Here is a 144,179-nt window from a genome sequence, read left to right on the forward strand (position 1 = left end):
CACTCTCTGCACTTGACTTTGCTACCTACTTTACATCTAAAATTGACTCTATACATCAGAACTTCATATCCCACCAGACCCTTGGCAAACCTCCCCCTCCTTTGCCAGCCTATCACCCCCATCCATCTTACCAACTCTGACTTCTTCCCCTGTATCTGCAAATTAATTCATGGCCCTCATCTGATCTTCACCCTCTTCCATTTCTCTACTTAACCCTATATTCTCCTGCCCTTTCCACTACCTCTCCTTCTACCTTTTCCCATCTTGCCCACCTCCTCAATCTCTCCCTCTCATTAGGCACTGTCCCCTCTGCATTAAAGCATGCCTTTGTTTCCCCCATTCTTAAAAACCTACCCTTGATCTTAACACTCTCTCCAACTATCGACCAATATCTCTCCTCCCTTTTGCCTACAAACTCCTTGAGCATATTGTTTACAACCGCCTTTCAACCTTTCTTCTCTATGCTGATTATATTTAGATCTACCTCTCTTCCTCTGAATTCTCTCCCTCTCTCCTCACTCGTACCTGTAACTGTCTCTTTACTATCTCTTCCTGGATGTCACACTGCTTTCTTAAATTTAATATGTCTAAGATTGAATTGATCATCTTCCCAAACTCCCCCATAACCTCACTACCCACAATTTCACTATCTATTGACGGCACAACCATCTCCTCTAGCCCCCAAATGCTCAGCTTGGGCTTATTCTTGACTACTCCCTCACCTTTAAATGATGCATTCAGTATTTTCGCAGTCCTACAGTTTCTATCTCAAAAATATTTCCAGAATCAGACACTTTCTCACCCTGGATGCTACTATCGATACCTAATTAAAACCTCTGTATGATCCTGCCTATACCTTATAAATCCTTTCTATACCTTCTAAATCCTGCCTATACCTTCTAGAATTGTCGCAATTAAGTGTAATGAGTTGCACAGTAAATAAATGCCTTCAGACTTTGAATGTGTTTCCAAAGCACAAAAAGTTATTATTTAACATAAAAACAGATGGTTACATGCTGTGATCTAAAGATAATTAATGCAAATAAATCATACAGACCCAAGGTACAGTTGTTACATATGCACGCGCTCTGGTCCCAGATACCGGCATCAGCAAGAAACCTCTGTCAACAGCACAGCAAGAAGACTCCTGATTGGAGTCAGAGAGCGCACATATATACTATTACAGGGATAGGCAATACAATAGGCAAGTTTGGCATGATTCCATTGGTTCTCCGTCACGATGCTTCTGTTTCAGGACAGTTAACAGGTCAATTCAAATGGACACAGGTCAGCCTCTGACAGCCTTTTGTCTCCTTTTTCCCACTGCATGCAAATCTAAGCTGCTAACATTACAGAGTACATTTTAATGTTTTAACTCTGTATAGTCCATAGTTCGCAGATGCATGTTCCGATCTGCTCACTGATGGTACCAGAAATCTGTTGAGACAGAGTAGATCAGTACAACACCAAACACAGTCTGTTTAACATGTACTAAACCTTAGTTGCAGAAAATAGTAATTTCTTTACATGCTGGCATTGTGAATGAATCGCATAATAATAACCCTTTTGCACTACGGAACTCTTGCTTTAAGTGTATGTATGCAAGGGAGAACAATGCTAAATAGCGTTGTATGTCTGGGAGTCTGTGGGATACTTAGCGAGCAGCGCTAGGCTGAAAAGGTATTTTTGAGTGTGTGGGACTAAGGGGGTCATTCAGACCTGCTCGCGAGCAGCAGTACGCTCGCAAGTGGGTCGATGTTCCCCACTGCGCATGCGCACGATGGAGGGAGCTCCATCGTGCGCATGCGCGAGACCCGGGGAGCGACAGGCTTTCCATCGCTCCGGGTCTCGCACCAAAGGGGGCGTGCTGTCGATGTTGATTTACAGCACGCCCCCTTTGGTGGGCATGCCTGCCAGACGGAGGCGTTCCCATGGGAACGCCTACCATCTGAAGCCGGCCCCACTGACATCACTAGTGATGTCAGTGGGAGTGATTTTGGCTCTGATAGAGCCAAAATCACTCCAGGGCTTGTGGCAGGGAGACCCTACCGCAGGGTCTCCGTCGCAAGTCCAATGGTCGCGATGATCAAGACCATCGCGACCATCTTTTTGGCCGCTTGCATATGCTGTGGGTGGTCACCCACAGCTATATGAGCGGCCAGGAGGCCGCTCCATTTTCATGGAGGAGGGCCCTGATTCAGAGCGAGCGCTCTGGTCAGAGCGTCCGGCTCTGAATCAGGCCCTAAGTCAGAATTGGTTGTGTAGGGATTGTATAAAGTGTTCTAATGCGTTTCAGACACACAGCACAGTTTAACTATATTGCACTCTCTGCGCTTTGAGATTTGTGTTAACCTCGCGGCTAGGTGTTTTACTGAGAGTGCGGGGAGAACAGCACTAACTAGCTTTGTGTAAGTGTTGCAGTGTGCTGGAATGTTATCCTTAGGTGTTTTGACTACTGACAGTATGATTTTGAGAAGGATTAATAAAAGTGTTCTAATGCTAATCATTAGCTATTTTGCGTTGTACACTGTTTAACATCGCGTGTATGTGTTAATGTGAATGCAGGGAAAACACCACTAATTTGCTACTATTTTGCGCTGTTCATATTTAAGTCTGTGGTGATTTTAATGTGTTGGAAAGTCATTTTTATGTATGTTAAATACTGTCTGTATGTGTTTGGGAAAGATTGTTAAAAGTCTTGGATTGCTATTAATTAGCAATTTAGCATTGTATTTCCTTTCCTATGTGGATTTGACAAAATGGCGCTATGTGACCTATTTCTAAGATGGAGTCTTGTCGCCATTCGCAAGATGGCGTCACTCCGATCTAATTTTAAACTGATCCTGTCTCAGCCAATTATCCGGCTTCAACACTACCAAGACCCTCATCCACTTCACTGGTCATCTCTAGAATGGACTACTGTAGCCTCCTCATATCTGGCCTCCCTGACTCCTGCCTCTTTTCACTTCAATCATTCTTCATTGCTGCTGCCCAGCTCATCATCCTCTCCAAATGTTCTACATCTGTCTCCAATCTCCTACAAGTCCTACACTGGCTCCCCTACCTTTTCAGAATCAAATTCAAGCTTCTCACACTGTCTTACAAATCTGTCATCCATTCCTCCTCCAGTTACATCTCTCTTGACACTACCATCCACCCTCTTTGCTCTGCTAATGAATGCAGCCTCTCAAGCCAACTGATTACTTTCTCCCTTGAATGCCTCCAATATTTTGCATACACCGCGCCCTACCTCTGGAACTCTCTACCTCTCCCTGTCAGACTCTTCACCTCTCTGCAAATCTTCAAGCGGGCTCTCAAGACCCACTACTTCATCAAAGCCTCCCATCTCTCATCCTAACACTCTGTCCCATGCTCACTATCTACCCCATCTGTGTCACCCCTGTCAGTCTACTTAATAAAAAAAGGAAAATGATCCCTTAAAGGTGCGCAAACCTCTGCTGCCTCCTTGTAGTTCTAAAACTAGAGTATCATCTTACCCCAATAAAATACAATATCACACAAAACATTTAGAACACAAGCTGGCACTGGTTAAGATACAGTAAAACTTAGACTTGTGAAATTATCCAAATATGGATGTCTTTGATGATACTTCAAATGTCAATTCCAGCTCATGTAGCAGGTAATTTACAACATGAAAAAGATAAAAATATAACAAATGGAAAATAGTGAACGTCTATCCTCTGTTTCCTTTTTACAGACAAAAAATATCTGTCTACCCCTACCCTTCAAAATGTAAGCTCTCACAAGCAGGGCCCTCTTCCCACCATGTGCGTTTCCATCCCTTACTATTACTTATGGAACCTTGACTTCTGCCACCGTACTGTACTTATTTGAGTCTTATGACCATTGTTGCAGCAATATTTTTTTACACCATGTACCTGTCCTACTTTACACCATGTACCTGGCGTTATACTGTAAGTCACTGTTCTCTTATTCTGCTCAATTGTTCATGTACTAATATGCTTCAATCAGACATTGACACTTGGTTATATTCCTTGAACAGTTCTAAATTGTATAGAGACGCCCTGTGCAATTTACTGTGTCCCTATCCTAACCCTCCCTTAGTGGTGCCTAACCCTAAGACCCCTGGGGTGGTGCCTAGCCCTTGGACCCCCGGGGTGGTGACTAACCCTGAGACTCCTGGGGTGGCGCCTAACCCTAAGACTTCGGGGGTGGTGCCTAACCCTAAAACTCCCTTTGTGATGCCTAACCCTCAGACCCCCGGGGTGCCTAAACCTAACCCCCCCAGCGGCTAAGTGCTAGCATTCCCCACTAAACTACGATCGGGATAATGGCTAGTAGGACTTTCGGCGTCTGGATTCTACTAGGAGTCGGGATTTAGACGTTGGTATCTAGATGCCTTTCAGTCTTTAGCCGTCGGTATTATGTCCGGCAGTATATCATCGGCGTTATGCTGACTACATCCCCACCAAAGATAGTCATGGCTTTGTATTTTATCCAAATTCTAGTCTATCCTATCCATGTATTAGTAGCATGTTCTTGGGATGATAGCCATATGCATATCCCACAATAAATTATTCAGCTAGTCTCTTAAATTACCCTGTGTGGTTTCTGACCATTAGGCGATAAATGCTTAATTACTCATTACTAAACTACACCTATTTTAATTAATGAAACTGGAGATCGCTAATGCACGATATTTGTGGCTGTAACCACAGGCCTATAGTTACATGAGAATCAGGATTGTGTCATCCATCCCTTTCAGTCCATGTTAACATCTTAAATCTGTATCGCTTTTATAGGTGATGGCATTTCTCCTTGAAGGGTTCTGCAGCCTGGACCAATGTGACTGAGTAATTGAGTCGGTCACATTTAAATGTTGGCACATTTATTTTGGAAAATTTGTTATCCCGCAGTTCATATGATGCTTTTAAATTACTGGTAACAATTGTGCTGCCTTCTGTTGGCAAAGTAAGCATAAATATCGATTCTAAGCTACTGTACAGCATCTATAATTGAGGAGAAAATGTCAGGTTACAGTAAGTTCTATTTAATGCCTGACTCCATCACCTGACTGTGGCTTTCAATAGAGGTGCAGCATTGGGGGCAGGAATCATTTAGTTCAGTATTTGGGTCTGTAAAAGCAATGTCATCCGAGTAGTGCAGAGGCATTATAAGAAAAGTCGAATGATGTCACAACATGACATCACTACAGATATACTTAGGTGACCAGGTCTCACATATTGCAGGGGATAGCTGAATCAGACAAGCCAATTAAGGCATTATTATTAGCTCTATACTGATATAGATAATACTGTAGTAACTGCTGCTACTGTAGTTACTTTCTAATAGGGAAAGTAGAAGGTAAAATGCAGCACGTTATATTTATTTATGTAGATGCCAGGAGCTAGAATTAACTAGTGCATAGACAGTTACAGGGGGAGCTGGGGGAGTGAGAGAGAGAGAGAGAGAGAGAGAGAGAGAGAGAGAGAGAGAGAGAATGAATATGTAATATATACAATAATTTTTTTGTCACATTAAAAACTTTACTTCGTTAAAATACACTTGAATAAAGCAGAAACATGAAACAAAATATAGGCACTCAGGACCTGATTCAGACCTGCTCGCTAGGATGCGTTCGCTCGTAGCTGGCCGATTTTCACATTATGCGCATGCATACGCATCGCGGTGCGCTTGTGCGAACCAGTACGAGAGATCGGGAAGTGATCGCTTGCTGCGCATAGACTGCCCAGCAGAGTGAGTGACAGTAGAAGCCGTTAGTGGGTGGTGACATCGGCTGGCCATTAAAAACGGGGGAGTGGAGGTGCGAACGCAGGCGTGCTTGAGCAACGCAGTGCTTGCGGTAGGGTATAGTCAATCACAAGTGCTTCACTTCCGATGGTACCTGATGTACCGCTGGTTGCATAAACTTCCTGGAGATGACGTGCGCAAGTGGGTGTTTTAAGACAGGCTGTTGGGTGTCTGCATACACTGGGTGATCGCACGCTAAGACATAGTGGGTGTGCTTATGCCTTGCTATCGCCCAGCTTTCCGTCACTTAGCCAAATTTGCATACGCATCCAGCGAGCGTATGCATCTAGCAAACGGGTCTGAATCGAGCCCTGAGTATGCCACTCCAATTCTGGACCAGGTATATTACTCATAGTAGAGTTAATAGCTGATTATTTCTCATGTTGCCACGGAGACCAGCTTTCAGTAATACAAAGTACCTACAAACTATCACAGAGCAAATGCAGAGCAGTATACAGAGACGGGGACATGCAGTGTGTAGTTATGTATTGTTTTCTATGGGTGTTATTATTATTATACACCTGATAACAGTAACATCACTGGATGTTGTTTCTCCTTTAAATCCTCTAAAAATCTACAATTCTGCTTTGTGAAAGTCTTTATTAAATGTCAAACTCTTTTGTGAATAACATTAAAATGCACATTTTAGACATCCTTTTTTTTCTTGTTTAGAATTAGAGGAATATATCAGAATAATTTTCTGGGATTGTTCTAAGAATGTAAAAGTCACTCCTGGAGAAATTACGGAAAATAAATTTTTGTGATATTTGCCCTTCATTTCCCAGCGAATGGACGTAAAATAAATTGCTCTTTACTTCACAAAGATAACAAAAGAAACCTATATTTATCCCTGTAACATAATAATCGTAAACAACTGGGGTCTTGGATCCGATGTATCTGAAAAGAGATCACTACCTTCAAGCACTCAATGTTGTCAATATAGATATTACATAGACTATAGTAGTAACAAACAGGAGTCGAACCATATATATATATAAAAGACACTGGGCCTGATGCAGTAAGGATCACAGTTGCTTATATGCATGCAACCGGCCGGTTCGCACTGTGCATGTGTATGCATCCCAGTGCGAATACACGAACCAGACTCTGCGATCCGGACTGCGATTACAGAGGATATGCAGACCCATGGCAGAGTGATTCACAGGAAGTGCTGTTTGTGGGTGGTGATGGAGGGTCAGTGCTTTGGGACGGCATTGCAGGGGCGTGCATAAATTAGCCACTGCTATACCAGACGCCGACATGAGGTCTCATAGCGTGCGCTGAAGTCAGCAATTCCTGAGTGAGGTCTGACCTGCCTTAACTGTGCATATGGGTCCGATGTTACTCGATGTTCCTGATTGTTTAGCTATGTTGTCAAAGTATACGGAAATGAGTAAGGGGAAGTGGGCGTCCTTATGTTAGGTTGCGATCACATTGCGAATGCAAACATTTATATATCACTGCTGATATTAGCAACTGCGTTGCGTGCGTATAAACAGAATAGCGATCCTTGCTGAATCAGGCCAACTGTACAGTATCTACAGCAAGTGATTGAATACATAGCAGACCATGGCAAGCACCATTTTAGAATTTACATCTGCAAATCCACAAAGCAAAATAATATAAGTGATGGATTGAAGAGGGAGAATTGAGAACTTACTCTAATATAAAGTAGACCAAGCGATACCTGTGATTGAAAGAGATTATTTCTGGAAGGTCGAATCTTCTCAACTGACCCCCAGGATGAAATACTTCAAAGGAAATCGACTGATTGGAGAGACGTCTCCATTATTCTGTACTTACTGTACATTATGCCAGAACTGTGCTATAGCAGTTCATGAAACAGTAATTGAACTATCTGCAACAGTATTTAATTAAGCAGTTTTATATACACTTTTATTTATAGTATTTTGTACTCAAATCTTTAAAACAATAAGATGTTTTATATAATAGGTTCACTAAAGCAAAGTGTAAAAGTGGGCACTGGTCATGTACACAGACCTCGTCAAAACACACCCATCAACCCAGCAATCACAACACACCCCACCTAAAGATACAGCCCCATGCTAACAGAATTACATATCCTCAGCTCAGGCCAGAGAGGCATCTCAACAGAAGGCTGAAGGGCAGTCTGTGATATTCTGATGTATATGGGCAAAACCATTGCAAAGTTTCTGTACCAAATAGCATGAACAAAGGTTACCAGGCTACTAATCTAAAAGGGCTGGGAAATGCTGTCTTCATATTTGGAACATAATTTCACTCTGGAAAAAGAGAAAATACATCTAAAGCAAGCTAGGAGCTATGGCTACTTTCATCTCATTCCATTGGTTCTTGGTTGGTTGGACAATTAGCAACCATATGACCAGACTCTTGATAATGTTAGTACGGTACTGCATATCCTCCAAGGTCTTATAAGTCTTTTTTTTTTATTAATAGAAGGCCTTAAGGGCCAGACACACATTAAGCCTCATTCTATCCTATATAGACTGCTTTAACCCCTTTTATAGTAATAACACTCTTGCCAGGAGCTAGTGTCTTCTTGACCATTGTGTTGAAAGCTTACCATCTCCAGGATGTCACATTTCCATGGAGATTATGTGACCTTCATCTATTTGGCATATAGACTTCTGTATCAGTGTTGGCAGGACTCCTACAAATCTGTTGAAGACCACCTTCTCCATGATCTTATCTGGTGTTGAGAGCTGGAGTCATTTCCATGCAAAATAGACAAAATCAAACTTCTGTGATCTCACAGGCTCATGTGTGAACCCATTGTGCCCGCACAGCCATGCACTCCTAAAGGTGCCTACACACATGGCGATATGTTACCCAATCTGGCCGATTCCAATGCATGGGAATGACAGATCGTGTAAAATATGCCCAAATCATGAGTCCCCACTCACGATCACGATACGATGCGCGTCCCCGCAGGTCACACATCACATCTTCAGATCTGCCATGGTGTAGGGCAGATTTGACAATCTCAAGCCATGATGCACTGGATAGTTTAGGAGGCACGATAGATCGTGTGTCAAATTGGCAGCTTTTTCAGACCAAATCATGCCCACGACTGCCAGGGAGCTCCCGGGGAGAATTCAGGGGGAAATCGTACACATCGTGGGATTGTGAGCACATTTCTATGTATATAGGCACCTTAAGAGAGCCCAAATTTCTGATTTCAGCTTTCAGATGTTGCTGAGCTGCCTTCTGAACATTTAGTGAAAGTTCTGTTAAGGAAATCCCCTTTTACCCAATGCAGCCCACATTTCAGCTCTCAACACTACATAACTAAATCAATACAGAGCTCTCCAACAGAGCTTTATGGAAACTGCTGTAATTATGGCATCTCAGTGTGCTCATATTGCTTGCAGTATCATTGCAGAACAAACTGTATTAATTTCAAACTAGTGAACACAAATTAGGGATGGTGTATCAGGGATCAGAAGTCTCTCTATTTTATGTGCCTATATCCTGCTGCCTATGCCAACATTTGATCTGTGTTGCACTTGCGTGCTACGTGTTGGCATTAATTTGGTCCAAAGAGTAGGTGATCCACCGTTCACACAGGTATTTGCTGTAGGATTCCCAATATCCATCTGAGTTGAACTTGTCCAGTTTGCAGAGCATAAGTTTTGCACATTCATACTTCATATGCCCACATAGTGAATGGATGCATATGTGCTAATGCAGACTGGCATTTGTACCCAGGGCCATAACTATTAGTGGGTGAGTGGTGCTGTTGCCCAGGATGTAGTGCCTATGGGGCAGCACTATCCCTGCCCCAAGGCACCTGTATATGACATGCAGGTTGCCTGTATGGGTACCCTGCAGACTAGAAACCTCCACCTGGAGTGTCCTTTGGTCATGACATCACATGTTCAGGGGGAAGGGTGGGCACAGGACACACCACTCTCTATTATATTGTTTTAGAAAACTGGGGAAGCAAACAAATCGGTTTCCCATGCGTAGACTGAAAACATTGACTGCTAGCATGCGGCATCGACATGGTTGCATGTCTGAATCAGGCCTTATATGTATAAACTAGGGATGTGCAGGCTCGGTTCTACTCGGTTCCGTTCGGTTCTTTTTACCGGATCTTATTGGGTTTCAGCTGTCACGAGTTTTGGATAGCCAATAAGATTCGGTAAAAAGAACCGAACGGAACCGAGTAGAACCGAGCCTGCACATCCCTAGTATAAACTAAATAATTTATACTGTAGATACTGTATAAATATATATATATAAAATGGTGTGGTATATTGAAAAAGATAAAACCAACATGATTGGACACACTAGATTACATGACCGTGCATTATTTCCCAACAACCGCACACTTGAGGCTTGGCCTAATTCCAACTGTAATCTAATCATCATCACAAAGCCACAGCTGTAGCACTCCACAAGTGTAATCAATATATCATCTTTCAGAGACACACAGCTCACCGAAAAAATGGTAAATCAGTACGGCGCTGTCACTACGCTGCTGGTTCAAAAGGAGGTAGTCAGCCTCCTATATAGATAGATAATACAAGGAAATAAGGTAGAACCGCGCTGAGTGTCACTATTAGTGAGAATATATTTTCCAATAAAAATTAATGAGTGTTATACATATTAAAATACCTACATAAATGCTAACACATTTGTTATTAATGAGATTAATTGCGGCTTGGTTGAGATAATCAAAATAGTTTATTTATAAAAACATATAGTAAAAGACATTTTAGAGAGAAATAAATTCCATATCCTCAATATGTAAGTCTTTCAGATACAGTTTGTGTTAAAATCACCAAATGGGTGTTTCTATGGATACAATCCTCCAGCAGTACAGGATGAGATGAGAGTCTCCAAATAGAAGACTGACGAAGGTGTGGGTGATTCCACATCGAAACGCGTTTGGCGTTTTCCTCTACTGATTGTGCTCCAATTTGGATTTATCATCACCCCTTCCGGACCGGCATCTATAACTACTATCCAGCGGACTCTTTGCCATTTGGAACCACGCCGACTGCAGCAATTGCTTTATTCGCAGGACGTGAAGATCCAATAGAGGCTGGTAATTATACTCAGAGCTGGACATTATTCCGGATTCCATTTTCACTAATGACAATACATTTAATCATTTAATTTCTATTTGGAGACTCTCATCTCATCCTGTACTGCTGGAGGATTGTATCCATAGAAACACCCATTTGGTGATTTTAACACAAACTGTATCTAATAGACTTACATATTGAGGATATGAAATTTATTTCTCTCTAAAATGTCTTTTACTATATGTTTTTATAAATAAACTATTTTGATTATCTCAACCAAGCCGCAATTAATCTCATTAACAACAAATGTGTTAGCATTTATGTAGGTATTTTAATATGTATAACACTCATTCATTTTTATTGGAAAGTATATTCTCACTAATAGTGACACTCAGCGCGGTTCTACCTTATTTCCTTGTCACAGCTCACCGAAAAGCAGCACATCACTGCCTCACTGACAAACACATTTCTGACAGAAAAATTTCAAGAATTGTCCAAATTACTTCATGACTCATTGGACCTGGCATTAGATGATGATTTCTTATCTACAGTGGTAAGATGTCATCATTCTCCTCCTCCTCACCCTTATCAGTGTTAACATCATCTTCACACAATATTAACTCGTCCCCACAGGAATCCATCATTACAGAAGTATCTGTACTTTGATGCAATTGGTGGTCATGGTCTTCCTTGTGGAATTTCTAGTTAATTTTCATGAACACCATCTTTTCCACATTTTGAGGAAGTAGCCTCCTACGCTGATTGCACACAAGGTTCCCGGTTGTGATGCAAATTCTTTCAGAGAACACAGTGTAGGGTGGGCATCTTAAGTAAAGCAAAGCCAGTTTGTACAAGAGCCTCCAAACTGCCTTTTTTTCCTTGCAGTAGTCAAAGGGACTGACATGTCTATTTGTACACGGTCATTAAAATAATCCTCCACCATTCTGTGGATGGTGACTGTATCAGATTGCGTTGTAGTAGAGGTATCACTAATTTTGGGCAATTCTTTTAGACATGACCAGATGTCAAAATGTTGTGTGGGTCTCTTAGGAAAGCTCATTTTTTGCTGGCAGCAGCTGCTGGAGTAACTGAAGGAGGAGAGGTTGAGTTGACAACTTGCCCACCAAGAGCTCTTTACATTTCTTAAGATCTATGTCAGTTGGAAACAAAGACTTGAAGTACAACTTAAACCTAGGGTCAAGCACAGATGACAAAATGTAATGATCCAATTTCAAGGTGTTGGCAACTCTTGGATCCTGGTGAAGTGAATAAAGGAATTACTTAGCGGAATCACTTAATTTAATCAACTCCTTCAGTTTATCGAGCTGATTTTCCATAAGTCTAATTAGGGGAATCACCTGACTCAAACTGGCAGTGTCTGAACTCACTTCACAGGTGACTACTTTGAATGGTTTCAGCATCTTGCACAACACGGAAGGACTAAGGTACATTTCGCCCTCCTCTTCCTATGCCATGGCTTGTTGTGTTGGGTTGGATGGCTTGTTGCTGTTTCTCCATTCTCTAAAGCATATAAAGGGTGGAATTCCACCTTGTTAGTACCTCTTGCTTCAGATGGTGGCATGGCAAATTGAACTTTTCCCGCAGGTGCTCCAATCTTTTACATACAGTTAAATGGCGAAAATTTCCCAACATTTTTCGGGCCACAGTCAGCATCTCCTGCACACACCTGTCTGCACCACCAAGTTAATTATGTGAGCAAAACATGGGACATGTTCAAATTCACCCAGGTGTAATGCTCTCACAATATTTGTTGCATTATAAGTAATGAGAAATCCTGAGGAGAGTACGAGCGGGGTAAGCCATTGTTATAAGACATCCCTTAATTTTTATTAACAGGTTGATACCGTTATGCCTCTTAGTGAAGCCGGTGATACAGAGAGTAGCCTGCCTGGGAATGAGCTGGTGTTTACCTACTGCTGCTTCTGAAGCTAATACAATTAACCCAGTGGTCTGTCACAGTCATGTAATGTTTCGTTTGACCAGTACCACTTATCACATATCTGTGGTTAAGTGGACAGTGGGTACAATAGGATTTTGTTGGCCAAGAATTCACTTTTTTCTTTTTAACGTCCTGCTACAGGTTAGGTATTTATTTTCTGGTAATCTGGAACTGAGATGGAATTTGGTAGTGGGGACACAGGACCTAATTTAACTGTCTAAAACCAGATGCATTAATGGCAGTTATTGCATGCAGATCTAATACTGGCATATCCGTCATGGCTTCAGTGATCCACTGTGCAACTGGGTGACAGCTGTCATACTTGCTTCCTCTTGCAAAGGATTGTTTAACAGTTAATTGTTTTTTGAAATAATTAGTAGTAGTCTTCCTGGTTCCCTTCTGGATTAAAGATTCTCCCATAGCAGCAGCAGGCTTAGCACTCAAGGTTCTTCTGAAGAATCCTGGATAGGGGAGGACTCAGTTAGCCTTAGCAAATTGGATGCAGGACTATTTATGATCATTAATAAGGAGATTGATGATAAAGGTGTTGGCAGTGGAGATTGCAGGTGTTGGGATATAGCTGAGAGAAGGGAGCTAGCTGATGCTGGACTGCTTGTTGTTATTACTTTAGCAGAATTTTCAGATTTTGACAAAAACTTTTCATGAACATGCTGCAAATGATGTAACATGGAAATGGTTCCCAGATGGTTAATGTCACTACCTTTACTTTCTTTGGCTTTACAAATACTACAAATGGCCTGACAACTGTTTGATTGGGTATGATTTGGGTAAAAATAATTCCACACATAAGAGATGGATTTTTTAGTCTCATGCCCAGATATGACAACGGCCTTCTTCTTATCGCAGGCAAGAACTGTTTCCAATGGTACCTGACTTACACAAACAACATCCTCATCACCAACATCCTCATTAAGGGTGTCAGCTACACAAATACTCCCTTCATCCTGTTGCACTTCCTCAGTAGCATCCTCAATTTATATGTCAACATCTTTACTTGTGCTGCTCATCCCCACTTTTACAGAGGGTGCAGAAATGGTGGAAGGAGGCTTCACTAAGAGTCCTATATCAGAAAGGCTAGGTTCACACATAGCACTCGTGGACACCCTTAGATCTCCTCTGGGATTTGTGACATTTTTGAACACACAGTTTGTTCTTCTGCTATAGTGCTTTTTTTTAGCACTAATTATCCTGTGTTAATTTCTTTGATATCTTTTCTAGACTCTGAGTGAGAAGGTCTTGCATCATCATGTGAGGCTGAAGCCTGACTGACAGCAGTTTCAGAACCACCACTCATAAATAAAAGCCAAGGCCTGAGCCTTTCCTTGCCACTGCATTTGCTGTGTGGCATGTTGGCTTTTATGTTTTTCATGCAGGAAAATGTCCCTTTATGAGAATTGATGCTTCTTTTAGCAATGTAAAATTTTGTTTTGATTTCAGATGCCCTGACTTAAACCCTCTATGCCATTGAGCACAAGCTTTAGTAGAGGACGTTGAAGGACTAGTATCATCCTGACTTGAGACAGCAGCTGGAGCACTAGTGCTTGGTTGCTGCTCCTGCTGTTCTACTGATTGATCGTCATGATCTATATCAACTCACAGCACTGAAATTATTAACACGGTGGCCCTTGACCTACTGAACATTAGTGTTCTTAAACACTGTATCATGGCTTGCCTGAAGTGTTTTGAACACACAAAAAATTGTTTAATAAAACAAACAACTGCCCCCCAACAGCAACGCACTGCGTTGATATTAAGGCAGTGTCCTTGGCCTACTGACCATTAGTGTTCTTATTAAACACAGTATCACTGCCTGCTTGAAGCTTTTTAAACACACAACATTTTTTTTACTTTTTTAAAACAAACATCTGTCCACCAACAGTGACGCACTGTGCAGATACTGTATTAAGATGATGGCCCTTGACCTACTGACCATTAGAGTTCTTAACTTAAACACAATAATGTATCATGGCCTGCCTGAAGATTTTTGAACACAGAAAAAAAGTTTTAATTTTATAAAACAAACAAATGGCCACCAACTGCAATGCACTGCACATATATTAAGGCAGTGGTCCTTGACCTACTGACCATGAGAGCTCTTATTACAGACAGTATCAAGGCTTGACTGTAATTTTTGGAACATACACAATTTTTTTTCATTTTTCAATTGTTTTTTTAAAATATTTTTTACACACTGCTACGAATCACTGCACTTATTATTAATAGTATCACACGCCAAAAACTTTATGCGGACACCAGTGTGCACCAAGAAAGGGTTAATGCTGCATTGTGGACAGTGACAAAAAAACAACACTAGTGCTGCCCCTGTATTAGGAAACAAGAAAGAAAATATGGAGAGCGCTGGACAGAGGTAAATCAATTTAATATTCAATTAGACATAACATAATATTAAAAAGCTGACATTTAGTAACATATATAACAGTCAAAATACATAATTCCTGGATAATAAAACCACCTGAGATCTCCTATAAAGAAAATATCTTATATTATAATAAAATGGTAGCATGCACCAAGCAATATGTGCAAACATGGGTTAGTAACAAAGCATCTCATACATTCCACACAGGAACTGAAGAGCATAAATATATCAGAATGTTAGTGAACGGAGAGTTTGCATGCATAAAGTAATTCCAGCTGAGAAGAGCTCAGGAGAGTATTGCAATAAACGTCTTATGCAATTTGCAACTGACAGTTAAATCTTACCACCTTGGAAAGGTAACCGGCGTCCCGGCACACTAATAGGTGGTGTCTGCTGCTGATCCCAGCTGGTATGATGGAAACAAGGGCCAACCAAACTGGTAAATATATGGCCGTGGCCACTAATGTAAAAGCGGCTGGAAATGAAGAACCAGGGTGGAAAGTCCAGTGAGCTGCTCTGCCGAGGTGAATTAATGCCCACGTGTCCACCGTGTGACCGCCGTGAGGCTGCAGGCGGCAGACGGGGCCAGAGCGGAAGTCCACGCGGCAGCTCTAATAAGTAACCCAGGCGGCTGTGATGCCGCAACGTGTCCGTCTCTCATTTTTTGAACATACACAATTTTTTTTCATTTTTGAATAGTTTTTTTTCATATTTTTTACACACTGCTACGAATCACTGCACTTATTATTAATAGTGTCACACGCCAAAAACTTTATACGGACACCAGTGTGCACCAAGAAAGGGTTAATGCTGCATTGTGGACAGTGACAAAAAAACAACACTAGTGCTGCCCCTGTATTAGGAGCTCGGGGCTGAACTGTGGGCAGTGACAAAAAAAACAACAACACCAGTGTGCAGTTGTGCACCAAGGGTTAATGCTCAGTTAAGTTACTTACAGTACCAGTGTGACACACTTAGCCAAAATGTAATTAAACAAAACAAGTAGATATATAGATGTTTTGCTAACTGCCCATATCAAAACTAGCTTGGCCAGTATTACACTAAAGTAAGGGACAAGTGGGTGCCACTGCCCATCAAACAGAGTCCTCTTGTGTGCTTTGAACTGAATTCCAGAAAGGGTCCTCCTATATACAACGATTCCGGCCATCCTGTGTCAAATGGCTCCCAAATCACTGCAGGAGGGACATATATCAGATCCAAGACATGCAACATCCGATGCCAGGAAGATGATGTTTTGCCTCTTTTTGTAATCCAAAAATGGTGGGAGATTCAAGTTCCAGCTCAGATCCACTCGGATATGTTCGGGTAGGTTTGGTATTGAGGAGACCGAAACCGCTCATCTCATATTTATACAGTATTAGGTTGATAGAAATTGGGTGTGTATTCCTTCAGCAAATGTGAAATTAAAAAATATGACACACACTAGTTCACTGATAGCAGAGCTGCATCATCAGAGTAGTACTCCATTGCGTGTGTTAGTCAGAAAGGAAGATACTTGAGATTTCAGTCTCTTTCTTGGCAACAGCCTGTACATTGATGCAGTCAAGTCAACATGGAACTGTTGTCTCTCCATCTCTGTGAAGCGCTGAGCTGAGGTTGGGAGGTAATGGTAGTGTTGTTGTTGTTACCTCCCTTGTGAAAATTCAAATGGACCACGCGGCACTTCTTATGCTGTGTGGCAGTCACCATCTGGTTGGCAAATGTAATTCTGTCATGGTGGATAAGAACGGCTGTGCTGGAAACAGGTTCTGTTGGGCCCCCATCTCAGAGCTGTTATGCCTCTGGTAGGGTTGCCACCGCATCCCTTTAAAAAGGGACACATATGAATTACACAGATTCTGTGACTAGCTCACTTCAAGTCTCCATTTCACCTGGTTTTAATCTGTGTAATTCATATGTGTCCCTTGTTAAAGGGATGATCTGGCAACCATAGCCACTGGGGACTAGAGGGAAGATGAACCAGTGGACCACTTGCAAAATTCATGGTCAGTCAGCCATTGGCAGCACCCCCTGACCCCCGACCAACATAGGTGCCAATTAGATGCTGATTGTCAGCTGGGGGAGGGGTCACTTTTCCTTCACCCCCCATAGCTACAACTCTGTAGGGATGGTACCATTGGTGGTTAATCTCGATGGTATGAAACCATTGACGGGGGAACCATTGATGGTTTTGCCCCCTGATCTATTATCTATTACTCACTGGGCAGCGGGCCAATCAGAGGTGGGGACAGGGCTTCATGGGTTGACACAGGGGATGGAGCTAGGCTCCATATCCTGGTGCCAGGGAGAAAAAAAAAATTGCAGGGGCTCTGTGCCCTTGATGGTGGAGAAACCATTTACCATTGGTGGTTAACGATTGATGGCCATTCCTACAGCACTGCTTTAAAAACAACTACAGTGTACAAAGCACATTTCCATTAAAAGTTAGCAAATTTTTAACTTCACATCTAACTTTTTAATAAGAGTACTATGTTATTACACAAGGATTCACCATGTACCCTTATCCTAAAGTATGGCCTTTAATTTCATCTTTGTCTTTATACCAAGCTCTTACTTCACTAAGATACTGTCCCCATCATCTACTACTCCTGGCCCTCTCTCTATATTTTATGATCTCCCCACTGAGCACTGAATCAGACCTGTGTATCCCATGTAACGATTAGAAAGCTGCTTGTCCTTGCTTGCCTGTTAATTGCATCCCATTATTTTCCTCTTTTCGTCCGTTTCCGTTTTGTGCTTTTGACAGCGGCGCGATTACTACAATAATAGGCTTACATAGGGTAATAGGCTTATGGCAGACATTATTTATGTCAAGGACAAGCAATTAAGCCCGGCCTGGCACATAATAATTAGATTTGAGCTGATGAGCTCATCTGTAATGTGTTTAGTTCAGATTAGCAGCTTATTTCAGGACCCTCCCTTAAGTAAGATCCATTTAAGGGTTATACTCATTACTCATGTTTCATGCAGCTGTCTTGGCCAGACTTACTGGTACAATTTAGACTGTTTAACCCTTTAGAGAGAGAATAAACTAAGGGGGTGTCACGTAGTGTGGTCTGTCCTGCCCACAGCAAGATGACATAAGTAAAATCTTTCTTTTATATCAGGCCTTTTTCATTTACTAGTGAGCAATAAGTCTGGTGCGGTGTTCCCACTGCAATATGGAGCTCAGCATAAACAGGCTGATGGAGGCCAAATGCAAGTGATAGATATTGAGTATACCTTCCATCAAACAGTGACATTATGTCAGAAAGAAGGAACTGGGAACTCATTCCCAATCCTCACTCATGATGGGACTCTAGCGCAAGTCAGCTCTAGACAGCGGGGTATATAAATCTTAAAATAGAAAGACGTGGACAGAGATGGGCTTTGACAGCAGATCCAGTCAATCCACAACAATTCAACTTTTTTTTTTTATAGGGAATCTTTTCTATTTTACCAAGCTTTAATCTCCATGTCTTAGAACACTACAGTCTGTAACATTCTCTGAATTCCAACCACTGGGCTAGGTCAGCAGAAACCATGGAAAAGTAATTGACCTGACACATGGAAGTTCACTCATCAAACATCAGACAAGCAGAAGAGCACTCTGGAACAAGCAGATCAGTCATCAAACATCAGACCACACAGGCAGAACAGCACTATGGAGCAAACAGATCACTGATCAAACATCAGAACGCACAGGCAGAATAGCACTATGGAACATGCAGATCACTCATCAAACATCAGACTGCACAGGCAGAACAAGCAGATCAGTCATAAAACATCAGACTGTACAGAACAGAAGAGCACTATGGAACATGCAGATGACTCATCAAACATCAGAATGGCACAGGCAGAATAGCATTATGGAACATGCAGATCACTCACCAAACATCAGACCGCACAGGCAGAATAGCACTATGGAACATGTAGATCACTCACCAAACATCAGACCACACAGGCAGAATAGCACTATGCAACATGCAGATCACTCACCAAACATCAGACTGCACAGGCAGAATAGCACTATGGAACTTGCAGATCACTCACCAAACATCAGACCGCACAGGCAGAATAGCACTATGGAACATGCAGATCACTCACCAAACATCAGACCGCACAGGCAGAATAGCACTATGGAACATGCAGATCACTCACCAAACATCAGACTGCACAGGCAGAATTGCTTTATGGAACATCCTCATCAAGCACCAGACCGCACAAGCAGCATAGCACTATGGAACATGCAGATCACTCATCAAACATCAGACTGCACAGGCAGAATCGCTTTATGGAACATCCTCATCAAGCACCAGACCGCACAAGCAGCATAGCACTATGCAGATCACTCATCAAACATCAGACTGCACAGGCAGAACAACATTCTGGATCATGTAGATCACTCATCATACATCAGAATGGCAGAGGCAGAACAGCACTATGGAACAAGCAGATAACTCATCATACATCAGACCACACAGGCAGAACAGCACTATGGAACAAGCAGATCACTCATCAAACATCAGACCGCACAGGCACAATAACACTATGGAACAAGCAGATCACTCATCAAACATCAGACCGCACAAGCTGAGCAGCACTAAGGAACAAGCAGATCAGTCATCAAACATCATTCCGTACAACAGAACACCACTATGGATCAAGCAGATCAGTCATCAAAAATCAAACTGCACAGACAGAACAGCACTATGGATCAAGCAGACCAGTCATCAACCATCAGACTGCACAGGCAGAACAACATTATGGATCAAGCAGATCAGTCATCAAACATCAGAATGGCACAGACAGAACAACATTCTAGAACATTCGGATCAGTCATCAAACATCAAACCAGCACAGGCAGAACAGGACGCAGTTTACAGTATAGACCGGCGGACTAAATGCCGCCGGTCTATATCCCAACAGCAGAAGCCTGACAAGGTACTTAAGATCGGTGTCGAAATTGTTATGCCAAGGGGGTGATTCTGAGGGTGTAAACTGATTATCTCCTTGAGGTGGGTAATTCTTGGCAGGATGCGGCCGTGCTTCAGCTTTGGGAGCTGGACGATATCTTGGCAGGATGGGCCTAAACGCCGTGAAGATAAGGCGGCCTTTGGGCCGTGCAGCAGCATTGAGGGCTGGTCGGCCTTGGCTAGTTGTGGACTGAGGGCCAGAGGGGAGATGCAGCCTTTGGGCTGTGGAAGTAGCATTGAGGGCTGGTCGGCCTTGCTAGTTGTGGACTGAGGGCCAGAGGTGAGATGCAGCCTTTGGGCTGTGGAAGCAGCCTTGAAGGCTGGTCGGCCTTGGTTAGTTGTGGCCTAAGGGCCGGAGGTGAGATGCAGCCTTTGGGCTGTGGAAGCAGCCTTGAGGGCTGGTAAGTCTCTGATGGGATGAATACAAAGAGGTGACGTGTCACCGGGTTGACACTGGCGCAGGCACACTGAATTGCGCAACAAGGACACTGGAGTGCAACCAATGTCGCCGTGTTGACACTGGTGCAATAATACTGGATTGCGCCCTTGGGACGCTAAAGTGCGGCCAATGTCGCCACGTTGACACTAGCGTTGGTATACTGAATAACGTTCTGAGGATGCTGGAGTGCGGCCAATGTCACCAGGTTGACATTGGCGAGGATGTGCAGAATAGCGCTCTGAGGACGCTAAAGTGTGACTAATGTCACCGACTTGACACAAGCCGCCAGACACTAACATGCGCAAGGGAATACACTCTGTACCGCTAGGATGGCACACGCGGCTGAGCGCAGAGATGCACGCTGTTCTGCCTGGATGACTAGAGCAGCACACAGCAGGTGGAATGCAGATCATGCCGCCTGGATGGAACACAGTGGCCGAGCTAATTTATCATGACTAGAACAATGGAGAGGCTGGAACACTGGAACTCTACAGGCATACAGGAGACACAGTCACAAACCGGAACACAAAACTCTATCACCGGCATGAAGTGAAGGGCTGGCTGGAATTTAACAGAAACAGGGCCTCCCTAATGACAGACCAGTGAGCACCTGTGCTGTGCAGTGACTGGAGAATCAATCAGTGAGCACCGGATAGTGCATACAGACAGGCAGTAATTAGTGCAGAGGCTCAGCAGCAACCAAGACTGGAACTGCAAACAATATGCTGCTAACCACAGGTCCAAACAGGAGGAAGGAGGAGACTTCAGCGAACACTTGTCCGGCGTTCGCCTCGCATGGTATTCACAGTGTGGTGGCTTGTGACAGAAATACTGATGCCTATCTTAATCCCGACGCTGGAATGCTGAAGGACGACAGATCAATCTAGGTAAGTCCGGCCGACCTTAGCACTGGGGGGGGGGGTTAGGTTTTAGGCACCCCCGGCGGGACTTAGGGTTAGGCACCATCCCAGGACTTCCAGGGTTAGGCACCCCTAAAGGAGGATTAGGCACCACTAAGGGGGGTTTAGGGTTGGTGAAGGGTAGGGTTAGGGGATTTACCTGCTTCATTGGGATTCTCCTCTCATTTTTGATGCCTGATCTGTTTGTTGCAGAATGTTGTTCCTCCAGTGTCGGTATTTCATCCTGTCGGCTATTGGAAAGGCTTAGGCTAGGGGAAGATGGGATTAGGGTTAAACGCCACTTAGGGATAGGTACCCCTCCGGGAGGGTTAGGTTTAGAGTGCGGAGGGTAGGGTTAGGTTTAGGCACCCCCGGGAGGGACATAGAGTTATGCAGTATCCCAGAAGTTTTAGGGTTAGACACCCCTAAGGGAGGGTTAGGCACCACTAAGGGAGGGTTAGGGTTGGTGATGGGTAGGGTTAGGGGACTTACCTGCTTCATCAGGATTCTCCTCTGTCAGACTTCCAGCGTCAGCATTTCATCCTGGCAACTATTGAGCTGCCGGGATTTCATACCCAACCTGGCAGAACAACATTCTGCAATAAACAGATCAGGCATCAAACATCAGACAGCACAGGCAAAACAGCACTATGGAGCAAGCAGATCAGTCATCAAACATCAGACCGCACAGGCAGAACAGCAGTATGGAGCAAGCAGATCAGTCATCAAACATCAGACCACACGGGAAGAACAGCTCTATGGAGCAAGCAGATCAGTCATCAAACATCAGACCACACGGGCAGAACAGCTCTATGGAGCAAGCAGATCAGTCATCAAACATCAGACCGGGACAGGCAGAACAGCACTATGGAGCAAGCAGATCAGTCATCAAACATCAGACCGGGACAGGCAGAAGAAAATTCTAGAACATGCAGATCAGTCATCAAACATCAGACTGCACAGGCAGAATAGCTCTATGGAGCAAGCAGATTACTCATTGCACAGAAGATAATATGGGAAGAACATTCTCATGAACCATTTGTTTACCCATCGCACAGCACTGGTAATTAGTGCTTCATCAGGATTCTCCTCTGTCGGACTTCCAGCGTCAGCATTTCATCCTGGCGACTATTGAGCTGCCGGGATTTCATACCCAACCTGGCAGAACAACATTCTGCAATAAACAGATCAGGCATCAAACATCAGACTGCACAGGCAAAACAGCACTATGCAGCAAGCAGATCAGTCATCAAACATCAGACCGCACAGGCAGAACAGCACTATGGAGCAAGCAGATCAGTCATCAAACATCAGACCACACAGGCAGAACAGCTCTATGGAACAAGCAGATTAGTCATCAAACATCAGACCACACGGGCAGAACAGCTCTATGGAGCAAGCAGATCAGTCATCAAACATCAGACCGGGACAGGCAGAACAGCACTATGGAGCAAGCAGATCAGTCATCAAACATCAGACCGGGACAGGCAGAACAGCACTATGGAGCAAGCAGATCAGTCATCAAACATCAGACCGGGACAGGCAGAAGAAAATTCTAGAACATGCAGATCAGTCATCAAACATCAGACTGCACAGGCAGAACAGCTCTATGGAGCAAGCAGATTACTCATTGCACAGAAGATAATATGGGAAGAACATTCTCATGAACCATTTGTTTACCCATCGCACAGCACTGGTAATTAGTGCTTCTTAGTATGATGTTAGAACAGTTCACACATCTCTGTTAAATATGTTTCTGTTTACATATTGATAGTATCTATCAGTTTCCAGCCCTGAGTTGGCTGCTCATGACATAATAACTGAATGAGTCACACTGGGGATGTTGAGGCTCAAGATGTTTCTTGGTGGAAAAGGGACACTTACCTCAATGAGAATGGGGGATGCTCCACAAGGACCGCCATGCTTGGTATTTATCATCCCAACCAGGCAGCTGCTTCTGTGTCCCAAATTTTAAAGGGAAAGAGACAGTCCTTCAATTTGATGAAGCCCAGGCCCACAACATCATGCTCCTTTACCGTGCGTCTGTCTCCATTGACGTCCCTTAGATGATTCACTCCACAGAGCCATAGAAGGCCCTACAGTGTGCCCCAATACACTTGTGCCACTACCACTTCCCATAGGCAGCATACTGCTACACACAACCAGGGCATACATGCTAATACTAGTCAGTGCACTACAATGCCCAGCATACCCTATCCGCTCCAGGCTGTACCTGGCACCATATATGCAACCTGTACCTGAGATAAAACCTTTGTGTAACGGCACTTGTTTCTACTGGGTTAATAAACCTTCCACCTGGTTAAGTTACTTGCTGTGTGGACTAACTGCCACTTGCACATACAATGATCATTCAGTCCAGAATCCCAGCACCCTGCTAATAGGCTCTGAGCCCCAGCTCTTTTACCGTGTAGCTCTTTTACCGTGTCCAGATAGTGTCGCCGGCATTCTGCTGTCCATGTAGTCACTGTGGCCATTGACTTGTTCACTGTATCCCAGTGGTGTTTACAAAGTGGTGCAAATACAAAGAAAAAGTTGGATAACAACCAAATTCTGCACTGAATTTCCCTCATACGTAATTATGATGGGGAAGGGATAGAGAGAAAAAAAAAGAGTATACGTTAGTAAATAAACAAATGTGGTACAAACATTATTCCGGTGTATATAATTTCGTGACACACTGTATCATTACACTGTGTATAATACAAAACACCACCGTGAAAAACTCCAGAGGTGCTTCCTGGTGTAATCACCAATGTAAAAAAACAACTTAGACTGTTTTGAAACTTGGAAATAAAAAGAAACAAAAACTTAACATAGTATCATACTGTATGGTAAATCCTTTTTGTCTATAGCAGATTATCACAAGAGCCTTAAATATGTAATTCCTGGTATCTCCTGACACATGGCGTCCCGACCGCCGGCATCTCAAAGGTAAGTAGCGGGAATAGGGGGAGGGTTAGGGTTAGGCACTAAGGAGGGAGGGTTAGGTTCAAGGTGCGGGGAGGGAAAGCACTTAACTAGGCTGATGTCACTGTATATGTCCATAATCAGTCTGAGGGATCCCGGATAGTCCCAGATGGCTGTTTTCATGGATTTCTAAGTGACATATGTCCAGTAAAAAGGTGTCCCATCCTGAATCCATTAACATGTTTCAACTTAAGAGTCTTTTTCAAGGTGTAATTTTCAGATTTTGGTTGTTATCCAACTTTTCTTTGTATTTGTTACATGTTACACCTGGTTCTTGTGATGTATCTGTCTTGTTCATAAAGTTACATTGTTGTTATATGCTGTTCTCCGAAGCTCACTGTGCTTGCTCCAATGTGAGTGTGGTGTTGTATATTCTAACATCATCTCATCGATGTGGCACATACCGTAGCAGTGTGTCATGTAACTGTAGTTTTTTCAAATTTATTTATTGGAATTTCATTGTGGATTCCCCTAGGCCTATTAAAGTTGGACATATCTTATGTATAATAATAAATTTGACCTGGGCTGTAACTAGCGTGGTGCGACATGTGCCATGGCACAGGGCACCATGGGGTAGGGGGGGCTCGTTGGGCCTGTCAATTTTCTATTTATAATAATTCTCACTAGTAGCTTCCTTTGCTTTTATCCCCAGCATCTCCTGGCCACCCCTATCTCCTCCCTGGTTGAGGCCACCTCCCCAACACCTTCAGTCACATCCTCTTTTATTTAACAAACACATTTCAAAATACTGTCATACCAAGGACTCAAACCATACTTGCCTCCTCTCCCACGACGGTCGGAAGCCTCCCGAAAATCAGTTGGCGCTCCCAGCCCCCTGGAACTGTGGGCAAGTCTCCCGGCCGGCACCACCCGCCTGCACCCCTCCGTTGTTTTCTGCTCCCCCACTCACCGGCATCCACTCTTCCTTGCAAGTGGGCTGTCCAGGGGGGCTGATGGCACAATTCAGTAATCTTGGCATTGTGTAGCGGGGGCATGGCCGTGATGATGCGATTGTGAAGTCACGCGCTGTCCCGCCCCCAAATTAGCTTCACTCCCCCCTGTTGTGCCGATCTGGCTGCCTCCTCCTGGAATAGGCAACCAGATTGTTGGCAACTCTGACTCAAACCCATCACCTCTGACATGGCAATCAGACATCATACACATGGAGCTACAGTATCTGCCACATAATTTCTGATGGCACCCCTGAACACAGCCACTGATTTCCAACCCAGGTGTTACCAGCACACCTCGAGTACCTTTGCATGTGAGTTCAGCTGCCAGTGCGAGTGCAGGGTACATACACGGATCTCCCTGCCACTGATATTTGCTGCAAGTAGCTACAAGTATCGTTCTTTCTATATATTCAGTCGGTGATCTGCACTGCCGGCTCCACACTTGTACATGTCTGTTCTAAAGGACAAATAATGTTGCTTCACCAGTGCTCTCCTACATATATAGAGCTGGTGAGTTAAACTGAATAATTAATAATTGTGTATCATCACTATAGATATTGGATTCACAGTGTATTTGGTAGTGACACCTGGATAATAGTGGTACAACAAGACTGGTACCCCTTCATCATAGTATGGGACAAATCAGATTTGTTATACCACACCCCTTTTCCGAGCAAGCATCTTATGTCCCTATTTGATAAATTAGGAAGGGGCTCCAATACTCTTTCTGGCCCAGGGCACCAAAGACTTGAGTTAGTTACGACTCTGCATTTGGCACATGGGTTGGATACACCAATAGTGCACTTACTGTGACAGCAGTGTCGGCAGAGCAGGGTTGCTGACTGTGTCCTCAGTACATGGAATGGCAGCGATGCGGTCCTGGCAATGTCCTCAGTGAAGGGTACCGGCGATGTCGGCAGTGCGGGGGTGCCAGCGGTGTCCTCAATGCAGGTTTGCTGACTGTGTCGGCAGTGCAGGGGTGTTCTTAATGCAGGGTGCTGGTGATGTCGGCAGTGTGGGGGTGCCAGCGGTGTCCTCAGTGCAGGTTTGCTGACTGTGTCAGCAGTGCAGGGGTTCTGGTGGTGTCCTCAGTGTGGGAGTGTCGGCAGTGTGGGGGTCGCTAACGGTGTCCTCTGTAGGGGTGCCGGCAGTGTCGACAGTGGTGGTGTCGGCAGTGGGGGATGATGCCAGTGGAGGTGCCGGTGGTGTCGGCAGCTAGGGGTGCCGGCAGTGTCAGGCAGTGATGGATGGTGGGTGCCATCTTCTTTTGCTTCCTGTGTACATATTAAATGGGCTTAATGCTGATTGGCTGAGAGCCGTGACAGACGTCTCTCTAAGACAATCAGCGTTAAGCCCACTCAATACAAAACCTCGTGACCCGACAGTGGCATCACAAGGTTTTGCCTCGGGTGAGGGATCGGGGGCAGGCAGGGAGATCCGAGGTTGGCTCAGATCACCCCGGATCCCCGAAATTTGGGTGGGTTCGGCTTTCTGAGAACCGAACCCGCTCATTCCTAATAAATTCAGACAGCATTTAAAAGGTACTGTAAACTCCACGCGAGAGCCATAGTAAATGGTGTTCACAGACTTAGATTATATGCTATAGAATAAAATTCCATAATTCCTTAGTATGTAGCAATATGCATGTTATAAAATCAAATTATGAAATTAAACAAAAATAAAATTTTAATATTTTTATTATTGACCTTGCAGATGGCCCAAGAAGAATGGTGTTCAATTCTGCATCTAACAATAAACCAAACAGGACAATGCTTTTATTCTTCTTTGGTGTTTTAGGTGTAGAACCATGAGAGATCTTGGCTTGTAAACTGTGGGCTACGGGCCTGATTCAGAGCCGCTCGCTCGTGCTGTGTGTTCGCAAGCGGCCCGATGTTCTGCGTACGCGCATGCACATGCTTCGTTCTGCTCGTGTGCGAACTACACACTGCGTTCGCAGCCCTCTCGCTCGCTCAGCAAAGGCAGCCCAGGGTAATGAGTGACAGGAGAGGCCGTTTTTGGGTAGTAACAGAGGCAGGACACTAATAACGGGGGGTTGGAGATGCGAACTGAGTGTTTCAACGCCATTTTCAGAAGCGTGCATAATTAACAGGCAGCGTCATAGTACACGTCACTTGCCATTTTTTTACCCTGATTTCCTCGCAATGCTTGCAGTAGGGCAAAGCTCCCGCAAGCACTGCGTTAACATATGATGGTGCTCGATGTACCAGTGTTTTAATACAATTCCAGGAGATGACATGTGCTGGTGGGTGGCTCTGCTTTTGCGATTGGGCGTACGCTCACACAAGACATGGTGGGCGTGCTTATGCCTTGGCAAGTGATCGCTTCCTGAGGCGTCACTTTGAAAAATTTGCATAAGCATCTAGCGAGCGTATGCAGATAGCGACCGGTTCAGAATCAGGCCCTAAATCCATTTCTAATACTGTACCTGACCTGTAGAGGGCAAATGCTATGCAAAAATTGGGGGTTTTAATTAATTAAAAATTAACAGTAATTCATTTCGATTTCAAATTTTTTCAGTTGCCTTCGCCGTGTTTTAATACGCTCGTATGTAAAATTTCACGATCTTGGCTTGTAAACTGTGGATTTGTATAGCAAGACAGACAGAAGGACACATTTTCACTTTTATATAGTAGATTTTGGCCCTCATTCAGAGCCACTCGCAAACAGCAGTACGCTCGTTGCGTTCCGATGTTGACTAACCGCGCATGCGTCGGTGTTACACTGCGCATGTGCGTACGGCAGATTGCGAGCTTTTTTTCTCTCGTTCCTAAAATAGCGTACAGGAAGTGACATGTCAAATGTGATTGACAGAACAGGGCGTTTTTGGGTGTTGACGGGGGTGGAGATGGAAAAACGCAGGCGTGGCGAGGCGTTTTTCGGGCGCACATACATTAGCAGATGCGAACGTCAAATGTGTTCGGACCGTCACATACGTCACTGGAACATCCTCTTTCCCTTCAAAATGCTCGCACAGTTTAGGGTCTGGATTACTCGACCACATTGGCGATGGCCTTCTCCTCCGTCCCGGGACTCCATGATGTTGCAGCGATTAATCGCGGGTGGTCACAAAAGCAATTAGTGTTGTATTGAAAACCGGCTTGGTATGTGTTTGGAAAGCAGTTTATTGGGATAGCACAAAACCGTACGCAGGTGGAAATCATACCTGCTAATGTCAGGATTACACAATCAATTGGCGTACATTTTTTGTGGTTTTTTTTGGCCTCAATTTGTTGTTTCTGGCCTATTGTGACAATAATGTCATCATGTTTTAATTAGCTCCCCTTTTTTTTTTTAATGTGGAATTTGCATCGTTATGTGAATTTTTAAACGTTCCTTCAAGAGGCCTTTTTTTATACAAATGAAATGGTTTTTTGTGTCCTTTTTTGCCTTTAGGGCCAGGATTAAATGTAACCCATTTGTACAATAATGTCACAATACAATGTCAGATTTTTATCATAAATTTATTGTTTAAACACAAACCAATTGGCATAATATTTTTTTTTTTTTTTTCTGCCAAAGATACTTTTTATCAAAAAAAAATAATCAATAACTGATAACATAAACGTACAAAAATAACTTAAAAACATTTCACAAGAAAGGAGAGGGAAGTTTTGACCAGAAAGGAATATGAGCCAAGCACAGAAGGAGTGTGGGAAAAGTCGCCATTGCTGTCACCGTTTTTTCGCCCGTTTGGATGGGGGAGGGTGGGCGCCAGACCGGGTCCGGGATGCCATCGGGCTGGCCTGTCCAGAGGCAGATGTTGTGGCCTCTGGACTAGGCACAGGGCTAGGCACATTTGGAGGATTGGCTGATGTTGTGCCAGAGGTGGAGGATCCTGATGTTCCGGCAGGAAGGGAGGTCGGCTCCACCATGTGCTGGCGAACGAGCTGCTCCAGGGCATCGGCGATGCGGATGTTGGCCCTGGTATTTTCCGCCAGGGCCTGACCAATGGTCACGTTGGCCGCAGCATTTTGCTCCAGGGCCTCAGCCACCCGTATCAGACTGGCGTCCATCCTCTGCAGAATCTCCGTATGGAAATCCGATTTGAAATTGAGTTCTGTGAGGAGGCCCACTGCCTGCGAGGGGGCACGCCCTGGACTGGCTTCTGCAGGGTCCTCAGCCGGATGTACTGGTTCCTCCCCTGCAGAGCCAGCAGAAATTCTGCGGCCAAGGCTTCCCTCTGGAGCAGACTCATCCGCCTGTGTCTCTGTTGGAAAAATGAGAAAAGAGTCACATTAGAATCTACATATTGGCACAATAGCATTTCAGAGTTGGTGACATCACAATACTTACCTGGGCCAACATGAGGAGCCGCAAAGTCTGGCATGTCCGTATCCATGTTGGACACGCCAAACACCTCCACAGGCTGCACACACCCCTGTGCCAGCTCTTCTAAATCCGTCAACTCCAATGACACAGGGGTGGGACCCCCACCTGTCCCCCTTGCATGCCTAGCCCTGTCCGCGAGTTTTTGCTTTAGGCGATATTTGAAGTCGCCCCATCTGTGGGGAAAAATGGAAGCCATTATCCTTTGGTTTAAAATGGGGTTTGTTTTTAGGGGGGGCAAGGGTTTACTTACCGCCGTTTGACATCCCAGGCTAGACGGACATAATCACCCACTCTATTGACAGCAACGGCTACCTCTTCCCACATTAGACTCATATTCCTGTCTGCCTGTGGCAGGATGTCCACACACTTCTGGATCAAAACCTCCATCTCCTTTCTTGTGAAATGTGGCTGCCTTTTTTTTTTGGCCGCTTTGGCCGGAATACTGGGCCCAGCAGCCTCTTCCATGTCATCCTCCTCACCTATTTGTGTAAATTTACAGAATTCACAAAATCACAACTTGCCTAATCTTATGTTTCAAATTAATCGTTGATAGAAAATGCATGAAAGACTTACTGCCTGACTCTTGGCCATTTTTTCCCTGGTCTGTCGCCATGTCTGAGGTCCAAACAAGAAATACACCAGAATTTGAATGTGTTTTCGTGACGTATTTATACATGCGTCCTTATTTTGCAGCCGCATCATTGATTGTGCGGCCCTATGATCCCTCCTTAATTTGTGCGGGAAACGAAACACTATTTATGGCTTGGTGTGTCTCAAGTCGAGGTGGCGTTTTTGGATTGTTGGAGGTTATCTTGGCTGGAGTTTATTGATTGCGTAGAAAGGAGTTGGAGGTTCGAGATTCGTTTGTTGGTTAGATTTGCGTTTTTTTTTCCGTTATCTTTGTTGGTTTATATTTTTGGGACCTCGTTTGTTGATTTGGTAAGTTTTGTGAAGTCTAACTTTTGTTCAATTGTTGTTTCATTGTGTTTCGTATATTTTGTAATTTTTGGATCCCTAATTTCTTCTATTTTAGATTTTGTTTATTTTCGACCCCAAAGACCTTTTGATTTTGCATCTTAGATATTTGCTCTTGGTAAGTCCATTTTTTATCTTGTATTAGCGAACTAATTAGCGCATTTTTAGTAGTTACTCTTGTGACTTGTATTAGCGAACTAATTAGCGCATTTTTAGTAGTTACTCTTGTGACTTGTATTAGCGAACTAATTAGCGCATTTTTAGTAGTTACTCTTGTGACTTGTATTAGCGAACTAATTAGCGCATTTTTAGTAGTTACTCTTGTGACTTGTATTAGCGAACTAATTAGCGCATTTTTAGTAGTTACTCTTGTGACTTGTATTAGCGAACTAATTAGCGCATTTTTAGTAGTTACTCTTGTGACTTGTATTAGCGAACTAATTAGCGCATTTTAAACAGCTTAATAATCATTCTAACTTTTTGGTGGTTTATCTTTCGCTTTTTGAGCCAACATTTCGACCCGTTTTGATGTACTGTGTTAAATGTCGCTTTGCGGTTTTGCTAAATGGGTGTTTGGCATATTTGAACTTTGGTCTAGCACAAAATGTATAAACAAAAATGCACAGAGTGAAATGTGTCAAGTAATTTTGTTGTTTATTTTCAGTTTGGACGTATCATGACAATACCCCGGCATGTAAGCAGCAATGGATGGTATCATCAAGCTAAGTTGTTTTAATATAGTTTTGGGGTGGGTCAAAAGCCTTACTTTGAAATCTTTGAATTTCAGGTTGATCTGGGGCGGATTGTTCTGGCCATGCTCCCGGAAGCCGACCAACCTCAATCTCATCCCAGGCGTAGGTATCGTAGGCATGCAAGGCCCCAGATATTTCGAACATGTGTCACCCTTTTTGGAATGCCCGATGATGAGGTTTTAAGACGCTACCGTCTACCTCCCAAAATCATCATAGACACTCTCTCATTAATAGAAAGTGATCTTGAGCGGCAAATTGACAGTCCAACAGCAATACCACCACTGACGCAATTTATGGCGATGTTACATTTCTGTGCCTCAGGATCATTTCAAACAATGGTGGGAATAGTGGCGGGCATCTCCCAATCCTCCTTTTCCCGGATCCTGAGGGCAGTGATGGAGGCACTTTTCAAGCACCTCCATCATTTTATTCAAATGCCTTTGGATATGGGTGCCCTTAATGTGGCCAAGGCAAATTTTTACCAAATAGCTGGCTTCCCACACATCATAGGGGTTGTGGATGGTACTCACATACCACTTCAGCCTCCAGCACGGCTGGAGGCAATATTTAGAAACAGGAAACACTATCACTCCCTGAATGTAATGGTGGTATGTGATGCCTCCCTCCAGATCCTGTCCCTGAATGCTAAGTTACCAGGAAGTGCACATGACTCCTTCGTCATCCGGCAATCAGGGATAAGGCAGAAATTAACCAACCTACAAGCTGGTGATGCGTGGCTTCTGGGTAAGTGGAGACCTTTAGTACATAACAATGTTAAGCTTGATACACAGTGTTCCTGATGTTGTCTCTTATTTTTCACAGGAGACAGTGGATACCCTTGCATGTCCTGGCTGCTCACTCCTTATTTGGCTCCCACACCAGGCCCACAAAGTGAGTATAATTCCGCACTTACAGCCACCAGGCAAGTGGTGGAGCGCTGTATTGGCCTTTTAAAAGGCCGATTCAGATGCCTCCACCGCTCTGGTGGCGAGCTCATGTATTTGCCGGATATGGTGTCGAAAATTGTGGTCCTGTGTGGGATATTTCACAACATCGCCATATGGAGTGGTGTCCCAATGCAGCCAGAGGATGCCTTACCTGAGGATGGCCCCCCCGAGGTTGGTCGGAGGTCAGTATGTGGGGGGGCCATACGCGATGATGTGGTGGCCAGATTTTTTAGGTAAGTTTGACCCAAACTACAGTGTTTATACCTAATGTGTTTGTGTTTGTTTGTGAACATCTAATTTATTTTTTTTTGTTTCACCATCTTCTGTTTGTTCACATAATCTTTGCCACTCCAACGCTCACTACTTCCTGCTACCGTTACCAAACCTGGATCTGGTGATTTTGGCCATATATTCTGGAACCCATATCGCAACGCCATGTTTGTGGAATCATGTTGGCATGGTCCTTCGTCAACCAGTTCTTGATTGTTTTTTTTATTTAAATATTTTATTTGTATGTGTTGTATTTGAGATTATCACTGTTTTTTTTTTTGGGACTGACCACTTTGATTTCTCATTTATGTTGTGAATAAATGTTTGGAGAGTGAAATGGTCTTCCTTTTTTTGGACGTTAACAGCAAGTGTAACCAGGTTAACATACCTTACATTTGACTAAGGGGTAATCCAGTACTGACACCAGTTGATGTAAACTGAAATATGTTTGCAGGTTCCCAACCCACACCAAAAGGAAGCCTGTCCAAACCTTTGGATTTTGAAGATTGGCCTAAGCAGCTTGCACACCAACTAGGAACCTGTAAAATGTCGAAATATCTAATTGACACTACACCCAAAAAGGGAAATGACATTGTTACTGTTATGTGTTTCTTGTGGCTGTTTAACATACAAATACAAAATACAATCTAACTTTTAAAAAAGAGAAATCCTTGCAGGAACAGTCTACTTATGTCAGGGAAAACTATTTTTGTTTTTGAAAAAAAGAATGAGCCAGAACGTATATTAGAATTAGAAAATTTATTTACAAAACGAAAAAAAAAAAAAAAAACTACTGGCGAAGGATGCCAGACAGCCAGTCAAGGCCCACAAGAATGCCAATGACATGTTGGCGCATCTGGCCAACACAATCGTCCACCTCTTGTCGACGCCTCTGTTCCTCTGTGGGTGAGAAAAGTGTGTGGATTAATAAAACAATAGGGAATCCACATTAAAAAAACAAAAACACAACGAAATCACTCCTAAACCGAAAAAAAAAAAACCAAAACCAAAAGGGGGTGCTGCCAAAAATACAAGGCCTATGTACAAATTCACACAGGTGTGATATGTGTATGTTGAAATCAGCAGGAAGAGGTAAAGGCAAACTGCTAAATCACCAAAAGTAAACCAAACAAGCACGAATAAAGGCACGACACATGATTACATACAAACAGTTTGTGGTTAAAAAAAATGAGAAAGAAAAACATACCGGGAGCCAAAACGTGAGCTCCGGAAGTCCCTCCATGTTCCTCCTCGGAGGAGCCTTCATTCCCCAAAGAACGGGGAGGGGTAATGATGGACTCCGGGGAGGGGGTAATTGGAAGAGGGGTGGGTGGAGGAGAGGGGGAAGTGGGACGGAGGGGAAGGAGGCCCGACAGTTCCGGGAGAGGGTCTTGGAAGGCTGGGGAGGAGTGGGGTATAGGGGAAATATTTGGGGTGGAGTGTTGGCTGGGGGTTGGGGATAGTGGCCGGGAACGCCGTCTGGCCGGACGGTGACGGCGTAGTCTTGGCTGTCCTCCTAAAATATGTCAAACAAATTGAGGTTAGTTTCTGGGCAAATCCGGGGCCCAAATAAAAAAACAAAAAACATGCAAATAGGAGTAGAATGAAAAAAACAGAAATAGAGGGAAAACAAGCACACGCTGATATGAGGACAAATAATTAATAGGACAGACAGGAAAACATGCACACGCAGATATGAGGACAAATAATTAATAGGACAGACAGGAAAACATGCACACGCAGATATGAGGACAAATAATTAATAGGACAGACAGGAAAACATGCACACGCAGATATGAGGACAAATAATTAATAGGACAGACAGGAAAACATGCACACGCAGATATGAGGACAAATAATAAATAGGACAGACAGGAAAACATGCACATGCAGTTTGCCCCACAAACACAAACATGAAAACCACAATACATAACACTTACTTTCAAGGATCTGCATGCGAAAGCATGCCAGCAAGCGGGGCGTTCGCCGTTGCAGGTCTGACCACCTGCGCTCCAGCTGCCCGATGTTGCGGCGTAAACCCAAGGACCGCAGGCGGGACTGTGCCTCCGCATACGCGGAGCGCTTCTGCCGGTTGGTGATGGGTGGAGGCTGGCTGGTGATACGGCGATCCATCACCTCCGTAAGCACCAGCAGCTCGCGCCTGGTGAATGCGGAGGCTCTCATGATGGCAATGGAGTTTTTCATACAAAACATTTTTGATAAAGTGTGCAAAAAATTTCTGATTGGCTAATGTATTTTGGAAATTAACAGGAGCAATTTTATTGGTTAGTGTATGAGTCATGTGTTCAACAGGGCCAGAAATCTCTGGAGAGTTATGATAGGCTTGATGCAGTGACATGCGTTTGCAAATTTAAATAAAGAAATGAACCCCGGAAAATATGCGGGGATCCACAGCAATAGAACAATTGTTTAATTGTGGTTCACATGTTTTTTGAACAGTAAAAGCGAATGTTCCATCCGTACGTATTCTGCGGGTAAACACAAACACGGACAAGAGTAAAGTTTCTTGCATTGTGTTGAAAAAAAAAAAACAATTAAGCTAATTGATACATTGATTGGCATGATACGATTGAGGGAGGTAGGCAGAATAAAGGAGCAGGTAATCGACATCTGACAAGGCCACTTCCGGTTTCACTTGTGCGTGCGTTCCCTTCAAGCCATTTCGGGGATGTACGCTCGCTATTTCGCACGCTCGTTAGTTAGAGGAGGGGTCGCCTGAGTTTAGGGAGGAATTTTAGATGCGAACGAAAATACGAGCGAGCCATTGAATTTAAATAATTTTGTACGTACGCCTAACGTACGTGCGCCCGCTTGCGAGTGGCTCTGAATGAGGGCCTTTGTTTTTTAATCAGCAAGTCCTTATAAATGTAATAATACTACATAAAGATATGCACTTGTTTTCAAAGTAAAATTACATTATATATAGTTATATACTGATTAACTAAGATGTACTGTATTGAGGGCCTGCTTCCAATCTGGACCCAAAGTCGATGTTCTACGCTGATTGAGTGATTGCCTTCAACTTCGCATAAGCCGCACTGCACACGCGCAGCAATTGAATTGCATTTTCGATCACAAAGAGGATTGACTCACAAAATTACTGAAAGGTAGTCAGCATTTGGGGGATGCAACGGTGGGGGTGGCTACGGAATCGCAAGTGTGTCTGGTCCATTTAAACACTGTTTTCTGGGCGTTCATATATTACGATCTTGCTCGCAGCAGGAGAGCCCTCTGCATGTCCGGAGAACCACTCTGTATAACACAGGTCAGACATACTCAGAAGGTCGATGGTTGCCCAATCTGCGTCGATGTTTCCGATGTTTACGTTATTGCACATCATAGGATGGATATGAGAAGGCAACAGTGGGCGTCAATATGCTCAGGTGAACTTATGAATCATTAGCATATATTCGTAATTACAAAGTGAGTGAAATCGCTAATGTAATTACAATTGCATTCGGATCGGATTTAGGCCCTGAGCCCCATATTTGTTGTGGAAATGCTGTAACGCCGACACAACAATTGTTTAAATCATGAAGTACATGGAGACTGACATCACTGAGAGTAGGAGGTGCATTGTGGGAGCTTGGCAGCAACCTAGAAGATACATCATCCTCCTCCACTTTGTCCCTATGAGACTTTATGCAGTTTTCTATCATCTACATTAGTAAGTTCATAATATGCACCATACATAGGGCATCACATTTTTATATTGCGCTATATGCATTTTTAATATTTATAGGAAAGGGTATTAAGATTCTTCATTCTAATTGCTGTGTGCTCCTGTGTACGATCTATGGAATTATGACAGCTGTAATTATACTGTGCTAATTTCTCAGCTAACAAATAGGTGAGCAGCACAGCACATGACTAAAAGTTCTTGGCAATTTACACTAAACACTGGGCCTGATTCAGAGCCGCTCGTAAGCGGCCGTTCGTTCGCTCTGAGCGATGTTCGCACAACTGCGCATGCATATGGTTCACAATGCGCATGCGCAAACCAGTCATTGCGGTCGGAAATCGTGCGCTCGTAAAACAACGAGGGGCTGCTAATTTGATTCAAAGAATGTACCGTTTGTGGGTGGTAACAGGGGAAGGTGCTTGAAAACGGGGAGTGTAGATCCGAACGCAGGCGTGCCTAACGGTCAAAATGGCGTTTAATGGGAGTGCATAATTAGTAAAGGAGCGTCATCGACCACGTCACTTGGTTGTCTTTTAGCCTGAACTGATCGCAGTGATAGCGGGAAGTAAATTCTACCACAAGCACTGCGAGCAGTTCAGATGCCTTTTGATGTTCCCGATTAATCTAATAAATAACGGAGATGACGTTTGATGCGAATGGCAAAGGGGCATCTTTACAAAATAGCGAGCACATTTTTCAGACGTTCGCTCAGACATAGAGGTGTCAACACACCGCAAAGAGCGAGCGTTCAATTTAAATATCCGGCCCCTTTTTAAGAACGAGCGTCCGCAAATAGCGTCCGGGTCTGAATCAGGCCCACTGTGTCTATTTCATTTTTGGATACCACATTTGCACTTTTCAGTTTGTGTTATACCAGAAAGTGGGGAACTTTCTTAGACTGGGTACACACTTGTCGATACATTGTTCATTCGAACAAATCGGTAGTGCATCGGTAGGTGTCTACACCTGATATGTCTGGCTGTGTCTATGGGCGACCTGCTGACTGCTCTTGCTGCAGAGACCGCCAACATTGACATCACAAATGGGCGGATAAATTTAAATGTCTGTGAACTACGTCGTTCCTGCAGCACAGCCGATGCTGATATATCATGCAGATATATATTGCTGCATCTGCATGTGTGTATCCATATGTTAGCTCCATATGTTAGCTGCAGGAAACGCCGACACTGACATCAGTACCTGTTCCTGTGTTCAGATACGTAGGATGGAGGATTGGTAAGTGTGTATGCACAAATCTTTTGTGCAGAACACTTACCAAATTGGTGGATCAGCTGGCCGAGCCATTGCTCAGGTATGTGCCCAGCATTAATCCCCTAGCCTGTACCTACGGATTTTTCTTGATTGGACTTTATATTATATAAATGCACAATCAATATTATATGGATGTTTATTTATATCGTGCTATGATTTTTCGATTTTTAATTTTTTATTTATAAAAGCTATATGAGCTTGTTTTATAAATTGTCTTGCTAGTACACAGCAATTGTTTATTTATGCATGTTTATGAATGGCACCGTTTTCTGATTGATTGAAGACACCGAACTTCATTTAATTTATGGTTATCAAGGTAATTATTTTTTTTTTGTAATATATAATATTAGGGAGGAAATTGAGACATACTCATTAATCATTACCTAGGTGCATAATGACCTGCATGACTCACTTACTTTTTCATTTAATACTAGGGTTGTATATTATTAGTTTATAACATAATCACTATTTTATAATGGTTAGTATTTTACTGGGGCAATTCAGAATCTCTTTTCTATAACAATAGGGGAAGGATTTGTCAAAGCCATTTTGCCATGAAACCTCAGAAAATTGCAGTTTTCAGACATTTTGCTGCATTTGTACACACAGGGGCACTGAGAAGGGGGTCGAGTACTGTTTACACGGGCCCGGGCTTGCTAAAAGGGCCCGGATCCACCGCTCCCCCCTCCCCCATGTCAGTGGCAGCAGCGCTGGGCTGCAGTGAGTAGAGAGTGTCTGCTGCTGCAAGCTGCAGCAGTCTCATCTGCATGCACCGGATAGGAGGGGGGAGAGCAAATGCGATGATTACATCCCCTACGGATCTGACCCTGGCTAAGAGGCAAAATGGTGCCCCCCCCTGTGGAGTGTGGAGGCGTCACAGACAATACCTTCATTTTTATTTATTTATTTTTTAATGGGGCGTGGCTACATCTCCTTACATTAGTCCACGCCCCCTGTCATTATCCAGGTCCGGCCAGGCACTCTACTGCCCTGTGTACACATCCCCATTTGTACGAGCAGGGATTGTAGCAGATGTCTCCATTCTCTGATACGGTCCCTGTTCTTGCATATGGGAGCCTCGGCAGAGCAATACCTATTGGCTACAATTCCGCAAAGTTGTGATCACTGCACACTGGGTGCTGACATGCACTTTCTCTGTCCTCAGTCTGGGCCTTGTTCCAAGGTGGACACAGTATCGATGTAGGACGCAAGTGTCCAATGTTCTCAGTCCGAGCCGCACTGCACATGCACCCTGATGGTCACTGCCAGCGTATTTAGATGCAGAAAGGTGACATTTTGGTCAACGACTTTGCACCGATTCCAGTGGACATGTCCAGAAAGATATTCTACGCCTCCTTATGGCTGGCGCACTGTTCGTTGGTACGACCAACGGTGCAACTTTTTAGATAAGGAGGCAGATTAGCACCGCAGCTGGGCATCACTGGGCATCACTGTGTGAATTCCACTGGCTGCGGTATTAGCATAAAGACGCAGTTGAGCTGCATAACATGTTGCGGTTGCAGCATTACCATCCGCCTTTGAATGAGGTCCTCTGTAACTAGCAAAGTCAGTCTTGTTATGTACAAATGCCTCGCAGGGCAGACAGCCTCTTTCACACTACTGCATACTCCCTCGACTCCTCGCGGGGATTTACTGTAAAGGGGGTGGGGCCTAATGATGGCTATAGCCGGGAGGCAATCGGGAAGCCGACTGCCTAAATACCGGCAGCCGGCTTCCCGACTGTCTTATCCCGGCAAGGGTGAAATGCCGGGCGTCTAGATGTAGACGCCTGCATTTCCCAGACGCCGGGAAACCGGCGCCCGTCATCACGATCGTAGTGATGCCGGGCGCCGCGAGCGGACAGCCGCGGGGGGGGAGGGTTAGGTTTAGGGCTCCCGGGGGGGATTTAGGGTTAGGCACCCCCCCGGGAGGGTTAGGGTTAGGCTAGGGGAGGGAGGGTTAGGGTTAGGCACCCCCGGGGGGAGTTAGGGTTAGGCACCCCCCCCGGGGGACTTAGGTTTAGGCAGCGAGGAAGGGGGTGGTTAGGGTTAGGCACTTAGAGGGGGGATTAGGGTTAGGCACTTGGGGGGGAAGTTAGGGTTAAGCACCCCTAAGGAGGGTTAGGGTTAGGGGGGTTAGGTTAGGTTAGTGGATAGTTACCTATCCACAATCGGGATTTCCAGCGCTGTCGGGCTTCCGCTGCGTCACACTCTGCTTCTGTCGGGCTGCCATGCGGCCGACAGTATTTCATACCAATTCCCTATAGCCTGGCCCCACACCCCGAAGCTGAGAGCACCAGGTCCTCTCCGGCTGCTCTTGGAAAGGACAATTTAAAAGTCGGTAAGTATGCACTACTGGACTCTCTGACGGGTGCTGTGCTCACTTACGGTCTCACCGACTCTCCTCCAGATTTTCTGCATGGATGGATTTCCAGATCTTCCTTAACAGGAACAGACAATTATAATTATCGGTTTCTGCAACACTATTACAGCTGGAGGGGCAACAACTGAAACCAGATTGATCACAGGCTTTGATCCCTATCTCTACATTATAACCAAAAGAGAACTTGGGCAATGCACTCCCTCTCTCACAGCAAAGGATAACACAGGGTTACAATACCTAGGAGAGATGATGAAATAATCCCTTGGCCATCTTTCTCCTGACAGGAACTTTTCTCTAGGGCAAGGATCTATCTCCGTGCAGTTCTGTAAACGTCTGTTAGATCGGTAATTACTCTTCATGTTTGAATGATAAATGTTTGCTTTGAAAGTATTTACAGAAGTTATCATAAATAATTCACAGTTCTGATACAGAAGGTTTCGTGTCAGGATTTTAAACCTTACGTCTCAGAAGTCACGCAACGAACAAAATCACTAACTGGACTTCTCAATTAGTACTGCTAGGGAACAATTTCATCTAATCACTTTCTACTGGCCCCCCGCTCTGCAGGACTGCGATGCAGAACACTACTGTCTCGTACAGGCAAAGGAACAAGACTGGAACATCACAGTACAGTGAAAAATAATTAGTGAAGAAAACAATCGCTGTTTACGTGTTTACCAGGAGCATTTATAAAATAGATTATCTACCAACTATAAAAAAATAGAAACTGGTACCAGAAAATGCAAATAGCCAGTACTGAGATGTGTACAATGTGTTCCTATTTGAAATGGAAAACTCTCTAAAAGAGGATAATTGGAAAGAAACCTTGGGGCAGCAATGAGCCACAGTGTGTCTGACAGTGTGGGAATGAGTGGAGCCTTTGCAATGTATCTCAATGGGGTGTGATTTGATAGATAGACAGTATCTAGATAGACAGTCAATAGATAGACATCAAGGAACAAATGTAATAGGGTGAGAGTTTAGAAAATGTGTGAGTAAACTCTCACACTTTTTAAACTCGGACAATGTAATAGAGTCCGAGAACAGGCAAACTCGTATTTTTTTGCAGACTCAAAAATCTCTCACAAATTAAACTCTCATCCAGACGTTTTCCCATTTTGAAGATACAACTCGACCAATGTAATAGTGTGAGATTACTGCTAAACTGTCACAATTTCTAAACTCTCACCCTATTACTGTACATTTGGCCCGAAAAGTTAGACAGGCAATAGGTCGATCAGTAAATGGTCAACATGGACTTAAGTCGAAAGGGTCAAAAGGTCGACATGGGCAAAAGTAGACATGCAAATGGTCAACACAGGAAAGATCGCCACATTTCTTTTCATTTTAAACCTAATTCCACCCTAAGGCTAGGTACACACTTAGCGACCCGCCTGACTGTGCAGATGAACAATATATTGGACGGTACATACACACTGCACGATCCGTTCAACTACTGCCCGATATATTGTCCACTGGCACCATTGACCTTGCCGACATCGGCAGCTATGTTGCTCTACCGGCTGTGCAATCAGACCGATGGAATGACCCCAATGAACGACCCGCAGGAGTGTGCTTAGTGGGTATACGCTAGACAATGTGCCTGATATGTTAGCCCAATCCGCGAGATTGGATGACATATCGTCTACAGTGTACCAAGCTTAACCCTCCCCCTAGTGCCTAACCCTAACCCTTCCCCTGGTACCTAACTTTTAGCCTCCCTAACCGCCCTCTTCCACAGCCTAAACATAACCCTCCACCAAGTGCCTAAGCCTAACTGTAACCCTAATCCTAACCCTAAAAATCATGAAAAACCATGTGTCAACCATTTTTTGTTTCTTTCATTTTCATGCTGACAGTTTGACAACGACAACCATTAAACCCTGTCGACCTTATGCAAGGTCGACCATTTACCTGTCAACCTTTTAACCCTGTTGACATATTCACTGTCTACCTTCTGGTGTCTATTGACTGTCTATCTAGCTATGGTCTATCTACTATACTATCCAGATATTATCTCAATATATCTAAAGGCCCCTACAAACTAGACGATATTTTGAATGATATGGCCGATTTTGATGCATCGGAACAGCAAATCATTCAAATCGTCAAGTGTGTACGCACTATGCGCCCTCCCGTGGGGGCGTCCGTCGCATCTTCAGATCTTCTCTACATGCAGCTCACTCTGTCACTCTCATTAACGATTCCCCTCAGATCGTGCAGTGTGTATGCACTACCGAACAACGAACTATATGTTGTTCCGACCAGGCTGATGAAGACGTCACTTGACTGGCACTTCCTGGACACTCCCTTCCTCCATTTTGTTCCAGTATCATGACGGAGATCTGCAGCAGCATCCAGGATCGATCAACCCACACATCTGTATCGGTGAGTATTAAATGCCTCTGTGTACTGCTGCTGACACCCTGCTGCCCACCAATGACCTTGCTGAACACCAATGCTGCTGACCTCCCAAGTTTTTTTTATAAGCTGCTGAACACCAATGACCCTGCTAATCACCAATGTGTTCATATGTTGCTGACCACCCATGTTTATTATATGCTGCTCAACACCAATGGTCCTGCTGACCCCTGTTGTATCCATTTTTATAATCCCTATTCTTCTTTTCAATTTTACAGTTTGCTTGTGACTTTCTGAAGCAGTTTTGTGTGTTGTCTTCAAAACCAAAAGACATTGTCTCAGGTATCCATGCATGCACCCAGGGGCAGAACTATGGGAGACAATGGAGGCACCTGCCGCTGGGCTCCAGCACTGAAGGGGAAGCTCTTCCATTGCCCACAATATATTCACCCCACTTAGGGCTGTAACTATGTACCCGGAGTGCACCGTTACGGCTACCCAATACATGGCACCTCTTCCCAGCACCTGAGAAGCCGCCATACACTATGGAGAGCTCCGTGTCAGACCATCAGCTGCAGCCTCCGTCATCTATATCCTGTCCCTACTCATTGGTGCTGCTGCTCCTCAACAGCTTCTTTTGTCAGTGTGACACTTCTGGCGCCTCCCTCACCCACAACTCTCTGTCTCACTCCTCCATGGCATGCCAATATTCTGTATGCAACTGCGGGTGTACCTCCTTGTGAAATGCTACATTACAGTGTCAGCGGCTGTGACGGGGGGCACCAAATTATAAATTGCCTCCGGGCGTCTGGGATGAACTTATGCCACTGCATGCACCCCTAACAACAAAGACTTTAGAGCCAATGCTGATTTGAAGGCATATTGTCCATAATTGCTCCTGAGTTACGTTCATTGAACTATAAGCCTTTATTTGCCCTATGCAGAGTTGTACGCATAGGTGTAGAGGGCTATCCTTATCTGTATGTTTGGCTTGCTTTGCCATCCTTCATCATTATCAGTGCAACCATGCACCAACCCTATCCTTTTGCAGAACATATGTCTGAAAACAGGTGTATTTCCGCATATGCATAACTCTGAATAGCTCACAATTCCATTGACACATCCTCACTGAACTTAGCCTATTGTGAGGGAAGCGGAATGTAATGCCGGCGGCTGTTTAACCGCTGGATCAAATACCGACAGCGGCAGCCCGACGGGTCAGCATCCCGACTGCAACAGGTAAGTACTCAGGTAAGTACTCTAACCCTCCCCTCCCCTCCCCTAACCTTCCCTTAGTGGTGCCTAACCCTAACCTCCCCCCCTAGTGCCTAACCCTAACCTCCTATCTACTGCCTAACCCTAATCTCCCCCTGTTAGTGCCTAAACCTAACCCCCACTCCCCGCACCTTAAACCTATCCCTCCCGAAGGGGTGCCCATCCCTAACCCCCCCTAGGTCATCATAAGTGCCTAACCCTAACTCACCCTTTCCCTACCCTAACCCTCCCGGGGGCGTACTTAACCTTAAGTCCCCCCAGGGGTCCCTAAAGCTAACCCTCCCCCCCCCCTCGGCTACACGCTTACCTTCATTCGGTATGCCGGGTGTCAAGATTTAGTAGTGGGGCTAATGATAGGTGTCAGGGTTTCGACGCCTATCTAAGTTTAGTCCCACGTTGGGATGTGGGTGTTGGGATATCGGCGGGTGGGATAGCGCCCGCCGGTAGCCTGACCACATCCCCTATGTGAAAACCACTTGCTACAGCTCAGTTCTATCAACTCAGTGGAGATGCATCCTGACATACATACAACTCTACATCGCCTGCACTTTTGTATTCTGGGTTCTGGATCATGCGCAGTGCAATGCTTAGAGCAGTGGCGAAATCTATGTAATATGGCTGTATTTTGGGTGACTGAGCAATGCAATATTGCTGCATTTAAATATAGACAGTGGAATGTATAAAAAATGGATTTGTGAATGACAGTGGCAAGAATGTCTCAGTATTGTAAAAAAAACAAAAACAAATACTACAGCATTGATATAAGTAAGGAAGTATTTATAATCTATAAAAAAATGCAGATGAAATAAAACAATTCAATATATGTAAAGAAAATTTTATTAAAATAAGGGGTGTGGGAGAAAGAAAGACCACACGTCTCTTTAAAAATAGTATAGTCCAGTTAGCTTTAAAATAGTATTTTATCTGGGTCCGTGTCCTACTGTCTGGAGTTGATTGGACAGAGAGCTACTTGTGAGGTGAGTTTCTAAATTGTACGGAACCTAAGGTGGATTGGTGCAATCTTAACTATACAAAAAATAATGCAGCAATAAACCCAGAAATATTATTTGATTGATATTTTTAGTATAATTTATGTTAGATATCCAGTGCCAAGTCTTATCCTTTATCCCCTTTATTTAGTGGGCCAGGACTATAAAATATTAACTTTAAAATATATGTACACAGTATGACTACAAAAGCAGTGTGTGCTTTTTTCCACACAGATAATTCTTATTTAGTGTTATACTGCTATTGGTATTCCTAGTCTCACTGTGGTACAGATTTTATAGTTCTCCAAGTAGTATATGCTTGCTAATCATACATTTGATTACTGGTTCTGGTGCAATATGTAATTACTATTTAACCAAATGCCTCATTAACTTGAAGATCATATTTGGTATGGGCAAATCAGCCAGCTGAGGTGGAATAAGCAAATGTTGAGTCAACATGCTGGCTGTCTTTTCCTACTGTGAAGAAATAGACCACCCCTGAGTTACTCTGAAGAAAAATACCACCCCTGAGTTACTGTGAAGAAAAAGACCACCCCTGAGTTACTGTGAAGAAGACCACCCCTGAGTTACTGTGATGAAGAAGTCCACCCCTGAGTTACTATGAAGAAAAAGAACACCCATTTGTTACTGTGAAGAAAAAGACCACCCCTGAGTTACTGTGAAAAAGAAGACCGCCCCTGAGTTACTGTGAAGAAAAAGAACGACCCTGAGTTACTGTGGAGAAAAAGAACGCCCCTGAGTTACTGTGAAGAAGAAGACCACCCCTGAGTTACTGTGAAGAAGAACACCGCGCTTCCACGCTGCGTACAGATAACCACTGGGACTGTTTACCATCGCCACTGTATACCAACTCAGTGCTGTGGCTTACACACATCGCTTGCTGTTGTCTGCATTCCATCTACTCCTGAAATCATCTCTCAGCATCACGGCTTCCACGTCACACACAGACTGATCATCGTTGTCGGCATTCAATCTACCGCTGTGTACCATCTATCAGCGCTACAGCTCCCACGCTGCACACAGACCACTTTCAACTCCAGCTCCAGTTCTGCCAGTGTACCTATGGTGCATACCATCTGCTGTTGCTGCACATCTTATCTCCTGCATGGATTCCACTCTGTGTTGTGCGGGCATCATCTGGAGTGTGTTGCAAGTATCACTACACTCTGTGGCTATAGTGGATTACTGCATAATCTAGGTTGACTATTTTGGTTATCCTATATTGTGTGCTCTTGTTTTGGGCTGACAGTCAGCGTTGGGGTTCCAGGTCTGGATGATCGGGTCACAGTCTTTTAGCATTGAGGTGTTCAGTACTGTATGTGCCTGAGTTCCCCTTCCGGATTATGGTTCAGGTCTTACATCAGAGCTGTGACAGGGATATAGCTTCATTAGTTCTTCCCTGGTTACATAAGACTCCGATTCCTGGCTTGGTTCCCAGGTCCAGACTGTCAGTACTATACTGTTTTGAGTTAAGGTTCTTCTTGTCACTGGAGTAGTTCTCTGGCCTGATTGGTCCTTGGATCATTAGGTGAGGGGCTGGGTTCCTGTTCTAATTATAGTATCCTTGCATTGCTCCGGTCCTTGATTCCTAGTGTCTCTAGTTTGCCAGTACTTGTATTACCTATGAGTCGGGGTATCTTAATGCCTCCCCGTTTCCTGCTCTGCTCAGTTAATACCCTGGGCCCCGTGCCGGATCTACAGAATACCATAACCGTGAGGGCAGAGGGCACTATATGAAAAATTGACCACTTACCATCAATATGCAATAGGACCCATTGCTTGATAAATAGTTTAACAATAAAGAAAAAAAATCAAATAAAATTTAAAAGCATAATATTTGGTGAGCCCAGGACTCCATCAGTCAACCGGGGAATGTTGCGGTAGGCTCTATGGCCAATCCACACCTGCCCTTATGTTTTATTTATAGCTACCATTTGTCTACTATTCTTCAACCTGTTCTATCTCATAAATATATACATGCTTTTTCTCTAGACATACAGTACTACCCTTTTCTCTTATTGTATGTATCATAATGTATGTTTTATGTGTTAGCATATTGCACTGTGCAGAATCCAAATATGTCACATCAATTGCACTACCAAGAACGAGCGTGGGACTTACCTCCTCATAAAAACTAATCATAAGTGTCAGATCCTTCATGAAATCTGGCACAGTAGTATCAAATTATTTTCCACAATATATTTCAGAATCACATCCATCAGAATCCCTTCAAAAATCAGGCACCCAGGTCTATTTCATTTATGCCAAACGAAATTGACTTACAAACTCTGGGAAATGTTTCTGCAGAATTTCCCACTATTTATGAAATTTTTTATATATTATATAATTAAGGGTCAAGCCTCCTTTCATTGATACATATTGGGGTTTATGTAATAGCCTGTGAGATGCAGGCTGTAGTGAGAATCTGGCGAGCCTAGCTGTATTTTTAAAGCGCCAATCAATTGAAACGGAATAACGACATGGTGTTGCCTTTTAAATGATTAACGCTTTAAAAATACTGCCAGGCTCGCTGGAGATTCACCAGACCCTGCATCTTGCAGGCTATTACATAAACCCTATTGTATTTTAGGGGCCTATTTATCATCAGTGACCATCTGGCGAGTTTACTGTTTGCAAAATTGATTATTGATGATGTAACGTTTTGAAAAAGGTCCAAAATATGGACCGATATGTAACCCTGTTGTATTTTTTTAAGAAATCTGGCTGGTTGTATGTGATAAATAAACTTTTAATTCTTCTACTAAAAAATGGTAAGTGCCCTCTTCATATGTAACTAACTTTCTGTAGCAAACATATGTATATTATCTAAATAACACAATTGTTCAGGAAAAGGTTAAACATCCCACCATTGGTGTAATGGTTAGCATTACTGCCTCACAGCACTGAGATTGTGGGTTCGATTCCCACTACGGCACTGACTGTGTGGAGTTGTATATTCTCCCTGTGCTTGTGTGGGTTTCCTCCGGTTACTCTGGTATCCTCCGACACTCCAAAAATATACTGGTAGGTTAATTGGCCCCCAACAATAATTAACCCTAGTATGTATGTGTGTGAGCATGTGGTAGGGAATATAGACTGTAAGCTCCACTGGGGCAGGGACTGATGGGAATGGCCAAATATTCTCTGTAAAGAGCTGCAGAATATGTGTGCACTATATACATAACTGGTAATAAATCACATACATACATGTAATCACTCTCCCACCTCATGGTAAGACGCCTACCTCTTCTTGCTGGCCACTGCTCTCTGGTCTCTCTGGTCCAGTGTGCTGATTGTGGGGACTGATTCAGACTCAGAAGCAGTCCCGATTCAATGGCAAAAGACTCATGGTTTCGGGACATTGATACTTCCGTCCCCTCTTCAAGAGGAGCTACTCTCTGTAATTAGACAAGGCTTTCACTAACTCAATTTATGACAATTTTATTTCAAAAGGACTGTACAATATTGTATCATCCAGTCATCCATCCCATGAGTGGCATCCTAGAATTTATCATTATTCTCATTTCTTGTTACAAGTGTATGGGGTAAATTTACTAACCTCGAATGACATCGAATGCGGCAAAATCGGCTGTGAACTGCATATTCGGAATTTACTAGAGGCTAAACTATGCCGACTTTGCTCCATTTGATTTCTAAATCTCGGCCGAGAACACCTGCGAATCGGACAGCAACATGTTTTCGAACACATACTCCATTGGTCCAACTCGGCATCCTTTTGCCATAGACATCAATAGGACCTGGAAATTAACTAATCAATCATATTTGTTTAACGGCCGAAATATAGTGCAAATCAGCCGCAAAAGAAGCCAAATAAAAATCTAAACCTTTTTCAATTAGAGTTTGACATATGAACATACTTAACCATCACTGACAACTCTGCACGCACGGATCAGGGAGATCCGTCTGTGCTTCTGTGTTTAAAATAAATAAAAACCAATGTAAACATTTTTTTTTTAAAATGACGTGACCCCCCCCCCCACCTAAAAGAACAATCAGCACGGGGTTTTGGAGACCCAGTACTGGTTGTGCTAAATACAAGGTACAAACAACATCCCATGTATTAAGCATAACCAGCATCAGGCTATTCAGAACCTGCCCTAATTTCCAGAATACAGGGGACAAAAGACAAAGGGGTCCCCTGGATTTAATGAAACCAGCACTGGGCTCTGATCTGGTTCTGGTTCTGGAAATACAGGGGAAAAAAAGGCATAGGGATCCCCTATCTTCCATAACCAGCACCAAACTCTTTCTAGCATGGGGAGGGGGGTGTAATACCACAGCCAGGGAAACCCTTTCATCGTGTCCCCCAACCAAAACATCACCCTTGACCCAGGCTGGGATCCCTGGGGAGCTGGGGAGCCCCCCAATAATGGGTTCCCCCTCTCCAGACCTAGGCTGATAGCCCGGGGCTATGCCCGGCACCCCTGGAGCAGTGGGTGCTGTGTTAATTATATAGGGTGGTGCAATTTATAGTAGTAGAAGCAGATTGTTCCAGAACCAGGACCGGATCAGAGCCCAGTGCTGGTTGCTAAATACAGGGGACCTCTATGTCGTTTATTCCCTGTATTTAGCACAACCAGTAATGGGTCTTGAAAGCCCGGTGCTGGTTGTTTTTTTGGGGAGGGGGCCATGCAGTTTTTTTTAATTTTAAGACTGGTTTTTATTTTTTTAAACACAGAAGCACAGACGGATCTCCCTGATCTATCTGTGCTGCTGATCGCTTCAGTTAGTCAAAATCAAACTGTAAATACAAATGAATAATACGAATGATATTGAATGAATACACCATCGAACAATACGAATGACAGCAACTCAGTAACTTAGTAAATTTAGTAAGCTGTTCGAAAAATTAAACACATAAACACAGACGATGTAATCCGAGATTGATCTTGGATGACATCGAATAGAAATCATCAGCTTAGTAAATTTACCCCTATGTGTCTATGTGTGTGTGTGTGGGAGGGATTCTGTGCAATTAGGCTATTGTATGTAATGGGGATTCTAGGTTCTGTCCATGGCATGTACAGTAGCTGTTAATGGCTGGAATATCTCCGCAAAGTTTTTGGAAAGATGCAAAGTCCTTGTTAAATAAATGTGCCTGCAAATTGGAAAATCTGTTTATATGCATAATAGAGTTTTTTTTCCATTGTGTCTGTGGTACGACGGGATATTCAATATGGTGATCAGCGTGCTGTGGTTATCTATGTGATGTGGTGATCTATGCGATGATATTTAATTTTGTTCCACAATCACAGCAGTTGGGATCAGGCCACTTTGTCAAACTGTTCTTTACAGTATCTTCATGACTTGCTCAGCTATCCCTTAAGCCGGTTAGACACTAGACAACGTGTGTTCCCGGCTGCCGGGAGATGGAACGAACGACATATAATGTGGTCCGAACCACACGATCCTGTGAATGACTGCATATGTTTTGTTGTTCCCCCGCCGCATCCAAATGTTTGGGGTCGTCGGTCAGATCCTCAGATTGAGGGCCTGATTCATTACGGATCGCTATTGCTAAAGCGTACGTAGAAGGGCTACATTTGCCTAGTATGCATGTGTATGTATCGCAGTGCTCGAGGGCACCACTGCGATCAGAGAGACCATGCAGAGCCATTGGTTGACAGGCAGTGAGCGTTTAGGTGTGGTGACGGGGGGGGGGTGGTCTGAGAAACGCAGACGTGCCTGACCATGTGAACGCTGTTGCATGGCCGTGCATAAATTAGCCACTGCGATGGCATACGCTCACTGCGTTCAACGAGATTAGCAATTTCTAACTTCTAAGCAAGGTCAGGGCTGCTGTAATTCCGCATGAGGGCCGATGGTACTCGATGTTTCCGATGTCTCTGGAGGTTTGCAAGGTGTTACGGATGTGAGAAAGCAGTAGTGGGAGGCAGTGCGCGTCTCCATGCTGGCAATGTGTCAGCATTGCGATAGTAAACATTAACATATTTTCAGCAGCAGAACTGCGTGCGATTATGGCGCTGCGATCGCAATAGTGATCCTTAATGAATCAGGCCCTGAGTGCGTACACACTGGACAATTTGAACGAATTGTCATTCTGAGCCATTGGAAAATGACAAATCGTTTAAAAATCATCTAGTCTAGAACGTTAGGGTCATTTATTTTACAAAGTAAAAGAGAATTCTAATACCTGTGTTTCATTATGTACATGTGCTTTAGTAAATGCTGTGCAATGTGAATGTTTAGTACTACACAAAAACTAGTGATTAGTGATTTTCCAGCTAGAAAAATGAATGCATCAATATGTGAATACAAAATGTTGAACACCCCGACCCCATCACAGAGGAGCAATTAAAATGTTACATGCAGAGTCTCCAGAGCACAGTCTTCCCCATGTGACAGGGGTGAACATTTTCCCATCGATTCAGACTGTCAACAATTGAGCCCTACCTGTATGGACGCTAGTACTTTACTGACTGGGAAAACAAAATTATCATATAGTGAAGCTAAAAATGACATTTAAGATTGACCCGTTATTTCCTCCACTCCAGCAAACAAGCATACAGTACATTGCTCATTTTCCAGAAAGTAAAAGAAACAAAGAGAGAGAAACAAAGACAGAGGGCAGGATGTATCAAAGTTATAAACCCAATTTCGGAGGTGTGGTGCAATACATATGGCTCGCCATATGTATTAAAAAGGGTCCATGGCAGATGTCAGATTTCCCCATAGCTTTCCTGAACTACCGCACGATAGGCATTGCTATCTATAAATGATGTTGCCTATATAAAGTTATAAACCTATAGATCTCTTTACACAGAAATCCCCAGAGACGTTCTGTATACAAAGATATTTTAGTTGCTGTCACCTTCATGTCAGCTGAATCAGTCTTGTCTATGACCTCTCTCATTAACGAGGCATGTTCACCTACAGAGCTGCCGCTCACTGGATGTTCCCTGTAAACTCTAGAGACTGTTGCACATGAAATTCCCAAGAGATCAACAGTGTCTGGTGCCAACAATTTTTCCACGGTCAATGTCACTTAAGCTGGGCATCCACTATACAATTATCTGTCAGATATCTGTCCAATCTGGCTGGTTGGAATGAAAAGCTGGTAATGTATGGGAGCAAATGACAGTCGTTCATATGGTTTCAAACACTGAAAAAAAGGACAAAAAAATTGTTCAAATTGGTTAAATTTGTGTTTTACTTTTAACCAATTTATCTGAACAATCATTTGTGTCTGTTTTCCAGTGTTAGTGAGCAAATGATCGACTGTCATTTGCTCCCATAAATTACCAGGTTTTCATTCCAACCAGCCAGATTGGACAGATATCTGACAGATAATTTTATAGTAGATGGCCATCTTAAGGGCGTGATTCAGCAGAGGACGTTAATTTGATCGCAGCTGCTATTTTGCACGGAACGCAGCTGCTAATGCTTCCAAAGTTAACCTGAGCAGAAGAACACCCACTGCTACCTCCTTATATCCGTTCAATGTCCCTCTTCTGCATAAACATCAGTAACATCAATGCACATCGGCCGGTCAAGCTGCATTTAAGACAAGTTTGACTAGCCGCAAAGACTGCAGTTCTCCTGACACGCAGACAATTCTCATGCTGCTACTGCAATCTCAATAGCTAATTTATGCACACCCATGACATGGTGTTTAAATGGTGAGACACGCCTGCGTTTACCTAATCAACCCACTTTACCTCCCCCGTAAGCTGTTCACATGACACTCGCTTTGCAAATGGATCCTCTGTGTGTAAATAATCGTATTGTAATCACTGCACGTGCGCAATGCAGCCTACACGCAGGCGCATTGGCAAATAAATGCCGACCTACGTAAATGTCGGCACTGTGTCCACTGCTGGATCAGGGCCTTAGGGCCTGATTCAGAGCCGGACGTAAGTGGCCGTTCGCTCGTCCGCCGTACGAGCGGAAATATTTAAATTTAAGCGCTCGCTCGTAAATTCGCTCGTTGCTAATTTACCGCCCCATAGTCTCCCAACCCCTCCTCTAGCTAGCGAACATTCTAAATAGCGACCGTCCGTCTCCTCTTTCATTGCAGGGAACGCTCGCACAATTCAATTCCGAAAGTGGCCCTGTCAGTTTTCGATTGCCTGCTATTTCATTCTTCAAACATACTTTCATCGTTTCATGGCAATCAATATATTAATTACCTTAATTGCTATTCATATGTTTTCAATAATTTTTTTTTTCATTGTCAATAAACTTTATTCTTGTCAGTGTGTGTCATTTGTACCGCAGAATACGTACGGTTTCACCAATGTTTTTTTTTTCTAACTTAAATGTCTTAGTAATGATACTATTGTTTTCCTTTTTTTTTTATAGGCATATTTTAGTACTTTAATTTGTTTATTTAAATTAGCTTATGCATGTCACTGCATCAAGCCTATCATAATTCACATTATATTTGTGAGGGTGTAGGTCACATGACTCATACAATAACCAATACAATGCGTTCTGTTATTTTTCAAAGTACATTAGCCAATCAAATTTTTTCAGGGTCCTTTATTAAAACTGTTTTTTAAAAAAAAAAATCATTGCCATCATGAGAGCCGCAGCATTTACACGACACGAACTCCTGGTCCTTACAGATGTGATGGACCGGAGAATCACTGATCATCCGGCCCCCATCACAAACCTCCCCAAGCGGCTCGCCTATGCGGAGGTGCGGCGGCGGCTGCGTAATATGGGCTTCCGCCGCAATATCGGGCAGCTTGAAAGGTGGTGGTCGGATCTCCACCGCAGGTCTCCCCGCCTTTTGGCGAATTTGCGTCAGCAAATAGCTGAAAGTAAGTGTATTTAAAAAAAAAAAAAAAATGCAAACATACCTGCGTGTGCATGTTTTCCATCTAGGCCTGTTTGTTTATTTAGGACATACCTGCGTGTGCATGTTTTCCATCTAGCCCTCTTTGTTTATTTAGGACATACCTGCGTGTGCATGTTTTCCTTTTTTTTTATTTTGGTAAAATTTTTGGTGGTGTCAATTTTTATCAAAACACCCTTCCCAAAAAAACTTAAAATTTTTTATCCATCATTTAGGGGCTTAGCGCAGACTCCGACGTCTAATGCGAGCAAGATGTCGGCCTCGTCCCCTATCCCCCACTCCCACCCAAACCTCCTCTCCCCAACCTTCCCCAGTCCCTCTGAGGTCCCTCCCTCTCCGAATATTCCCATCCCTCCAAATTCACCCTCCCCTCCACCCCCCTCTCTTTTCATCACCCACCCCTCGCTTTTCCTCCCCCTCCACCCCTAGTGAAATATCCCCTCCTCCATCGGACCAGCACTGGCCCACCTCAGAGGAGGACGATGTCGGGGCTCCTGGACCAGGCATCAATCTGACCGGTATGTTTCCCTTTTAAACTATGGTTGCTTTTGAATTTTTTTGTTTTTGGGTGATGTTGTCCTTTTGCCTGTGCATTTCCAATTTGTAAAGTATTTCGAATGTTTTGGAGATATATCTTTGAAAAACAATGTCTAGGATGCTTTCCCCTTACACATATCACACATGTCCAAACACTCATACTTGTGTCTTTCTAGTTTACGGTAACAACAAATGTAGTGTTTTTGCGTACTTGGCCCTTTTTTTGGTTGTCTTTTTATGTGTAATTTTTCTAGTTTGTATTTATACAATCTTTGTGTTTTCCATTACTTTTTTTCTCTTCAAAACTTTTTTATTTTTTTTAAAGTATAGTCTGAATTTTAAGCTGTTTGGTAACATATAAATTAAGGTGTCAGTTTAGTAATCCACACTTTTGTTTTTAACCCACAGAGGACCAGAGGCGTTTGCAAGCAATGCAGGAAGGCTTGCACACGTTGAGGGGCCATGTCGTCGGGATGCTTGTGGTCCTGGATCACATGTTGGCGGTCCTGCGGCACAAATTTTTGTGTTTGTTCCCCCCTCAAAAAGTTGTTTAAAATAAAATATATTTTGATTTATTAGAGTCTCATTCCTTGTCTGTAAATATTAGATTGTTTAACCTTACATAAGTAGACTATTGGAGCATGAGTTTTTAAGTAATGTAAATTAGATTGTAGAAAGCTCAAGTAAGTATGTAAGCTGGCACATTAAACACCTAACAATACCAATAGGTTTGTAGAATTACCAGGTTTTTTTTTTTTTTTTTGGGTGGGTAATGTAAATATTAAAGCCAACCTGCCTAGATTATAAAACATACTGATTCACCATAATCCCTTTGGGGTTTGTTTTTAGCCACAAAGCATGGTAAAATACTTTACAATTTAACACATTACAGGATTAGCCAATAAGAAAATTTTCCTTTTTTGGACCAGGTTACACTTGATTGTAATTTACCAAGGAAAAGTCTTTTTAACGTAAAGCAAAAATTTAATACACACAAATAATAAACACAAAGTGAATTGTGACAAACAATTCACACAGTGAAAATACACTCCAAAAAACAACCAACACCCATAAAAAAAAACAACAACAACAATAATCAAGAACTGTTTGAAGAAGTAGCAGGCCAACATGAATCCACAAATGTGGCGAAGAAATAATTGGTCCAGAAGTTATATCCAATGTGGCCACATGAAGACAATTTTTTGGATCAGGTAGTAGGCATCGTTTTTTCGGGTAATTTTAGGGAATAAAAGACAAAAAAAAATAAAAATTATTAAAATTGGCCATTAAAATCTTACATGTCTACATTGTGGCAATTAACTAAATGTTTAACAATAATTACCTAAAAAATCTGGCCACCACATCATCGCGTATGGCCCCCCACATACTGGCCTCCGACCAACCTCGGGGGGGCTATCCTCAGGCAAGGCATCCTCTGGCTGCATTGGGACACCACTCCTTATGGCGATGTTGTGAAATATCCCACACAGGACCACAATTTTTGAAACCATAGCCGGCAAATACATGAGCTCGCCACCAGAGCGGTGGAGGCATCTGAATCGGCCTTTTAAAAGGCCGATACAGCACTCCACCACCTGCCTGGTGGCTGTAAGTGTGGAATTATACTCACTTTGTGGCCCTGGTGTGGGAGCTAAATAAGGAGTGAGCAGCCAGGGCGTGCAAGGGTAACCACTGTCTCCTGTGAAAAAACAAAAACAAACATCAGGACCATTGTGTTACAAGCTTTGCAGTGGTTGCAATGGAAGGTGTAAACTTACCCAGAAGCCACGCATCACCAGCTTGTAGGTTGTCTAATTTGTGCCAAATCCCTGATTGCCGGATGACGAAGGAATCATGTGCACTCCCGGGGAATTTGGCATTCAGGGACAGGATCTGGAGGGAGGCATCACATACCACCATTACATTCAGTGAATGAAAGTGTTTGCAGTTCCTAAAAACAAGGCTGGAGGCTGAAGTGGTATGTGAGTGCCATCCACAACCCCTATGATGTGTGGGAAGCCAGCTATTTGGTAAAAATTGGCCTTCGCCACACTAAGGGAACCCATATCCACTGGCATTTTAATAAAATGATGGAGGTGTTTAAAAAGGGCCTCCATCACTGCCCTCAGGGTCCTTGAAATGGAGGATTGGGAGATTCCGGCAACTATTCCCACTGTGGTTTGAAAGGATCCTGAGGCACAGAAATGTAACACCGACATTAATTGCGTAAGTGGTGGTATTGCTGTAGGACTGTTAATTTGCCTTTCAAGATCACTCTCTATTAGTGAGAGAGTGTCTAGGATGATTTGTGGAGGAAGACGGTATCGTCTTAATACCTCATCATCTGGCATTCCAAAAAGGGTGACACATTTTCTATATATCTGGGGCCTTGCATGCCTACGAGGCCTACGCCTGGGACGAAGTTGAGGTTGGTCGAGTTCTGGAACCATGGCCAAGATAATACGACCAACATCAACCTGAAATGGTAAGCCAGGTAGTTATTGTTTTAGACAAATGTGTAAAGAAAAAAATACTTATCTTTTAATAGAAATCCAAAGATGCTTACAGGCCGGGGTCTTGTCATGAGTAGAACCACCTACATTTCAAAAGTAGAAAATATATTTAATTATTATTGGCAAAACTTGGATTGTAAACACATTTTTTAGGGTTAAAAAAAAGAGAAGGGAGCACACATTAGTTGGGAAAATCGCACGCTACATTTAGTGGTAAAACATGATTTTACATTGAAATAATAAAAACACATTAGTGCGCTAAATAGTACGCATTTTTGTCAGTTAAAACAAGACATATGAGTTGGCTAAATATTACGCTACTTTTACAGTTCAATAACAAGACATTAGTGTGCTAAATAGTACGCATTTTTGACAGTTTAAACAAGACACATGAGTTCGCAAAATATTACGCTACTTTTACAGTTCAATAACGAGACATTAGTGTGAAAAATAGTATGTTCATTTTAAAATAAAGACAACTCAAACATTATTTCGCAAAAGAGTACGCTATATTTAGTGGAAAGACATGATTGGTCCTAGAAAAAAAAAAAGATTACTTAGCGAAACATATGCGAAGACCAACACATCGAAATTGTAACTTTATGAAACTAAAAACACTTACCAAAAACTGACAAATAACCCAAAGTCCAAAAACGTCAATAGGGGCAAGGCCAAAATAACTGTAAAAATAAGAATAAAACACATAAGTACTAACATTTTTTTTAATTTTTTAACTATTTCCTATTATTGTTTACGGTGGTTTTTAAAAAGACTTACTCAAAAACTCCAAAAAAAACAGCAAAACAATTAAAATAAAGCGTACGGAAAAAAAATAAGTAAGAAAAGAAAAAAAACGATCACACTCGAAAACTCCAAACTCAAAAAACCGCCGACAAACAACTCCTAAGTCAAACCTCCAACATTCATCACCCGCCACCTCGACTCGAGTCACACCAAGCCATAAATAGTCTTTATTTTCCCGCTCAAATTACGGACGGACAATAGGAGCGCACAATCAATGATGCGGCCGAATAATGCTGACGCATGTATAAAAACGTCACTGAAAACCCCAATCGGTCTGCTGTAAGTGGGACCTGAAAGTAAAAAATGGCTACAGAGCAGCAAAGCACTGGCCAAGAGGCACCAGGTAAGTATTTGTCTTTTTGGGCCTAAATGATTATGTGGAACCAACATTTTAGGTACATTTTACATTATAAATTTTATTTCCTACTTACAAAAAGGTGTTGAGGATGTAATGGAAGAGGCTGCTGGTCCTAGTAGGACCACTAAACAAACTAAAAAAAAAAGGCAGCCACAATTCACAAGAAAGGAGATGGAGGTTTTGGTCCAAATGTGTATTGACACCCTGCCCCAGGCCCCAAGGAATATGGGTGCAAGCCAGAAATGGAAAATGTGGGATGACATAGCCAATGCTGTCAATAGGGTGGGTGAGTTTGAACGTGCAACCCGGGAGGTCAAACGCCGGTACGTACAAACTACATTTTATTTAAAAGTGTTTACAGGTCCAAATACTGCAGGAATAATGGCAAATTTTTAACCCACAGATGGAGCGACTTCAAATATCGGCTGAAGCAAAAACTGGCTGATAGGGCTAGGCATGCAGGGGGGACAGGTGGGGGTCCCACCCCTGTGTTACTGGAGCTGAACGATTTGGAGGAGCAGGCCCAGGGGTGTGTGCAGGATGAGGAGGTGTTTGGTGTGTCGAACATGGATACCGACATGCCAGACTTTGCGGCTCCTCATGTTGCCTCAGGTAAATGTAGTAATGTTAATAACTCAGAAATGTGTTTGGGACAATATCTAGATTATAATGTTACTCTTTTCTCTTATTTTTCACAGAGACACAGGCGGATGAGTCTGCTCCAGAGGGGAGCTTTGGCTGCAGAACTTCTGCTGGCTCTGCAGGGGAGGAACCAGTAGATCCGGCTGGGGACCCTGTGGAAGACAGTCCAGGGCAATCCCCCTCGCAGGCAGTGGCCCTCCTCACTGTGCGCAATCTTAAAACGGATCAGCACACTGAGATTCTGATGAGGCTGGACGCCACTCTGCTATGGGTGGCGGAGGCCCTGGAGCAAAGTGCTGCGGCCAACGTGACCATTGCTCAGGCCCTAGCGGAAAATACTGGGGCCAACGTCCGTATTGCAAATGCCCTGGAGCAGCTCGTTCACCAGCAGATGTTGGAGCCGGCCTCCCTTCCTGCCGGAACATCAGGACCCACCACCTCTGGCACAACAACAGCCATGCCTCCAAATGTGCCTAGCCCTATGCCTAGTCCAGAGGCCCCAACATCTGCCTCTGGCCAGGCCAGCCGAAGGACCTCCCGGACCCGTTCATGCTCCCTCCCTACCCCGGCCAAACGGGCCAAAAGGCGATGACAGCACTGGCTAATTTTCCCACATACCTTATATGTGTTTGCCCCATATTCCTTAATGGCCAAAACCTCCCTCTCCTTTCTTGTGAATTGTTTTTCAATTTTGTTTGTTTGATAGTGGTTCAAAAAAGCCCCTTTTTTTGTTTACGCATTTCTAAAAACATTTCATTTTTTATTTTAAGTTATCCATATTTTAATTTGGAAACCCCCCCCAAAAAAAATTGTGTTAAAAAATTAAAAAATGTTGAAAATATGAACAATTGTATTGTTAATTTATTCAAAAACTGGTTAAAAGGTAATCCCACACACAAAATTACAAACAATACAACGGAAATGTAAACATTTTTTTTGGAAACAAAAACCAAGGGTTAAAAACCATTTAAGAGTTTAAATTAACACTTAGCAAAAAACAAAAGGACGATTGTTTTCTTGGCCCCTAAAAAAAGCAGAAAAATCACAAACAGGACTACAATTTTGTTTGCCGAAAAAAAGTAATAAACTAATTTTGGAAAAACACGCAAATTTAAAATACATTTTAAGCTAATTGATTGTCTAACCCAGAAATTATCAGCTGAGTAGTTCACCTGTGTACGGTTTTTTGCTACTAAAAAAAAGCTATTTTCTTAACACCTTACAAGCATTTTTGCAATTCAAAACTGATTGTTTTTGAGCCCTCAATTGATAAATCGGGAAACCATCGATGAGCCACGGGAGGAACGAAGAGACCATCGTCATTGTGGTAGAGAATACCAGACAACAAGCTGAGCGAGCAGTTTGACTGGAAAGTTGATCAGACAGTGACGTAACACTTGTTCCGTTCACATTGGCCGTTCGCATCAGATAATGTATGTACGCCCAAAAAACGCCTCGCCACGCCTGCGTTTTCCCATCTCCACCCCCGTCACTGCCCCAAAACGGACAGTTCTGTCAATCACATTTGATATGTCACTTCCTGTTCGCTATTTGAAGAACGACTGGAAAAATGATCGCAAACAGCCGTACGCACATGCGCACTGTTACATCGACGCATGCGTGGTTTGACAACATCGGACCGCTACGAGCGTACGGCCGCTTACGAGCGGCTCTGAATGAGGGCCTTAGTTCACTAAGTATTTTGTTTATCGGTGTTTACATATTTCATGTTGACCTCCTAATATTGATGCTCAGGTGTACAAGACCTTATACTGGACTAAACCAATGACCAAAACAGATTCTGGCCGACTAGATGGCTGCAATAACTAGAGTGAAAAAGTAGTGACAACAAGTGCTTCAAGATAGGAGCTGCCCAGGTTTTCTTGGTTCAACACCCTCAAACACAAAACATTTAGCAGATATAAATTTGAAAACCAAATGGCGATGAAATCTATGCTAAAAATAAATCATAACATTATAAATATTCCCCTTCTGAAACTGAAGGTGAGGCATAATAATGATGACACGCTGGAAGTGAGTAGAACTTTACGTTACTATTCCTTCAAGTCAGACTGGATAAGATGTCCAATTCAGGTCATTTCGTCCCTTGTTCCCTCAAAAGAATAGACATGCGTAGTAGGAACACAATGATAATGGTGGGGTATATTTGAAACCCTTATACTAAATTCACCCTTGGTGCTTTCAAACGTATATATATGGGGTGTTTAAAATATGGTGTGATCCTCCACCCTTATGAATGGCTGAAAAGTGGACATACTGTACTCACAAGATATATGAGTGAAGTGCCCTCATAAATGTATCTTTTTGGATCCCCCAAAAAAGCTGACACTTCCTGTGGATACAAAGTTTTTTAACATCTTCCTTACTAGTCAATGGCTTTAATAACTGACATCTAATTTATGTTTTGTTATATGTTTTTATTATTATGGATTTTATATGTGGATTCATTTGGGATATTACATTTTTGAGAAGTCGCCTCATGTGGTATTTTTCAGTATTTTAACTGGAGGATTGTCTACATAAAGAACAAGAGAGAAACCTTTATGCACCTGATTCTGCTCATTTAATTGTGAGTTGGGGTACGTCTGTTTCCCATAAAGATATCTCTATATGTTTCACCACATCTAATCCACGGGAATTGTGGTATGTATCAGCTTTTTTGGGGGATCCACAAAGATACCTTTATGAGTGCACTTCATTCATATATCTTGTGAGTATGGTATGTCCACTTTTCAGTCATTCATAAAGGTGGAGGATCATACCAAATTTTAAATACCCTATATACACAGATATACCCAGCTATATCCTTGCCACTGGTGTATGTTTGAAAGCACCAAGAGTGATATTCAGGGACGGACTGAGGATGTACATCAGCCCTGGCAGTCCGCCCTGTGCATGCACTTGCGAAGGGGGTGTAGTTTAGTTTCAGGGGGGGCGTGCCACGAGTTATTGGGGCCTGACCTCGTGGCATGCCCCCCTCTCTTTCTAGCCCACTGCTGCCACCCCTTCCCTCCCCAGGAGCTAAAACCCTGTATTCGGCGGTGTTGGGTGGAGGGCGGGGGTACTTCCACCCTCCTCGAACCAGCCCTGCTGATATTCATATAAGGGTTACAAACATACCTCACCATTATCATTGTTTTTATCTGCAGGTCTATTCTTTTCAGAATCGGAATCAGAATCAACTGTATTGTCCAAGTATACAACCGTACACAAGGAATTTAACTCCAATTCACTGCAAGCCAAAGCCAAGTACTTACATAATACAAAACATGTGAAGGACATCCATTCACAATACACAATTACAGTACATAGATAATACATAAAAACACAAAAATACTCCTCTAAGTATAATACATCCTAATTTAAAAATAATAAGTACCCATTCAATTATCCTACACTTAAGTATTTAACAAGAGAACTGCCTGAGCAATGAAACTATTCAAATGCCTAGATGTCTTAACAGTCCATGGTCTGACAGGGGCAATTGAAACAAATCTTGACCAGGATGAGATTGATCTACTACAATATTCCTAGTCCGCTTCCTGACCCTGAACAGATATAACTCTGCACAGGAGGGATTGCAACACCTATTATCCTCTCCGCTGTCCAGACTACCTTTTGAAGCCTGGCCCTATCTTGTTCACTAGCTGAAACAAACTACACAATAATCAATGAACATAACACAGACTCAATTATTGCTGAATTAAAAAGAGCCATCAGCTCCTGTGGAAAGTTAAATTTTCTAAGCTACCGCAAAAAACACAACCTCTGCTGCGCTTTCTTTACAATTGCATCAATGTTGTACACTTACTTCAGATGTTGCAAGATTATTGAATCCAAAAATGTAAAGGAATCCACCTTAGATACAATGTTTTCAGCCATGGTAAGTGGGGACACTACTGCTGAGTGTTTCCTAAAAAATCAACAATCATCTCCACCGTTTTAAGTGAGTTTAACTCCAAGTTATTCTGACTGCAACACAGCGCCAACTGATCTACCTGCCTCCTGTAAGCGGACTACTCCCTGTCTTTGATCAAACCAATAACCGTAGTCTCATTGGCAAATTTAAATATTTTCACTGATGGGTCACTAGAGGGGCAATCATTCGTATACAAAGAGAAAAGCTAGGGGGAAAGGACACATTGTTGAGGTGCCCCCGTGCTGATCCTCCATATACCTACAGTAAACTCCCCAATTCACACATACTGCCTCCTATCCACCAAAAAATCTATGATCCAAGTATACGTAGATACTGGAACTCCCAAGTTAACCAATTGGTATACAATATCCCTGGGATTGTAGTGAATGCCAAACTGAAGTTGACGAACAGGACCCATGCATAGGTACCCAGCAGGTCAAGATGTTGCAAGATATAGTGCAGTCCCATATTGACTGCAACCTCCACCAATCTATTCACCTAGGTAGGCAAACTGCAAGGGGTTCAAGAGGGTACCTGCTGCCTCCTTCAGATGGGTCATCACCAAGCATTCAAATGTTTTCATGACCACAGACGTCAATGCAATCGGTCTGTAGTCATTCAGGCCTGTGATAGTAGACGGGACCAGGCACATTTCCAGAGAATTATTAAAGATGTTTATAAAAACAGGGGCCAACTGTTCAGCACAGGTTTTCAAAACGGATGGAGATACACCATCCAGACCTGGACCTCAACCCTCTGATTAGCCACCTCCTCCTGTCCAACCTGCAACACAGGTGTGACAATCCCAAACCCAGGTAAGGAAGTTGAAGGTGATTCCCTTAATTGAATAGTATGATCAGAACTGGCACATAGAACAGGTTCAGACTTCTCAAACCTACAGTAGAAAACATTTAGCTCGTCGGCTAATATCCATCCCATAACAGCGTGGGTAGGTGATTTCTTATAATTAGTGATAACCTGCATACCTCTCCATGCTGACGACGGATCATTAGCTGAAAACTTACTTGTCAGCTTATCAGTGAAGCATCTCTTTGCCACCCTGATCTCCTTAGTCAGTGTGTTACTGGCCTGATTATAAAGAACCCTATACTGCCCAATACTGTAGGCTCCTTGGCATGATGGAGCTGCCTAAGCTTCGCGTTAAACCAAGGTTTGTTGTTACCAAAAATACGAAACATTTTTGTCAGGACACACATATCCTCACAAAAACTAATGTACGATGTCACAATAGCAGTTCGATTATTTAAATCAATAGCTACAGCCTCAAAGTCAGTATAGTCAAAACATACTCTAAGGTGGAATAACAGTGGTCCAACGTGCGTGCGTTCCTTGTCGGACACTTAACTTGTTGTCTGTACATGGGAAGCTCCTGACTCAAATTTGCTCTATGAAAGTCACCCAGCACAATAAACAACGTGTCTGGAAGTTTTAGCTTCATGTCAGTTATGCCAGCAGCCAAGTGATGCAATGCTTCATTTACACACGCCTGAGGGGAAATATACACCCCAACCAAGACAAATGAGGGAACAAGGGACCAAATTACCTGAATTGGACATCTTATCCACTGTGACTTGAAGAAATAGTAACATAAACTCTACTCACTTCCAGCATGTCATCATTATACTTCACCTTCCATTTTAAAAGGGGAGTATATATAATTTTATGATTTATTTTTAGTATAGATTTCCGCGCCATTTGACTTTCAAATTTGGATCTGCTAGATGACTGAAATGACTGAAGTGAAATTTCTGAATTTGTTGCTCTCGTTATATAAATTACAGCAAATTTCCCTTAGGTCCCTTCAGCAAACCTACTGTAGCTAGTATTTTAACACAGAACTAGCAAAAAAAATTCCCATGGTGCTTAGAGCCCTATTCTAAAGTGGTGACTTCTTTGTAACATTTAGCACTGACCGAGGTTGTCATATTTTATTTACTGATCTTTATTTTTTTTTTTAGTGAAATGAAATGTACAAATATCAGTAAATCAGTAAATCACACTTGTCTATGTATTGAAGCATTAATGAAAATGATTAAGTGGGTGAGGAAAAGCTTACGCTCCTAAGTCATTACACCTCTGCCCACTCAGGGGGAAGCAGTCGGGAAGCCGATAGATGAAATCCCGAGCTCTGGCTTCCCGACTGTCTAATCCCGGCAAGTGTCTTTAGACCTACACCGGGAGCCGGAAACCCGGCTTACTGATCGAAGGTAAGCTGGGTGCAGACAGCCATGGGGGGGGAGGGTTAGGTTAGGGGCTCCCGGGGGGGACTTAGGGTTAGGCACCACCCTGGGAGGTTAGGGTTAGGCTAGTGGAAGGGGGGGTTAGGGTTAGGCACCACCGTGGGGAGGTTAGGGTTAGGCACCCCCGGGGGGAGGTTAGGGTTAGGCACCCCTGGGGGGAGGTTAGGGTTAGGCTAGTGGAAGGTGGGTTTAGGGTTAGGCACCCCCGAGGGGAGGTGAGGTTAGGCACCCCCGGGGGGAGGTTAGGGTTAGGCACTACCCCGTGAGGTTAGGGTTAGGCTAGTGGAAGGGGGGGTTAGGGTTAGGCACCCCCGGGGGGAGGTTAGGGTTAGGTCCCCCGGGAGACTTATGTTTAGGCTGTGGGGAAAGGGGGGTTAGGTTTAGGCACATAGAGGGGGGGTTAGGGTTAGGCACTTGGGGGGAGGTTAGGGTTAGGCACCCCTAAAGGAGGATGAGGGTTAGGGGGTAAAAAAAAGGTTAGTTAATACTTACCTTTTGTAGCTTCGGGATTTTCACCCCTGCCGGGCCTCCGCTGTCGGGATTCCCACTCAGTGCTTGATTCAGAACAGACACACAAAGAGGCCATCTAGGAGAACCTTTGCTTCTTTGCAGGTCTGCAGGGCTATTTCTAGTCACACAGAAGTCTGCTAGATCGCCAATTGTGGCTAATGGGGGGTAAGGTGCATTTGCCATTAGCATAAGGTTGCCATGGTAGACAAAATTGCGGCCTATTCAGAACTGAGTGCACACAAAGAAGCAGCATTTTCAGACAGATCTTTTTTACCCAGGATACAGCTTGTGCACATCCTGGCTGATAGTTTTACTACGGGTTACCCTGACAAGCAGAGGTATAGGGGCGGTGCCGGCGCTGCATAGACGTGACCAACTCTGGATACAGGTGGAAGTCCATGCATATTTTCTAGCATGCAGAAGTGGCTCCTTTGCCTGCGGCTGTGAATCAGACACTAAGGGGTATATTTACTAAGGTGTGAGTTTTTAGAAGTGGAGATATTGCCCATAGCAACCAATCAGATTCTACTTATCATTTGACTAGCATCTTCTAGAAGATAATAGCTAGAATCTGATTGGTTGCTATGGGCAACATCTTCACTTATAAAAACTCTCACTTTAGTAAATTACCCCTAATTGGTCACTGAGGCTTGTTACAATTTACATCACCAAGTCATTTACCCGACCATCTTTCAGGCAAGTATAGTCTTGGGGAACAATTGCCAGTTTGTTTATGGGTCCGGGAGTTCTCTCTGTAGTATATTTTTACTGACCATTGACAATCATGGTTGTGAGACAGAATTTGTATTGTATAGAACAGTGGGTATGCAGTTGGGAAGCCGGCGGACCTAATCCCGATAACTGGCTTCCCGACTGCTTTATCCCGGTGAGGGTTAAACGACAGGCGTCTAAATCTAGATGTCTGTCATTTTACCGACACCGGGAGACCGGCGCCCGGCATCCCGATCGAAGTGACAGCTGCATGGGTTTAGGTTTAGGGTTCCCAGGGGGACTTAGGGTTAGGCACCCCCCCGGGAGGTTAGGGTTAGGCTAGGGGAAGGGGGGTTAGGGTTAGGCACCCCGGGGGGGACTTAGGGTTAGGCACCCCCCCGGCAGGGAAGGAGGGGTTAGGTTTAGGCACTTAGATGGGGGATTAGGGTTAGGCACTGGGGGGAAGGTTAGGGTTAGGCAACCCTAAGGAGGGTTAGGGTTGGGAATTAGGTTAGTGAATACTTATCTTAGGGACGATCTGGATTTTCACCCATGTCGGCCAGCCGCTATTGGGATTCCAACCATACCATACCACACCTGAACTGTCCTGAATCTTGGTGCCCTAAAGTATCAGCATTTATTTCACGACACCCCTAAACCAAAAGTTTCTTATTGATAAATGTATCAAAACTTATTCAATTAAGTACATTTTGTTTACCTGTCACCCTCAGGTTCAGTTATGTGGACATGGTTGGGCTTCTGTTTGTCCACATATTTTAGGATTGGCAGCCATTAGCACTGGTTTTGCATATTACATTGACTATAAAATATGTTCTTTGGTACTGGAACACCATCCTGTGGCGTGCTCCATGGGCCAACATGGTACCACGGCACCCAGCTTGGGTGACAGCGGGAAGTATGTACAGTAACCATGAACTCTTCCCATCATTGTAGCAAATAAAGAAACACTTTCCCTTAAAGACTTTTCATGGATTGTATAAATCTGATCATATTAGGTTTAGGCCTTGCCTCCAGGGCTGGGAATTTGACAAAGAAACACATTTTATATTATCCATATTTCATATGTTTCAGAATCCAGTTCTGCAGTGTCGGTGAGGATATATTTAAAATGGATATAGGAAACCCACTGGAATGTCAGCTGTGGTATATATTAATTAGAAAAGCTTTTGTTCTACTTTTCCAGATTTCAGAAGAAAACCACGATGAATAATCCTAAAAAGTGTTAAAACTCTTATTGGGATGCTAGATGGACTCAATCCCCAACAGGTTTAATTACGTGATCCCACTTGTAAGTCAACACGTTATGAATGTACAATTTGAGGACTCACTCTCTGTCCATGAGGAATGAGGGAGAACATGTATAACATGCATTGCCTGAACTGCATTAGCATTAAACAGAATACATCAATTTTACATTGCAGGTGAGAATGAAGCATATGTACAGCCTGAGATTCGGTCAACTGAAGGGGAAATGAATATTATTGTTAAGGGTTCTTCACGCTGTCCAATTATGCTTGTATAGCAAAGTACATCGCTGATACAGACAGTTCCACTACTCCGTTACACATTGTAAGATCAGGATGAGGAGGAGGGAGGCAGTCACGGGCTTTTGTGTGCTGACACTTACATTCAAAATTATTGCAATGGAAAACAATCACCAGCCAGCAGCAGAGTCATTCCAGTGTCACGCTGTAACGGGACACACCGTCCCCTCTGTGTCCCTCTCATCACTGATTCAGTCGCAGTGACAGGGGCGACACCCACACCTCTCCCCAGGGACTTGCAGTGTTACTATTCTCCTGCATATACACATGCACTCATTAAATTCCATAAAGACGCCTAATGTGACTCATATAGGTAGTGGTGATGGGGAGGATATCCCCATTGGAATAATGCAAGTGCAAATTTAATGTGTATGACTGAGTTACCCCCTAAGCTCTCAAAGTACAATTTGTATTTTTATGCACACCTCCAAACGTACATTAATCAGAGATAATTGTTCACATTACTTGCAGCATGACAGATTGCATTCAGGTATTCAGTCCTGCCTCTATGGGAACAGGATGGACAGGGAAAGTACAATGAGTCCAAACTGGTGTAACATTTTATACAACTCACTTGGTCTTTCCTCACTTATTTTGTCACCTGAAATAACCTCAGTTCAGTTTGATAATTGGTTTGAAGTTTTTCTTACTTGGCTCAGGAAGTATTTCTCTTAACTCAGGTGGAATGCATATAGGGGAAATATCATAGTGTATATATGTAATAGATATACCACCATATGCATCTTTATAATGGGTGCACCCGGGCCCCTGGGTCCAGGGGGGCCCACACCGCGCACCCTGCACCCATAGTTAATAAATACTTACCTCTCCGCAGATTCTGATGTGCTGCTCCACAGCGCTGGACTGGTGCTGTAGAGCAGCAAAAAATCACTGGGAAAATGGTGGCGGACATTTTCCCGGTGACCTGCGCATGCGCAGAAAAGATATCCCCAAGAAAATAGGTGCAGATGCCATTTTCCCAGAGACCTGGGCATGCGCAGTAGATTCTGGCATGAAGCCAGAATCTACTGCACTCAGGGCCTGATTCACTGATTCAGAGCCGCTCGCTCGATGCTTCCCCCCTGCGCATGCACCGCGTCCTGCGTGCGCATGCGTGAGCCCCGCCGAGTGACTGAACTTCAGTTGCTGCGGGGCTCGCTACAAGACGGGGCGGCTGTCAATGGTGAGTGACAGCTCACCCCGTTTTGTAGGCGGGGGGGTGGCTGCAGAAATGCAGGCGTTCCCTTTGGAACACCTGGCATTTGTGGGAGGCCCTACTGATATCACTAGAGCAGGAAGTCCACTCGGCCTTGCGGTTGCCAAGACCCTACTGCAGGGTCTTGTCGCAAGGCCGATGGTTGCGATAATCGCGACGGCCTCCTGGCCGCTCACACAAGCTGTGGGAGGTCTCCCACAACTTAGCAAGCACCCAGTGAATAAAAAAAAAATGACCATCAGACCCTGCGAGCTACCTCCGGCAGCGAACGGGTCTGAATCAGGGCCTCAGTGTGCTGACAGAGAGAAGGGGGCCCAAACGGATGCTGCACATGGGCCCCCTCCTCTCTTAAAATGCCGCTATTGAGTGTGCGATTGAGGTGAATTGTGATGCATGAGGCTCTTCTTCTGACTAAGCTTTCAGTGATGTTCACCAGCTGTTTCTGTCAGAAACATTGACATTGCTTCCACAAGCCTAAAGAAGGTAATCCAACTACTAAGTGCTGACAATGAGGCTGTAGACCACAATGTCATTTACGGCACCAGCCTTCTGTCTTGCCTGTCTACCTGATGATTGTCTCCCCATAGAAAACCCTCTTGCAGACTCACTCAGTAACTCCAGTTTTATCATCATAACTATTTACTCTCTCACATGAAAAGTAAGTAGAAAGACCCTACTGTGGGACCATCCTCTCTGCCCCATTCAGGTTCCCATGGTTGGTAATAGCTCTACTTGATTAGGTTATTCAGAAGCCCTGTAGGCATTTATATAAACTCTAGGGGCCTGATGCACAGCTTATGGAGCATATTTTGATGATCTTGGCACTGTGCTTGCTGTATAACCAAACATAAGCAAGTACGACTCACGCATCTGAAGGGATGTAAGAGGGCTGTAACATGGCGTTCTCAGAGAGTGCGTGTTGATGGATTGCGGGTTGTGCAGAGATGGATGGTAGCTGAAATGCACCTGTTTCAAGATGCATCACTGGCAGCAGGTATAGGCTGGTGCAAGTACTGTACGCCCTAATGATGATGATGACGACGACCATCAAATCAAGCATACCGATAAGGCTGATTTGTTCATAGTGATGCATACATCTCTGCCTATGGCCAATTATACCCTTTTAGTTTCGTACATGCAATGTGGTAGTAATTACAGGTGACTTGCCGTCAACTCTGCAACAGCCCCTAAAATCCTGTCATAGCTGTTAGCAGATCAGAGCATTGCCCTGATCTACTTGATTCCATTGGCCAAGGTAAGTTTAGCTGTGGCTGGGTAATTATTAACTTTAAAGTCCATTATTTGTAGTTTAGAGTCCAGTGCATTGTAATTATACTGTACAAGGGGCAGGCTGTATTTCTCACTTGCCACTTATTTTGGTAATAACAAATTGCCATAATTTAACAATATTCACATGCTGTGACAGGGGCTTAGATAGGAGCCCGTCCCTGTGACGTGTAAAAGTAAAGGGATTGCTAATGCAAATCACTTTAATTCCAGGCTCGGGATGTGACTGCGCTACTGTGCATGCACGGTCATTAGACCACACATGTGTTAGCTGCCAATGCCAGGGTGGGATCTTGCGGGTCCTCTGTGGAAAGTTGCCAATAGGCTCTAATGGCTGATGCCATCTGAGGTTGGCGTTAGCTACCTGGGCCAATCTGCTTGGTAAATTCTGAATTTTAGCAGCCCACATAGAAACCTCTCAGGGGTGCTTTTTGAAAACAGGGACCGGCAGCGTATATCCCTGTATATACATCCAGTGGATCATAAGTATTTGCCTGTAGCCCCCCAAAATGGGCATCAAACAAATATTTTTTACTAAATATGTGCCCCTTAGGATGCTTTATGTTTGCATATGTACTAACCTCCTCCTCTTACTCAATCATCTCTCCTTTATTGTAACCTACCTGCACATTCACACTTCCATCTACACATACAACAAGAAATCATGTATTTCTAATGTGAATAACCTATAATACAGTATACGCTCCACGTAACATTTATAGGTTGTGTCCCACTGGCTATTCTTTCTCAGCGTTTCTGTGGCAGCACTAGGTGGGAAATGGATGAAGCTTAGAATGTGGAGGAATTTTCTCACTGCCGGGAAGACATTTCAGGGAAAATTTGTCATTTGAGCAAAATAATCGTTCAGTGTGACAGGGTCCCTGTATTTTACAGTGTTACTTGGTTTTCAACCTTGCAGCATTTTATACCATCGATTTTCTCACTCTGTTAAAATGCTGTTCTCAGTGTTTTTCTAGCGCTCGAGTCTGACTTATGAAACCAATAATTTAGATGGAGCAGTATTTTATAGCTGCCAACTGTCCTTAATTTCCATGCACAGTCCCAGGTTCTAAAAATATATGTTTTTCTACAATAATACCAAATGTACCACATCATTTCTGTTATTTTGTTTAGAATGCTGTACTGTACAGTGTAGGATTTAGTCATGTAAATAAAGTATCTAAAATGCAATCAAATAATGTTACTATATATTACCATATTTAATGGACCTATGATGGTGCTGATTCTAGTGAAATAAAGCTTACAGACACTGCACAGGGTGTGACATACTTAAATTCACATGCTGAACAGAACACAATCCCTAGAAATTATTTTAAAATGTTGGCAACTATGGTATTGAGCTGGAAAATTGCTGTGATTAAAACGTTGAGAGAAATTCGCCAGTGTGACTGAAAGTTACTGACCTTTCGTTACAACAATTAACTGCCCTAACATCGCTCTGTGTTTTTTTTTTCCCTTGAAAGTCTAAATTTTAATGCGTATAAATTGTCCTGCAAGCGCTATCGTTCAAAACATGTAAACAAGTTGGGAAATGTAAATTCGCAATTTCATATTTCTATCCAGGACTTTATATCATTTCAGAATCAAAGGGGTAGCAATGTTTTTTTTTACTTTCACTGTAAGAAGCTTTCAAGTGAAGAATATAATTTCTAAAGAACATAAAGTTCCAGCATAACATACCTCCCAACTCTCCCACTTCCCAATGTTGGAAATGTCCTGCTGTCTCCATGCCCGCCGAGAGCCGCGGTGGGCCCGGGTAATAGGGGGCGTGGCCTAATCGCAGGAGGTGTGGCCACGCCCCCTTCCCGGGAAAAAAAATATATGCTGCGCGCTGGGAAGGGGGGCGCTCTGTGCTCCCTCAGCCCTGCTCAAAGCCAGGGGGGGCGCGATCAGTGTGATCGCTCCCCCCCACAGGCATAGGAGACTGCTGTGTGCTGGGCTGCGGTGAGGGAGGGGGAGCGGCGCCGGACCCTCAGGAAGCCCGGGCCCCAGTAATCTGTAGCCGCCCCCCCCCCTCTCGGTGCCCCTGGCTGTCTCACGATTGGGAGGTTTGTCCCAATTTTGGAGGGGGGGTTGAGGTCAGGGATATAATTTAAACACTTGCAAAGAAAAATAGGCCATACCTTTTATGTAGTGAACAATATTAAACGCTTGCAAAGAAAAATAGGCCATACCTTTTATGGAGTGAACATACCCCACCATCCTGTCCTACCAATATGTTTAAGGCACACTTGATTTATTTTGTGACCTCCACTCTTAGGAGATCCTAAAGGGGAGAACCAATTGGAGGGGTTGCGGTGACATGATTTGCATAATTATGGCCCTGCGTCAGCTGCAAATTGCATCCTCTAAGCAAGTGGGGAGGATCGAGGAAGGTGCCCTGCTTCCCAGGCCTCTTAAGTAGCGCTGCTAATTGATCATGGCAGGGCTATCCAATTAGCCCCAAAGTGCCATCGGACGCCGGCACTTATTGTGGATATTTTTTGGGTCCTGAAAAATTATTCACTATAAGTGCCATTTTATCACCACCTAAATCATGAAAACGTGAGAACTATCCTATTATTTCAGCCAAAATAATAGGATAGGGTGAAAAAAAACATCGGTGAAAAACCGGCATAATCAGCAAAAAATCCCCAAACTCCTTTAACCTCCTTTAACCATTTATCTACAATAGAAACACTTTTCTTTACACCTAGTACTTTCATCTTAAGTACCAATCTCAGGCATTTATCCAATATCCAAATATAGGCCCTGATTCAGAGCCGGACGCTCTGACCAGAGCGCTCGCTCTGAATCAGGGCCCACCTCCATTAATATGGAGCGTCCTCCTGGACGCTCATATAGCTGTGGGTCACCACCCACAGCATATACGAGCGTGCAGGATGATGGTCGCGATGGTCTTGACCATCGCGACCATCGAAACTGCGAGCAGAAGCCTGCGGTTGAGTTTCTCAACTGCAAGGCCAGGAGTGATTTTGGCTCTATCAGAGCCAAAATCACTCCCACTGACATCACTAGTGATGTCAGTGGGGCCGGCTTCAGACGGTAGGCGTTCCCTTGGGAACGCTTCCGTCAGGCAGGCACGCCCACCAAAGGGGGCGTGCTGTCAGTCAACATCGACAGCATGCCCCCTTTGATGAGACACTCCGAGCGATGGAAAGTCCTTCGCTCGTCGTGTCTCGCGCATGTGCACGACAGAGCTCCCTCCGTCGTGCGCATGCGCAGTGCAGACCATCGACCCACTTGCGAGCGGACAGCCGCTCGCGAGTGGGTCTGAATGAGGGCCTTATTGCATTGATTGCACTACAAAGATCCAGTTTAAAAAATACCCTCTTATAATAACTTGTCATATTTGTTAGGCATGGCTGATCTTTCAGGAACCTATGCTGACACTCATAAATGTATTGTCTAGAATAAATTTCTGAATCTGTCAGAATCTTTTCAAATAATTTACCAAGACTGAAGTCAGGCACACTGGTTTATAATTTCCTTGTTTGGATGTTGTCCCCGTATTGAGCATTAGTAAAATATCTGCTTACTGCAAACATGTGACACTGACCCAGTTATGAGTAAGTCGATATATATAAGAAATACTGTAGTAGTACTGTAGTAGTCCTTATATTACGGCAATTAGTTCTGTTAGACTGGAATGTAATAAGTTCTGATTTGGCAGAAGTGCCAATTTTCAGTGATTTTGCTGTTGGATTTAAAGCACAATTATTTAAAAGGGAAAAACTGTTTGGTACCTGGAGACCTAAGAGATGTTGCCCATAGCAACCAATCAAATTCTACTTAAAATTTAACTTGCACCTTTTAGAAGATAATAGTTAGAATAGGTCGTGAAAAAATGGCACATAAGGTCCTGAAAAATATCCACAATAAGTGCCGGCGTCGGGCAGCACTTCGGGGCTAATTGGAGAGCCCCGCCATGATCAATTAGCAGCGCTACTTAAGCACTGCTAATTGGATCCCCCCCAAAGGATAGTTATAAATGAAGCTTAGTCACACTGGGTTAAAATTATTAGAGAATCTGGAAGACTCCCAATTTTCAGGAAGTTCTTTCAGAGTCTTGGTAAGCAGAGCATCTTCCTGGATCCTCCCCACTTCCCTAGAGGATGCAATTTGCAGCTGATGCATGGTCATAATGATGCAAATCATGTTACCGTAACCCCTCCAATTGGTTCTCCCATTTAGGATCTCCTAAGAGTGGAGATCACATGTAGGACAGGATGGTGGGGTCTGACTACATAAAAGGTGTGGCCTATTTTTCTTTGCAAGCGTTTAAATTATGGGGGTCATTCAGACCCGGTCACAAGCGCTGAGCACTCGCAACTGGGTCGATGTTTTCCCACTGGGCATGCGCACATCGCAGCCGGCTCCGACATGTGCATGCGCGAGTCCCGGCTAGCGATGGGCGCTCCGTTGCTATGGGTCTTGCACCAAAGAGGGCGAGCTGTCGATGGTGAGTGACAGCTCGCCCCATTTGGAAGGCTGGCAGGGGGCGTGGCCAGCTAAACGGAGGCGTTCCCGACGGAACGCTTGTCATTTGGGGGCGGCCCCACTGACATCAGCAATGATGTCAGTGGGGAGCTTCCTGCTCAATCAGAGCAGGAAGCTCCCTGGGGCTAAGGTTGGGTCTTGTCACAAGCCCCGATGGTCCTGACCATCGCGACCATCACCCTGGTCGATCGCAAGAGCTGTGGGTGGTAACCCACAGCCTAGCGATCGACCAGGAGGCGGCAGTTAAAAAAGTAAGCGGCCGCCCTCATTCAGAGCGATCGCTTGCAGCAAGCGATCGACTCTGAATGAGGTCCTATATCCCTGATCTCATCCCCCCCTCCAAAATTTGGACAAACCTCCCAATCATGAGACAGCAGAACACTAGCAACATTGGGAAGTGGGAGAATTAGGAGGTATGTTATGCTGGAACTTTATGTACTTTAGAAATTATATTCTTCACTTGAAAGCTTCTTACAGTTACTATAAAAAAAAAATTGCTACCCCTTTGATTCTGAAATTATATAAAGTCCTGGATAGAAATATGAAATTGCGAATTTACATTTCTCAACTTGTTTACATGTTTTGAATGACAGCGCTTTTAGGACAATTTATACGCATTCAAATTTAGACATCACTTTTTGAAGTTGCTTAGATGTTATCAGTAGCTCATTAGCATAAATAACACATCACAATCATCATTAGGTGTCACAATGACCATTGTAAGCAGAGCACCTCTGACAACATCCTCCTGGACTCAGTCGCTGCCTAGTCTACAAATGGGCAGCTTCTTTTACAAAGTGCTGGAAACTGATTGTGCCTATCTGATTGTCTACTGCAGTCAGAGCCACAACAGATCACAGCCCAAATCTGTATTTGACTCCTGCAGACATTTCTGCTTGCAGGTACTATGGATAAAGAATAGGACCTTGAATAGGAATGTGGAATTGCTTCCCACTCCCATGCTGCTGCAAGGTGGGTCAGCATGAGGAAGATTCATAAAATGCGTACTGCTGTCGAGAAGAGCGAGTCAGGAAGATCTGTTGAAAGTCATTCGCTCATCCGGCGCTTTAGGCGATTTATGGCTAAGAGGTGACAAGGTAAAAACGGTGAAACCAATGTTACCCACCTCATCAGAGAGAGCATGAAAGATTCTATATCCTGTGTTGATTTAACAACCTTCTTACAGGTCTCACGCAACACTCTTGCTAAGAAGCCCGTGCCTAATGTCTTTGAGTCAGTTGAAGACCAGCAAGTGTGCTTGAGTCCAAAATGCACATTGATGCAGGCATCCACCAGTGACCTCCTGAGCTGTTTTGCCAAGTTCATCTGTCGAAGGTGTAACCAGTTCAACAATCTGTCATCTACAGATTTTATTCTATGGATGACAAGGCTAGATATGTCTCTCACTGGATACTGGCAGGAAGAAAGCTTCATCAACCCGGCCAATGTTGTATTCCTCTACATGCTCTGCCAAGAGGTCATTCCATCAGAGCTGAACAGTGAGCAAGAACTACTGGCATTTCTGTTAACATGTCTGTACATATCCTACACATACATGGGTAGTATGACCTCCTATCAGATGAAGCCGTTCCTAGTTGAAAGCTCAGAGGAAGCCTTTTGGAGCCATTGCCTATCTATTATTGATTTCATGAGCTCAAAGATGCTACGCATCCATACAGACCACCTGTATTTCATCCAGGTCTTTGCTGATCTCAAGGCTGAGGGTGGACAGGAGGATATAAAAACAGCCTAGAATAGTACTTGTAAACAACAAGCTCCACCATCAGATCCATGCTGTGCTCCACCATCAGCTCCAGGTGTGCTCCACCATCAGATCCATGCTGTGCTCCACCATCAGCTCCAGATGTGCTCCACCATCAGCTCCTGGAAGCACATGACACAGCAAGCTCCCCCATCAACTCCAGACTGTGCTTTGAAATAACAAGCTCAAACATCAGCTCCAGTACTACTCCCAGCAAGAGTCTATCACCAATGCCATACTGTCCGCTTTATCCTGATAACTCTTTCAACACTCAGTCAGATCCCATCATCTATCTCTGGCTATATGCAAGATCCTATTAACAAGTCTCAGCAGCATACTACACTTGCAGCATACTATACTTGCTACATGCATCCTGTGGCTCTGGTGTCTTCTGCACTCACTGGTCCGATCCAGCCTGTGCTATCTACCAATTTATTCTACCTGATTTAGAGACTCCATTCCAGAGACTGAGCCATTGTCTCAGTTACCCCAGGCCACAAGGCGGCTCTCCAGCCTATTCCACATTCTTTTTACCAAACGGCATGAGGAGGCGTTTCATCAAGACCTCTAGCTTCATCCACTCTCCTAATACAGAAGTCGGCCTTAGGGTTCCTGAACCCAGGGAATTGACAATAAAATGTTTTGTTTGTTTTTCACTATAAAATTGGTTGGTGTATTATTTTACTTGACAGGTCTCATATATGGATTGGGTTCAACTGTGCAATGTTTTACCATTTTGTCACTGTAACAATGCTCAGCAGAGGGTCCAGAGAATGCCTTATTGGCGACCAATATCTGTTTGCAAAACAGGAAGCGGCACTTGCAAATATTTATATAAAACCGGGGGTGTCAGGTTTTCTCAAAATGGTGGCGTTAGTGGTGATACAAGTTTTCCAGCTTTATGTCACTGCATAAACCCAGTGCCAGCCTTGGAGATCTCTTCCTATGGGCTATACATACATTCTTTGATTTTTCTTTAGGCTAAGCGTCTATTTAAAGTAAATGTAGTAGATTTTATGGAACTTCCTAATCAATGATAATTGGATAGTAACATTTGTCGACTTTTATGGTTCATTTTAAAACTTGAAGCTGGCAGAAAGCGGATCAGCTACAGAAATTAAACTTCTGCACCCATTTGTTTTTCATCCCCCTTCCAGCTCCAGGTTGTGAAGTTGGCTCTTAGCTCCAGGGCCAAATCAACCATTAGATATCATACAGTAGGCCAGTGGGCCCTCTGGGGCATGCCTGGCACTGGACAGTGGCAGGTTGCCAGGTTCACCCAATTGTGATTCTCATCTCCAGCCTGGGAACAAGCCTAACCCTCCCCCTAGTGCCTAAATTTCTCTCCAGTAGCCCAACCCTAACCAGATTTAGACCCCATGGGTCGCCAGACAAGATACCATTGTGGGCCCCCCCTCCTTTATTGCATCTAGATTACAATGTACTTACCCTATACATCCCCCATAAATGTCAGTAAACCACACAGGCGCAGTACTCCCGATAGATGAGCGAAGAGACCACTGATGTGGTCCCATCACTCCGAGCACATCACAGTGACGGGCTATTTCCAGAGTCCCTGTGGGTGGTATTTTATACATTCTGGCAGTGTATAATTTCTAATTGCCGCAAATAGCTGCGATAAGAAATTAAAATCATTGCTTTTAAAACCCAATAATCGATAAATATGCCCTATTTATCTGTCTGTCTCTCTCCAGGTATGTGACAGTGCAGCTTCTGTCCTGGCTGAGGCTGGAGGGTAAAATACAGTAGTTAAATATTTTAATCTTAGGAGTATATTTACTAAAGTGAGAGTTTTTAGAAGTGGAGATGTTGCCCATAGCAACCAATCAGATTCTAGCTATTATCTTCTAGAAGGTGCTAGATAAATGTTAAGTAGAATCTGATTGGTTGCTATGGGCAACATCTCCACTTCTAAAAACTCTCACTTTAGTAAATGTACCCCTTAGAGTTACAAGTGATGATAAAAGATGGTGCCTTCCTCTTTCTTAGTAAGTATCACTCGAAAAAAAATAATATAATGGTGTAGTATAACAAAATACTGAGGTTCCGATTCACCCAATCTGTGAGGGATAAGGTAGATATATGTGCTATCACCAGCGCAGAGATTAGGAAAGATGGTTGCCCAAGGGAACACACCCTGTTGGTAATGCTCTTACTAAAGGGCAGGTAAACAAGCTCCTCATAGGTTTCTTTGATGTAGATTCCTCCTGCAAATCCTTCAATAATCCACCTTCTTCCTTATTGGTCCGAGATATCTTTATATAGATTTGACCTTTATTGCCTCTGAATTTCCTTATGCAGTCACCTTGTCCAATGACTGGCAGGTGCCTGGATGTCAGATATCATGTGGTAGCATACAGATGTAAAGGACATGAGCAATGTGGATTTTGTGCTAAGGTTTTTAAAAGCTTTAGTTTTTATAGTGATCATATAGATTGTAAGCTTGTATGAGCAGGACCCATTTGTCTTCTTTACATAATTATGCTAAATTTACACTGTATTTATGTATCTATGTAAATTATATACCGCATGTAGTTCATACATGCCTACTCTCTCGGGAATCGCGGGAGGCTCACAATTTTTCGGGTAACCCCCCCGCAGCCCTGGAAGAGTAGGCATACCTCCAGCATCCCACCCACTTCATAGTGAAGTGGGCAGGATGGGGAGATTTTACCTGGAATTTTTGGGTCCATAGGGAAGGGGCGAGGCTAAATGGTGCAAATGGTGTCATGTAGCCCTGCCCCTCCTCATGGACCCGCGAATCGCGGGGTTTCCTGTAAAGGGGCCTAATGAAGTCTATCATCAGGTCTATCAAGCAGGTCCCCTCCTGCCGCTCCCGGAAAGCTGCTTTGGAATGTCGGCAAGTATGATATAAATGTAATTAACTGGAATTTAAAGTTCAAATTATATATATACATATATATATGAGTTCAAGTCCCAGTAGCACTCTTAGATGAATCAGCGGAGGAGTGCACGGTAAATAGGATAATGGTAAACAGTAAATTCAAAGAACCAGCACATCCAATTAATAAATGCAAAAAAGTCTGTATTAATAATAGCAGCAAAGAGCAGCAGCATGAATCATATCAGTCACTGGTAGAGTCCAACAAAGGTGAAGCATAACTTCATAATGATATACTTAACAAAACCAGGGTGGTCATCAAGCTTCTCACCGGACCCTAGGACAGCAAGTCTAATCTCGACAGCTGTTTCGGCGCTGCATGCGCCTTTATCAAGAGCAGAAAAGATTAAAGCACAATGAACCATATAAATAGCCACACACATTAGTAAACTCACCCACAGGTGAGCGCGTCCCCTTCACTGAACATGCCGGTTCCAGGAAGTGACTGGACGCACACGTGGAGAACAGCGTGTAGCTGTGGTCACCTTAATAAGCGAATTAGTATTATTATGTTTAGGTCATGATATTTCCCCTAGCATGCATAATTGGCTATATTTAGCTTTGCCTGTTTTTGGCTTTATTACTAATATGCGGCTCCGTGGTTACTATGGCTACCGCCTCTGTGTTGTCCAGGTTACCGCCACGTCATCTCCGATCATGTGATCGGGTTTGTCACATGGATCGGCTACATGCTGTTCTCTACGTGTGCGTCCAGTCACTTCCTGGAATCGGCATGTTCAGTGAAGGAGACGCGCGCACCTGTGGGTGAGTTTACTAATGTGTGTGGCTATTTATTTGTGTGGCTGCTATTATTAATACAGACTTTTTTGCATTTATTAATTGGATGTGCTAGTTCTTTGAATTTAATATATATATATATATATATATATATACAGATACATACGTACATACATACAGCAGGTAAAATAAGTATTGAACTCATCAACATGTTTATCAGTAACTATATTTGTAATGGGGCTATTGTAATGAAATTTTCACCAAATGTCAGCAACAACCCATACAATCCACACATGCAAAGATATCAAACCATAGATGTCCGTAAATTAAGTTGTGTAATAATGTGAAATGACACAGTCAAAAAGTATTGAACACATTAAGAAAGGGAGGTACAAATAGGCATGCAAGAACCAAGACACCAGCTGATATCTTTCAGTAATATGAAAGCAATCTTGCCCCTTGTCAGTGCAAATTAATATAAACTGGTTCAGTTCCAACTGATGGCCTATAAAAAGTGTCTCATTACCAAGGTGTCACACAACATCTCATGATGGGTAAAAGCAAAGAGCTCTCTCAAGACCTTCACAACCTTATTGTTGCAAAACATACTGATGGCATTGGTTACAGAAGGATTTCTAAACTTCTGAATGTTCCAGTGAGCACTGTTGGGGCCATAATCTGGAAGTGGAAAGAACATAATTTCACCATAAACCGGCCACAACCAGGTTCTCCTCGCAAGATTTCTGACAGAGGAATGAAAAGAATTATGAGAAGAGTTGTCCAAGAGCCAATTACCACTTCTGTAGAGCTTCAGAAACACCTGGAATTATCATGTACAATTGTTTCAAAGAAAACAATAAGTAATGCACTCAACCGCCATGGCCTATATGCACGCTCACCGCGCAAGACTCTATTGCTGAAGAAAAAGCATGTTGAAGCTTGTTTAAAGTTTGCTGCACAACATTTGGACAATCCTGTGAAATACTGGGAGAATATAGTCTGGTCAGATGAGACCAAAATTGTACTCTTTGCCATAATACACATCATGTTTTGGAGGAGAAATTGCACTGCAAATCATCCCAAAAACACCATACCAACAGTGAAGTTTGGAGATGGGAACATCATGATGTGGGACTGTTTTTCAGAATACGGTACTGGCATACTTCATATGATTGGATGATGAATAGAAAAATGTACAGAGACATTCTTGATAAAAATCTGCTGCCATCTACCAGGATGTTGAAGATGAAATGAGGGTGGACATTTCAGCAAGACAATGATCCCAAACACCCAGCAAAAACACTCCCAATTAGTTTCAGAGAAAGAAAATAAAGCTGCTAGAATGGCCCAGCCAATCGCCTGACTTGAGTCCAATTGAAAATCTATGGAAAGAACTAAAGGTGAGAGTTCATAGAAGAGGCCCACAGAACCTTCAAGATTTGAAGACTGTTTGCGTGGAAGAATGGGCCAAAACCACACCTGAGCAATGCATGCGACTAGTTTCTCCGTACAGGAGGCGTCTTGAAGCTGTCATTGCCAACAACGGCTTTTGTACGAAGTGTTAAATAAATTTCAGTAAGCGTGTTCAATACTTTTTCCCTGTGTCATTTCACATTATTACACATATTACATATTACATAGATCCTACAATGTCCGGTTAGTATTCTTCCCCTATCCCCTAACTAGTGAATACATATTCGATCTGCAATCTATAATTTGTGTCAAGCTTGCTTTCATTGTCAGTGCACTAGTAACCTAGCTTGCCAGTTTTTAAAAGTGTTCTGCTTCAGCCCAAATTCCGATTACATAACAAATATTGGCATTACCTACAGTGTGTCTGTATGTAGGAATAATGTGATTGCTGCATGAGGCATCATGGTGGAGCAAATTTAAGGAAATACCTTAAATACCTTAAATAGCATACTTAGGGGTCTATTCATGAAGCAGAGAAGAGCCCTGTTTAGCTGAAATCAGGGCTCTTCTCTGCTTCGTGCTATTCATGAAGCAACTTACAGTGGAGAAATGTATTACTTCTCCAGCAGCACCCCCACTCCATGCCTGCATCACATCACCATACTTTTGTATGATGAATGCGATTCATGAAGGAACAGAAAGCTCAGCTTTCCCTTCCTCTCCTGCGGTACAGATTCACCATCTGAGGATGGCGTAACCTGTACCGCAAGCCGAACAGAACAGGGAAGCTGCAAACTTCCCTGCTGTCTGTACAGCACACGGCGCTGGCTTCGCCCCCTTTTCCCAGCATCCATTGCAGCACGTCTGATGTAACCTGCTTCTCTCAGATGAGAGGCATGCACAGTAAGTATACAGACATACCGGGCTCCCGATATGTCTGTCTTCTCACGGCGCCCAGGGATCGCGTAGGGGCTGGACAGCGCCCGATGATGTCGGACAGGTAAGTGTACATGAATGGCTACTAAACATCACTATATATCGCATCGATTGTGATGTCATATATAAAGCAATATCTTTTAGTAGCCACTTCATGTTCTACATGACTCGACCCCCTTTGCTTGGCTAATATTTTCGCTACAGTACTTCTAAAGAAGAACCCTCCAAGATGAACATGTTATAAAAATCCATGTATTCAGTCGAGCATCCAGTCTCCACGTCTGCTTAGTTTTGATTCCTCCCATTTGTGTCATCCAGGCAGCCCGGTCTGCATACCAGTCTCCTGCCGCTTGTGTCATCTAGGCAGCACGGTCCGCATTCCACCCTCCTGCCATTTGTGTCATCCAGGCGGCACAGTCCACATACCAGTCTCCTGCCGCTTGTGTCCTCCAGGTGGCACGCGCCACCTCAGCGTCCCGTTTACAACTATCCAGTGAGTTACCGCATGTGTCAACCTGGGGCACAAGCTGCACCACTGCACCGAGTTTACTCAACCAGTGTACTGCTACTTGTGGCAACCTGGCGGCAGAAGCTGCACTTCTACACCCCATGTACGCAAATTAGTGTACAGCCACTTGTGTCAACCTGGCGGCACAAGCACATCTTGTACACAGCCCAGAGGCTGCTTCTTTCCAAGGCTGCAACATCTCACCAGCCCTTAAGGCAATAGCGGCCGCCACTAGCCAAGTGTTCCAGCCCTCAAGGCTGTAGCAGGACTGTCTCATTCTTGCTCTCAGTTGATATTTCAGTCTATAGGCTGCAACCAATTTATTACCAGTCTACAAGGGGGTACCCCCAACCTATGTCCTTGCACAATCCTCCGCTTTGCAGTAATCGGAGTCGATTCCTACCAGGGATTGTTACACACACACACACACGCACGCACGCGCACAGACGCACACACAAACACACACACACTAAAGATGTCCTTATTATATGAAATAACATGGCGTGTGGAGTAAAGATATTTGTGTATTAGACAAGATGAAATAAGATAACCCTAATGTGTATTAGACAAGTCAAAATGCGATCACTACAATGGGCTCGATTCAACTGAATGTGAATTAAATAGCGCCAGGAGGGAGCTCCCGGAGCTATTCAATTCTGCGTGCTGTTAAGTCGGAGAATGCTAGTTCTTATGCCCCTCATGCCTTAAACATGGTGTTTAGTCGCAAGAACGGGCATTCTCCAACTAAACTGCCCGATGTGATACTGTTTCTGTGGCGCTAAGGGCAGAATTTAGCATCGCATCTGTACTTTTGTCGGATTTCTGCTCGCACCCCTGGAGGGATGCGAGAAGAAATCCTTAACAGCGCACAGAATTGAATAGCACCGGGAGCTCCTTCCCAGTGCTATTTATTTTGCGTTCAGTTGATTCGAGCCCAATGTGTATCAAACATATCAATAAAAAGTCAGCCTACTGCAAAGTGCACTTGTCAAAGTGCGATCAGTGTGTTACATTAGCTGAAATAATACCATCTGACTGTTGTTAGATAAGATTAAAAATATTTCCTTGCTGTTTGTGGCCCATGATGGGTTTCATGATCGTTCTACAGACAATCAGTTACATTTTCCGAAATGGCAAAAAAATTATTTTATTACAATTATTTGTAATTTAAGACAATTTTATTTGATATCAGAGTTAATTGTAATTATTTTTATTATAACTAACTTATCTAAAAAGCTGCATGATAAACTAGGTTCCTCCTTATACTGGGCCTCCATTTCATCTTTTTATACTAATACATTGCATGGTATCTGGTCACATGGTCGTCAGTTGCCATGTTGACATTCATAATGTCAGCACCACAATGTCAACATGGTTCAATATCGTCAGGCACCATGTCAGCATCCTCAGAATGTTGACGGAATGGGAGGTTGGGATTTGCCTGCGGGGAGGGGTGGAGTTAGGGTAAGGCACTAAAAGGAGGGATTGGGGTAGGGATTAGGGTTAGGGCAAAAATTCTCACCAGAATGTCTGCTCTGGAACTGCTGGTCACATGACCACCGAAACACGAAAGATGGTGCTGGAGACTCCATGGCCACCGGGACCAGGTAAGGATCACATGTTAACGTGTCATCCATTTAGACATGTTGAAAGTCAACTTGGTCACTGTCGGCATGCATACTGTCGACATAACATATCACACCACATTGCACTTTGGCCCTCATTCAGAGCCGTACTCTCTGAGCAGAGCGCACGCTCTGAATGAGGGCCGCCCTCCATAAAAATGGAGCATCCTCCTGGACGCTCGTATAGCTGTGGGTCACCACCCACAGCCTATACGAGCGTGCAGTTTGATGGCCGCGATGGTCGTGACCATCGCGACCATCGAAACTGCGAGCCGGAGCCTGCGGTTGAGGTTTTCAACCGCAAGGCCCGGAGTGATTTTGGCTCTATCAGAGCCAAAATCACTCCCACTGACATCACTAGTGATGTCAGTGGGCCGGCTTCTGACGGGAGGCGTTCCCTTGGGAACGCCCCCGTCAGGGAGGCACGCCCCCGGCACGCCCACCAAAGGGGGCGTGCTGTCAATCAACATCGACAGTACGCCCCCTTTGATCAGACACAACGAGCGAAGGACTTTCCTTCGCTCGTCGCGTCTGGCGCATGCGCACGACGGAGCTCCCTCCATCGTGTGCATGCTCAGTGCAGACCATCGACCCACTTGCGAGCGGACAGCCGCTTGCGAGTGGGTCTGAATCAGGGCCCTTGTTAGTTATCTACCAACTCTTTTACATAGAAAACATTACATTCTTTGCTATACACTGACAAATGCCTGCTGATATACATGGTATATTTCTGGACTTGCTTCTTCCTAACTCTCTACATTTCTTTTTAAAAACTCTAATTCTGAAACATCCCATTTTATTGTATTAATCTTCACTGTACTTGGTGGCAGTCATTTATGAAAAAACAATACAAATATGTTTCCCTGTTGTATTGGCACATTTTGCACTTGCTGTTCCCATGGATGCATGCAAGAAATTTTTCAGGGAGGGCAAAATGGTATAAAATCAAACCGATGTGATTATGTAGGTTCTGAGCCCAACTGACTGTGCTAGAACCTATTAGGTGCTCGACCAATCTCTTCTCCCCCCAAACTCTATAACAATGCTGCACACTCCACAGTTTGGCAGCATCTCTCACTTCAGAGTGTTCTGCATTGCATTAGAGCACAGGTTCTCAAACTCGGTCCTCAGGACCCCAAACAGTGCATGTTTTCCAGTTCTCCTCACAGATCACAAGCAAAATAATTAGCTCCACCTGTGGATCTTTTAAAATGTGCCAGTAAGTAACAACTGCATCTGTCCACCTGCTAGGTGACCTGGAAAATGTAAACTGTGTGGGGTCCTGAGGATCGAGTTTGAGAACCACTGAATTAGAGCAAAGTGAAACATACCTGAGTTGACAAAGTCCTGAGTGTGTGGAACGGCAGGAGAGTTCCGCGATATAGTGATGTTCCTTACTGGTCTATGAGGACGAAGCGGCTGGCTGGATACATAGGAAATGGAGTGGAGGATCTGACCTTGGCTTGTGCACAACTAGGAGCCCAGCAGGCAACCGTGCCAATGCACTGAATATTCCACTTAGGTAAAATAAGGGTCCGAGGCTGAATAAAGGTTGATATTCTCCCAATTTAAGTCTAATTACCCTTAAATGATATATTGTAATACTATAGATGCCTAAACCTTTTTTTTTTTAATGAATTAGTTCCAGCGGTGGAAAATGTGCCGGAAGTTTCGGAACTTTGGCTAGATAAAGAAAAATCATATGCATATATATGAGAAGACATAAAGAAAATAAAAAAAATGATAACAGTAAAAACAAATTGTAAAACAACATGCAGTTCAATATATCTATATAAAAGCAATTATTGAACGCCAAACTGATGAACTGCTACAATAGATCCTAATAGTATGCAAACTGATCATGTTTTAGCACTAGTAGGTAGGTAAAGAGTCCACATACTAGTATACATGGATACAATGTATTATTTTGAATAACTATGTATTCATAAATCTAGAATTTGAAACAATGAAGCTAGCATTAAAAGTGCACACAAATTATCAAGGCAAGTTTGTGAATCTCAATGATGCTTGTTGGCAAATGTAAGGACAGAGGGTATAACACAGTGTTAGAAATTGGACTGATTGAAGGCCAATATATAAAGAAGAGGTGTTTTAGTTATATGTCCATGCTAATGTTCAGTGCCTCTCTCCTGACTGTGTGTGGTGTCTAGCGGTAATGTGAAGCTGTCCGGTAACCATTGAGCACTATTGGGGAACCGAGGTGATGGTGGTCACCTCACGATCGCTCACTTTAGACGGCCGGCCAACTCTAGGAAGACTACTGGTTGTTCCGAAGTTCTTCCATTTACAAATGATGGAGGCCACTGTGCTCATTGGGACATTCAAAGCAGCAGATATTTTTCTGTACCCTTCCCCAGATTTTTGCCTCGAGACAATCCCAAAGATAGGTGTGCCAAGCTCATGGCATCATATTCAAAAAGACTTGAGGCTGTAATTGCTGCCAAAGGTGCATCAACAAAGTATTGAGCAAAGGCTGTGAATACTTATGTACATGTGATCTCTTAGGTTTTTTATTTGAATAAAATTTGCAAAAATCTCAAAAAAACTTTTCACACATTGTCATTATGGGGTATTGTGTATAGAATTTTGAGGACAAAAGTGAATGTAATCCATTTTGGAATAAGGCTGTAGCATAACAAAATGTGGAAAAAGTGAAGCGTTGTGAATACTTTCAGGATGCACTGTATATATATATATATATATATATATATATATATATATTCAATCCAAATAACCGGCACTCCTATTATATGAGCAAAAAATTCCTTGCTGCGGTGCTCACCCTGAGGATGGACGTCCCCTGTATGTAAGAATTTCCAGAAAGGAGGCACTCACAGGCTGAATAGACTTGGAAAAAAACTAATGCTTTATTGCATTAGCGCATCTACGTTTCAGGGTACATTCCCCGTCATCAGGACACAAATATTTGTGTCCTGATGAGGGGAATGTACCCCGAAACGTAGATGCGCTAATGCAATAAAACATTAGTTTTTTTCCAAGTCTATTCAGCCTGTGAGTGCCTCCTTTCTGGAAATTCTTATATATATATATATATATTTATATATATATATATATATATATATATATATGAATCCCTCAGTCTGCCTGTGGGGTGGTGAACAGTAGGTGCTTGCTTCCAGACATCTACCCCTGGAAGTTCTCTATCTCACCAGCTAGGTCTAGCTGAGTTGAAGGCATGTACAGTAATATAGAGGCAGCCCCATGTTCTCTTGCCTTCAGAAAATGCAATTGGCACAGAATAAATTGCTGAAGAGATTTATAGAACTCAGCTATAAGATTGAGAAAGCCCAATTTAGCAGATGCGGTAGATTGTAGATTTTCTTTATTAAATAGTTTGAATGCGTTCAATTGAACAGAATAATCTGACTGACTTTTTCCCCACTGAGACAGTCAGTGGTTTCATTAAGGATTTATTTGCCTTCTGCTTGATTCATTTATTGATGTCTAGAAAAAAGTAAACATGATTGGCACACATATTTCTGCCCGCCAGCACCACAGAAACCTGACAGCCAACTAGTTTTTTCCTGAAATTTTTATAATTACATGATGAATAAACTTTAAAGTACAGTTTATTATTCTTTAAATGTTTTGTGTTCTTTTTATCAAGCATTGCTAACCCTTTCTCTGTCACCGCTTCTACAGATTTACCAAGGGGCCGGGGACGGGATGCCGGCGTACACATGTTCAGCGGTCAGAATGCTGATGCTGGAACCTCAACCAATATGCAATACCGACACCTGGAGGTAAGTTGTCTAACCCTTCCCCTAACCCTACTCCTCTCCTCCTACAGCCTAACCCTAACCTTCCCCCCCTAGAGTCTAACCCTAACCCCCTCTCCCCACAGCCTAACCCTAACCTTCCCCTCCCCGCACCATGACCCTAACCATTCCGCACCGCAGCCTAACCCTAATCCTCCCCCTAGTGCCTAAACCTAATCCCTAACCATCCCCTCCCACAGCCTAACCCTAACCTTCCCCTCCACAACCTAACCCTAACCTTCCCCCTAATACCTAACCCTTACCCCAACCCTCCCCCTTTCCCTAATACTTACTGTCAGGGTGTCAGCGGTTGAGATGCCGGTGCTGGGATTTTGACCCCTGCCAAGATTCCGGCACCGGCATCCTGAGCGTCAAGAGGCAACGCACTGAGAGGTTACTGATTTGTACTAGGGTGTCTCTGTCAAGGGCAGTAACTAGGAGTCTGCGAGCAATGCTGTAGCATAGAGCGTAGGGCCCTGGTGTGGCACCATGGCTGCCCCGCACCCCTTGCTTCTGGCTAACAGGGTGCATGGAATAGTACGCTGCAGCCAGTATCACTGCTGCAGGGCCGCCCATAGCCTCCTTTGGACGCTCCAGACATGCACCCTGCAGTCAGGGACAGCTGCTGGGAGTGGTCTCAGGTGCTACTGGCAGTGCTGCACTTCCCAGTGCTGGAGGCCCCACCCTATCTTTGAGGCATCATGTCATGCACTGAGGGGGCGGGGCTGGCACAGGGCGCACTGCAGTACTGTTATGTGCTGACTCTGTCTTTACAGTTTACTACTGACCCCAATAGTCTCAGCTTTTTGCTGCTTTTATTAAAGCCCTCACACCACCTGCCACGGCATACCAGAGTCCAGATTCTCCTGTAGATTCTGCTGCACCTGCACAACCCTTTTGGCTCGTGTATGCACAGTACAGAGGGAAGGTACATCAGTATGATGGGGGACTCTCAGGTGTTTTATTTTGCATATGGGATCTTTTCAGCTTGTGCACCCGCAGTACATTGATAAATCAGAGATGTATGGTTGGGGATTTTGCAGTCCGCATTACGCTGACTGTAGTTGGTAAAACTACATCTAAGAAGAAGTTGTTTCTTGGATCAACTGTCTCCGTGCTAAAACTTTGATGAGTTGCAGCGCAAACACATACTGTATCACTGTGGTAGGTGGTGACGCAGAACGTGTGTTAATGCATAAAAAGCAGAAATTTTGATAAACATACCCTTCATTATGTATTTGTTACTAGAGCTGTGGCCACAACATGCAACACTGGCAGCAGCTTCTCCTTCCAAGTCTCCTGTGTGTGTGCTCAATTCACAAACAAGAAGAGGCCGGGCCAACAGCTGTACTTGTGCAATAGGACTCCTGGTCATAAACCTGGAACTCCTCTAATCACAAGGGACAGCTCTTATAGGAAGCGCTGTATCGGGCATAAGCAATCATGCAACCTGGTGTTCATAAAGGCTAATATGCATGTGATAAGGGGAGGGATGTATGCGATACATAATACATCCCACCCATAGCAGTGTTAATTATGTGTATGTAGCCCTATATATAATTAGAATAATATACTATTGTTTAACAGATAAGTGGGAAGAAAAATAAAAGAGAGGGTTAACTTAATGTAAATATATGTATACATGTATGTGCTGTGTACCACTTAATGTACAAGGGTGAATCACAATCCTGGAGACAGTGATTTATACCATCTCATTCAGTCCACCATAGAGAGTTCTGGAAGGGGCATGTGAGGTAGTTAGATGAGCCCCGCACAGACAAAAAAAAGACATTACAGGGGAGGTAACTGTCACTTTCCTGATCCCCCTCTAGTGCTGGCTGTTTCCAATGTCCCAGTGGTAGCTAAGTATCAAAATAATTGGTGGTGGCAGGGACCGGAGGTTCAGCGCAGCCTGGGTGGGCTTAAGTGTGGAGCGGCCGATATCTGAAACAGTCCAGGATCTGTTGAGACAGTGGCGGCATTAGTGTGTATGCTCCAGCAGCCGACGTCACCCTTAGATCCGGGGCCGACTGACTCAAAATACGCTGTGTGTCTGACAGGGGGTGGTACCTTCAGTGAAGCCGGCCCTCTTATGGAGATAGAGCTGGTTATGTGAAGGGAGACAGGCAACTCAGTGAAGAGGCTAACTGATATTGAAAATACAATTCCTTGCAGCTAGACTATCACTCCCGGACAGGGGCGTATCTATAATGGGTGCAGGGTGTGCGGGGAACATAGGCCCCTGGGTCCAGGGGGGCCTCGCACCGCACACCCTGCACCCATAATATTACTTAACTCTCTGGAGTCCCACGTCGGCGCGGGGCCATTTTCCCGTCGTTTGCGCATGCGCAGTACAGGGAAAATGCCCGCCGCGGCCATTTTCCCGGTGACCTGTGCATACACTATAGACTCTGGGCGCACTCTAGTACCCAGAGTCTATAACTCCAGCGCTGGCCGTGCACAGCTCAGTGCGCTGCCAGCTGCCAGGCGGAGAGGAGGGGGCCCATGTCGGAGACTGCACACGGGTCCCCTCCTCTCTAGAAACGCCCCTGCTCCCGGAGAAGGGAGGTGGTGAGCAAAGAATATACCTGTACCTTATTCTATTGTCTCTCAGCCAGCAGTATAGGAGAGTTACATTACACACTATTTATGTCTCATTCATTGAGAAATGAAGGCTTAGTTACTTTAGGGGAGATATAGCAGAGATTGAGTGGATATCCATGGAACTGGGACCGGGTAGACCGAGAGTTAGGTTTATAGATAAAATTTACTAATAGAAGGAAGAGTTTGAACCCTCCTGTATACTTACCATAGCAAAGACTATTACTGTATAGTGATTTGGGAGAGCACCTGAAGCTAGACTGTAATCACCTTTAGAAGTAAGATAAAATTATGGTCACATGGATGCTGTTCAGGCAACACTATAATTTGGAGTCAGTATTAAAATTATATTATTTAGTCACTTTGCAACTGTAACCGCAAACTCTATAAGGAAAAGAAAAGATTCAATCAGATTATTTGTTATACTACCACAGCTTTAGCACAAGATACGTACCAGCTCCTGGTGAGGAATTAGCCACCGCTCATCTGTTCTACTCCCTAGAAGAGCATAAAATATAAAGCAAGCAAATAAGCGAGACTAGATATATATAGATAAATACAGTTATTGACCAGACATGGAAGTACATTCCTATAGCCAAAGAGAGGATTGGATCATAATTTATTAGTAATTAATATATTACTTTTAAAAGGATGCAAGTCCACTACCATCTGGGATCTTTGATCAAACTAAGGCCCGTATTCAATTAGAAGCGAAAAGCCGAGATCCGCGAAAAAAGTATGCGACATTTTTCGTCTGACGGAATAGTATCGCCGTATTTAATTCCGTCCGCTTTTCACGTACGTGAAAACGCAATGCACTGTAATAGGCAAAAAAGATTTGCCTCTGAATAGGTGGAAAAAAGAAGTGCACAATCGCTATTTTGGGGTGCAGAGGTGGGGAAACCACTCTGCACCCTTGGGACAGCCCCCCAAAGTATAACTGTGTCAAAAAACCCTTAAAAAACATTGAAGTATACCCCAAAAAAGCACTTTAAAATTGGGTGCGAAAAAGTGCAAAGTGGGTGTACAAACTTAAAAACTAGAAAAATAGACTTTTGGGGGGGTCTGCAAGTATGGGGAGGTGTTTTTTTGATTGCAGCTGTTTGTTGAAGGAGCATTTTTTACATTTTTTTTAAACTTTTTACTTTAGCGACTTTAAGACATGCTTGCACCCATTTTCTAGTACCCCAAATTTGGCAGGATTACTTATTTTCACCAAAAAAAACTGCTTTATGCTATTCTTCACCACTTGTGCAAAGATGCTAATTAGAAGAAAGTGACACACCTTAAGTACCCCAAATAGCTTTATTAGGGGGGGCATGTACACTGATCCCCAATGTTAGTGCATCTTTTAGGGGTGTCAGGCTGATTTTCCCAATCCTGACAGCACTTTTCACTTGTTTTGCATTCGCAGGTTTGCGTTTTCAATTGTTTTGGAATTGAATAGGGCAAATCGCGGGTACGCGCACGATAAGTTTCCGCTGCTAAAATATGCGATGTAGGCAAAAAGTCCGGCATGCACAAATGGATTGCGGGTGCGAAACTAATTGAATACGGCCCTAAAACTGGTGCAGGACTGCTACCGATTGTTGTACTATATTTAAACTTCACTCGTTATACTTTGTGATAATCTTATGTTGGAACAGAGGAAATATGTTAAGCTAATATTGTTGCTTTAGGAAAGAGGTTAGTAGAGTAATGTGTTGGTTTATATGTGATGGTATAAATGTGATGCTATGCAGCAATCACATAAATAAGTACTGAATTTTAGTATTAGTCATAATATATGTTAAGATATTTAGAAGCACTTCAAATTGTCAAGGGAACTACCAGTTTGTTCAATGATCTGTTATTTTATGTTATGCATATAGCGCATTCTAAATCCTGAATATTAATGTAAATGTAATAACTTATCGCATCAATTTATTATCTGAATTATATATCTATTTAATTCTATGTCACTTACCTGATGGTTAAGGATCGATGGTGAAATGAAAGACCTGTAAGGAAAGTAATATACATTAGACATCATCTCTTTTAAGTTAAATAATATTACATCTGGCAGACATACGTGGGTCTTCCCAAGCAGGCCCAAACCATGGTTTACTTTACCACCATATTTAGCTTGGGTAGAGGCACTGAAGTACATGCTTACCCTACTCAAAAAGGAGTTACATGTACATATAAGTCCTGGACCAGTGTCAGGTTCTTCTGCCGCTCCTCATGTCTCCAGACTTGCAGCAATGCTCTGCAGTGAAGGGAACTAGAATTGCGGAATGGTGCACACATTGGGTAAAATAAATCCATTCAGCTCAGGTTGGCTGGTCCTACTGACACATCTAGCGGCTTACTGTGATGACTGGTCCTGTAAATGTCTTAAGTATTACATACACTGCACTTTTTATGAGGCAGACTATAGCTTGTCATGTGCTAATTACTATACAGCCTCTTCATTGGCTGTCCACACTCGCTCTAAAATCAAGGATTTGGAAACCCCTCTCTAGAAATCCTGCATTTGCTGCTGTGGTGCATATAGTGACATTACCATTAAACCTCTTCATCATGGCATTAACAATTAGCAGTCTTTAATTTTTTCAACTATGGGTAGTGTCACATGAGTGCTTAGAACATTAGTGCTTTTCGAGCTGTGTAGGTTCACTCTAAGGGCCGTATTCAATTAGCGCAAAAATACTTTTTCGGACAGAATGTTTCGCCAGTGACGTCATTTCACCAGGCGAACACTTTTCCCAATATTCAATTCCAAAGACTTTTCAACAGTACAAAAAAATATTCGCCTATGAAAGTAGGTGGAAAAAAGTGCAGAATTGAGGTTTTGGGGTGCAAAGTTGCGGGAACACCCCTGCAGCCTTGTAACAGTCCCCCAAAGGTAAACTGCGTTAAAAAAAATGTAAAAAAGACTTTAGATCACCCCCAAAAAAGTACTTTTGTTTCAGGGGTGAAAAAGTCCAAAGTTGGGGGACAAACATAAAAACTAGCTACATAGACTCCAGAGGGTCCCCCAAGTATGCCCCAGATGATTTTTTGATTGCAGGTGCTTGCTGAAGGTGGATTTTTCACTATTTTTTAAACTTCACTTTAGCAACTTTAAAATATGCTAGCACCCATTTTCAGGTATCCCAAATTTGCTGGAACTACTTATTTTCTAAAAAAAAAAACCCTGCTAAATGCTATTCTACACCACTTATTCAAAGACGCTAATTAGCAGCTATTGAGACAATTTAAGTTCCCCAAATACCTTCAGCGGGGCTATTCGGGGGTATCTATAGTGATCCCCAAAGTCAGTGCATCTTTTGGGGGGTGTCAGGCTGATTTCCCCAAATCTGACAGTACATTTTGCTTGTTTGCATTTCGCCAGGTCCCATTTTCGCCGATTTCTAATTGAATACGCGGATAAGTGGCAATAAGCAAGATACTTTTCCGTATTGAAATCCAGCGATGGCTGTGAAAACCTTGGCAGCAGTACCTATCGCACCTAATTGAATACGGCCCTAAGTGGGAGATGTACTAAGCCTTGGAGAGTGAGAAAGTGGAGAGGGATAAAGTACCAGTCAATCAGCTCCTAACTGTCATTTTTCAAACACAGCCTGTAAACTTACAGTTAGCTGACTGGTTGGTACTTTATCACTCTCCAAGGCTTAGATTGTTTTATAGCATGTTACAGATTGATCAGGTTCGCAAGCCTTGAACATATTTTTAACTGACAATTTTGTTAAATTAATGAAACTAGCATTTATTACTAAAATTATACAAACCTATTTCAAAACTTATCCAGAACTAAATATAACAAAATTGGACTCAGTCGGTTAAAAATAAAGGGTTTACAACTGTATCATCTAACAATATTAATGAACTGTGAACATTTAACTTTATAGACTGTTAGTAAATGTATTGATGGTTAGAAAGGATAAAGCTATCCCTGATCATAGGTCAATAATTATATTCCAAAGGACCATATGACATAATGTGCACTACAACAGGGGGCACTAGTACTGGGGGCACTGCATAAAGGGCACTGCTACAGTGGGCAGTGCATGAGGGGCACTACTACTAGGGGCATTGCATAAGGGGCACTACTTCTGGGGGCATTGCATAAGGGGCACTTCTACTGGGGGCATTGAGGTGCATATGGAATGGAAATGAATGTTCCCAGAGTGACGAGAAATGGTGGTGTGTCATGTTAACACGTCCCCATTTTCCATGGTCACACCCCTTGTGGCATATGGCCACGATCACTTTTTCGATACACGCACCTTCAACGTGCACACATACTTGGGGGGGCTCCGTTTTTCATCTTGCTCTGGACACCAAATACCCTAGTTAAGCAACCGCATACACCCCCTGCTGCATTTCCATATTTAGAATGACGGAATTGCAAAGCTGCCTGCAAACCTGAATCAGCCCCCAAGCTGGTTTTTCAGTTCAACTACACATACACAAATTTACTAGCCGGGTCAGTCATGTGCAGGGACTATCCTGTCAGGATGACATTAATAAATACAGCCGATAAGTGAATGCAAAAACTGCCAGTAAATTTGTTGTCGAATATGCAGAATTTGAACAGGCCCCATAGGGTTGAAGAAACCCTGTGCGCAGAATGCCAGCATATCCCTGATAATTTGTATCCTGGATGAGCTAATTTCATACTAGCAGGGGCGCCGAGAGAGGGGTGAGCCGGGTACAGATTACCCGGGCTTCCTGAGGGGCCCGTCAACGCCTCCCCCCTCCCTCACAGCAGCCCAGCACACAGTGATTAGGCCACGCCCCCTATTACCCGGGCCCACATACTATCAGAGAGCGAGAGAGAGAGAGAGAGAGAGAGAGAGAGAGAGAGAGAGATTAACCCTCTACAACCTGGGTAAGAAAAGAAGATGTAAGTGATGAAAGTGGGCGATGGGAACAAAAAATTACAAATTACTTTTTTTTCCTTTGTAGCAAATTCTTGGCTTTCTTTGCAATATACCAAAAGCCTGTACAGCCGACTACTGCTGTGACCTACAGGGGAACCACAGTTACAGAAATGCCTGGTGTTCCTGATAGCTTTTCAAATGACTGTGACGCATCTTAAAACAAAGCTGGTAACTAGCATTCCTGGCATTAGCATATTCATAAAAACAATAATTCTGTAGCAAGGATTTCCAGTCACTAGTGGGTAATACATACATACAGTGAGTCTTTTCTCCTGCTTTAATGTATGAATTATACAGTAACACCATCAGTGTGAAATGAATGCTCAGTATGATGCCCTCATTGGATTACAAATGCATATTGAGTGGTGTTAGGCAGCGACTAAACGTGACTAACTTACCATGCAACAACTGAGAGGGTATCATGAGTAGCATCACTATTCTCATGCTGGCCACATCCACAGCAACAACCAGCAACTGGTATATTGCGGAAGATGAGCCCTAGCGGACTGTGGTCCTGATTCATTATGTATCGCAACTGCAACAGCGCACGCAGTTGGCCAATGGTAGTACGCATGCATATGCATCGCAGTGCGTGACGGCTACTCTGCAATCGCACTGCGATTACGCAGAGCACGGTAAGCCATCGCAGAGTGAGTGACAGGTAGTCAGTGTTTGGGGGTGGTGATGGGGAAGTGGTTGGAGAAACGCAGGTGTGCCTGTCCATATGAACGCCATTACATGGGCGTACCTAAACTAGCCACTGCAATCACATACGCAGCTTGTGTGCTTACTGTATGCAGTGAGGATAGCAATTTATTAAAAAGGTCAGGGCTGCTGTAATTGTGCGTGAGTGGCCGATGTTACTCGATGTTACCGATGTATACGCATGATTGGGCGGCAGTGGGCGTCTCTATGCTGGCAGTGCGACGGCAATCATTAGCATATTTTCGCAGCAGACCTGCATGCAATTGCGGAGCTGTGATCGCAGTAGCAATCTGTAATGAATCAGGCCCCGTGATAGGTTATGAAATAGCCTTCTTAACATACTGACTGGCAGTGTAGTTGGTAATGATCTGAGCACCTATATGTGGCTAAGGGGGTCATTCAGACTAGCTCGCGAGCAAAGTTCGCTCGCTAGCGGGTCGATGTTGTGAGACTGCGCATACGCACGACGGAGGGAGCTACGTCGTGCGCATGCGCGAGACCCGGCGAGCGACGAGAAATACGTTGCTCGGGGTCTCACACCAAAGGGGGCGTGCTGTCGATGGTGACTGACAGCACGCCCCCTTTGGTGGGCGTGCCATGGTGTGGCGGCCAGGCGGCCATGAGGACGCTCCAAAAAAAGTAGGAGGGCCCTGATTCAGAGCGAGCGCTCTGGTCAGAGTGTTCAGCTCTGAATCAGGCCCTAAATTCACAACTATTCCATGTAGATCTTGATCAGGAATGTTGGCAGTGTCAGTGTATGGGGACCAGAACCTATTAACTTGAAGCTGCAGGTCTCATAACCTGCTAGCAGACTAGAGGTAGTGAAGATGTGTGGTGGAATGACATATAAATAGTGCCGTTAGATAACAGGCAATGGGAGCGGTATGTATTACCGCAGTGGTGAAGATCCCGACTGCTGTTAAAGGTAAGTAACCCTAATCTTTCCCCCCTTAACCCTAACCTTCCCTTAGAGGTGCCTAACCCTAACCTCCCCCCCAGTACCTAACCCTAATCCCTCCTCTAAGTGCCTAAACCTAACCCCCCCTTCCCCGCTGCCTAAACCTATGTCCCCCGGGGGGTGCCTAACCCTAACCTCCCTCCCAGTACCTAACCCTAATCCCCCCTCTAAGTGCCTAAACCTAACCCCCCCTTCCCCGCTGCCTAAACCTAAGTCTTCTGGGGGGATGCCTAACGCTAATTTACCCCCCAGTACATAACCCTAATTCCACCGCTAAGTGCCTAAACCTAAGTCTCCTGGGGGATGTCTAACCCCTAACCCCCCCTTTCCCTAGCCTAAACCTAACCCTTCCGGGAGCCCTAAACCCAACACCCTACCCCCCCCACACCTTCGTTTGGGATGCTGGGCGTCGGGCTCCCGTCGTAGGTAAAATGACAGGCGTTGGGATTTCGATGCCTGTCATTTGTGCCTTGCTTGGATTAGACAGTTGGGAAGCCGGCGGTCGGGATTGCGTCTGTCGGCTTACAGACTGCTTCCCCAGACAATACACTGGGCCAGATTGTATAAGGTGTTACATGTGTCGCACACTTGTTTGTTGCTGGTGGCACTTTAGTCTACACATTGCACAGCTTAATGAGGTCTTAATTTTATTGGACCAGGTAGAAAAACTAGTAGCATAAGACACAGGGATATAACGTGTAAACAAATAGTAGTATTGATGCAGACTGGAGCATTAGGGTGTGCGCTGGGCAATGTAGTGCTCTGGGCATCAGAGTGATAAAAACACAGGGGATAATAGTACTATGCCCTTCTAATGTAGCTATACTGATATAGTGTAGTGTGGTATTCTGTGGACTCTGCAGGGTTGGTATATCTGTAGGAGTCTTAGAGGTGTATCCATTCACTAGGGGCACAAGGGAGGAAAGACACATTAACAAGGCATGTGCAGTAGCATATGTTGGAGGTCAGGCCTCCTGCTGAGTTCCAGTAGGTCCTAGAGACCGCTGGCTCAGTTACATGTTCCTCTGAGGATGGAGGCAGCGCAGGAATGCTCCTCATCCAACGAGGAATGCCTGGTATGAATTTGCAATCCAGCAAATGTTCAACTAGCGCTCATAAAACAGGAATAGACCAGAATACTCTATTACTAAATGTATATAATGAAATGCTGCAACATTAATACAAAAAGTTATGCCTGGCCCATATGTAATTCAAAAATGGAAAATTCCTAATTTAAAGAAAAACCAGTGAACATAGGGGGTCATTCAGACCCGCTCGCGAGCGCAGGACGCTCGCAAGCGGGTTGATGTTACCCCAATGCGCATGCGCACGACGGAGGGAGCTCCGTTGTGCGCATGCGCGAGACCCGGAGACTCCGGGTCTCGCACCAAAGGGGGCGTGCTGTCGTTGGTGACTGACAGCATGCCCCCTTTGGTGGGCGTGCCGGGGGCGTGGCTGCCAGACGGAGGCGTTCCCATGGGAACGCCTACTGTCTGGGTCCGGCCCCACTGACATCACTAGTGATGTCAGTGGGAGTGATTTTGGCTCTGATAGAGCCAAAATCACTCCAGGGCTTGCAGTCACCGAGACCCTACTGCAGGGTCTCGTCGCAAGCCCGATGGTCGCGATGGTCTTGACCATCGCGACCATCTTTTGGCCACTCACATAGGCCGCTCCATTTTCAGGTAGGAGGGCACTGATTCAGAGCGAGCTCTCTGGTCAGAGCGTCCGGCTCTGAATCAGGCCCATAGAGCAATGAATTCACAAAAATTGCAACTCTACAACAGGCTCAGCTAAGAAGTAACTAGTAGATATAGGGGCCTATTCATCATTACATAATTATCACTAGTGATAATTATGTTTTAAACTCACTGTGAGCTTAAAAAATGTTTTGGAGGCATTCATCATAGCAGCTTTTTGTAAAAGTGAAGTATTCACAAGGATCTCCTCACACTGCGCTGCCCCACCTCTCTATTCTCCCTCTCTTTCACCGCAGACCCCCCTTTGCCCGCAGGTGTCCATCTGAGGACCCCTCTGCAGCAGCCGGGTCTGGGAGCTGAGATGCTCCTGCAGAGTCCACTGACACCAGAGCTGTCCGAAATGGCTCCCACCCCACCCCCAGCAGTATCCAATCTGGCTGGACCCACCTCCTCCCCAGTGACTGGCGGTGTACGATCCCGCTCCCCTCCAGTGGCTACCGGTGTCCGATCTGGCTCACCCCCCGGCAGTGTCCAATCTGGCTGGATTCTCGCACCCCCCCCTCCCATGGCCAGCGGTGTATGATCCGGCTCCCCCCCAGCGGTTGCCGGTGGGTGGCCGGCGGTGTATGATCTGGCTCCCCCCCAGTGGCTCCGGGTAAGACACACCCCCTCCCACAGCCGCCATTGTCTGATCCGGCCGGCCTCCTTCTTCCCCGGTGTCCTATCCAGTTCCCCCACGGCCGCTGCTGTTCAGTAGCCACACAAGCTTCCCCCTGCAGGCGAGCACAAGAGGACCTGTGGAGGAAGCCTGTGGCAGCCCAGAGCCCCCGGAGGCGAGTAATAAGTTTGAGAGATCAGAAAAAAATCCCTGTACTGCACAAGCTGCCATGTAATCAGTAGCTTATGCATGGTATCGGATACTGGGGCTGATTCAGACCCGCTCACAAGCACTATGCACTCGCAAGCGGGTCGATGTTTGCCCCCTGCACGTGCCGCCTCCGGCGTGGGTCTCGCACCAAAATGGGGCGGCTGTCGATTGTGATTTTGAGCAGGAAGGTCACTGGGGCTAGCGGGAACGAGACCTTACCACAAGGGTCTCGTCGCAAGCCCCGATGGTCGCCACCATCGCGACCATCACCTGGCCGCTTGCAAAAGCTGTGGGTGATCACCCACAGCTTAGCGAGCAGCCAGGAGGCCAGCTCCATAAAAAAAAATGCCCTGATTCAGAGCGAGCACTCTGAAAGAGCGTCCGGCTCTGAATCAGGGCCACTGTACGCTATCTCAGAGTGGCGTACAGTATCACTCTCAAGTTCCGAAAAAAAAGTTTTTTCTCAGAATTTGATGAATTACATAATTTCTACGTCCCCATACTAACATCTGGGGACTGTGGAAATTATCAGGGCAGAATTGTAAGCAAGAGATATCTGTGATATCTCCTGCGTTACAGGAATAATGAAAAGACCTGACCCCTAATTTCTATAAAAGGGAAACATTTAGTTTTCACCCACTTTTGTAGAAATTAAGGAATGATGAATAGACCCCTTGGAACCATAATGTACGTGTGTTTGTTCTCTGGGTTTGCAGACCAGTAGGTTTCATTGTGATACCCCGGGCTCTGGCAGAGGCCATTATTGCAATAAAGGAGACTTCCACCAGGTGGAGTAAAAAGAGCTGTAAAGGGAGACATCCCTACTGAGCTGCAGTACTACTGAGAATTGTTTAGGAGCTATTGAGAACAGTTTGAGAGCTACTGAGAACTGTTACAGAGCTATTGCAAGAATATATGAGAGAATTAGAAACAGATAATGAGAATTACTAAGAGATATTGAGATCTACTACATTGCAAGAAACTGAGGAGCTCATTCAGACCTGGACGCTAAGCTGCGCTTTCACGCAGCTAAAAGGGGCCGGGTATGCAAAAGCCGCGATCGCACTGTCTGGTGTAAGGACGCCCTGTATGCCTTAGAGAGCGATCGCAGAGTGAACAACACCAGTATAAAGACGCCCATCTTTCTATCTTAGCACAGGTCATCTCCAGGAAGTGTGTGATTAATAGGTGACATCGAGAGCCATCGGAGCTGCACGCAGTGCTTGAGGTAGACCCTACCCCACCGCAAGCACTGCGATCACTGCAGGCTGAAATATAAGCAAGTGACGTGTACAATGACGCTTCTTTGCTAATTATGCGTACCCATAAAACTCCGTTTTGACGCCCAGACACGCCTGCTTTCACAGCACCACTCCCCTGTTCACAAGCACCTTCCCCTGTTACCACCCACAAACGGCGCTATCTGTCACTCAATATAGCATCCAGTCTGTGTACTACGAGCGCACGATTCCCAGGCGCAGTGACTGGTTCGCGCATGTGTACTTTGAGGCATACGCATGCGCAAACGTGCGATAATCGCCCATAGCGTGCGTTCGCTAAGGGTCTGAATCAGGCCCTGAGTGTGAATAAACAGCATGATATTCATCTTGTTGATCTGTACTATTTGGCGATGGTATGCAACATTAATTGTACACACCAGCGAATTTTCCTGATACTCTAGATAACTCAGGAGTTAATCAGGAGTTTGGTTTATGTTTAGCAGTATGTTTGTTCAGCCGTACTTACAGCAAAGCTCGAGCGGAACATACAGAATGCGCAGATTACAGGCATTGTGTATCCGGGGGTGGGGCCAGGATGACGCAATTCTTTGCGAATCACGTCATCAGCTCCCCCGAACCAGCCACTTAAACAAAGTGAGGGCCTACGCCAGCGGGGGGGGTGGCGCTGGCCGGGAGACTTGCCCGCTATTGGGAGAGACACACGATTTTCGGGAGGCTCCCTCCAGTTTTGGAGGCTAGGCAAGTATGTTGGAAAGCCAAAACTATTGCTCTCTAGAATCAGGAAAAACCAGCACTGGATGCTAAGCGTATTGCTTTTACCAATTGTGTATTACAAAGACAAAGGGCCGTAACTAGTCTCGGGGAACCGGTGCCGTCGCACAGAGCACAGAGGCTATGGACGCTTCAGATGGACACTATGCATAGTATATGCAGCCGATCCTCAGGACACCCACTCAGCGCTGCACTTACTACAGCAGCTGGTCATGCTCCCACATGCGCTACGTAGTGATGTCATGTGCGCGACATCATGATGTCACATGCTCAGTGGGCAGGGCCTGCACAGTGCGCAACAGTGCCCTGTTACAGCTCTGCAAAGACATGCATGTTATAGGTCAGTGATTGTCCAGCATATGAGTATTACAATGACAGAACTTTGTGTGCACTTTAGATTCAAATACTGAACAGTTTTGAAGTTTGTGCTAAATCTGCTGAGTAATAATCTGTGTTGCTATTACTGTATATCTATGTTTTGCAAACATTAATGTGTGTTTAGAGTATAGAATATTAAGACAACCTAGAAATTACCTTTTCCCTAGTTATAGCCAAAGAACTGCTGCAGCAGCAAATATAAAGAAGTCTGTTTATTGGAAAGAGTAATTGCCCATTGCCTATTCATGACTGTATTGCTTACTACTGTGTTGAAATTGCTACTGTATATTCCTTTTTGTGCTGCAATCTCCTGTTATATGTATAGTGATCATTGTTTTCATACAGTGACCTGCCCTGGATCTATATACCCCCTTTAATAAATCTACTTGATTATTCTATTTACCAAGGCTGTCACATTATGTCATGTTCCTGTGTGTATGGGGCTAGCCTCTCTGCTGCAGCTTGAGGTATATAAAGCTTGTGGAGTCATTGCCCAAATATAAGGAAAATCCAGTGGAGCTGCCGTCTCAGCTGTAAGGTACCACTACACCTAACTTATCTGTGCCCACTACAATACCCGGGGTAGGACACCATCACAGGCAGAAGTCTACTATAGGAGAAAATGTGTAAGAGATCAGCCATGGGTTTCAATTCCAATATACTGTAGGAAGCTTTTCTAATGAAGTGCTCAGTCTCCTAATGTGAAATTAATACACTTTCCAGGACTATCACTCTTAATAGAATTAAGAACAGATTAATAATCGCCAGATACTTTGCAATTAGAGGAGTAAGGAATTTTCCTATTTCTGACACTAATGTGTCTTCGGAGAAAGATATTTTCAATATCCAGAATTAACTTGTTTTTATCTGCAATAGGTAACGCTATCTTACTGCAGGGAGTTAAACAGGCAAAGACACTGAAAGAGTTACTGTAGCAAGACAGAGAAGATTAACTATGCACCTGGGATGCTTTCCTAATGGAATTATAAATGGGATTTTTAAAGTTGTCCTCATAATATATAATTATATATGTCTTAGAAATGTAAGGCTCAAATAATCGGTCATTTGTATGTATTTTTAGGCAGCACTGACATGAATCCCCGCAGTGTGCATTCCGTCTTGCCTGTCTCCTTTAAATCCTGTCCTAAGGTTGTGATCTATGGGCAATATAAAGGTGAGACTCGCAAAAGGCAGGAATAAGATTAAAGGGTATATAAAAAAAGTCCAATTTGCCGCGTCTATTTGCTTCACTGTCAGAAGAAAATTGGTATTATCCAATCTGCCACTACATAGACAGAATAATTCATGTGAGAGGTCATATTTTTCTTATCCTTACTAGTCATAGTTTTTCCTATAGACACTAAAGGCCTGATTCAGAGATGTATGCTATTGCATAGTAGCTGCATCTTTGGACGCGGCTACTGTGCAATAATATGCTAATGTGGCAGGAGTTGTCTTGTTTAAATTGACTACTCCTGCCGGCTTAAGGATGCAGCATCGGATCTCTCTGAGTGACCATCAGTCATCTGAGTAACCTTCAGCTCTGGTGGTGTGAAATTCTATTCTTGGGTGCATCTGACCCTTGCACTGGCAGCAGACATCAGGGGTCACCTAACTCCCATATAGTTTGGAATTCCCATCCACCATCATCTATGTCTCCATATACCTAGCCCCACTGTTCTATCATCATCCATTCAATACAGTACCTACTGTAGTATAATGGATGACAGCAGAAGCAGCGGCGCACTACGTGTTTTACTATACCTTTCTACACAATACACTACCAGTTATGACATTTAGAACCTGCACATCTACTATGCTGTGTACAGTATGTGACAATTATCAACTCAGCACAAATTATTGACACACCTTCTGATATTCAAGGCTATTTGGTGCATGCAAAGCACATACTTATCTTGTGTACATATACATAGGTTTGGTTACATCTGCTGATACCAAATTCTCTTGGTGCTTAATATGATTATAGCCAAATTGTTGATATCAGACAAATCTGTTCATGAATGCACAGGAATGATATAAAGGGGAAGTAGTTGGCATCCCACCGGTATTTATTAGAAGTAGGGGAGGGTTAGGTTTATGGTTGATAGATATATCTGCAGATGATGATCGTTCATACACACTGAACGACCATCATCTGCATGCTGCAGTGGGCCGGACTGGGGGCGGGCAGGGGGCATGGCCTAATAGCGGCAGGCGTGGCCACGCTCCCTTTGGGAAAAAAACAATTGCGATGCGGCGCTGGGGAGGGGGGCGCTGTGTGCCTCTCAGCCCAACGCACAGCCAATAGGGGGTGCAATCAGCGTGATCGCTTCCCCCCTTTTGGCATAGGAGACTGCTCGGGCTGCTGCTTTAGCAACCTTGGGCAGTCTCCCAGTGCAGCCCAGCACACAGCAGTGTGTGCTGGGCTGCTGTGGATGGGGAGCTATGCCGGACCCGGGTAAGTAGTACCCGCTCACAGCTCACCCCCCCTCTCGGCACCCCTGTGTACGGGTGATCGGCTGATCGCCCGTACACACTTGCTGATGGACAGATAAGTCTGCAGACATATCTGTTCATTGGCTGTGCAGCACAGCCAATGCGATATGTATGTGAACGTCGTTGTTCACAGACATATCGCCTGTACACACTGGCCTACGGGCAGGGCTGCAAATAGGATATTTCTGGGCCCCGGAACAGCAACATCCTGCCCCCCCTCCCTCCTAGCCATAAGCGGCATATGACACATTTCTATTTTCTATTGGAGGGGGAGACAGGACAAGATCTTATTGGCTGCAGCACAGAGCAGCCGGATTAGTGTTTCCGCTAGACCACGGACAGGGCAGGGAGTCTGTGTGAGCGTTCCCAAAAAGTGGGTGTGGCTAACCAGGAAGGGCGTGTCACAAGGACAATTCATCATACTTGGGGGCATGCCCCAATCTCTTCCCTCATGGTATAAATATGCTGTGCGCACGCGCATAGCTTCTATTAAGCCGGCGGTGATCGGTCACTGCAATTTTTCCCACCAGTGGGACACTGCGGCCTATTGGTGAGGAAGGAACAGTGCAGGCTGTTTTAGCAGGGCGCCGTTAAAAGTCCAGGGTGCAGTTTGTCCTTTTAAAATTGGGCAGCCCCACTAAAACATCCTAGCGGGAACACTACAGGATGCTATCATCATGCTGTGCATCTCAGCCGTCATTGGCTTGGTTGCATAGCGCATCCCCCAGGACTCCTAAATATATATATATTATATACATATATATATATATATATATATATATATCCACTCCTCCCTCACAAGAAAGACATGGGCGGCACCCCGGGACTTAGAAAATATTGCATATATTTGAACACCAACGTTTCAGAGCTCCACCGGCTCTTTTTTCAAGGTATGTATGGCAATTTTTTCTAAGTCTTTGAGTGCCGGTTCTATACAGTGGTGTCTAATATATATATATATATATACACACATACATACATTATATATACATATATATATTATATACACATACACAGTTACTGCAGTCAGCGGGGCACTCCTAGGCTCTTCCCTTTCCTCCATCACACTGACACTGCTGACACCACTCTGTCTCTGAGCCTGGGATCATGATCTAGCTGCTTCCCTGGGATCATCCATCCAGCCCTCCTTCATGTTGTCTGTCCTAGTCCCCGCCCGCCTTCCGGAGGCTGGTGTAAAGTGAGAAAGCCCCGAGAGATGATTACGTCATCATCATCTCTTGAGACCATTAGCTCCGCAGCGGCGCGGCAGCTAGAAGTCAGGACTAGGAGTTAGTGATGCAGGAGGCCGGCAACCAAGACCCGTTCCCCCCCCCTTCCCCACTGACACACGCGCCCGAACAAACTGCCGCCGCCCCCCCCCCGCGGCAGAGGTTTAATAAAAGTTTTCGTTTGTTTTTTTATTAAAAGATAAAAAATGTCACAACAGTTACTGTTGTGCTGCGGACCGGGCCCCCTGACATGGCCGGGCCCGGGTAATCAGTACCCGCTCCCCACTCTCGGCGCCCATGCCTACGGGGGCACAATATATTGGCCGATCAATTGATTGGCTAATATATCGGCCAGTGTGTACCCAGCATTAGGCTGCGGGGGGTGAGGGTTAGGTTTAGGATGCAGGGGAGGAGAGATAGGGTTAGGGTTAGCATGCTTACCTTATCCTGTCAGGATGCTGACTGTCGGGATGCCGCTGTCGGTACTCTGTCAGCATCCTGACCACTGGGATCCCGTACCAATGGCATGCGATGAGGTCAGTGGCTGGTGAGGCACTGGCTAGTATCAGAGCCAGATTTACACACACATATAGTATATGGACCTGAAAGAGGTACCTTAAATCCACCAATTGGTAGGTTGCATAATAACATAGATTCCTCTGTACGTATCTTAGCAGAATTTACAGCGCAGGAACCCTCAAAGATAACAGCACAAAAGGTTGTTATACTCATGTAAAGACAAACAACCCTCTTGTGGTGAGGTCAATGGCTATGGAGGCACACATGGAGATGGGTCTGGGTGCTGGGAGCCTATTTCACCCCCTGCTCACTGTAACTGTCCCCTCACTACATTTCAGTGTCCATTGATTCTACTATCTGCATAACTGTGTCTTCTCTTGCTGCTGACTGAGCTCCAATCTCTAAACACTGCAGTGCACTTCCTGGTCACATGACACATCCAAGGTGTCCATCAGTGCTCAAGACATGCCCCCCATACACAGAACCATGCCTCTATTAGTTCTCTTTCTGGGCAGTTTACTGCCCTGCTGTGGCCCCACCCCCAGCACTGCAAGCAGTGTCTGACTATACAGAAGGAGGGCTGAGCTGTTGCTGCCTCATCTCTCGTTTCCCTGAAGTCCCAGGAAGCTCCACAAAGCTTGGGAGTGTTAAAAATTATTACAATAAAAAAATAAAATATTTATAAGTTATAAATATGTTATTTGTATTAATCTAATAATTTTTATATCAAATCTCAGGAGTTTGACAGGGAAGGCTACACCTCCCCTGCCTACCCTGACTGCACATCCCTGCTTGGCACGACAGGTCTCGGGCGACTTTACCGCGCAGAACGTCTTTCTCACTCAAATGTCTCATAAATAAAAGTTTTAAAACAACAGGAAGTGAAAAAACGACTCTGCTAGATTACATTAATCAGTTTGGTGTCTACATTTGTACATGATGGGTTGGGTATGGGATCCTGGCAGTCGGGATGCCAGCGCTCAAATTACTGTCAGCGGCATCTCGACAGTTAGATTCCTGACACCTGAGCACAAGTATCCTAACCCTAACCCTCCCCCTAACCCTATAACACCTTTTCCACAGCCTAACCCTAACCCTCCCACAGCCTAACCCTAACCCTCCCCTCCTGCAGCCTAACCCTAACCCTCCCCTCCTGCAGCCTAACCATAACCTTCCATCACCGCAGCCTAACCCTAACTCTCATTTCCCGCAGCCTAACCCTAACCCTCTCCTCCCACAGCCTAACTCTCCCCCTAGTGCCTAACTCTAACCCTACCCTTAACCCTATCCCAACTTTCCCGCAGCCTAACCCTAACCCTCACCTCCCACAGAATAACCCTAACCCTCCCCCTAGTGACTAACTCTAACCCTCCCCCAATCCTATCCCACTTTTCCCGCAGCCTAACCCTAACCATCCACCCACAAAGTCTAATCCTAAACCCTCCCTCTAACCCTATCCCACCTTTCCCGCAGCCTAAGCCTCCCCTCCCACAGCCTAACCCTAACCCTCCCACAGCCTAACCCTCCCCTCCCACAGGCTAACCCTAACCATCCCCCTAGTGCCTAACCCTCCCCCTAACCCTATCCCACTTATCCAGCAGCCTAACCCTAACCCACCCCTCCCACAGCCTAACCCTCCCCCCCTGCAGCCTAACCATTACCCTCCCCTTAACCCTCCCCTTCCACAGCCTAACCCTCCCCCTAGTGCCCAACCATAACCCCCTAGTACCTAACCCTAAACCTATCTCTCCCCCTAACCCGGGATGCCGGCGGTCAGGATTTTGGAGCCGCGATTCTGACTGCTGTGGAGATTCCGGCGCCGGTATCCTGAGCGTCAGCATGCTGACCGCCAGGATCGTGACTACATCCCGTACATGATGTCTACATCTATGTGCGAATGAGTCTGAACTACATACAAAGTACTATGATTAAGCGGCTAAGACTTTTTTTCACCCCAAGTTCTGTTGTGCAAATTCCTGTGTGGATAAAGTCGCAGCCCAGCGTTTGTAGTACACTGTGAGTGGTGCTTCGCTGCACCTGCAATGCGAGTACCATACAAAATTTAATGAAAAAGACGGTACTCCACTCCACTTGGTGTGGCTCAGTTGCACCGGGCGTCTCGTGCCGTATTGCATATTGCTGCTAAGGGGTAAATTTACTAAAGTGACAGTTTTTAGAGGTGAGCATAGCCCATAGCAACCAATCAGATTCTACTTAACATTTAACTAACACCTTTTGGAAGATAACAGCTAGAATCTGATTGGTTGCTATGGGCAACATCTCTTCTAAAACTCACTTCTAAAAACTGTCTCTTTAGTAAATTTACCCCTAAGTGTATGAAGACTAGGGGTGTGCACCAGCCACTTTTCGTGTTTTGGTTTTGGACCTGGATCTTTCTTCGTGTTTTGGATCTGGATTGGTTTTGCCAAAACCACCCTTCCGTGTTTTGGGTTCTGGGTTTGGTGTTTTGGATCTGAATTTTTTTTTGAAAAAACAAAAAAACAGCTTAAATCACAGAATTTGAGGGTTTTTCTGCTCCTATGCTATTATTAACCTCAATAACCTTCATTTCCACTCATTTCCAGTCTATTCTGAACACCTCACAATATTGTTTTTATGGCCAAAAGATTGCACCGAGGTAGCTGGATGACTATGCTAAGCGACACGAGTGGGCGGCACAAACACGTGGCCCATCTAGGAGTGACACTGCAGTGGCAGACTGGATGGCAGTTTGAAAAACTAGGTCCCAAACAGTACATACTGCAAAGAAAAAAAAGAGGTGCAAGATGGAATTGTCCATGGGCCCTCCCACCCACCCTTATGCTGTATAAATAGGACATGCACACTTTAACAAACCAATCATTTCAGCGCCAGGGTCTGCCACATGACTGTGGCTGAAATGATTGGTTCGTTTCGGCCCCCACAAAACAAGCTGGCAATTAATGTGTCCCTGCACAAACTGGCTCTACGGAGGCAAGATGTCGTCCTCATCCTCCTCATCCACCGATTCCTTGGATAAAACAGGAAAAAGGGATTTAGGTGTCCCTGGACTGCTTACAGTCTTAGCCAAAGTTTCTGAACTTGACAGTAACTTTTTAATGAACGTGCTGCAAGTGCCGTATAAGGGAGGATGTTCCTAGGTGGTTAACGTCCCTACCCCTACTTATTTCACCTTTACATATGGTACATATGGCAAGACAGTTGTTGTCCGGATTTGGATAGAAATATTGCCAGACCAAAGAAGTGGAATGTTTGGTCTTCTGCCCAGGCATGACCGTGATGGGCTTTTTCATCCCACGGACAACAACTGTCTCCCCCGGAGCCTGATTTAAACAAACCACATCACCATCAGAATCCTCCTCGCCAACTTCCACCTCAGTGCCAGCTACACCAGTATCCTCATCCTGTTGTACTTCAACAGTTACATCTTCAATTTGCATATCAGCAAGTGGACTGTGGGTGCTCCTTTCAGCACTTGCAGGGGGCGTGCAAATGGTGGAAAGAGCCACCTCTTCCCGTCCAGTGCTGGGAAGGTCAGGCATCGCAACCGCCACCACACTTGGACTCTCCTTGGGGATTTGTGATGTCTTCTTAGAACGCACAGTTCTTCGCTGTGCTTTTGCCAGCTTAACTCATTTGATTTTTTTAGCGGGAGGAGGGCTTCCATTGTCATGTGAAGCTGAACCACTAGTCATGAACATAGGGAAAGACCTTAGCCGTTCCTTGCCACTCCGTGTCGTAAATAGCATATTGGCAAGTTTACGTTTCTCTTCAGATGATTTAAATGTTTTTTTCAAGGTAATTTTCCTGAACTTTGTCATTTGGGATTGTATGTGCCCTCTACTATGACATTGGGCATCGGCCTTGGCAGACGACGTTGATGGCATGTTATCGTCTATGTCATGACTAGTGGCAGCAGCTTCAGCACTAGGAGGAAGCGGTTCTTGATCTTTCCCTATTTTATTTTTATCGGAGAAAGTTTGGTCCTCCATTTATGTTATACTGATATATATGTGCGGCTAAGGCGCACACAAACACAAAATAATTTTTTATTTTTGTTGGAGACTAGTGCACTTTGTGGGTTACACCACCCTTTAAGAAATGAGCCAGCCGGCCCTTTACTTAAGGGACACAGGCGCACGCTTGGTGCTGCTCCTTTGTTGATGCACGTGCAGCTACAGCCCACACAATTCACAAACACAGAAAATATTTTTTTATTTTGTTTGGAGTGCCCTTTGGGGGTTACAACACCCTTTAACGGACAAGCCAGCTGGCCTTTTACTTATGGGACACAGGCGCACGCTTGGCGCTGCTCCTTCGTTGATGCACGTGCAGCCACAGTGCACACAATTCACAAACACAGAATTTTTTTTTTAATTTTGTTTGGAGTGCCCTTTGGGGGTTACAGCACCCTTTAGCAGTCAATACAGCTGGCCCTTTATTTATGGGACACAGGCGCACGCTTGGCACTACTTTGTTGATGCACGTGCGGCTACTGCGCACACAATTCACAAACACAAAAAAATATATATTTTTATTTTGTTTGGAGAGCCCCTTGGGGGTTACAGCACCCTTTAATGGACAAGCCAGCTGGCCTTTTACTTATGGGACACAGGCGCACGCTTGGCGTTGCTCCTTCGTTGATGCACGTGCAGCCACAGTGCACACAATTCACAAACACAGGAAAAATTTTTTCATTTTGTTTGGAGTGCCCTTTGGGGGTTACAGCACCCTTTAATGGTCAATCCAGCTGGCCCTTTAATTATGGGACACAGGCGCACGCTTGGCACTACTTTGTTGATGCACGTGTGGCTACTGCGCACACAATTCACAAACACAATAAAATATATATTTTTATTTTGTTTGGAGTGCCCTTTGGGGGTTACAGCACCCTATAACGGACAAGCCAGCCGGCCTTTTACTTATGGGACACAGGCGCACGCTTGGCGCTGCTTCTTTGTTGATGCACGTGCAGCCACAGTGCACACAATTCACAAACACAGAATTTTTTATTTTTTTTTTGGAGTGCCCTTTGGGGGTTACAGCACCCTTTAACGATCAATCCAGCTGGCCCTTTATTTATGGGACACAGGCGCACGCTTGGCACTACTTTGTTGATGCACGTGTGGCTACTGCGCACACAATTCACAAACACAATAAAATATATATTTTTATTTTGTTTGGAGTGCCCTTTGGGGGTTACAGCACCCTATAACGGACAAGCCAGCCGGCCTTTTACTTATGGGACACAGGCGCACGCTTGGCGCTGCTTCTTTGTTGATGCACGTGCAGCCACAGTGCACACAATTCACAAACACAGAATTTTTTATTTTTTTTTTGGAGTGCCCTTTGGGGGTTACAGCACCCTTTAACGATCAATCCAGCTGGCCCTTTATTTATGGGACACAGGCGCACGCTTGGCACTACTTTGTTGATGCACGTGCGGCTACTGCGCACACAATTCACAAACTCAAAAAATATATATTTTTATTTTGTTTGGAGTGCCCTTTGGGGGTTACAGCACCCTTTAACGGACAAGCCAGCTGGCCTTTTACTTATGGGACACAGGCGCACGCTTGGCGCTGCTCCTTTGTTGATGCACGTGCAGCCACAGTGCACACAATTCACAAACACAGAAAAATGTTTTTTATTTTGTTTGGAATGCTTTTTGGGGGTTACAGCACCCTTTAGCGGTCAATCCAGCCGGCCCTTTATTTATGGGACACAGGCGCACGCTTGGCACTACTTTGTTGATGCACGTGCTGCTACTGCGCACACAATTCACAAACACAAAAAAATAAATATTTTTATTTTGTTTGGAGTGCCCTTTGGGGGTTACAGCACCCTGTAACGGACAAGCCAGCCGGCCCTTTACTTATGGGACACAGGCGCACGCTTGGCGCTGCTCCTTTGTTTATGCATGTGCAGCCACAGTGCACACAATTCACAAACACAGAATTTTTTTTTCTATTTTGTTTGGAGTGCCCTTTGGGGGTTACAGCACCCTTTAACAGTCAATCCAGCCAGCCCTTTATTTATGGGACACAGGCGCACGCTTGGCACTACTTTGTTGATGCACGTGCGGCTACTGCGCACACAATTCACAAACACAAAAAAATATATATTTTTATTTTGTTTTTAGTGCCCTTTGGGGGTTACAGCACCCTTTATCGGACAAGCCAGCCGGCCTTTTACTTATGGGACACAGGCGCACGCTTGGCGCTGCTTCTTTGTTGATGTACATGCAGCCACAGTGCACACAATTCACAAACACAGAAATTTTTTTTTAATTTTGTTTGGAGTGCCCTTTGGGGGTTACAGCACCCTTTAACGGTCAATCCAGCCGGCCCTTTATTTATGGGACACAGGCGCACGCTTGGCACTACTTTGTTGATGCACATGCGGCTACTGCGCACACAATTCACAAACACAAAAAAATATATATTTTTATTTTGTTTGGAGTGCCCCTTGGGGGTTACAGCACCCTTTAACGGACAAGCCAGCCGGCCTTTTACTTATGGGACACAGGCGCACGCTTGGCGTTGCTCCTTCGTTGATGCACGTGCAGCCACAGTGCACACAATTCACAAACACAGGAAAAAATTTTTCATTTTGTTTGGAGTGCCCTTTGGGGGTTACAGCACCCTTTAATGGTCAATCCAGCTGGCCCTTTATTTATGGGACACAGGCGCACGCTTGGCACTACTTTGTTGATGCACGTGTGGCTGCTGCGCACACAATTCACAAACACAATAAAATATATATTTTTATTCTGTTTGGAGTGCCCTTTGGGGGTTACAGCACCCTATAATGGACAAGCCAGCCGGCCTTTTACTTATGGGACACAGGCGCATGCTTGGCGCTGCTTCTTTGTTGATGCACGTGCAGCCACAGTGCACACAATTCACAAACACAGAATTTATTTATTTTTTTTTGGAGTGCCCTTTGGGGGTTACAGCACCCTTTAACGATCAATCCAGCTGGCCCTTTATTTATGGGACACAGGCGCACGCTTGGCACTACTTTGTTGATGCACGTGCGGCTACTGCGCACACAATTCACAAACTCAAAAAATATATATTTTTATTTTGTTTGGAGTGCCCTTTGGGGGTTACAGCACCCTTTAACGGACAAGCCAGCTGGCCTTTTACTTATGGGACACAGGCGCACGCTTGGCGCTGCTCCTTTGTTGATGCACGTGCAGCCACAGTGCACACAATTCACAAACACAGAAAAATGTTTTTTATTTTGTTTGGAATGCTCTTTGGGGGTTACAGCACCCTTTAGCGGTCAATCCAGCCGGCCCTTTATTTATGGGACACAGGCGCACGCTTGGCACTACTTTGTTGATGCACGTGCTGCTACTGCGCACACAATTCACAAACACAAAAAAATAAATATTTTTATTTTGTTTGGAGTGCACTTTGGGGGTTACAGCACCCTTTAACGGACAAGCCAGCCGGCCCTTTACTTATGGGACACAGGCGCACGCTTGGCGCTGCTCCTTTGTTTATGCATGTGCAGCCACAGTGCACACAATTCACAAACACAGAATTTTTTTTTTTATTTTGTTTGGAGTGCCCTTTGGGGGTTACAGCACCCTTTAACAGTCAATCCAGCCAGCCCTTTATTTATGGGACACAGGCGCACGCTTGGCACTACTTTGTTGATGCACGTGCGGCTACTGCGCACACAATTCACAAACACAAAAAAATATATATTTTTATTTTGTTTTTAGTGCCCTTTGGGGGTTACAGCACCCTTTATCGGACAAGCCAGCCGGCCTTTTACTTATGGGACACAGGCGCACGCTTGGCGCTGCTTCTTTGTTGATGTACATGCAGCCACAGTGCACACAATTCACAAACACAGAATTTTTTTTTTTATTTTGTTTGGAGTGCCCTTTGGGGGTTACAGCACCCTTTAACGGTCAATCCAGCCGGCCCTTTATTTATGGGACACAGGCGCACGCTTGGCACTACTTTGTTGATGCACATGCGGCTACTGCGCACACAATTCACAAACACAAAAAAACTTATATTTTTATTTTGTTTGGAGTGCCCTTTGGGGTTACAGCACCCTTTAATGGACAAGCCAGCCGGCCTTTTACTTATAGGACACAGGCGCACGCTTGGCGCTGCTCCTTTGTTGATGCACGTGCAGCCACAGTGCACACAATTCACAAACACAGAAAAAATATGTATTATTTTTGCACTTGGGGGGAGCACCCCTGAAGGACAGAGCACCCCCTGGACAACACTACAGCACCCCTTTAGGACTGGGACACTGCACAGGACTTTGGAGTGGACACAGCCCCTATGGACAACTGACTGCACAACACAGTCCAGCCAGCCCCTATGGACTTTGAAGTAGTGGACACAGCCCATATGGACAACAGTAGCACAGCGCAGCACAGCACAACACTACACTGCACTACACTACACTACACAGCCCAGCCAGCCCTAACTCCCACCCTCCCTCTTCACTGTCCACAGCCGAGTGAGAAAATGGCGCCGACGCGGGTACCTTATATAGGATCCAAAACCCGCGAGACCCGGAAGGCGGGATGATGACGTTTTGCCTCGATTTCAGATCTGAGTCAGGCGGGAAAAGTCGAGCCTGACTCGGATCGGCCTCGGATCGGGGGGGCTCGGGGGGGTTCGGATTTCAGAAATCCGAACCCGCTCACCCCTAATGAAGACACATGTGTATGAGATTAGCGAACACTCCATAGGTTCCTTAATTTATGGCCTACTTTCTTCATGTGGAGTTATGCGGCGATTGTGTGCTAACTTTAAATGTAGTTCTGTATATTTACTTAAAATAGGGACATAGGGTCAATTTATGACCTTAGCAATTTAGCCATTTCAGTAATTGCTTGCCACATACTGCAGCGATAAGCAAAGTGTTTTGGGGCTTTATAAAAAAATTCTCTTACCAAGACAGCGAGGACTGGCAAAAAAGTAAAAAAAATAAAATGATTGCTTTTGTCAGTGTTTCCCAAACTGGATCCTCAAGGCACCCTGAAGGTGGGTACACATTAGACAATATGTCGCCTGATCCAGCGGATCGGGCCGACATTATCGGGTACATCACCAAATGTGTACCCACTATGGATGACCATGCATGCTTCCGCGGGCTGTCAATTGGTGTCGTTCCGTCTGCCTCCATGTAGGGCCGATGGAACGACCCAGCTGCAGACGTCAGGCAGGTGAATGGAGCCATTGCCAGACATATCGGGCGGGCGGGCGCCAGTTCGTGTAATGTGTGTCAGCTGCCTAATATGTTGAGTTGTCGGGTGTCACATGTCTGGGTACACACATCGGTAAGTGTGTACCCAGCTGAACAGTCCAGATTTTAAGGATATATATGCTTGAGCACAGGTTGCAATAGTACTTCAGTTATTTTAATTTAACCATTTGTGCTTTCATTTAACCGTTGGAGCACTTTGAGGATTGAGGGGTCTATATACAAAGTCTTGGAGAGAGATAAAGTGGACAACCAATCAGCTCCTAACTATCATTTTTCAAACACAGCCTGTAAAATGACAGTTAGGGGCTGATTGGTCTGTACTTTATCTCTCTCCACTTTATCTTTCTCCAAGACCCCAGAATTTAGGAAACACTGGCTTACTCTTACTGCTACTGTATATTTGGACCCAATATACAGTAAAAACTTACTGCGCATCAGCAACCTTTAGGCAAATATATGTTGTCGCTGATAATTTTTCAAATCATTTTTCAAACACAGACTGTGACATGGCAGTTAAGAGTTGATTGACTGGTACTTTATCTCTGTTCACTTTGTCTCCATCCAAGGCTTAGTAAATAGGTCCCTATATTTGCTAATGTCATCTAAAGATAGAGTCAGCTACCAATTGCCATCTTAATAAATTACCCATTTCCGCAGTCCCTAAGAAAGCTGAGGGGGCTGCTCGTGTAAATGACAATAGAGGAACTGCCACAGTTATTAAATAGCTCCAATACTAAACATTGCATCAATCCTTTTTTTTCTGTGGATTGACCGCAATTACTACATTAATAAATAGGCCCCATATACTTTAGTGTTGGGTTTCTGTAATTATATGCTCATGTATGATTAAGTAATGCCTACTATCCTATAAAGATACTGTAATAAGATTGATTCCTCTGTAATAATCACACAATGTTTGCAAATGTATTTTAACTATTTTTTCTAGACTGGGTCAAGAATAGGTTTGAGTATAAGATGTCGGCGGTCAGAATACCGACAGTTGCATCCCGACATTCAGAATCCCGACTTCTGGAGGTAAATAGCCTAACCCTAAACCTCCCCTTTACCCACCTTTCCCGCAGCCTAACACTAATCCTCCACCCCACAGACTAACCTCCCCCCTCACAGCCAAACCCTAACCATCCCCCTAGTGCCTAACTGTAACCCCTCCCGCTAATCCTAATACTTAGCATTGGGATGCCGGTGTTTGGGAGACTGATTTCGGGATTCCAGTGCAGTATTCTGAGTACTGGAAACCCGACCACCGCGATGGTGACTACATGCCCCTGAATATTATCCCCTCCACCCCCAACAGTTTTTTTTCTCTTTCTCGCCTCATCCTTTGTTATATCTTTGAAAATGCTCCTAATGTTCATGGCTCTTTGCCTCTTTATCACCTTTTTGTACATTGAGATTAGGGGTGTGCACCGGCCACTTTTCGTGTTTTGGTTTTGGATCTGGATCTTTCTTTGTGTTTTGGATCTGGATTGGTTTTGCCAAAACCACCCTTCGGTGTTTTGGGTTCTGGGTTTTGTGTTTTGGATCTGTATTTTTTTTAAAAAAGCATAAAAACAGCTAAAATCACAGAATGTGTTGATTTTTCTGCTCCTATGCTATTATTAACCTCAAAAACCTTAATTTACACTCATTTCCAGTCTATTCTGAACACCTCACAATAGTGTTTTTATGTCCAAAAGGTTGCACCGAGATAGATGGATGACTATGCTAAGCGACACGAGTGGGCGGCACAAACACGTGGCCCATCTAGGAGTGACACTGCAGTGGCAGACAGGATGGCAGTTTGAAAAACTAGGCCCCAAACAGTACATAATGCAAAGAAAAAAAAGAGGTGCAAGATGGAATTGTCCTTGGGCCCTCCCACCCACCCTTATGCTGTATAAACAGGACATGCACACTTTAACAAACCAATCATTTCAGCGCCAGGGTCTGCCACACGACTGTGGCTGAAATGATTGGTTCGTTTGGGCCCCCACAAACAAGCTGGCAATTAATCTGGCCCTGCACAAACTGGCTCTACGGAGGCAAGATGTCGTCCTCATCCTCCTCATTCACTGATTCCTCACCCTCATCAGTGTTGTGTACATCCTCATCCTCACAGAGCATTAATTCGTCCCCGCTGGAATCCACCACCACAGGTCCCTCTGTACGTTCTGGAGGCTGGTCTCCCTGGAAGAGTTGATAATTCATTTTTATGAACATCATCTTCTCCACATTTTGTGGAAGCAACCTCCTACGCCTTTTGCTGACAAGGTTCCCGGCTGCACTAAACACTCTTTCGGAGTACACACTGGAGGGGGGGCAACTCAGGTAAAATAGAGCCAGTTTGTACAGGGGCCTCCAAATTGCCTCTTTTTCCTGCCAGTACATGTACGGACTGTCTGACATTCCTACTTGGATGCTGTCACTGATGTAATCCTTTAACAGACAGACGCACGCTTGTCGCTGCTGCTTTGAGGATGCAGGTGCGGCTACAGCCCACACAATTCACAAAGACAGGAAAAAAAATATTTTTTTATTTTTGTGGAGCGCACTTTGAGGGTTACACCACCCTTTAACAGACAGATGCACGCTTGTCGCTGCTACTTTGAGGATGCAGATGCGGCTACTGCGCATACATTTCACACTCAAACAGAAAAAAAGAAGAAGATTATTTTATATTGGTTGGAGCGCACTTTGGGGGTTACACCATCCTTTAACAGACAGATGCACGCTTGTCGCTGCTGCTTTGAGGATGCAGGTGCGGCTACAGCCCACACATTTCACAAAGACAGAAAAAAAAAGAATTTTTTATTTTTTGTGGAGCACACTTTGAGGGTTACACCACCCTTTAACAGATAGACGCACGCTTGTCGCTGCTGTTTTAAGGATGCAGGTGCGGCTACAGCCCACACATTTCACAAAGACAGGAAAAAAAAGAATTTTTTATTTTTTGTGGAGCGCACTTTGAGGGTTAAACCACCCTTTAACAGACAGACACGCTTGTCACTGCTGCTTTGAGGATGCAGGTGCAGCTACGGGCCACACAATTTGTCACTGCTGCCTTGAGGATGCAGGTGGAATCTAGACGGGATTTGGAACCGGGGACACACTACCTCCATCAATTGTCTAAATCCCACTGCACTAATGGCGGATATCGGACGCACGTCTAACACCAACATAGCAGTCAAGGCCTCAGTTATACGTTTTGCTTCAGGATGACTGCTGTCGTACTTCATCCTCCTCGCTAGGGACTGTTGGAGGGTCAATTGTTTAGTAAAAGTAGTGGTGTTCCTACTTCCTCTCTGGGATGATGAACAACTCCCAGCAGCAGCAACAGCACTAGGAGGAAGTGGTTCTTGATCTTTCCATATTTTATTTTTATCGGAGAAAGTTTGGTCCTCCATTTATGTTATATTGATATATACGTGCGGCTAAGGCGCACACAAACACAGAAAATAATTTTTTATTTTTGTTGGACACTAGTGCACTTTGTGGGTTACACCACCCTTTAAGAAATGAGCCAGCCGGCCCTTTACTTATGGGACACAGGCGCACGCTTGGCGCTGCTCCTTTGTTGATGCACGTGCAGCCACAGTGCACACAATTCACAAACACAGAAAATATTTTTTTATTTTGTTTGGAGTGCCCTTTGGGGGTTACAGAACTCTTTAACGGACAAGCCAGCCGGCCCTTTACTTATGACACAGGCGCACGGTTGGCACTACTTTGTTGATGCACGTGCTGCTACTGCGCACACAATTCACAACCACAAAAAAATATATTTTTTTATTTTGTTTATAGTGCCCTTTTGGGGTACAGCACCCTTTAACGGACAAACCAGCCGGCCCTTTACTTATGGGACACAGGCGCACGCTTGGCGCTGCTCCTTTGTTGATGCACGTGCAGCCACAGTGCACACAATTCACAAACACAGAAAATATTTTTTTATTTTGTTATGAGTGCCCTTTGGGGGTTACAGAACCCTTTAACGGACAAGCCAGCCGGCCCTTTACTTATGGGACACAGGCGCACGCTTGGCGCTGCTCCTTTGTTGATGCACGTGCAGCCACAGTGCACACAATTCAGAAACACAGAAAATATTTTTTTATTGTGTTTGGAGTGCACTTTGGGGGTTACAGCACCCTTTAACGGTCAAGCCAGACGGCCCTTTACTTATGACACAGGCGCACGCTTGGCACTACTTTGTTGATGCATGTGCGGCTACTGCGCACACAATTCGGAAACACAGAAAAAATATTTATTTTTTTTGCACTTGGGGGGAGCACCCCTGATGGACAGAGCACCCCCTGGACAACACTACAGCACCCCTTTAGGACTAGGACACTGCACAGGACTTTGGTGTGGACACAGCCCCTATGGACAACTGACTGCACAACACAGTCCAGCCAGCCCCTATGGACTTTGGAGGAGTGGACACAGCCCCTATGGACAACAGCAGCACAGCACAACACAGCCAGCCCCTATGGACTTTGGAGGAGTGGACACAGCCCATATGGACAACAGCAGCACAGCACAGCACAACACTACACTGCACTGCACTACACTACACAGCCCAGCCAGCCCTAACTCCCACCCTCCCTCTTCACTGTCCACAGCCGAGTGAGAAAATGGCGCCGACGCGGGTACCTTATATAGGATCCAAATCCCGCGAGACCCGGAAGGCGGGATGATGACGTTTTGTCTCGATTTCAGATCCGAGTCAGGCGGGAAAAGTCGAGCCTGACTCGGATCGGCCTCGGATAGGGGGGGTTTGGATTTCAGAAATCCGAACCCGCTCACGCCTAATTGAGATATATGTGTGTAGGGTGTATGGTTCCACCAGTAGTGTCCAATGAATGTTTATATTGACAGTGCTCACCTATCTTATACCAGCGCTGCCCATAGATACTGCTCTTTGCAGAACTGCCAGCATAGCTCCAGTATGACAAGAGAAAGACAGGTTTGCAGACTAACCCCATCCGTCACACCATTCTTCTAACCTAAGCATTTTCCTTTCACTGAAAAACTGCTACAGACTAATTGAATTATACTACTGCAGTCTCACTGGTTACTGTGGTTTTATTGATTGCAATGAATGCAGCATATAATTGATTGGCTGGCAAGAGAAGTGCCACTCCTGCAATGAGAGAGTTTGCAGAATCCATACTTGTTGCAACAGAAGTGTCATGTGAGGACATCAAGAATGACAACAAGATGAGTTGTGATTAGGCAACATGTTAAATTGTATTTACTGTAAAAGACGCACATCCACATGCTGATATTACTGAGCGATTGCATTATTTACGTCATCGTAATCGTGCAATCGCTCAGTAATCGTGCACATTAATGTCGGAAACGACCAGCGATGCGCGCTCCCGCTGATTGTTTCCGACAACAATCATTGGCTGAACATGCTGGTCAATCTGTCGATAACAACAGTGTAGGCACTGCAGGGGATCAGGAACAATGGTACAATTACGATGTCGTAATCGTACTGTCATTCTGCTGTCACGTAGTGGATACGCAGCTTTAGTGTTAGTGGTAAATGGAAAAAAAATCAGTTAGAAAGTAATGAAAAAGATCTTAGGGCCTGATTCATCATGGATCGCAACAGTGTACGCAGATCGGCCGATGGTGAGTACTGCGCATACATATGCATCGCAGTGCGCTTGCGTGAATTAGCAATGCGATCGCACTGCGATCATATATGCAGTTACAAGCCATTGCAGACCGAGGGACAGGATGTCAGCATTTGGGAGTGGTGCTGCATGTGTGCCAGTCCATTTAAACACCATTGAATGGGCGTTCATAAGTTAGTCATTGCAACGGCATACGCAGCTTGAGTACTCCTTGTGTGCGACAAGGTTAGCAATTCCTGAGTAAGGTCAGAGCTACTGTAATTGTGTGTGCGAGGGGCCGATGTTACTCGATGTATACGCAGGACTGCAAAGTATTACAGATGTGAGATAGCGGTAGTGGGCGTCTCTATGCTGGCTGTACGATGGTTTTGCAATTACATTCATTAGCATATTTTTGTAGCAGACTTGCCTGCTTAATCGCAGCTGCGATAGCAATAGCGATCCGTAGCAAATCAGGTAAAAAAACAACTGTAAAAGTAATAGAGCCTTGTGCCATGATGATCCTCATTTCAATAGCCAATCTACCCCACACTTCCCTAGAACATTTCTATTTCTTTTCATTTAAATGTTTCACTTTTTTCCTATTTACTTACTGTGACTATGCAGATTTGTGAGATTTTGGTGCATACGGCTACATGTGAATGGAGAGGCAGGACTATAGGGCAGATTCAGGTACATGCGCGATGCCATCTGCAGTTTGCATTACATATTGTTCTGCCCATTACGGTAGGCTGATTCTACTCGCAGCTCCATTGGATCTGGCCCTTAGAGACAAATGTAGCAAAGTGAGATGATCCTTATTTTCTGCATTTTCACTAAGCAGTATCATTTGCAGGTGCACAAGGGCCAGTGGCGTATCTAAAGTTGGTGGGGGTCCACACTACACACGTTTTTCAATGCTTACATCTTTCCGGAGTCCCACGTTGGCAGTGCCAGTGCTGCACAAATCACTGGCAAAATGGCATGGTGGCAATTCTCCTGGCGATCTGCCCATGCACAGTTGAAAAATTGGTGGAAAAATGGCAGAAGCCATTTTCTGCCTTTTGAGAAAGCCGCTGGTCTCGGTGAAACATGTTAAGGATAGACTGCATATACCCTTCAGTGCCTTTTCTACGCATATTGAGCATGCCTGCATTTCCGGATTCACTATCTGCCATAGTGAAGATCCTCTACTAAGTACGTGGTATATTGTCGGGCAGTGACTATATCATTTAAGCCTAAGGCTCAGTGGAATTGTATGCTACACTAAGCTGCTGAGCCGCTCTTTATCCACTGCTACCCGAACGGCTATAAGGACGAACAACGCTGTCGGATATTGGTACATCATCCTCTATTACCAGCATAGAGTGTGTCACGCCATACAAGATGTCAAGTCGCGGCTCCACAAGTGCGGCTACTCATAGCATAGCCGGGAGAGTGACGGATCGTGGAGCTGATGTAAACAGCCGGTATACATCTGGCAGGAGCAGCGGTCCCACTGCACTGCCGGAGCATGTATTTTGTTACAGCAAATAGATCTGCCATCTAACGGTTGGTGACTTAGGGGTCTATTTACTAAGCTTTGTTAAGAGATAAAGTGAACGGTGATAAGGTGCCAGCCAATCAGCTCCTAACTGCCATTTTTCAAACCCAGCCTGTGACATGGCAGTTAAGCGCTGATTGGCTGGTACCTTATCACCGTTTACTTTATCTCTTAACAAAGCTGAGTAAATAGACCCCTCAACATATATTGCCTAAATCTGTTCCAGTGCGTAAGTAATCTATCTACGTCATTACAAGTATTGGCAGAAGTAGACTCCAGCTATATTTTCTTAATTTACAGGCACTGGCCGATATTTCATGACTTTCTAGTCCACTGGATACTTTGTAACTTATACAGCCATTAGTAGGTATATTTTTGCCATTTAGGATACACATTATTTTAGCTGGTTCCTGCATCATTATATCCATTTCAAGCCTATTTTAAGCTGTTCAATATGTTAGATTTTATATAGATCTTCTATATGTTGTCTATATTATGTGACTGCATTTTATTTGCATGATATAATTATTGTATTGATATTTCTTAGATTGTATATTAAATAATATTATCATGTACTCATTTGAGTGGTGGAGGTGTATGTGTTTGCTTTTATCTGTTGCCATTTCCCCAGAGACCTGGGCATGTGCATTAGACTCTGGCACAAAAAATTCTTAAGCATCCATCCATATGAATAATATATATACTTACACCTCCTTACACCTGGAGGGAGATTTACTAAGGGTTAAGTTTATCCGATTTGCCTTTTTTCAGTCATAAAGCACAGATTTAGCAAGTCAGAGATTTACTAAGGGGCAATTCGCATAGATATCGCATGTCAAACCCTAATTTGCAAACCAAATCATCTCATCATCAGACCAAACATCCTTGGAATAAACCTTGACATCACTGCTGTTAGAGTCTGTGTTTATTGTGGACCCAGGGGTGGTAACAGGAATAAACACCGGAACAGGTTTAAACTGAAAAGTAGGTTGTTTAATGTGAATGTTGGTAGACAGGAACAATAAGATAAACTAAAGTCCAGTAATAACAAACTAATAAATGTAGCAGGAGGAAACTGTAGTGAGTGGGAATAAACAAATGTCCAGCACGGTGACAGAGATGAATAAGGTGAATCCAGATAGACTGTAAAGGTGAAATGGATATCCGGGTATGCCGACTAATGGCTGAGAGGGATATCCGGAAAAGCTGTGATGATGGCTGAAAAGAAAATCCGGTAATGCTGTGATGATGGCTGAAAGGAGAATCCGGTAATGCTGTGATGATGACTGAAAGGAGAATCCGGTAATGCTGTGATGATGACTGAAAGGAGAATCCGGTAATGCTGTGATGATGACTGTACAGGAATGGGTTAACTGCGGAGACAGGTTCAGGCAGGAGTGGGTCTGGTGGAAGGTGCAGGGCGATCTCCAGCTGAGTGCAAGACAAGGCAGAGTGGTGCAGGCTGCAGAGAGCCGAAGGCAGACAAGGAGCTAGGGTAAGCACTGGAGCACAGGTCTCAGGTTCAGGAGCGCAGGAACTCTCTCTCACAGCTGATGCTGTGAAACACATTGAACTGGCAACTACAGGATGCTCCAAACACCCTTAAGTACCCAGCAACAGAACGTGATAGGCCAGAGAGAGCAGGTGACCCACAGATGATTGGCTTGCTATGTCACATGGCCAAAGACAACATGGTGGCACCCAGACAGCCATGACGTGGAGACGCCACTAGTCTTACCCCTGTCAGGATGGCCCAACACTGGCAGACCTCTGCGCACATGAAAAGCCAATCTCCACACGCCAGCTCCCCTGCCAGAGGACCGTGCCACAGTGCCCTCATCAGTAAGGACCGCAAACCTACACATCGCAAAACCTGGGTCGTGACAACTGCAAATCACGAATTTACTAAGATTCATTTTGCAAACTTGCACCTAAATCACTAATCAATGAACAAAATGAATAGAGGAAAAAAAAATTATGTTCATGCAAATTCTGCACAGATCAGTGTGATCCATGAAGGTATTAATGTGAAAAGTGAATTTAAAGAGTTATTTTTTTAAATGACGTGGGTGCCCCCTAAAGCACAACCAGCACCAGTCTTTGTTAGCTGGTCCTGGTTGAGGAAATACAGGAGAAAAAACGGCATGGGAGTCCCCAGTATTTCTATGAACCAGCTCTGGGCTCCTAAGCCGGTCCTGGTTTAGGAAATACGGGGAAGAAAATGAGTAGGATTCCCCCATATTACTAGCGGGGGTGTAATTCTGCAGCCAGGGGACATGCTTGATGGGGTCTCTCAGCCAAACAATTATCAACCCCAAATAGTCAGCCCAGTCCAGGGATCCCTGGGAAGGTGGGGACCCCTCAATAAAGGATTCCACCCTCTCCAAGATACTCCACGCCAGTGCTGAAGCCCGGAGCTATGCCCCACATCCCAAGCCAGTGGATGCAGGGTTGATAGTGTTAAATAATATATATAAACTAATATTGTATTTTACAAGGGGACTAGAGGACTCAGAAAGCCTTCCTCACATGCTGTTACTTGGAGAACTACAAGTACCAGCATGCAGGGCATTAAGGGCCCGCTGGTACCACTAGTCCCCCTGACTCTGGAGCTGGACTGTATATGTAAATTTAGTGTAGCCTCCAGTCCACACAGCACAGCAGCGCTGCTAGCTACACTAGAGAGGACACAGTATGTATGTTGCTCTGGGCCTTGCCCCTAGCCACACCCCAATCACTGCCAACTGTGCTGCAGGGTTTTTTGCGCATGTGCAAATCATCTAAATTGTTCTTATTATCGAATACTTTTGATGCGATGGTTATTTACCATCGCATCAAAAGTTTCAATGGTGGAAGTCCAGCCACCATTTGATGGTGGGCTTCCGATGTCCGTCCCTATTTCCTACCTCCTAGAAAATAAAATTTTATTAGTCAGAATACTTAAAAATAGTGCCAGTCGATCTCAGGAGAACACACGGCAAGGATGGCATTTCGTGGAAAATTGCAATATTTTTACCTTTTTTTCAGGGGGAAGGGGGGGGGAGCACGGACCCCTTCTTAAATGTCTACCCTGAGGATTAGAATCTAACTGAGTTCAACAGAAGCGTTTTTATGTAAAAACAACTTCATTGCCAAAATATGGGCCCCAAAACCGTGCCTTTACCTCATTACAAAATATACTAATTTGTGTCCAATTTTCAAAACTTCAAGCACCTGCTTGAGATAGTAAAAATTATCCGACTGAGCTGAAATTTTGCACACAAGTTACTGTTATGGACCCACCACTTTTCCGGACTATTGGAGTTTCGAACTCACAATTTTGATTTTTTTCAACCCACCTGTATGCAGAATATGTTTACATCTGGGCATATACATTTACATACGTACAACATAGCTTTCTGTAATTCTGCCATGGGAATTTGTATGTCTTTACTCCCTGATAACACCAAGGTGACTCATTCATTAATTTATAATTAGACCAGCTACAGCTCACAGTCTAATCTGTGTTTTCTTTATTGTTGCAATGAAACCTTTATGTTCCAGCCTCTTTGTAATTATGCTATAATTATATCACAGCAATGGGATATTCATATCAAGCCAATAAAAGCTCTGCAGCCTGCAATCTCACCTAATCCAGTTCAGCGCTGCAAACCCTCCATACCTTATACTCAGTCTGCAATCTGCTGTTGCATTAGGAATCTATGCATTTTTTGATGACTGACTATTAAATACTGTACTCAGTCTTCCCTCCATTCATTCCATCTGCATCTATGAGGGTGACCTGTTTCTAAAAGATGAAGGAGATGATTCAAGCTCCTGCTGTCCTGTCATCATCCTCTCAAAGATGAGCTAATCCACATGGTTCCTGATTTTCTCACTTATTACCCTAGATTAATATAATGAAAGGACCACTACACCTCAAAATTTTAAATACTTATGTATGAAATTAATCATGAAGACAAAATATATGACTGGGTGTTAACAACTGCAGCTCTGTAACAATGTATTAAATGATTCTCCATCTATTCTATACGCATTCGGTATGAAAAGCCGGCTGCCGCATGACCGTCAGCTCGATTCCCGGCCCGACAAAACAGCAGAGCCTGGCAGCGGAAGCCCGACAGCGCTGGAAATCCCGATCGTCCCTAAGGTAAGTATAAACTAACCTAACCAACCCCTCTATCCCTCCTTAGGGGTGCCTAACCCTAACCTCCCCCCAAGTGTCTAACCCTAACCTCCCCCCTCTAAGTGCCTAACCCTAACCCCCCCTTCCCCGCTGCCTAGACCTAAGTCCACCCGGGGGGTGCCTAATCCTAAATCCCCCCCGGGGGTCCCTAACCCAAACCCTCCCTCCCCCTAGCCTAACCCTAACCCTCCCGGGGGGGTGCCTGACCCTAATTCCCCCCGGATGCCCTAAACCTAACCCATCCCCCCTCCCGTGTCCGCTCGCGGCGTCGGGAAAATGACAGGCGTCTAGATTTTAGATGCCTGTCATTTTAACCCTAGGCGGGATAGAGGATTCGGGTAGCCGGCGGTCGGGATTGCGGCCGCCCGTTTCCTAAACGTATCCCATTCTAGACAGCTGAAACTCCTTACACATCTTCAGAACAGTCAGGAACGTAGAGTGCTCACCTCCAGTGGACCCAGGGACAGGGGGGGACTAAGGGTACACCCGTACCGGGCCCAAGGTCCAGAGGGGCCCTGAGGCCCAGACGGGCACAAAGAGGGGCCGTGGACAGCAGACTTAGTGCTCCAGTCGTGACCGCCGATACCCATATCCGCCCAGCTCATTTGTACTCCGGCCCAGGCAGCGCTGGGCTTGACTTTCCAGTGGCTCAGATGCGGCCCGGGCTGGACATGACCTCTTCAGTAAGCAATGCAGCAGTGTGATGTCAAAGGCCATGCTGCAGCACATTGTCTCTGTCGGTCAGGCACGCAGTGAACTGCGCTGCAGTGGTAAGGGGCTGGGGGCAGAGGAAGGGGCTGGGACGGAGGAAGGGGGTGGGGGCAGAGGAAGGGGGTGGGGGCTGGGGATAATGAAGGGGCAGAGGGCTGGGGAAGGTGAAGGGGGCTGAAGGCTGAGTAAGATGAAGGGGGCTGATGGCTGGGGAAGGTGAAGGGGGCTGAAGGCTGGGGAAGGTGAAGGGGGCTGTAGGCTTGGGAAGGTGATGGGCTGAAGGCTGGGGAAGGTGAAGGGACTAAGGGCTGAGGAAGGTGAAGGGGGCTGAGGGCTGGGCAAGGTGAAGGTGGCTGAATGCTGGGGAAGGTGACGGGCTGAAGCATGGAGACAGCTGATCCAAAAATCAGCTGTCTCCCCAAAGTGTTTCACTGTTACTTTCAGAGGAGACAAGTGCGCATGTGTGACCTACGGGTCACGCATGTGCACAAGAGCGTATGGGGACATGGGCCATTCCGCAAGAGGAAGGTAAGCAGGAGATATCTGTTATATCTCCTGCTTTACCTTGAATGGCCCAATAACCTAATTTCTACAATTACAGGTGAAAATGTTAATTTTCCTCTGCTTTTGTAAAACTTAAGTGACGATGAATAGGCCGCTATATAACTCACTCCCTGTCCCTCCCTCTTTCTCTCCCTCTCTCCCTCCCTCCACTTCTCTCTCTATTACTCTGTCCCCTCCCTTCCTCTCTCTGTCTCTCTCTCTCCCTTCCCCCTGGCAAATTTATTGATGGGGCCCACACAACATAGTTGCCCTGGGGCCCCCACAAGTCTTAATACGGCCCTGGGCCACGTCATTACTTAGTGACGCGGCCTGGTATGTGATGTATGGCGGGAGACGGGCCCGGGAATAATCTGGGAACACTGGCTGGATGGCATTTTGACAGCTCCTGTGAGCTGCCAGCAGGATTGCCTGGTGGCACCATGCTGAGGACATGGTGGAGTAACTGGAGTGTCACGTGTGGCCGCGGTGATGTCATGACTCGGCCGGCCGATGGATGAAAAGCGTGGCAAGGGCAGGCGATAAGCTGTCTGGATGGACTGGATGCCATCTTTGGACATCTCATGATCTGCTGACAGACGCCATCTGCAGATGCCAGGGTATTACTATGAGTGGCATAATGTGTTTTAAGGGGCATTATTGTGTGTGTCATAATGTATAAGGGGCATTACTGTGTAGTATAATGTATAAGGGGCACTACAACTGCAGGGCATAATGTATAAGGGGCACTACTACTGTGTGGCATAACGTGAATGGGCTCTGGGTGGCATAACTGAATGGGCTCTACTGTGGTGTAAAGTGAATAAGGGACACTACTGTGTGACGTAACATGAAAAAGGGACACTACTGTGTGACGAAGCATGAAAAAGGGACACTACTGTGTGACGTAACATGAAAAAGGGACACTACTGCATGACGTAGCATGAAAAAGGGATACTACTGTGTGACGTAACATGAAAAAGGGACACTACTGTGTGACGTAACATGAATAAAAGACACTACTATGCAGTGTAGTGTGACGAAGGAACACTACCGTGTGGTGTAATGTGACTAAGAGACACTACTGTGTGACATAACGTGACTATGGGGCACTACTGTGTGACGTAATGTGAATAAGGGACACTACTGTGAAGTGTAGTGTGACGAAGGGACACTACTGTATGGTGTAATGTGACTAAGGGACACTACTGTATGACATAACATGACTATGGGGCCCTACTGTGTGACGCAACGTGATTGCTGACTCCCTGCTGCTTATTTTGAGCATTGTGATCGCTAATGCAGCATATACTTGTTCTGTATTCTATTGTACTGTAAGTCACTGGTTTCTTGTTCACTTATTTGTTTATGTATTGTACTTTGTAAGGTGCTGCTAAACACTTATGGCTCCATAGAAATATAGGATAATAATAATGTGACTAAGAGTCACTACTGTGTGGCATAACTTAAATTGGGGGTACTACTATGTGGTTACGCACCTTCCCAGCGAGACCACACCTGGATTTTTTTGCGCGTGCCTACGGCATGCGCTCACCCTTATTCACCTGTGGATTGCGGCACAAACGCTTTGGTGTGCACAGATGTGTCCTCTGCGCTCAGCACCCCTGCCCTAAAAAATTCCTACAGTAAACACTATCTAATCCTGTACAACTGCTAAGCCAGGGATGGATTGGTCATTTGGGAAAATGCCTTCCCTTTTCTTTGTGTGTAACCTACACGAGTAATGTCTGACTATGGCACATGTTTGAATCCCCTGCAGGATGAGCTCTGTTGTAGGTATTACATTTTTAATACAGAGAATGATGTGTACTTGTATGTTGTTCTAATATCAATTATATTTGTAAGAGAATAAACTAAGAAGTGGAAGGGGCCAGGAATAGTAAGGGGAGGAGTCTATATCAGGAGTCAGATGCTGACGCGAGGTGGGCCTGTGCGCTATTTAAATGCCAGGGCCTAATTTTAGTCCCAGTCTGGCCCTGTGCATGCGTGACCTTGGGTCACACATGCGCACAGCCGCCGGGGAGCTGGTGAGGAGGCGGTGGAGGGATCGCATAGTAAGAGAACAAGTGCCGTCTGAAGATGACGCTTGTTCTCGGAAGCAAACTCTGAAAGCTTTCAGTTTTCGGAGTTTGCTGAATACTAGGGGAGTCCGATAGAGCCCCTAGTGATGAATGACCCGGTAACTTAAAAGAGCGGAAACTAGCGTTTCCGCATGGTTACCGGGCCATTTATCGTTTGATGAATAGGCCCATCAGTCAGTTAGAATATAGACAAAGGGATTGTTCCTTGGTGTTGAGATATGTGACCCCTTTCTTACTGCTCGTTGTAAACTGTTATACCATTTTCTGTGCAACACTGGAATAGAGGGCCTGATTCAGAGCCGGACACTATTTGTGGACGGTCGTTCCAAAAAAGGGGCCAGCTATTTAAATTGAGTGCTCGATCTTTGTGGTTTGTTGATGCCTCTATGTCTGAGCGAGCGAACGAAAAATGCGCTCGCTATTTTGTAAAGACGCCGCTTTGCTGTTCGCATCACACGTCATCTCCGGTATTTATTAGATTAATCGGGTACATCGAAAGGCATCTGAACTGCTCGCAGTGCTTGTGGTAGGTTTTTCTTACTGCTATCACTGCGAGCAGTTCAGGCTAAAAGACAACCAAGTGACGTGGTCAATGACGCTCCTTTACTAATTATGCACTCCCATTAAACGCCCTTTTGACCGTTAGGCACGCCTGCATTCGGATCACCACTCCCCGTTTTCAAGCACCTTCCCCTGTTACCACCCACAAACGGTACATTCTGTCAATCAAATTAGCAGCCCCTCGCTGTTTTGCGAGCGCACGATTTCTGACCGCAATGACTGGTTTGCGCATGCGCATTACGACCCATACGCATGTGCAGTTGTGCGAACATCGCTCAGAGCGAACGAGCGGCCGTTTACGAGCGGCTCTGAATCAGGCCCAGAGCCCCTTCTGCTTGCAGCTTCACACCTCAAATATCCATGTGGCTTTAGCCTTCAGGAGCGAAGCATAGTGCAGTTTCTCACCTCTCCTCCTGCATTCTGACACTACAATCACTGGTACAGCCAATTATGCTACACTTTTCAAAGACCTATTTCAATTCCCTAATTAGTTTATCTATTAAATAAAATAACCCAGAATGGATACAAGTGAATTAGTCTGAGACAGAGGATTTATGGTACCACTAAGACAAATTATTCTCGCTTTAACCTAAACATGCTGAGAAGTCCCTGAATAGTCCTGCCTCGTATCTGGTATTATTTAATGTTTTGGTGTCAGCGACATAGACAGTCACATCCCTCTACGTTCTGCTTATCTCTCCTGCTGTGATGGACCTGCTAAATTGGTAGCAGTGGAGCAATAACAAATAACAATTTGCAGCATGCGGCTGCTTGATTACCATTGTAATAATCTTGGTTAATAAGAATATGACTGTGTGAGGAGGGGCCGGTTACAGGCATCTCATTAACTTTTTGATTAATTACTTTGCATAATGTCCTCGAGGGACCTTAGCGCTGTGAGTTCTGGATTCTCGTTTTATTTCCCCGGGTCTCCAGGACCTGCTTCACCTGAAGTTAATAACTTGTGTGTTGACATTTTAACAATAGGCTCCAATTAATCTGTAGTTTCCGGCTCAGCTCCTCCCTGCGAGTTTCCTATACCTTCGTTTACAATACTCATTCATTTTGCATTGTGCAGCGAACCTGTAATATCAGGGATCATCCGGACTTAGGCAGAGTTTTATGGGTGAGGGAGTTCTTTATAGAGTATTTTAAACTGATCTGCTGGAGATGTAGAAACACGTTACACACTAATCTGTGACTCATTATCGCTGTGATGCACTTTAGAGATTGTTCACCTAACAGGTGGGAGAGTGATTACAGTATATGTGACTTTTATACTGAATAAACCTACTTACTATTCATGAGACTGTTCTGCAGCTTTGCTGATCTCCAATAAATTAGACTCCTTTAAAGGAAAATACTGTAATGTGAGAAGTGACATAAAGGGGTACAGGGCCGGATTAAGGCTTGTGGGGTCCCTGGGGCAACTAAGTTGTGGGGCCCCCCACCAAGCCACACGGAGCCTACCCCCCCTCTCCCCCCCCACAAGAAGCCTACCCCTAACCCTCCTGATTACTTACCTTCTGGCTCTGTGTTGCGAATGCAGCAGCACAGCCAGCGCTGCTGTCCTCGGCTGTACCAGGACATAAAAACATTAATTATTGGCCTACAAAATGCCATTGTACCCACTGTCCACTTAACCACAGATATGTGGACAAGCGGTAGTGGGCAATCTAAAGATTATATGACTGTGACAGCCCACAGCAGTATCTAACAAACAACGCCAGCTCATTCAGAGGCAGGCTACTCTGTGTATCACCGGATTTAATAAGAGGTATACCTCTGACAACCTCTTAGAAAACCTGAGGTGTCATAGAAACATGGCTTACCCCACTTGGACTCTCCTCAGGATTTGTGATTTCTGATAACGCTGTAAATATTGTGAGAGCATTACAGCTGGGTGAATTTCCCCTGTATTGCTCACACAATCAACTTAGTGGTGCAGGGTTTTTAAAAAAATGACAGGGACATGCAGGAGATGCTGTCTGTGGCCCGAAAAATGTCAGGACATTTTCACATTCAGCAACAACATGCAAGAGATTGCAGCACCTGCAAGAACAGTTTACTATACCCTGCCATCAACTGAATCAGGATGTGGTAACAAGGTGGAACGCCACCCTTTATGTGCTTCAGCGGATGGAGAAATAGCAAAAAGCCATCCATAGCTATACAACAAGCCATGACATTGGGAGAGGAGGAGGAATGTACCTTAGCCCAGCACAGTGGAGAGTACTTTCTATCTTGTGCAAGGTGCTCAAACCATTTGAAGTATCCACATGTGAAGTGAGTGCTGACACTGCTAGCTTGAGTAAGGTGTTTCCCCTAATTAGGCTTTTGGAAAATCAGATGGAGAAATTGAAGGAGATTAAACAAAGCGAATCCGCAAAGTATGCTGGACTTGTAGATCAAGTCCTTTATTCGCTTCACCAGTATCCATGGGTGGCCAATATCTTGAAATCTGATCACTACATTTTAGCAACCATGCTTGATCCTATGTTTAAATTGTATGCTGTGCCTTTCTTTACAACTGACCCAATCTTAAAAGATGCAAAGAGTTCCTGGTGAGTAAGTTGCAGGCTTAAGTGACACATGTCACTATGATGTCTCCTCATTCAGATTCTTCAGCAGCAGCCAGAAAAAAATAAACTTTCCAAAAAGACCCAGTGGTGATGCAGATAAGTCAACCCAACATTTTGACATCTGGTTGGGTCTAAGAGTATTGCCCAACATTAGTGTCACCTCTACCGTAACTCTAACTGATACGATCACAATCCAAAGAATGGTGGAGGATTATTTTTATGACACCATACAAATAGACATGTCACAGAGTCCTTTCAAGTACTGGAAGGAAAAAAAGGCAATTTGGAGGCCCTTGTACAAACTGGCTTTGCATTACTTAAGCTGATCACCCTCCAGTGTATACTCGTAGAGAGATTTCAGCACACCTGGAAACCTTGTGAGCGAATGGCGTAGGGGGCTACTTCATCAAAATGTGGAAAAGATGATGTTCATCAAAATGAACAGGAAATTCCATGAGGAAGACCTTTCCTGGCAATTACATCACAGTACAGAGACTTCTGTAATGGTGGATTCCAGCGGAGATGAATTAATATTGTGTGAGGATGATGTACACACTGATGAGAGTTAGGATGGCAATGACAATGACATTTTACCACTGTAGAGCTGTTGCCTTAAGCCGATTGGTTGCTTGTTTTGTGGGGTCCAAAACAAACCAAGCACTTCAGCCACAAAAGTGGCAGTCTCTGTCGCTGAGAGCTTGGTTTTTTAAAGTGCGCATGTTCTTTTTAATATCCAACATAAGGGTGTGTGGGAGGGCCCAAGGACAATTCCATCTTGCACTACCTTTCATTTCTGCCACTGCTGTGTGGCAATGTTTCATAGATGTGCTTTAAACTATGGTGTCTGTGCCGCTGCTCTGTCGCTTAGTAACTAGACAGCTCACTGCAGCTTTTGGCCAATAATGGTGAAAACTATTTTGTGAGCTGTGAGGTGGTCAAAATTGACTGTAAATGACTGTAAATTAATATTATTGAGGTTAATAATACTGTAGAAACAAAAAAAAGACCAAATTATGTGATTTTAGCTTTTTTTTTTTACTTTTTGTAAGCACTACAAATCCAAAACCAGTCACAGTGGTTTGGCATATCCAAAGTCAGACGACAAATCAGAGCCAAATCCAAAAAAAATGGTCCGGCGCACATCTCTAATAGGAGCAGGGCCACATGGCTACCACCAATAGCCTTATTACTGTCTTTATGTGACTGCGCGTCCCATTTCACACCATACTTGCTGACTTTTACTCCTTTCCGGGAGAAGCCCTGAGAGGAGATTATTATTTACTACCAGCTATTTATATAGCGCACACATATTCCGCAGCTCTTTACAGAGAATAGTTTGCCATTCACATCAGTCCCTGCCCCAGTGGAGCTTACAATCTATGTTCCCTATCACATGCTCACACACATACACACTAGGGTTATTTTTTTTGTTTGGAGCCAATTAACCTACCAGTATATTTTTGGAGTGTGGGAGGAAACCAGAGTACCCGGAGGAAACCAAAGCAAGCACAGGGAGAATATACAAACTCCACACAGTTAGGGCCATGGTGGGAATTGAACCCACAACCTAAGTGCTGTGAGGCAGCAACGCTAACCGTTACACCGTCTGTGCTGTGAGATGTAGCTGACAGCTTCGGGTAGTGGGCCGAGCTCTCCACGTCATTAACGATTCATGTCATTTTAGCCAAGCCCCTCCGTATGGACCTGCAAATTCTCTGTATAATCTCTTCATCCTGCCCACTTCACTAGGATTTGGATTCAATAGGAAGTGGGTTGGATGCGGGAGATTCACCTACTCATCTGAAGGTGCAAGAGACTACCCAAAAAATTAGGAGCCTCCCGCAACTTCCCGGGAGAGTAGTGTAGCACATGCACACTAGCCTTCAACACGGCAGCGGCAGGATGTTCAGCAGAGGACATCAAGGCGATGCATATGTATTATCTTTACTGAAATAGAAAAACTGTATTCTCAAACCTTTCTGATGAGCAAAGATATTGTCCCACTTACAGAAAGCTTGTTTCCTAACATATTTCTCTATTCAAAGCTTTTACAATCATTAACAAACACTAGCCCTTAGTGCTGTTTCTTGATGTGGTTGTGCAGGGATCGTGTATACAGGTATCATGATATGTCTGTACAATACACTATTTTCCTTTGGATAGGTAATGATATGATACCAGGTGCCTCATTTAGATGTGGTCTTGATCCATATTGAAATGTTTAGTAAAATCAATAATAATTTGAGTATTGCAGCTATCTAAAAGAAGGGTTACAGTGATATGTGGTAGCAAGGTCGTTACCCACTCATGTGCATATAACTGTGGGCCTGATCCAGACCCGGTCGCAAGAGCTGAGCGCTCGCAACTGGGTCGATGGTGGCCCACAGCGCATGCGCACAACGGAGACGGCTCCGTCGTGCGCATGCGCGAGACTCGGCTAGAGACGGGCAATCCATCACTCCAGGTCTTGCACCAAAGTGGGCGAGCTGTCGATGTTGAGTGACAGCTCGCCCCCTTTCGTGGGCGGGCCAGGGGGTGGTGTCAGTTGAGAGCTTCCAGCTCTGTTAGAGCCGAAAGCTCTCTGGGGCTTGCGATGAACGAGACCCTACCACAAGGGTCTCGTCGCAAGCCCGATGGTCGCGATGGGCTTGACCATCGCGACCATCATCCTGGCAGCTCGCTATAGCTGTGGGTGGTCACCCACAACTATGCGAGTGGCCAGGAGGCCACACACACACACAAAAAAAAAAAAACGCCCAGATTCAGAGCGAGCGCTCTTTCAGAGCGTCCGGCTCTGAATCAGGGCCTGTGTCCCTTCTTTTAACCAGAAGAGAACCCTTGCTGAGATGTCATACTGTAGTATGGTAATTTGACTGGTAGAACATATGCACCAATATATAGGGAGAGATGTACTGTATCAAACATTCGAGAGAGATGAAGTGGAGAAGTTGCTTATAACAACCAATCAGCTAATAACTGTCATTTTATAGACTGTTCTAAATAAATGACAGCTAGACCCTGATTGGTTGCTATGGGCATCATCTCCACCTAATCTCATTGAAAGGTTTGATACATCTTCCCTATAATGTTTGTTACAGCTAGATCTTAGTAAATAGACATATAAGTATTTAAATAGATTTGTACTTTTCCCTTTATAAATACAACTAGAGGACTTTCTCCCATGTTTTGCCAATGACTCTATGCTTCCTATATGTTTAATCACTTTATGTTTATTCTGATTTAGAAATGTTATATACACCTGCTCACCTTCACCTGCCTCTCGTGATAGGTGACAGGTTCACACAATACTAAACTACTGTCCTTTCTGGATATCTTTTTACTTGGCCGGGCCTCAACCCAAGCCTTCATCATCTACCAGGAAAGGTGATTAATCAGTGATCAGCATGGGAATACCCCTATGACCTAATGCAGTGGTTCTCAAACACAGTCCTGAAGGCGCCCTAAATGTCCAAGTTTTAAGGATATACATTATTGACATTTTACTCTCACTCACTGAATACAATAACACATAAGTATTAAAAAAAAAAAGGAATGACCTTCATAAGGTTTATGATAATAATGTTAATAAAGGAATAGAAAAGAAGTTGGATAGACAAGATATCAACAACTATCAATCTCTTATTCCCTACACTGCGAACAGTTCTATGATCACACAATTAATGATATGCCTCAATGGACTCTTACCTAAGATGCATTGTTTCAAATATGTAAAACACCCAACTACACCCCCTCCCCCATTGTTCCCCTATATTCATTTCCAACCCCTTTCTCTTAACCAAAATGTCACAAATCCACAACTTCCTTCACCCCAAATGCTAAACCACCTATGAACCCTGAACACCAAAACCCTATATCCATTTCTGTATGATCGCTGATCACCAAAACCCTGATATTACCTATGAATAACCTTACCCCATTTCACTCCAACAATCAACCCACACATTCACGCTTTAATTAAAAAGAGTAATATTATACTCTAAACCAATTTAAGGTCCACTTCAGTCTCTTAATCTAATAGCCATGATTATGTTGGTGCAATTTGGACATGTTGGACCTGGGTCTGCTCATTCTAGTTGATGATGCTTAGAACTACTCTTGAACAGTCTATAATTTTCATTTCTAACAATAAAGTTCATGGCTCACACATATAAATTTAAGCTGAGTATTCTACTTTTGATAGCAATAACTCCATATTTATACTTGATCTGCACAGTATGTGCTGCTCAGGTGATGCAACACTTTGCATCACTTTACAAATGATTATTTCCTCTACTTAGGTATATTTGGAAAGTACAATTATGTGACTGAAAACCAGAGGAATTTGAAATTCACTAATTGTCTCTCCTATGCAGTTGTAATACAGTACTTTGCGTATATAAATAAGATACATTTGCGGCAAGCTTTTTAGAGTTTTTTTTCAAATTTTCACTCAGCAATTGCAAAGCAGGACAGTCTGTATTTTACTATATGTATTTGACTGTCACTAGTGTGACAAGCACTGTGAGGCTTCTTTGTATTTACTAACATGTGGTGCATATGACTGTCCTAACACCGTTAACCAAAGGGCCTACTTTAGGAACTTTAAAAACAACTTCTGTTTGTCTCACTTTCTGCCTTCTTCACACTCTGGAGGCACAGACCAATCAAGGAACTTTTGAGTTATACCCTTTTTCACCACGGTAAAAACTTTGGTTATAGCCGTGTCAACCCGGGTCGCGGCTCAGTGGAAAAGACTCCAAGGAAAAAATCCAGAGTCAATTAATCCGCCATTTTTTCCCAGGTTTCGAGCAGGGTTTTACATGGGTAAAAACTGGGTCAGGCTTAGCGTAAATCGTTAAGGCTGTGGGGTGGGAGGTTAGGGATAGGCTGTGGTGGGGGGAGATTAGGGTTAGGCTGTGGGGTGGGAGTTCATACCTCCCAACATGACCCTCTCCAGGAGGGACACAGGACCTCATTCAGAGTCGGTCGAAGCGGCCGCACGGTCGTACGCCACCGATGTTCGCTATACTGCGCATGCGTAAAGTTCGCAATGCGCGTACGCAAACTAGCCGCTACAATCAGAAATTTCTCTCTCCTTGAACACAGCCAGGTCGGTAGTTTGAGTGACAGATTGAGGCGTTTGTGGGTGGTAACAGGGGAAGGTGCTTGAAAACGGGGGAGTGGAGATCCGAATGCAGGCGTGCCTAATTATACGAACGGCGTTTTATGGGAGTGCATACGGTTTATGGGAGTGCATAATTAACGAAGTAGCATCATGGCACATGTGACATGGGAGGTTTTTACACTGACATGATCGTAGAGCTTAAGAGAAGGTATGGTCAACCTTAAGCTCTACGACCAGTTCCGATGGTTCCCGATAGTCTCGATTAATCCTTATATGCCCGGAGATGACGTGCAATGCGTACGAGAAGGGGGCGTATTTTTTTGAATTCCGGCCGCATCCTCCCCTTGGTCGGCCAGCTACCGATCCGAACTTAGGGACGCAACTTGCGAGGGAATCATTTGCATATCTGGCCCCTTTTCCCGTACGACCGTGCAGCCGCTTTGACCGACTCTGAATGAGGTCCACAATGCTCTGGTCCTGGACTTCCCTGGTAATTTATGATTGGTGGAGGCTCCAGAGCTGGGGCTGCAGCACAGTCCAAAATTCAAATAGGGGAGTCACACCAACTGCCAGTGAGTCCCAGCCAGTCATGTGTGGCAGTGTGTGAAATGACAGTTGGTGTGGCTCCCCTATTTGAATTTTGAACTGTGCTGCAGCCCCTCCTCTTACCAGGGAAGTCCAGGACCAGAGCATTGTGTCCCTCCTGGAGAGGGTCATGTTGGGAGGTATGAGAGTTTAGGGATAGGCTGCGTGGAGGAGGTTAGGGTTGGGTATTAGAGGGAGGGTTGGGGATTAGGGAATGCAGAAATATATTTCCCTGAACTCCAAACTATTTAAAGTCTGACCTGGAAGTGGTGGTCACATGACCGCCAGAAGCTGTGCTGGAGCCGCTGAAACCACCTGTAGCAGCTAAGTCACCAATGGGCCACCAGGGACAATACAGTATGTTGACATTCTAACATGTCGACACTTCACCACTGTCGACACCATGTTATGACCATGTTGACTTCCTCAATGACTATCGACATATCGTACCACACCCATTTTATGCTTGATCAAGCTTTATGTTAACAATTTTTTTCTTGTGACAGCATTACCATTGCAATCTATTTACAATTTTCTGGGTATGTTGATTCTAATTATACCCAGTACTACATCCTGTGCGCACTCTCCCAAATCACAAATCATGTATTGCATCATCGGTCCACTTTCTTTTCAACTGTGGGGTTCCAGCTCCAGTATAACTATAATAAGCAGAATGTATTATTTAGTGTCACAATCATTTTATACCATGTGCTTGTACAGTGCAGGAGTAACAACCTCAATGGGGACTGGACACCTCACTCACTCTCATGTGTTTGAAGCTTAGTTTTCTCACACCATGAAATCCAAATGATACATCTTTTGTCATGCAAAATGCTGTGAAATAGTTACTGCATACTATTATTTACAAATCTTGCCAGTTCAATCTGAATTATGGAAAAATAATTATTCTAAGTGAAAAATTTCCGGTGGCTAAAACCAGGGCCGTCCTGGGACAATCGTGATATATGAGAGTCATATCCATTATAAATCTTCTAATCACTGTTTGTAATTAGCCTCATTTGTTGCTATGGAAACTACACCAGAACTAGGCCGCAGTGGAGCCTCCTCACTCTACTGCCTAGGTCTTTCAGATAATTAATGTAACATGGAATAAAAAGAGATGAGGTTGGAGATTAACATGATATATACCACAAACATAAAAACATTATGAAATTTAGAACTGTCAGAACAGCATATCTCCACGCTGAACGTTTTAAAACCACCTTAAATACCATTAGGCTACGCTACTCCTCTCCTAGCCAGTATAACTGACTTCTTTTATAATGATTTTTATGTCATCTTTTTCACCCATCTAATACATGAAAAAAACACATTAATGAATAATACTATAAAAAAGGCTTATGGGGACGATTGTAGCACTGCTACCCCCAGGGACTAAAATGCACACCTCTTCGACCTAGCCAAAAGCACCTGAGTACCACACTACTGTATGGGATCTATTTATCAAGCCGTGAAAGGCGTGGAGAAGTGGACCAGTGGAGAAGTTGCCCATAGCAACCATTCAGCTCCTACCTATTATTTTATAGACTGTACTTGATAAATGCTACTAAAAAACTGATTGGTTGCTATGGACAACTTCTCCACTTGTTCACTTCTCCACACTTTTCACTGCTTGATAAACAGACCCCGCTGGGGCTTATTTATCATCGGGGGCCCACCCCCGCCTCCCCCCATGATTAACTCGCCATGAGTTTTGGCGGTGGATACATAATTACAGGAGCAATTCAGTATTGCTCTGGGTGCTGGGAATCAGTGACATTTAAAGATGGCGGTGATCCCCAGGAGGCAAACTCTGAAATCATTCAGTTTTTGAAGACTGCTGAATATTAGGTGGCCCTATCTGGCACCTAATATTAAATGGGCCTGTTACATAAAACATGCAGAAACTAGCACCTCTGTAAGTGTATCGGGCCCATCAGGGCCGGGCACTAGGGGTGTTCAACCACTGCAGTCGAACAGGGGCGCCACCCATAGAGGGCGCACTCCTCCCCAACATCCTAATTTTAGCAGGACAGTACTGTCCTGCCGTTCCACCCAGGGCCCGAAGTGGCCTGCGGGTGGTGAAATCGGGAGGTTGGGGACCCCCACCGCCGTAGCTGTGCGACTGTGTCGGACCCTGGAGTCTGAATGGATGCTGCGCACATGCGTGCGGCATCCATTCAGTGATGGGGAGAGGACTGGGGAAAGCCCAACTAGTGAGGCTCCCCCCAGCCTGACGTTATTTGGAGGCATGCCATGCGGGCACGCCTCCAAATAATGTCACATTGGGGGCGTGGCCTATGGTAATTAGGCCACGCTCCTTTTTTTGGTCCCGATGTGACGGCGCACTTTGTAGAGCTGGCACAGGGTGCACCGAATCCTGGAGCTGGCCCTGGGGCCCATTAGTGATGTTGAATAGGCCCCAGTGTCATAACAAGGGTGGGGTAAGCAGGACACATGTCCTGGGCGCCAGGGCAGGAGGGAACGCTCACATTTTAGCACTCCCCTTCATCGTAGAAAATACCGGCAACAAGTCCTCACTCCTGCTTGTGATACACTTACACACAGGGAAAGCTAGCTGAAGGGTCAGTCCTGTCCATGATGTAGTTTTCCTCCTCCATCAGCAAATGAAGTTTTTACCAGCATTGAGGGGCTGTCAGTCTGCTGCCTGGCCAAGCCGGGGCCATTCTCCATGTCAGGTCATTTTTATTTCAATAATAAAGTACAGTATACTGTACTGTGGGTTTAAGTCAAAGATCCACTGTACATCGTTACTGTGACAAAATCACTGCTCTGTTGAATCACATGGGCTTTATACAATTGGGGGGTTCTCTTGCCAAGATTTTCACTTAACCACATCATAAGTATCATCATGAGCTTTATTAATAATAATATACATTATAGAACATTGCAAAGCTGCTGCATTTGTTTGCATTACTGTGCATTTTATTTATTTTAATGAACAATCTGTCTGGTTTCTTTTATGTCTTTATTTTTACATCATACGAGTATATCTGGGTTTAGAAAGACAATAATGCTAGAAGCCCTAATTCAGAAGTAACTGGCCCTGTGCTTCAAGTCGTGGACTAATGGTGGGGCTACTGTATGTAACTGTGGATGGCACAGACATATAAAGTATTGCTGAGTGTATGATTATATGGTATTTATATCTTTATATTGGAACCACAAGTGCCAGCATGCCCGGACATTAAGGGCCCGCTGACACCTGACATCCCTTTGTAAAAATGTTTTAAATAATGTCAGTACATGGACACCGAATGGGGTATTCCTTTATTTAAACATTTAAAAAAAAAAAGACATACCAACCCATGGATCTGATCCTCCTTGTTCCATGTAGAAGTCCACTGGTCTTCTTAAAATGAAAAAACATATAACCTGACACCATTCAGATGGTACCTGCTGCACAGTACTTGCATGAAGTGGAGGTCATTCCTAATCCCTGGCATTAGAAGGAATGGGGAAAGAGCTGATTGACTGAGAGCATGGGAACCGGAGCTATACTGTGTCTCCCTGCTATAGTGTAATGGTGCATACACACAGTCAGATTTTTCTTCAGATCTGAACGATAATGATTGAAAAAATCGTTCAATTGTTCATATCTGAAGGAAAATTTGACATATCTGACATGTCTGAACGATGAACGATGCGCGTTCCCGATGGTCAGATAACGATATCTGACATCTGATGTGTTTGCAGTCAGATTTGGACGATTCCATTCATTTTAATGCAGTCAAAAATCATTTGTAGTTCAAATATTTCAAATCATTGGTCAAATCGTTCATCAAATCGTTCAGATCATTCAAATCGTTCAATCGTTCATCTGACACATCAGACAAATCTGACCGTGTGTATGCACCATAAGCCCCACAGCTGGTGCAGCCCAGTGCTGTTTACTGGAAAAATGGGAGGACCCCATGCAGGTCCCCTCCCACCCTGGATTTCCAGTACCAGACTGGAGTCAGAGGTCCAAGGTTGGCTATGTTTTTGAGTCGGGACCCCACTATTTTTTTTCATTTAATATTAACCCTTTATTTACTCTTTAACACACCAAAGCCTGCACAGGTCAGACTGATTTGAGCAGTGTTTTGAATCTGCTGCCAACTGTCATCAGATTCCTAATTCTAAATGGCTGCGGAGTCTATTGTAAAGTGGGCAATCCGACTGAAATCGCACATGGAAGAAAATAGACTCTTTCAAATGCAGCGTAGTAAATTTGTGATTCTGACATTCTAAACTGCCGGCGATGTCCAACGATTTGGTTTAGAAGTCAAACTCGTTTCTAAGTAAATTTACCCCCCAGTCTCACAAGGCAAGGATTATTTTACCTCACGAGGCTGACTGCTCTGTAGGCAGCCTGTCATGCACTAATGTTACAGCCCTTTAAGCTGGAGTCAGACAGCTAAAGCATCCTACTGTAGCACAGCACTGTATGCCCACCCTCCTCCACTTCCCACCTCTTCTGCTGTTAACTTAAATAAAAACATTGTTGTTATATTGAAAAATAAAAATCACCTCTGGGCAGCCCCATCAGGACACAACCTACCAGGATAATTCCTTATAAACCTTATGTTCAATCAGCCCTTAATAATCGCATACAGCACCTCTCATTGTCCTGCCATCCCACCTGCAGGCCAAAGAAGGAAAAAGGTTGGGAGGTCACTCTTTGCTATGCAGAGCAGTGGGGAATAAATGGCTCATGCATGTGCTCAGTAGTTTATGTAGAGGCTGGTGGCCCACCCGCAGAGTGACAAGGTACAGGGGCTTGAGGTGCAGCCATATTCCCATCTTGTCATGCAACATTATTCTTA

Source organism: Taudactylus pleione, unplaced genomic scaffold (assembly GCF_031769625.1).
Source record: "Taudactylus pleione unplaced genomic scaffold, aTauple2 ptg000270l, whole genome shotgun sequence".
Classification (NCBI taxonomy): Eukaryota; Metazoa; Chordata; class Amphibia; order Anura; family Myobatrachidae; genus Taudactylus; species Taudactylus pleione.